This window comes from Sciurus vulgaris (assembly GCF_902686455.1).
Source record: "Sciurus vulgaris genome assembly, chromosome: 12".
NCBI lineage: Eukaryota > Metazoa > Chordata > Mammalia > Rodentia > Sciuridae > Sciurus > Sciurus vulgaris.
In genome coordinates, this window is record NC_136473.1 from 78,303,916 (window position 1) to 78,444,741 (window position 140,826).

The following is a 140,826-nucleotide window of genomic DNA, read 5'->3' on the forward strand; positions in this document are numbered from 1 at the left end:
CATTCAAGTTAGCATTGTGAGGCAATCATATGCAAAACAAGACTCCTGAGTGGTCCCAAGGCTTTCCAGTGTTAAATGGCCTTATACCCAGTTCCACAGGTCAAATGCCCAGGCCTCAAATTCCCATCTTTGTCTCACACCCTATACTCAATCCATTAGCATATACTGTCAATTTGACCTTGAAAATGCAGCTTTTTTGGGGGGGTCAGAAGGAAGTACTAGGGGTTGAACTCAGGGGCACTCGACCCTGAGCCACATCCCCAGCCCTATTTTGTATTTTATTTTGAGACAGGATCTCTCACTGAGTTGCTTGGCACCTTGGCTTTTGATGAAGCTGGCTTTGAACTCGTGATACTCCTGCCTCAGCTTCCTGAGCCACTGGGATTACAGGCATGAGCCACCACACAGCTTTAATCCAGTCACTTTGACCACTTCCATTGCTACTAACCTGTTCCAGGGCACCATTATGTATCACATCAAGCTGGTCTTCCATAATTCCGTGCTTGCCTGTCATCTCTTCTCTACATAACATCCAGAAGGATGCTTTAAAGCATGTAAGTTAGCCCGTGTCACTAGATTGCTCATGACTCTGACAATAATCTCACATCACACACAAAAATTTCCACACTCCTAGCCTGGCTTTTATGGTCTGGCCCTCAGCCAGCACTCAACTGACTTCCTGCCAGTGTCTTCCTTCCTCACTTAAGCCACAAGAGTCCCCTTGCTGTTCCTCAAGTTTTACAAAGCACATTCCAGTCTGAGGCCCCTGGACTTTCTGTGTCCCCTGTCTAAAAGGATCTTTCCCAGGAACTTAGATGGCTTTTCTTCTTAGGTCTTCCAGAGCCCCTGTTGGCATTCCCTCTTCCCTCCCCCACCCCCTCACCCCCGCTTCCCTGCTCGCTTTTTCTTTGTGGTACTCCGTTATCCCTCACCCTGCAGTGTGTTGTTTGAAACAGTGATGTCTGTGCCTGTGTCTTCAACTGCAGTATAGTCCCTGTGAGGCAGAGACCTCTCACTGCTGACTGCATCTGGATCAGTCTCTTTAGAATAAATAAATGCATTCTCTGTATCAGGCCTCTATGTCTGTGTCACTGTGTCTTCCTTCAGTGACTCAAATGTGCTGATGGGTTAGATTCCCATATCCACATAGCAGAGGGAATCTGGGAACAGGGTGACTTCATGGTACTATGAAATGTCAAAACTTGGAGATCAGGACGAAAGCTCTGCTTGCTCTGTAACTGACTTTGTGGTGTGAAAGCCTATTGCCTTCTACTTATTTGATGACATGTCAAACGGAATAAGGACCCTCAGTCTTGAGTTTCCTTCTAAAAGATCAGCCATGAGGGCTGGGGGTGTAGGTCAGTGACAGAGCTCTTGCCTAGCATGTGTGAGACCCTGGGTTCCACCCCTGGAATCTTCCCCCCCCCAAAAAAAATATATATAATATAAATAATATCAGCCATGGGAACCTATAGTATGAGCAAGACTTGTCTCCAGTCATTTGTTTCCGAGCTTACATAAAAGTGTCAATTGTTCTTCACAATGGATAGCACACTTACTAAGTTTAAAATATTTTATTTTAGGAAAGGTACTCTTAGATTTGTTTTAATCTTGTTTTCTATATTAACAAATTAATCCTAATCAACTTAGATATAGTTACTGATTCTGCCTTCTAAATCTGTATAAAAAGGATGTTTTCTTTTGAAAAACCACAAGAAAATACAACTGCTTTCTCTTTGCCAGGTCAGTCACTACAGTTAGATTGCACATTTGAATTTAGGTAACCTTAGAAGTATTTACAGACATAGTTAAAACTAAACCCCGAGACTGCCAGCTTTCCAAAGAAGTTGGATCTTTCTGACTTAACAATAAATAGGTACCAAACATGAACAATTTCTAAGTTGCTTGAGAAGAGGTTTTGAAAATAAAAATTTCTAACGTTTATTAAGTAATTTATGTCAGGCATAGCAAGTACTTTGTACAAATTCCCTTAATTCTTTCAGAATTCCTGTGAGGTAGGGTACTTTTAGAAATTCCACTTTACTGGTAAAAATGTAAGGTGGGAACAGCCTCTGTGATCCACTCAGGGCCACACAGCTGGAAAGGGAGCCCAGTGCTCCATCCAGGTGGTTCTCCAGTCAGATTCTCATGGCTGTGCTATTGGTAGTGGTCGGAGCTGACTAACTTGTCAACACCTACAGATCCAGGAAAAACCTTTCAGTGTCAGGCATGTGAACTACAGCCCTTGGGACAGGTAACTGTGACCCATGATCCATTTAATTTTTATATTTATACATGTACATCTGTATATACATCAAGAAAGTACAGGCAAACCAGTTACTACAACAGCTGTTTTACTACTTCTAGAAGCCTCAGTACTCTTAGCCCTGGCTGAGCTAAAGAGCTCATATTCTCCCTTTGCATTACTGCCTCTCCCCTGCATAGGACCCCTAACTCCTTGATCAGACACTGCTTTCTATACACTATGAGGCTAGAATTTTTCAGCAGTCCCGGCTTTTTTTATTAGAGAAAATACCTTGGCAATGTATAAAAGGTTTTTTCCTCTACAAAAAAATGTAGAATTTAAGTGAAATATTTTTGGAAATTCTTAGTGCTGTTTCTACACCTCTTTACATGCTAGTCAATGTCAGTAACGAAAAAGAGAAAAGAAAAACAGGCCACCTCTTTCTCCCAGGGGATTTCTAGACCAATTAGCATTGCTTGCTAGCAGTGGTATACTAGTAACTATTTAACAACTGGCTTCCCATGGGGGCGGGTGGGAAGCTATAATTTGTAACTTTTGCCAGTTGCCAGTGGTGTAAATACTCCCACCATGGCTGATCTCCAGCTACCAACATGGTGGAGCTCGGAAAAGATGCCCAGCAGCACTTCATATGGTAACCCCTCCACCCCTATAACACCAACAGAGTGATCTCAAGAGCCTCTGTAGCATAAAATTAGAAAGTGGTGAGTTTTGATTATTTATTACCTCATCAGCTTTTCTAAGCTGGCATGAGCTAGCCCAGCATACCACTGAATTAGTGTCCCAAAGAGAACATGATTCAACTTCTTCTGATGTCCTAGGGTACACATGAACCATTGATCTCTGCTGCAGGAATGGGAGGAACTTGGGACCATTAGTAAGTAAAAAGCACATCAGTCCTTTGAACAGGCCAGGGAATAACAGAGTTTGTTTTGATCCATTCGAAACATAGCCACATAGAGCAAAGATCATCACGCTTCACAATGTCAACCTAGTTTTTCGAACTTTATCTAAGAGTGACCTCAAACCCAGGGTAAGGTCTATGCACTAAGCGACAAATGAAGTGACATGCACAGCTGTCTTCTGCCTTCCTGTCCCAGTATCCTGGACAGCTCTTACCAAAGTCTGAACTGGGGAAGAAGGTAACTGGAATCACCAGGTAAATCTAATGATTTGCCAGGGGAGGACCCCAGTATGGGGACTCAATTTAATTTCTTCTACCCAACTGAGTCTGAGTGGAGAAGATTAGAGCAAAGCCTGTGAGAAGAGGTCCCTCCACTGTGACCCTCGGCTGCCTTCCACAGTCCAGGGGCTGGTGCTCAGGAGACTGGAGCCTCACCTGCCTCCTGCCCCCACTTTCACCTCTGGTAGCACTCAGAGTTCTCCATCCCAAGCGGTCTGTCCTGAGTAGAAGCTGCAAAAGAAAAAATATGGAAATAAATAAAACAGGTAGCATGTCTCAGCTGCTCAGACTCCTTGCAGCAATTATGAATTCTGAGCACTGACCCAAGCTTTTTGTCTCTGCTGTTCAGCGGCTTATTTGGGAGCCCAATGAGAAGTCAGTGCCAGGCAGTTGGCTACTAATGTCTGGGGCCCCAGAAATGCATATTTATTTTTGCCTCCCATAGAAAAGGAACACGAAAAGTGTTGCTCATCTGATATTCATATATATATTTTTTGTAGTGCTGGGGATTGAACCCAGGGCCTCACATGTGCTAGGCAAGCACTCTACCACCGAGCTACATCCCTAGCCTGATAGTCAGCAAATATTAACTGAATGTTTGTCTTAGCCTCTGTGCCGAGCACTGAGCTAACCAACGATTGGCATTTGCCATCTCAGAAGCAAGTCTTTGGCTAGAGCTGATCTAGCTGATCCCCCTGTACTTCTGGGTCTTTGTACTGAGTGTTTAAGGGGTAAATATGTTCACCCAGTGACAGAGAAGACCGTGGATGCCTGTTCCTTCAGTCTTTTTGTGATTTTTCTGCTTTTTAAGGAGTGGACCAGAGTGGCCTGGGCACCTTCTCTAAAGAACCGGCCATGTGCGCAGTGGTAGTTGCTGGGCACTTTGAGAGCTCTGGGCAGGAGGGCGGGTCGAGGGCTCAGGGTTATGAAAATAGCTTTGGGACTCCCCCTGCCTGGGGTCTCCAGGAGGGAGACTATTCTTAGGAGGTGTCTCTGCCCCGAAGGAGCTGTTCTTTGCCATTTGGCTTAAAGAACTTCTTTTTGGACAAGAGATCTGGACCAGAATCAAAATCCTGAACTGCAAAGAGTTGGCCAATGAGGCAGCTGGGCCAAGTTCCAGCCAGGGAGGCGGGTTGTGCCTCTCAGTGCCCTCAACAAGCTGGAAAGAGGTATTTGGCCATGGTTCCACAGCATGGTGGGATGCAGGAAGCCAAGTTCACAATCCACGTCCCTTGGCTAATGGAGAAAGCATGAGTCAGCCTGTCCTGCTCCCACTGGCCTTAAGAGTTCAGCGCGGACAATTGCAGGGAAAGCAGGAAGGGGGGAAAGGAAGCTGTAGAAAAATAAACATTTCCTTGCATTTTACTTGGAACAGAACTGCACCGTGGCGTGCTAAGATCACAGCCTCTCCCCCGCCCTCCCCCGCACTGTTTTCCTCCTCTTGTGTAGAAGCGGATCTTTTCCTCACCTGATGAGAGTCCAGGGTGCATCCTGTGGAAAAACAGGAGCAAGACATAGAAGGTAAAAGCCAAGCAGCCAAAGATCACGCCGCACACCAGGAAACTATAGCTGCCCTGGGCCTGGAATATCTGCCAAAGGGGAAAACACAGAGATTCAGGCATTGAAACACCACGCAGAAAGTGCATGGGCGGAAGTGCCGTCTCGGACCCTTGGCAGGCTTCTCTTGTCAAGCTGAGGCCACCACACCAATGGGCCAGGACAAGTGGAGGAGAGAAGTCTTGATCTTTTCAAAGATTCCTATCTGGGGATGCAGAAATCCTGCCCTAAGACTGGGGTCAGACCTGGCCACGCCCTGTAGTCTTTCAGCTCTGGATTCTGGAACTTTCTGAAAACCTCCATATCATATTGAAACACCAGCCATACAAGGTGTTCTATACTTGTAGGCCTACCTGGAAATTTGCAGAGGGTATGTATTTTTTTTTTAACATTTTATTATGAAAATTGAAAACATGTCAAAGTAGCATATGGAAATGAAACCAACACATCTCCCAACTTTAGCACTGATTTCTTCTGACCTTCCACTTCTTTCCTGCACTGGATTACACTGAAATAAATCCCAGACATGGCATCATTATAGGGCCAAGGGCATCATGAGATGTGGCTCTTCCCCTCCAGGAAGGCAAAACGAAAGGGGAGGAGAATGGAGTGGTGATGAGGGGGGACTCTGGAGACCAAAAGACCTAGGTTTCATGTCACTGCTGTCAGTTACCAGAGTGTGACTGACCTAGAGCCAGATGCTAAATTTATCTAAGTTTCAGTATCCCCTGTTGTAAAAAGGGGAATATCTATGTTGTAGTATTCAAGAAAAAGCAGATGTGAGCTTTATATTTTGTTTTTTTCTTGATGATGTACCTAATGGAGCGTAGGCATGTTTGGGGAGAGCCAGGAGAGCCAGTGCTTGATCAGACCAGGAGGCTAGGCCATGCACCACGAGGTCACAAGCTGGGAGCGGTGGGCGAGGGAGCAGGGATGGAAGAACTCTGCGGCTCACACTGTCTCAGGATCTGAGAGCCAAACGGCATTCCCATGGGTCACCCCTGGCTCTGCTCCCAGACATGGCCTGTGTTTGCTTTGGACCTGTCCACACGTCTGCTCACGTCCCCAGATCCCACATTTGCAGGCCCAGCTTTTGAGCTGGCTGGGAAAAACAGGTTAACCCTGGCAGGGTGAGACCCACAGGCTCTGAGGGACTCTGGTGGCAGACAGCTTGGGTCAGAAGGTGCTGGCTGCATCTTCTCACCCTGTCTGGAGGGGCATTCCCCAACCAACCCCCAGAGGGCCCCACGTACCAAACCAACCAGCATCTGCAGGACCATCTCGCCAATCCCTGCCCCTGTCACCAGCACTGTGGTCGCACAGCCTGACAGAGAGAAGGGTTAGGTTGGGTGTGAGGAGCTGAGGAGGAAGCAGAAGTCAGCTGTGATTACCCAGGTTGCTTCTGGGAAACCTCTGGGAGGTGGAATGGCTGAGAGGACTCCTTGGATTTGACCCTTTACTGCTTGGGGACTGCCTGCAGCCTACTGTTCTTACCCTCGATTGCTTACAGTGTCCTCAGAGTGAGTCCCGTCATGCTTAGCCAGGTATCTGGGACGTGTCCCAATCTGACCACCACCTACTTTCCAGAAAAGCTTCCTGATAACCTCCAAGGTATCGGAGAGCAGACCAGGGTCTTCATGGTTGATATATCAGGACCACATGCTCTGATACATCCGGTGGCCTGGTACAGAAGCCCAAGCTTCAGCATCAGACCTGGGTTCTCAGATCAGCTCGGTCACTTACTGGCCATATGCCTTAGACAAGTTCTCTGAATTCTGTAGAGCTCGGTTTCCTTTTTTGTGAGATGGGCATTGGGATGCCCCCTCACAGGCCACTGTGTGGGTAACTCTGCTGTACCGTGCGTGAAGTGCCCTGCAGAGCACTGGCCCTCAGCACATGCTCAGAGCCAGGCGGGCTTCCTGTTGGAAGCCTTCAGCTCACCTCCTGGGCAAAGTCCAGCTGATCACATGGTCTGCAGCGCCCAGCTCTCACTGCCTGCTCCCATTACCCTCCAGCCCCAATGAACTCTCCTGGGTCCCATGACCTTTCACACTCTCTCACTGCCAGTCCTGACATGCCTTCATGCCTTCTGGAACATTCCTCCTCCTCCTCCTCTTTGGCAAACTCCTACATTTTGTTTGTTTGTTTGTTGAGATGGGGGTCTCACTATGTTGCCCAAGCTGATCTCGAACTCCTGGTCTGAAGGAGAGATCCTCCAGCCCCAGCCGCCCAAAGGCCGGGCCCACAGGTATGCACCACCACATTCCCGTTGATCTTTGAGGTCTTAGCTTAGATTTCCGTCAGTCTTCTTCCCATCCAGAAGCCTGGATCCGCAGCTTCTCCTCTGGGCCCTGACAGCCCCCTGCCCCCTGCTCCTACCTCTCTGGCCCTTGGCCCACCAGCCTTCCCCACTAGGCTGTAGGCCATGAGGATGGCCTGTGCCCTGACCTGGTTCCCTGGCACATCCGCTGATGGCCAACCAGGGAAGGCAGCGCTGGCAGCATTATCATCCCCTTCCCCTCCTGCTCTGTCAGTCTCCCCCGTGTCACCTTGTCTCTGCTGCACTCTCGCACTGTTCACTGCCCCAGCACCACCCCTCCCTGGAGTACCTTTCTTCCTTTTCTCTCCCTGCCCTTATAAATCCTGAGCCAGCTCACACCCCACTTCCTCCATGACCTGTTTAAATTCACACTGCTCCCTCCTCTCCCTGAATTCCAAGGGCACCCGACTGTCTGTTTCACTCATTCGTTCAACACACTTGGAGGGCCTTCCGAGCACCGGGTACTGTGTTGAACACTGAGGACAGCAGCTCTCCAGCACCCGTCGGCCAGCAGAGCTGCTAAGCTGAGGGCTTTACATTTCTTCCAATGCACAGAACTATCCTACTATACAGGTAGGTATTTGTATCCCCACTTTACAGATGAGGAAACTGAGGTCAGAGAGGGGAAGGAAATGGAAATGTCATAAGCAGCACACGTGGAACAGGACTGACAGGTCTGCCGATGACTTCAAAGCCCATGCACTTTCCCCTGTCACTGCCTGGGAGGGGCAGAGCACACGGGCATGAAAGCCTTAGGATGGGCCACTCGGCAGGGGCAGGTGTGAATCAGTGGAACACAAAGGAGAGGGCACAGTTTTCTAGGGGGAAACCAGAGAAGCTTCCTGGAAGGGCAGGGGGAGGGCTAAGCAGGCAAAGGGGTGGGACGGAGCAGAGCACTCAGTTCAGGCAGAGGCAGCCTCACGCCGAAGCATCGAGGTCCAGAACTGCTTCTGCACCGTCAAGGAACAACAAGGAATTAGCTAGAAGGCAGGTTCCGAGGCGCAGCATGGACAGGGAAGGCTGAAGAAGAAAGGGAAGGGGTCCATAGGCAGATGCCAGGCCGCCGCAGCCGGCCGTGTCTTAAAGCACTCCCTCTGCAGCAGCGGGAGGGTGGCTGAAGGGGTCCTCACGCCCAGCTGCACCTTAGAACCCCCCAGCAGCTGCAGCCCATGACATCACCCTGGGGAAGCCCAGTCACTCGTCTTGGTGCAGAAGCTCCAGGAGGTTCCCTGTCAGACTGAGCCAGCTGCTCAGACAGAGGCAAGACCAAGACAAGGAGACACAGCAAGGCCTCTCGGACAGGGAGAGGCGACCAGGAACTGGGAAAGCCAGCCACTGTCCCATATTCCAAGCAGATAAGTGATGATGAGGCCCCAAGTGAGGCAGAGACAGCGAGAAAAGGAGACGGTGTGAGCGATCGTTCTCAGGCCCCATCAGTATGATTTCCTAAACCAACACCTGTCGGGAACCTCTGCGGGAGACACGGTGCGGCTTGTGATGACATTCTTTCATTGCTTCATTTATTCTCTTCAATTCCAAGGGCACCCGTCTGTCTGTTTCACTCATTCGTTCAACACACTTGGAGGGCCTTCTGAGCACCGGGTACTGTGCTGAACGCTGAGGACAGCAGCTCTCCAGCACCCGTCAGCCAGCAAAGACGCTAAGCTGAGGGCTTTACATTTTCTCCAGTGCACAGAACTATCCTACAGGTAGGTATTTTTATCCCCACTTTACAGATGAGGAAACGGAGGCCCGAGAGGAAATGGAGCCTGAGCATTCAAGCCCTGGCCCCTGGGGGCTGGTGGAGCTGCCACATGCTGCCGTTTTATGGGTGCACCAGTGCTGTGTTGGGGTGGCCAAGCTGGGGGAAGAGGCTGTCTCCTTGGGCATGTCCCCTGCACTGAGATGGTGAGTGATGGCCCATGATGATTGACAGCTGCTGCAGCTCAGTCCTCAGTCACATGGAGGCCAGACCCTCCTCAGTCACGGTTCACTGGAATCTAACCAGGCATCTGCTGCTTTGGGGGCATTTCTCAGGTCATGAATGGTACCCCTCTTGGAGGAGCCGGAAAGTCTATGTGTTTGATTCTTTGATTCATCTTCTCACATGAACTGTTTTCCTTCTAAATTACAAATATGAAATAGTGTAGGTACAGTCTTGTTTGGATTTAAATATGTTCACACATACATGATATATGCTTAGAAGGGAACTGGGAGGATGAAGGGCTGAGAAGTTATTTTTGGCGACTTCCATTTACTGCTTTAAAACATGCTTCTATTGTTTGAGGTTTTCCCAGTGAGTATATACTACTTTCATGATAAAAAAGCTCCATTTGGAAAACAAAATATGTACAAGTTTATCATAGAAAATATTTTATTCTTTCTTAACAACCAATGATGACACTGTAAGCTAAAATTATTTGAGTTTCTCCTTGGATTTCAAGAATCCAGACTCTACCTGTCTCTCATGACTGTAGGATATTGAGGTGGTATAGCGCTGATTTCTCCCTGCACATCAATTTCCCCCACTCTTCTCTAAAGAAATCACCAATCTTAATGCTGGTTTTCCAACCTCCAGGGCATCTAGTTACTTCTAATGGTGATGTTCGATGTTCAAAACACAATTATTTTTAATTAACTCATTTTAAAAAATACATCTGTGCCGCATGTACTTGGAGGATTAAGGGAAGGGGAAGGAGATTAGTTGAGAAGCTCAGAGGTTTCCGACATCAATGCTGTGTCAACCCCAAACCAGGTGTGAAGTTTGCTTTCAATAACATCCCACATCAAAGCAAGGAGGCGCTGTTACTGCTCATTAAATTATGAAATGCCAGGTACATGCCTGTAATCCCAGAGACCTGGAAGGCTGAGGAGGATGATCACAAATTCAAGGCCAGCCTCAGTAACTTAACAAAGCCCCAAGCAACTTAGGAAGACCCTGCCTCAAAATAAAAAGTAAAAAGGACTGGGGATGTGGTTCAGTGTTTAAGCAACTCTGGGTTCAATCCCCAGTACAAAAAAGAAAAAAAAAAAAAAAAGAAAGAAAAGAAAAGAAGAAAGAGAGAAAGAATGGATGGACTGGGGATGTAGCTTCAGGGTACTGTGCTTGCAGAGTATGCAAAAGCCCAGAATTCAGTCCCTAGGACTGTTAAATCAATAACAAAATCAATAATAAAATGTCTTCCCCTGGTTCTAAGTTTTCCCGTGAAACGTTTTTCTTTGAATTTGTAGTTTCCAGCACTCACAATGCATACACTGTCAGTTGTTAGGTCCACAGACATTACCACGTGGGAAAGAAGCCACCCAGCTTCTCCGTGGCCTGAAGTCATGTGGATTCCGGTATCATGTGGAGCCAGAATACCCTCTGGTGTGAACCTGTCTCCACCTATCAGAGTACTGTGGCTGGCCTAGAGGACCACAGGAAGATGGGGTGCGGGAGAGGAAGTGGCATCCGGCCCAAGAGTGAGTGCCTCTTTGCTCGGAGCCCCCACACTCACCTCTGTACTCGAGGATGTCCTCCGTGTAGGCGAGCATGCTTGGGAAGGTGCTGCTGAGGAACAGGCCCAGACTCGCTGTCCCCACGAACAGGAAGATGACGTTGTAGGAGAAAATAAGCAGCACGAGGAATGTCACCACCACGCCTACCTGTTGCAGCAGAGGTGGAAGTGATGAGAAATTGGGCAAAGCTGGGCATCCATGGGGAAAGGAAAAATCAAGAGTCAAGAGTCTCCAGACGGAGTTGCCTCTCCGGCCCCATGAAGCAGTGCCGTGTGGTCAGTGCGCCACCCAGTGGACAATTCTGGAACTGCAACATTCCTCATCTGGGGTCAGGAAGGAAGCCCTGAGAAGAGGGCACAGGACAGCAGGCCCACTGGGACATCTATGCAAATGGCCCACCATGTATGCCTAATAAACAGTGCTGGAGATCAAATCCAGGGCCTTGTGCGTGCTAAGCAAGTGCTATACCAATTAACTACACTCCCAGCCCTATGAGTGGAATTTTCTTAATGTCCCAAGAAATAAAGATCTTGTATAAAATCTTACAGCTTTGAGGAAAAAATGTCCTGGGCTGTGGGCTGGAGTGTAGCTCAATGGTAGAGCACTTGCCCTGCACGTGCAAGGCCCTGGTCTTCATCCCCAGCATGGCAAAACAAACAAAAATATCCTGGGTGAAGACATCTGTGTCTAGGAACTAAGAAAACAGACCCAGAAAGCCGGCAAGAAATCACATCTAGGCTGATCCTCACTCTCTCCAGCTCACAGATGAGGACCTGGGCAGGAAGAAGAAAGGAAGAGACCTTTCAAGGGTCACAGTAGACACAATGAGGAAGGGGGTGCTATTCACTCCAGCAGGAAGAGCAGAGCCACTAACCCCAATTCCTGAGCCCGTTGCTCCTCTCCTGGCCCCTCCACCTCCGCCTCATGACCTCTTACGTGTGAGGTGTTCTGTGAGTTGTGTATCAGACTCAGACTTCCCGCCCAGGAGAGGGATTCACCACAGAAGGGTTTCCCAAGGGAAAGGACACATTCCTTCACCATGGAGAAGCAACACCAAAGACTTCTTCCATGCAGTGAAAATACAAAAGCAACGGACATAGCCACACTTCCACATACAACGTATTCTTTGGTGCCATGGCTCCCTTTTTTCTTTTTTTTCCTCCCCTGCTGAGTCTCTAAATGTCACAGGGCCTCGGATTCTACTCTGGCTCTTCTCTATCCACATTCCCCTTCACTCAGCTCCAAGGTTTCAAATATCTCCATGGCAGGGCACCGCACACTTGCACCCCCAGCTGTGAGCTGTGTCCAGAACTCCAGTCTTGCAGATAAAACTGCCCTTTGATAGGGTCAGTCACTGGAGGACAACCAATGTCACCCAAACTGAACTTTTAACTTCCTTTACTAGCTGCCAATGTGTGACATAGAGGCTGAGGCTCCCATGTAGCTCCAGGGGCTGATCGTGAACAGGAACCTCCAAAGTATGAGCCAAGAGAAACCTTTTCTCTTTATAATTACCTCTGGCATTTCATCACAGTGATGGAAAGCTGAGCAGTACCATCCGGTCAATGCAGTTGCTCAAGCTTTACCTCTGATCAAGGTGATCTTTGATTCTTCATTCCCTTGCCTCCTGCATCAGGTCAATGGCAAGTCCTATTGGCTCTACTTCAAAAAGATTCTAGGATCTTTCTCTTTCTCCAGATTCATCCTGACTACCCTCATCTAAGCACCTCCCTATCTTGCCTAGACTGTAATAATAGATTCTCACTGGTCCCTGGCTTCCACTCCTGCCTCCTGCAGTCCGATCTTCCATAGAACAACTAGGGGCACTTTCAAAATGCAATGCAGATCAAGTCCGTTCCCTGCTTGGAAACTTCTAGTGGCTTCCTGCTCACTTAGAATAAAATCCAAACCTGGTGTACCTACAGGAAGCAGCCCTGCTCTGCTCCCCAGCCTGTCTCCTTCTGCTTCCTGTTCCTTCCCCTGCCCACCATGCTTCTGCCATGTTAGTTCCCCTGGGGCACCCCTAGTTCCCACAGGACTTCACCCAAGCACATGCACAGGGTCAGAAGTGATTGATGACTCCAGGAGAATATTGAGACAGGTGACTGTTTACCTCGAGAGGCCATCTTGGGAGTTGTCACAAGGAGTATGATGTATGACATCACAGCTGTGACAGGGGTAGGTTTGCTCAGGGCTGGGCAGCTGCAGTTCCCAGACAGGGTGCCCAGCAATAGCCCTGGCAAAGCCTGCAAAACCACTCAGAGGCCCAGAGTCCTCGCCACACCTCCTGAACCAGCAGCTCTTGGTGGGTCTTGGGGATCTGTGTTTTCTAGGGGACCTCTATTGAGTCTGATGTATTTGGAATCACTCTCTCTAGGTCAGTGTTTTCCCAAACTTGATGTGAATCCCCCAGGGCATTTGTTAAATTAATAGATTACTAAGCATCCCCAGACATTTTGATTTACTCAGTGTGCAGTTGGCCCAGGAATCTGACTTTCCCTTTAAAAAACCCGAATTCTGCCAGGCACGGTGGCACATGCCTGTAATCCCAGCCTTAGCTCGGGAGGCTGGGGCAGGAGGATTGCAAGTTCAAAGCCAGCCTCAGCAATGTCGAGGTGCTAAGCACTCAGTGAGACCCTGTCTCTAAATAAAATACAAAATAGGGCTGGGGATGTGGCTTAGTGTGATTGAGTGCCCCTGAGTTCAATCCCTGGTACCAAAAAACAAAAATAAAATAAAATAATAAAAATAAAATAAAATAAAATAACATAACATAATATAAAATCCTAGCATTCCACGTGAGTTTTTATCGGCAGAACCTAACACACAGACACACATGTACACAGACCTCCCTCATTCTCTCAAACCCTATTCCCACCCGCCTTCCCCTCCCCTAACAACTGGCTCGGTGTCCACCCTGGAGAGGAAGCCGAGGCAGGCCACCACGAGCACCGGTTCCATCCTCTGCCCCTCCTCGGGGCCTTCTGGAGTCTCTCCTTCCCAGCACTTCCCCAGCTCCTTTCTCCCTGACTGAGCTCAGGACTTCCTTCACCCTCCGTTCTTCACCCCCTTCCTTCTCCAGGCCCTTGCGCAGTTCACAGACTCCTCTTCTTATTGGCTTCCTCCCTTTATCCTCCGCACAGCCCTGAGTCCTGTCAAGCAAAACTCCCTTCAGTGCAGAAGTATTTGCAAAGTGAAATCGTCCTTCACTCCTCTGCTTCCCATCTCAGCCTTGGAAGTTTAGCTTCTACCCACCTAACTCCCATCTACATGGAACTGATGAGCACAAGGCCAAAGCCAAGGGCTCCTCTCGGGGCTCATGATCTTTGTCTCCACAGCCCAACATATGTCCACACCCGCTCTGCTCTGGAAATTCAACGGAGGAAGTACCTTCTTACTGTGGATTGGGTTTCCTGGAAAAGTAGTGCACTCCCAGTTACTGGAGGTGTTTCACAGAGACTGGGGAATCCTTGAAAGGCATATCGAGGCAATTCAAGCCTTGGTGGAAGGCTGGGCTACAAGGCCCCATGAACAGTCTGACTCCACTGTCATCCTTGGTGATGTGGATGCACGTCAGGGCAAGAGTCTTAACCCACCACTCAGGCCCAGCCCTCCCGCCTCCTGGGCAGAGCAGTCCCTTGAAGGTCATCCCCCATGCCAGGCCTGGACATTGGAGAATCACCAGGAGAGCTACAAAATGCAAGTTCCCAGGCGATGTGACAGTGATATGATTACAAAGGCTGGGAGATCTCAGGCCGCCACTGACCAGCTGGCACCACAGTGAACAGGAGTACCAAGGCCAGCATGTCCCTCCCTTGTGCCCTTGGCCATCGGTAGCATCTGCTCCACACACCACAGTAATCACCTCCAACAGCTCCTTCCATTAATGCTTTTAAGGGTGTAAAATCAGAGGCCTACAGAGGGGACAGGAGTTTTTTTCAAAGTTGCACAGAGGAGCTCTCCTGCTCAGAGTCCCATCTGTCCTCCCCACCATCTCTCTCTTTCTCTCCTCCTTCTACTTTTGCATTGGCACTATGTTGGCAGAGTCCAATCACAAGCAAATGTTCTGGGGCAGCAGGAGGGCCAGGAGTAGACAGGTTCTTCTGGGTCACTAAGAAGAGAAGAAGGCTGGGTTGGGGTTGTGGCTCAGTGGTAGAGCACTTGCCTAGCATGTGTGAGGCACTGGGTTCACTTCTCAGCACCACGTATAAATAAATGAATAAAAGAGGAGTTCATTAACAACCAAAAAGAAAAAAGAAGAAGAAGAAGAAAAGGAGACTGCTTACCACATTGATGAAGACCATGGAGACTGGCCTCATTCTTGTGGAGATGGGAATGGAGATGAGCCGGCCAAGGGTGATGAAGCCCCAGAAGAGGCTGGGGAGGTAACCTGCCACCTTGTGTCCCACAGACAGCGGCTTCTCCACTGCGTAGCTATACACAAAGGCCGAATAGGCCCCCTGTGGAGAGAGTAGGCCTGCTGAGCACACTGCTGTCCAGGCCCTGGCGGGCCTCCGGAGAGCAGAGGAGGACTGACTGGCCCTGTCCCAGAGGCTCTGCAGGAGGGCGCCCTGGAGCCAAGACCACAGAGCACACTCAGGCCTGAGCCGGACAGAACCTGGGTGCCTTGGCTTATAGCCACACCTGCAGAGACCCAGAGGTTCCCAAGAGGTGTCTCTGGATCTCCATGGGGTGTCCCCATGGAACCTGGGCAGATGAACACTGCACCTTAGCTAAAAGTAAGGTACACACAAGTTTCTCATTTTATAGATGAGAGGTAAGACAAAAATGGCTTGCCCCAGGTCACCCCGAGAGTTGGAAGTCAACCAGGTCTGTCAGGAGAACTGTCTACCTGGTCATCTAAGTGTCTCAGGGCCTTCTGTCTGGACGGTTCTCCCTATTGCAACCAGCCCATCAATCAGCCATTCAGGACTGTCCTAATCTACTCTTAAAATATTTGTGGAGAAAGGAACTAAAGAGCATAACCGAGGTCACACTGATGGGATGAACAGCTGGGCCTGAGCCCTTCCTGTGGCTTGTTTACAGCACTGGCTTGAGAAGCTGGGTTTGCAACACAGGCCAAGAAGCCAAGGATCCCAGAGCTCACATGGCATGGCCTCTAAGAGGGGAACCGGGCCGCCTCTTTGAAAAAAAAAAAAAGTGGGTCACCTATAATAGGTTAAAACCATCTAGGCCCCTGTCTGGAGTTGACAAAAATAAGTATAATCAGCCAGGACAGAAGTCCATGGTACCAATGCTGTGAGTGACCCTGGGGACCGTCTCCATGAGGACTTTAAAAGTTTAAATTTTGGATCCATGGTACTGCAGGGGAGGTCTCCAGGAACCTTGATGCACCTCGCTCTCGCCAGACGGGGGTGTCGGGGTGCAGCCTCCCAGTACGGAGCGCCTGGGAGGCAGGCTCACCGTCATCCCATCCGTCATGAACAGGACCAGGGCTGCTGTGATGTGGATGGCAAAGAAAGAATAAGGGGCTCCTCGGCAGTTCTTCCGCTGGCAGCAGCTGAACAGGTCCTCGTGCCCTGGAGGAGGCGCAGGAAGAGAGGGGTGAGGCTCAGCTTCTGCCCCCCTCCCTCTGCACGCCCAGAGGAGGTAGCTGGCAGGATGGGGCTCTTTCCTGCCTCCACCTGTCCCAGCTTTCAGCCAGCTGTTAGGAACATTCCCTGTTCTCCTAGTCCTGGTGGAACCAAGGGTCAGAGAAGTCAAGTAACTTGCCCAAGGTAACACAGACAGGGTTGAGTAGAATGGACGGTAGAGTCAAAAGTCTGCCCTCTCTGTCCTCTTGGCCAGGTTGCTCCATCTCCTGCCTCAGAAGACTATTGGTGTCAAAGGGTTTTTTCTGATCATGTGATCTGGGTTCACCCCTGGGGAAGGGGTTACCAGGGAAGCCTCCACATGAGTCTGGGAGCCTCACCTGAGTGTGGCTGAAACTTTGGGGGTAGTGAGGAGGCATCTTCCTTCTCGGGAGGCCGGGTCTCTAGGGCGAGCTCGTCTGCAGGAAGGAGCAAGGGCTTCCTCTGAGAGAAGCAGGTCAGCAGCCGCTCCTTGGACAGCAGAAACAGCACTGCCATGGGAACTGGAAGCTAGGGGGCAGGAGAGGTCAGCACAGCCCTGCCACAGAGGCTCCCCTGCCCACGCCAGCCTACGGCCACCCCTCCACGCGGTACCCTGCACAGGCTGCTCTGCTCAGTCCTGGGAGAACACGGCTCCTTTCCAAGGGGAACCTGGTGGCTGACTGGGTACAGGCTTGGTGCACTGCTCTCCAGCCTTAACCATGCCCATTTCCCTGAGAAGAGAGTCCTCCAGAGCCAGGACTCTCACTGGGCCTGGAAGTGTGACTGTCGCTGGCATCCTGGTCCTGAGCAGGGCTGCAGCATAGCACCTCACGCTCCCTGGGCTGCGTACAAAGCCATTTTGCTTCTGTCTATCCTTCACATCTCCATAAAATGGGGACTGTTATCCCTGCTGGGTTTCCAGATTGTTTCCAGATGGGACAACTGAGGACCAAAATTATCCCTTTGTTAGGACTGGAAGGGACCTTGGAAGTAAACTAGAGTCCCAAAGAGTGAAGTCACGGTCACACAGCTGGCTCGGGCAGAGCTAGATTGGAACCTGGCATCTGGATTCTGCCAAGCACCGTCTCCACCTCAAGGGCTGCCCAGGTGGAGTTATGACCAGCAGGGTACTGAGCTCTACTCAGGGGCTTGTGGTTTAAACTGGAAAAGACAGACATGATCTCTTTCTGACTGACAAATCCATGTTTATGAGCTCAGTGTTCAGTTCTCTGTGCTTTACACCTAGCCACTTAGGGCCTAGCTGAGATCCCCAGAGTGACAGGAAAGGTCTCTTGTGTCTGAGGTTGCCTTGGAGAAGCCACCACCACCTCCCTCAGGTGCCCTTGCCTGGGTCTAACCACCCTCCCTGCCAGGAAGTGCTCTAGCAAGTCTACTGCTGCCTTCCTGCTTTGCTCTGGAAGGAGAAGAGGAAGGAGCTGCAGGCTCCTGGAGGCCAGTGAGCACGCCAGTCCAGCATGGTGCTGCTCTGGGGGCAGTCCCTCGCCCTCCCCCAGGCAGGCCGGCTTACACCAGCCTGAAAGAAAAAAATCCACTCCAATCCCTACTGACACCTCCCTATGGTGACCTTGAGAGACTTTCTGCATACTCAAAAGCAAGTCAAGGTCAGACAGTTCCTGGCAGCTGAGTGAGAAGAGACACAGCCCCCGCCCTCAGGGAGTCCCAGGCCTGATGGGGGGACACGGCCCTTCCTCCAGTCTGCTGGGGGAAACAGGAAACACACAGAGAGGCCTACAGTGGCAGAATGCCTGGGTGAAGGCCAAGGGGAAACAGCCGGCAGTGAGGCGTGATGGCTCAGGTGGGGCTTTCCAGGGAGGTGGGTGCTGGGAGAGCCTTCAGAGGGCTGGCTGGCACTGTTGGCAGGAATGCACCCCATTTTATAAGAATCCCATTCAGGGAAGGCAGCACCACCTTGAAAGACTGCTAATACCAGCTAATGCCAGGTGGGGCGTGCCCACGCGCAAGCATGGCCGAATTCTCTTCAGTGGCGGACTGTTTCAGACATAAACCAATGCGAAAAGTCCAGAAATCCTGCAGTAAACTAACTCCCTCCAGTCTGTACCTCACGGGTCAAGAAGAACAGACCCCAGGCTCAGGCAGGGGCAGGGCCCTCTGGCTCCCTGGTTGCTGAGTCCCAGCCTAGAGCTTTCCCTTCACAGGTGTCCCTGGGAAGACACAGGTCCACAGCTGCATTGGTCCTAAACAGTGGACAACATGGCCACAAAAGGAAGTAGAGGGCGAGGGATGTATTGCTGAGGTCCCGGAGGAGATTCCAGTCAGGGAAGGAAGGTACAAAGTCATAGTGATTATGGGGGTGGGCAGTAGGTCTCTGCTGGGAGTTGGGAACTTCCAGCCCCACTGAGCCTCTTACTACCCCCTAATCAGAGGCTGAAGACAAGCTGGAGCATCTCAAAGGCCACTTTCAGTGCTACCATGTACAGTGTCACTGAGGCTCTGGAGCAGCTGCTGTTTCACAAGGGCCAACCCTGCTTAGTTCAGAGAGAGGCTCTACACCAGGGTGACTAGCCACTCAGGGTCCCTGTCCCATAGACAGGCCAATGACCACCTGGAATACTTCCCATCCCAGGCTCCATGCTGAGCCTGAGCCAGAAGATCAGGCAGCTCTGGTGTTCTGGATTGTCTTTCCCAAGTCTGGAAGGGTGGGGTGGGAATGGGGACCTGCCCTCTGCTCCACAGGGGATACTATGGGGATCCTCTTGGGTTGCAGAGCACCAGAGGGGGCTTTCAGATGAAGACCTAAGTCATGGCTGATTTGTCTGGGGCCACAGTGGAAACTGGGTATCTGACTAGGCACAAGGGAGTGGTCTCTGCTCTGCCCCCACCATAGGCAGGGCCCCTCAGAGGTCATTTTTTCTCTTCCCCAGCCTGCCCCAGTGACACTCACATTGATCAGGGCCATGATCCAGAAGGCATAGGACACTCGAATCTCGGCCCCGCCCTTTGGAGGCAGCCCAGGGACCGTCTGGTTGGACCAAGGCTGGGCTGCTGCATGCTGCGGGCCCAGGATCCGGGAGGCATGGAACAGGTGGCTTCTGGAGGTGGTGTTTGCTGTGCTGTTGGCAGGGAAGCAGCTGGCCTCGGACAGGAAGGGGTCTGCGATCAGGGGGCTCAGCAGAGCACCAAAGCCCACAAAGAAATGGAGCACCTGTGGGTGGATCGGCATCACTCAGTCTTCTGGCCTGCGAAGCCGGGGCCTGAACTTGCATTCAGAGGTTGGCACCTTCCCCTCTGACCACACCTGGCCCCAGAGTGGGGAGGAAGAAGGACTGGGAAACAGGAAAGGTGAAGGAGGGTGGGGGTGGAGCCCAGCTCTCACCACCCCTGGGCTGGGATAACCTGGGGGACAGAGGCCAATCCCTTCCCTCCCTCTCTTTCTTCCTTCTCCTATCCTAACTCCCAGCTGGGGCTGTTGAATCCACCAGGCAACACCCCACAGGGAAGGGGGTCACAGTGAAAGGAAGCGCTGGATGGGATCCTGGTGTCTGGGAGGAGAAAGAAGAAAATGGGAAGAGGAGCGAGGGAAGGTGGAGGAGGCAGGAGAGCCATGGCCGGCCCTCCAGCATCCTTTCTCTCCTTGGCTCTGGGGTTCCTGTGACAACCCTGTGTGGCAGATAGGGATCATTACCCACTTCAGAGATGAGGAAACCCAAGCCCAGGGTATTGAGTGACTGCAGGGGTGGCTGGCTGGTAAGTGGTCACTCTGGGCTGAGTCACCACCCTTGCCCAGGGGAAAAGATTCTCAGGATGGAGGCTGGCAGAGAGAGACCAGGCACAGGGAGCTCTCATGCCCCACCCACCACCCAACCCCATGCCTGCTGGTTGGACTCACCTGGAGGAAGATGGCCGAGTCCTTCTCGTATATCCTCACCAGCTGCATATTGGCCACTGTGTCGATGCAGCCCATGGCCAAGCCTGCCAGCGCCATGACCGAGGCCAGCACCTTCACGTCTCGGCAGAAGGGGATGACGGCAAACACCAGTGAGATGGCCAGAGTAGAGGTGAAGAGGGCCCATAGGGACTGGGCCAGGCTGGGGCAAGGGAGGAGTGGAGTCAGTGGAGGGGCCCAGAACCTTCCGCAGGGTACCCGCTTCCTTGTCCTTCATTGGCTGGGTGGCCTTGAAAAGCCCTGGCATTTCCCCATCTGCCAGTAGCAAGGGAAGGGAGCTGAGGAAGCTCCTGGCTGGTTACCCGTGCGTGTGGGCAAGCTGCTGAATGTGCCTGTCTCCCCAGAGAACAACCCCTACCTCACAGGGTGCTGAGGACTTCGAGACCGTGGGAGACAACTGATGGCTGTGATTTTACTCATAAACAATTTCAAGTTGCTTAAATTGTTTACTGATAAACAATTTTATGCAAAACTATCTCCCATTCCTCTTAGGCAAGCTACTTTGAGTATCATGAGGAAAGGGCACCATATACCTGCAGCCCAAAGTGGGACCAAGGCTGGGACCTGAACCAGAAGTCCCCGAGCTGAGCCTCCTCTTGCCCGGGGGAGAGGTGTGCACTCCACACAGGAATGGGAAGGGGACTTTTCATTCCAGGCACAGACCTGGTGTTTAGGCCACTTGGTGGTTCTCAGGTGGCACAGGTCACGAGCTCTGTGCCTGGCAACTGTCTAGAAGGGAGGAGAGAAGGACCTATGGTCATCCCTACTGCATGATCCTCCTGGTCTTCCGGTAACAGAAGAGCCTGTGCCAGGCGTGCAGAGGGCCTGTTCCCTCAGGAAAGAACAAATAAATGGAGCCTCTGAGGCTCTGTCTCTGGGAACATTCTGTCCAATAACCAGACTCTCAGAAAAAGGACTAAAGATTCTATTTTCAGGGACCAGTCTGAAAGGTAACACATGTGGGCACATGAGGGAGAAGCCTGGGCAGCAAGAAGTTTCTGGAAGGTTGTGGATGAACTTTCTCAGATTATGAAAAGCTAGAGAGATGGGGTGTAGGTGTGAGTGCAAGAAGACCTCTGTGCTCCAGCATACTGGAGAGACTGGGGAGGCCCCCAGCAACCTCGCAGGCTGCATCTTTTGCCAGAGCTTGCCTCTGACCCTTTTAGCTCTCAGTCCTGTCATCTGGCCCCATATCTGATTAAATCCTTTATCAGAAGAGCTCTGCTGATAGCAGCAGTTCCTTATTTTGTTATTTTCTCATTTCTTGTTTCCAGGCTGATCTTCTGGGGAGATTACTGTTCATGACCCTAGATTGTTCCCAGCTCAGAATTCAGGGCGGCTGGCGGGTGGGCGGGGGGTGGGGGGGCGCAGGGATGCCACTTGAAGGCCTATGTTAAGAGGAAGTGGAGGGAAGGAAGGCTCTGAGCGGGGGAGGCCCGTTCAGGTCCCTCCTAACTCCTCTGGATCTCCCTAGGGCCTCTGCTCAGACAGTCTCTGGCCCTGACAGCCTGCCAGGCTGCCCCTGCCACCTCACTGTGACTATTAATGGTGCTCCCGTGTGCTTCTGCTTCCTGCACTGCCACTGCCACATCTCATTTGCCTGCTCTTGGCACCCAGTTCAGAGGGATTGCTAATGCACACTGTGGGCTGATAACAATGGTGGACCTCTCAAAATGACTCGCTCACTTTTTCCCCTTCTTTTTGCTGGACAAAATAGACTAGGCAAACTCCCGGGTGGCGACTTCAGAGAGAGCAAGAGGATCTCCTATGTGCACCTCAAGCATCCCTGCATGGACCCCAGAACACAGCACATGACCTTTCCCCTCCACCCCCACCCCCGACTCAGCGGTAAAGCAGAGTTGTTCCAAATGCAAACACTCTCTTGAAGAATTAACACATTCTCAGCCCGGTGTGGTGGTGTAATCCCAACCGCTGGGGAGGCTGAGGTAGGAGTATCAAGAGTTCAAAGCCAGCCTTCGCAACTCAGTAAGGCTCTAAACAACTTAGTGAGACCCTGTCTCTAAAATATTGAAAAGGGCTGGGGAATGTGGCTCAGTGTTTACGTGTCCCTTGGTTCAATCCCCAGTACCAAAAAAAAAAGAGCACATTCTCATCATTGCCTTAAAAATCCTGAGTGAGGACTGGGGTGCAGCTCAATGGTAGAACACGTGCTTAGCGTGCGTGAGTTTCCACCTTCAGCACCACAAGACAAAAACCAACCACAAAAGGGGTCCTGTAGGGTCTTGAGGGAACAAGACCTGGGATCAGTAAACTGAGATGGGAGAGAACTTTGGGAGGTGTGGGAAAAGAAATGATGGATAATCAGTAGCTACAATTTATAAGAGAACCGCTAAAATTTGTTTACATTGTCCTGGACATTCAGTGGACATGAAGAAGCTGTGCAGCTGACTTTGTGATCCTCCGGCCCATTTGACCCATGGTAAACCCAGCTAAGAAAGTAGCTGACAGAGCCTGACTCCAGAGCAGGTCTTCTGACTTTATGTTCCCAATCCCTGGCTGTTTCTCCATGGAGGAGTGTGTGTCTGCGTGCGCGCACCCGCGTATAAAAGGGCAGGTATTGGACCCCCGACGCAGTCGTGCCGCAGGGGTGGAGTGCCAGCGGAAAGCAGAAGCTGGATTCTTCAGAGTCTTGAATGGCAGGCTTAGGAACCCACGGGGAGCAGTCAGGAGTCTCCAGAACATGTGCCTGCTGGTGTCTCCGCAGCTCCAAATGCCTAGGACTGCAATGCTGGCCCTGTGGCAAGCTTCCCGCTGCAGCCTGTTCACTGGGGACCCATGCTTGTCACCACATGTGGCCCTGAGCAGGTGCTCAGTCCAGGCTCCTGGATGGTGCTACTGAAATGGGAAAGTGCCTGAGGGCTTTCCTCCCACCCCACATGGGATGGCCTGGGGAAAAGAACTGTCTGGAGGCAGATGTAGGAGTCTCATTAGATTATTTGATGGGGGTGACTGTGACAGAGAGATAAAGAATAACGTAGGGATGGATTGCCAGGAAGGCACTGAGTGGAACAGCGGCAGAGCCGGGAGAAGGGAAGGGGCTGGGGAAGGTTGGCCATAGAGGGGGCTCCCCTGCCCAGGCCCCTCTCCTCTGTCCCATTTGTACCCTTTCACCTTGTCCTTCCTTTCTTTTTCCTTTTCTTTTCTTCTAATATTTCAGATTGAACCCAGGGCCTCCTACATTCTAGACAAGCACTCTACCACTGTGCTGCAACCTCAGTTGCTCGGCTGGCCTCTAACTTGGCAATCCTCCTACCTCAACCTCGAAAGTCACTGGGATTACAGCTGTGAGCCACCACGTCTGGCTCATTTTGTCGCTCTTAAGAAAAACATGAAATGTTCACAGGGGGCTTTTTTTTTTTTTTTTTTTTTTTTGTCCCCGGGGCCAGTGACAGAAGAAACCTGGAGAAATGCCCTCACTGGGCTTCCTGACCGGAGCCAGGCTGTGATTTGAGTCTGATACCTGTAGCTGGGGCTGGGAGGGACAAGCCCACATTGGGCCTGGGTTCTTGCAGGTAGAGACCTATTCTCAACAAATGGGGACATATGTATCACAGGAAATCTTGTTTTCTGATCCCATGCAGCCCACCCTCCATAGTTACTTCATTAGAGCTGAGTCTGAGCATTCCAAAAATCAGCCTGAACAAATTTCTTGCAAATGATATATTGTTGCCAAGCAAAAAAGAAGTCCCAGATATGTCCCAGAACCAGACTGAAAGATATTTATTACCTGTTTTAAATGGTTTGGTCAATCCCCCTTCCAGGAATGTGGGTAGTTGGAAATTGTGGAGTAATAATATCAAAAGAGTTTTGGCATCGAGGATGTGGTAGAATTTGTAATCAGCATAGTACCTTCTAGGCCACCCCTGCCCTTCCCAGGGTATGGCTTGGGGCAAGTCACTTGCACTTGGCCTTCTGAGCCTCAGGTTCCCTCTGCCTCAGCCTCCTCCAAGGCTGCTGAGCAGTGCTCACCCCACCCCCGCAGGCCTCCCTAAAGAGCACGCTGGGCTCAGAGCACTGTGCTCAGCAGAAAGAGCAGAGACCAGCGCCAGCTCCTGGAGTCCCCCCAAGCCTACCTCTGCACTTGCATCAACACCCTCTGCCACAACCCCAGGATTATGGTCCAGGATGTGTGAGAGGGACACAACACTGTCCCTTGTTCCCTACCCACCCCTACACAATATCCCAGCTAGAGTGGCAGGAAGGACCTAAGAGACCTACACATGATACAGATCAGGACGCGGAGGCCTGGGCAGGGGAAGAGCATGCAGTAGAGCAGAGCTGGGACCTGGGGCTCAACTGAGGCAAAGACCAACCTTGTGTTACTGACCTTCCCTCCCATGGCCCTGGGTTCAGAGGTTAACTCTGGCCTATCAGAGGAGGAGGTTTATTCCCCCACAAGACCAATATTTCTAGGGAAACCCAGAAAACAGCCTAGATAGTCTCGGAAAACTGTGCCTAAGCAAGGACCAAGCTGCTTGTCCACGGCTTCACACAGAAGGTGCAAACCGTGGGGAGAAAGGCAGAAGCCAGGGTCCTTCCTTCCCCAGCTGGTTGTGGCTCTGCTGGGGGTGCCTGCCTGGCTGTGTCTGCCGTGTGACCTTGAGCACATTGCTGACCCCTCTCAGTCCAGATGTTCTGCCTTACCCAGATAGGCATGTGACCACCCTGCTTTGGGTACCTGCCCTTGCTCACCTGGTTCTGTGCAAAGAGGAGGGGCTGAATGGCTCCAAACAGGAAGAGGCCTGGGAAGTGAGGTGCCAGTCACCCATTCTCACCCTCCACCCCAGGGTGAGGAAGAATGCTGCTGAGACCAGCCCCATGCCACCTGGGCAGCCCCAGGACCTGACGGCACTGACATTCACCAACTCAGGAGCTCCTGCGGTACAGCAAGGATACAGGACATCTTCCTTCCCCCTTCCCTGCCTAGCTGGACCGTTTCCTTCTTTGAAGGACCAGGGGAGAAGGAGAGCAGAACTGTAGAGGAATCAGAAGTAGTGATGTCCCCAGCCCCTGTGCACCCCAAAAGGGGCACATAGCCCCTGAATGAGATGGCATGGGGTCCAGGGACCAGAAAGCAGGAGGCAGGGCACCCCTGAGGAGCTAGGACAGCTTAGTGATTCTATCTCAGGCCAGACGGGTGGCGAAGAAGAGAGGTGGCTCCCCTCCTGCTCAGTCACCCCAGGTTCCATATACACATCTCACCTTGCTCAGGGGCCAGGGTTAGGCTGAGGGGAGTCAGGAGAGGGGCACACAAGCCTGTCTGTGGGGAGATCCCAATCTCAGGCAGGACTGCCCTGTTGGACTCAGGCTAGGGCTGCACCCTGTGCATGACAATGTCTCTGTGCAGGGCAGACTGGGGTGCTGGGCCAAGAGGACGCGCACCTTAGACCTTGGCAGAACTTGCATCTGTCGACTAGGGTCACCCCACCCCGATTCTTTGCATGTCTGGCTATCTCCTGTCATTCAGACATTGGCTCTAATGTCACCTCCTCAGAGAGACCTTCTCTGAGCACCTAGCTAAAATAGCCTCCATCTCTGCCACTCTCCCTCCCTGTCCTGCTTCATTTCCTTTATCTCACTACCTAAAATTGCCCTCCAGAACATAAGCTCCAAGAAAGCAGGGGCCTTGTCTAGCATGTTCACCCTTGAAACAGGATCTGGCTCAAGAGACAAAGATTGAATGGGTGAATTAATGGGTGGGATGAGTTTTGAGATTTTTTTAAATTAAAAAATTGACATATAATTTATATACCATAGAGTTCAACATTTTTGTGTATGTGGTACTGGGATCTGAACCCAAAGTCTAGCAAATACTAGGCAAATGTCCTGCCACTGAACTACACCCACCCTTTTTCTTAAAAAAATTTTTTTGAGACAGCATCTCACTCATCTACCCAGGTTGGCCTTGAATTTGTAATCCTCCTGCCTCACCCTCCTGAGTACCTGGGATTACAGGTGTGTGCCACCGCACCTGGCTTAAAGTTGTACATTTAAGGTTACAGTTCCATGGGTTTTAGCATGTTCTGAGTTGTGACACCATCACCACTTCGGTCATCTCAGAAGGAAACCCCATACCCATTGGCAATCACCCTCACCCCTCTCCACACCACCTCCTGCCCTAGGCAACTACTAACCAATGTTCTGGAACGACGTTTCCCATTCTGGGCATTTCACATAAGTGGAATCACATACTCCATGGTCTTTTGTGACTGGTCTCTTTCACTTGGCATGGTGGCTGAATGGTACCCCATAGACACATCTTTATCTACCCATCTATTCTTGGGTATTTGGTTTATTTTCACTTATCGACTATTACGAATAATGCTACTACAAACATTCATATGCAAGTTTTTGTGCAGATACATGCTTTCGTTTCTCTTGGTATATTCCTATAAGGGGAATTGCCGGGTCCTATGGCGACTCCATGTTGAGGTAGGTTTTTAAACAAGAACCATATCTGGTGCTGGGCTCCCAGTAGGCTCTGGCATGGATCTAGGGCATGCTGAAAGGCAGAGACGCTCTGAAGGGACAGACCAAAGTTTCTGGAAGGGAGGCCAACCAGAGCCCAGCTCAGAGAGGGGAACTGGATTGGACTGTGTTCTGGGAACCTCAGGGAGCCAGGTCTCAGAATGACTTGAATGGGTATGAGGAATGGGTGTGATACAAGGGACAGGAGGAGGGCCAGAGCTGGGTTTGGGGCAGGGCAGGACTTGCAGACTAGAAGGAACTGGAAAAAGAGAAAGAGAGAGAGAGAGAGTGAGAGAGAGAGAGAGAGGAGAAGGAGATGGCTAAGGCAGGAGTGAATAGGGCAAAGAGAAGACTTCAACAAACCTTCAATTCAGATGGCCTTGACAGGGCAGAGGCCAAAGGAGGCTGGGGAAAGTCTGGGAAAGCTCTGAAAGTCATTTATCTGCCCCAATAACTCCAAGATAAGAGAAGTCTCCCAGCTGCCCAGGGTGGTTGGACAGGTCCCCAGGAAACCAGAGAGAACCCGTGCTTTCCGTCTAAATGCCCTTTCCCTGTCCTGTGTGATACAGCACATGCCTCTTCACCTGCCAGCAGGGTGGCTTTTGTCTCTCTCTTGGGAAGGATTTCCTTCTTGTGCTGAGCAAGATTCCCTTCAGGAAGGCTAGTTCGGGTTCTTCCGGCTGTCACTGCACCCCCAAGGCCTCTCTCAAGGACTGTCTGTGCTAGAAGCCTCAGAGACAGAGACAGAGAAAGGCTGGGGCTGCCTGGAGTAGCGAGGGGCTCAGCTCCTCCCAAGCATTCCAGCTCCGCAGGGCAGGCGCTACCCCTCCACTGCCTTCCCTAGGGAGGCGCCCTCCAGCCCCCTCCAGCCAGGGCCCTCAGTATGGGCTAAGTAGTAGGCAGACCCTGTGCAGAACCTCAGAGGAGGTGCTGCCTGACTCTCTGATGTGTCATTTGTCACTCTCCCCCACACCCTCGCAACAGCTGGCCCTTGAAGATTTGCTAAACGAATCTCCCACTCCTGAGCACCAGCCTGGCGCACTGGCTGGTAATCACTTAAGCTGAAAAGGCACTTGCAGGGGTATTAGCCTTTCGACTGAGGCGAGGCTGTGGTGGCAGCGTTAGAGGCTGGGGCAGGCATTGTGTATTTGGGGGTCGGGGGCTGCAATGAGAACTACCCCGTGCGAGCTTGGTACAGGGATACTACTGATGACACTTGGGGTAACCCCTGGGGCATCCCCCCATTTCTACTGGAAGTCTGCTTTTTTGCTTTTCACTGTAGGAAAGAGTTCTTTGTGACATTTTGTGTTTGGAGTAGGAGGACTGAAGTTCAGAATTTAAACTTGAACCACAGATAAGACCTACCTCGTTCTCAAAGATCCCAGCAGGAAGCCGCAGGGGGCCACTGTTGGCTTCCCAAGAGCTGTCAGAGTTCAGAAATGCCCAGCCCATAAAGACCCACAGGAATATTCATCCCATGCCTATGCCTTCTCTAGAGAATTGAAGTTGACTACTCATAAAGCCATTGCCAAAGTATTGGTTCCAAAGACAAATACCCAGGTTCAAATTCCGGCTACATCTCTTCTTAATAACTGTGTGATGTGGGCCAAGTTTCTTAACTTCTCTGTGCTTCAGTTTCCACGTATGAAATGGAAATAAAGTACTATTTTGCAGAGTTGTGGTAAAAATCACATAGGCTGATACAAGTAAAGTACTTATAGTGCCTGGCATGGAGTAAAGTTAAATATGATTGTTATCATTATTGACTTTCTTTTCTGTGAGTCAGTTCTCTCTGCAGGACCCTCTCTGTTGCCTATTCAGAGCCTCCATTGAGTAAAACCCCTTAGGGATGCACAAAACTAGCCAGGAAGAGAAGGCTCAGTTGGGTGTGTGTCTCTGCTCCCGTCACAAAAGCAGGCCTGCCAACCTGTCACTTAGAATTATGCTCTTTCCCCTTCCTGTCCTTTGTACTATATATGTTCCTAAAACATTCCCGGTAAGAAAGCGCTCAAGTCAAAATACTGAAAACACAACACCTCTCAGACTTAGAGATACTCTCTCTTCATTTCTGATTAAATTTCTAGGCAGAATGGAACTTGAGCTTTTTCTTGAAATCTGAATCTCCTACACATCCAGTCTCCAAACCCACACAAACCAGTGGTGTACATAGGAGAGTTGATTTCTTTTTTGGGGGGAGGGGGAACTGGGCATTGAACCCAGGGCTACTCTACCACTGGGCTCCATTCCCAGCCCCTTTTTTATTTTTAATTTCAGGGCAGGTTCTAAGTCGCTCAGGCTAACCTTGAACTTGTGATCCTCCTCAGTAGCTGGGATTACAGGTGTGCCCTATCATACCTGGCTGAGATTTGGTCCTTAAAAGCAGAATTCTTTGGTGTAAAGAGGGTTTGGGGGAAAATGGGGCTACTTGCTTTCTCATTGTTAATGTTGGTAAGTCTAGGTGGCTTCAACTAGGGTCCCCTGCACTGACACGTGTGCTCCTCCCCTCCATCGACTCTGGAAGTGAGGTGCATAGGAAAACTCACCCTTCTGCACACCTCTAGGAGAATGGCCCTTCCAGAGATTTCTCAGGGATAGCCCAACTGTGGTTTTGTTCCCAGACCAGCTGCCTGCTGGAGTCCCTGCAATCCAGGAAACCACTCAGCCAGGAGCAGGGACTAGGGAAATCGGACAGCAGTGTCTGGTGTGAAGTCATCGATTCCCTGGCTCTGGGTCTGTTTTCTCAGTTGTACCAGAAGAGTGAATCCTGCTGCCCTTCCAGAAAGGCCTGGTGCAGGTGGTCCTGTCCAATTAGCCAGGAGAATGAGTCTCTGCCATGGCATCCAAAGGGGCATTACTGGGCACTATGCCAGGGAAAGTCCAGAGCTGTGTGCCCCTGCAGTGGCTGGGGAGGAGTAACATGGAGGTAGGACTGGAGGGGGATCTTGACACCAGCGCTGGAGGATCACTTAACCAAGTTATGGATGAGGCTCTGTGCCTTTCTCCCTGGCCTTAGCAGTGCTGTTGTGTGTGTTCTCAGAAGCAGAAGGGCTCTGACTCCAGGGGCCAAGCAGGAACCATGTCCTGGCTCCTTCAGGGGCAGAACCACATTGAACCAACCCACCAGCCCCGGTGGCCACCTGGGCAAAGGAACAGCTGTCAACTGATGTGGAGCTAACCATGAGTGTAGTCACATCTGGGCACCTGGTCAAACCACAGGCCAGTCCTGGCACCCAGCTCTGCCCCTGAGCTGGCAATCCCTCTGTTTTTCCACCTCACTGCCAATTGCACCCCCTTTCCGGCTCCCGGGCAGCTGGGGCCACCTACGAACCTCAGACGAGCAGCGCAAAAGGGGTCCCTCCCCACCTCTGCAAAATCCATCATTCCTCTGCCCACGGGCTGGGATGTGGGGAGCGGGTGAGGGCTGGTTTACCTTCTTACAGGGGTAGCAAAGACAAATAAATAATCCAGAAGTCACCTTCGGTCCCTGGAGAGAGTTTTCCGGGGACAGCTGGGGTCGGGGAGGGAGGCTGCTGTTGGTCTAGGGCGGGCACAGCGGGCCGAGCTGGGCAGGGTGGTCGCCGCTCGCCAGAAGGTGGGGGCGAGTGGCAGTAGGGCCGCAGGGGCAGCGACGGGGTGGGGGGCGGGGAAGGAAGGTCACAGACCGACCCGGGCCGGAGTTGGGACGCGCGGGCGCTGCACTCACGTCCTCTTGAAGACGCCCCCGAGGGCGCTGCCCAGCAGGAGGCAGAGCTGCTGCGAGAAGAAGACCCAGGAGATCTGGGGCAGGGAGCTGTGCGTCTGGCAGCGCAGGTCCAGCAGCGTGGGCCCCAGGAAGGCGATGCACAGGCCGAAGCTGAAGAAGACGCTCCAGTAGGTGAGCGTGGGCTGCAGGTTGCGGCGGAGCAGCCCCGACACGCGGCCGTCGCAGCCCATGGCCTCGGCTGGCGGGCTCGCGGCTGTGGCTCGCAGCGAGCCGGGTGCCGGAGTGCCGCACGCCCGCGGGAGGCCGGCCGGGCCCGGAGGCCGGCGGCCGGGAGGGAGGGGCGGGGAGGGGCCGCCCGGCCTGGCCCGCCCTCGGTCCGCAGCGCGGGGACGCCTCTGCCGCCGGGCCCCGCGTCGGCTCCCGCGCCTCCCTCGCGCGGTGCCGGGCGCCCGCCTCCCGCCGCTCGCCGAGCACACGCGCTCGCCCGCCCCCGCGGCGGGGACCAACCCGCTCTCGGCGCTCCCGCCCCGGCTCCCAGCCCGCCGCCGGCCGCAGCCGCTGCACGGCCCCCGGGGACCCGCGCGCCCACTGTACAGCCCGGCAGACTGAGCGCCCGGGTGTCTGGTGCTCGGAGCCAGAGGCTGGAGAGCGCGACCCGCCGGCGCTCTACTCGCCGGAGAGCCCCGAGGCCTCCCCGCACACCCGCGGCTTTGTCAGCCGAGCCTCAAGCCTGAAGCCCGGGGGCTCCACAGATGCACTTCGAGGGCCTGCCAGTGCCTGCCTCGTCCTGCAGAATGGAAAGCAAAATGTCATATCTGCATTTTATCTCAGAAGGGTATTCGTGGCTTCCATGGGAGCCTCAGGAATTGCCCTTTAGAAAGAAAACCCCAGAATCTTCTCCACGCTAGGAAGAGCTGAGCGTCTGTCCTCACCAGCCATCTCATTTACGTATGCCCTGGACGGGTGCGGGAAGGGGGATGATGTCCTGTTCTGATCGGACTCTATCCCTGTTCTTCCCAGTATGGGGAGGAGCTGGAGGACGACAGCAGTGACCTGGAGGAATTCCGAAATAATTCTTAGAAGCGGGACGCGGGGAGTTTGGGGACAGTTCTTTTTTCGTTGGAAAAGGCCTGGGCAGGGTGTAGTGGGTGGTTTGGGTGTCCGGGCTGGGTGTTCTCCCAGGACCCTGCTGCCAACCCAGGCTGTCCCTCCCCCAGGCAGCCATGGTTCCTGTACTGGCCCGTAGAGGCCGAGCAGTAAGACCCTACAGTAATTCTCTGCCCAGGTGTTCTAGTAGTGGCAAGAGACATGACATCATGCCAGTTTGCCTGCCAGGAGACCAAAACTGAAAGGGTCAAGGAGGCATTTGGGTGGATGATCTCAAGAGGATTTGGCATGAAGTGGGGCAGCCAACTTTTCTTGCAGATAAAGGTCACGTCTCACGTGACACCCCAGCCTCTGCTCCATCCCTCCCTAGTTTGAGTCCCAGAGGAGAGGTCCAGGGTCCTCTGGCTCAGTTGCTCTGTAGGTGATGATTAGTATTTACTGAATGATAACGGTGGGCCTGCTCAGTACTTGTAATAAAGTAAACCGTTATACTCTGGAAAAAAGAACAAATCATAATCTCAAATTTTTTAGTCCTCTCTGCCACTATCACAGAATTCCAGAACCATGGAGTTCAGAGGAACAACCTCCAATGAAGTCCCTATCCCCACCATAATCTCTGTTAAGCGCTTGCCAGTCCTGTCCTTGACGACACCTGTCCTGATGGGGACCTTTTGTCATTCCCTGGGGATCTGCTTCCAAGGTGAGTTAACTCTGGTGGTAGGAGGGTCTCCTGCTACTGAAATGTTCCCTTTAACTGCTCCCCAGGGGAGAACAAATCTGCTCTGCTCATGTTAATTCTTCATATAGGAAGGCTTTGCCCAGTGTTTTTGCTTCTCCAGCCTGAACACCTGAAACTGTTCCATAATTTCCCTAGCTGGTGCTCCTGCTACATCACCCTGCTAGCCCAGCTCCTCTGCCACAGTGACAATGGCCCTGCCACAGTGAAGCAGCCCACAGTGTGTGGGGTGCTAGGAGCATGCTATAGCTTGATCTGGGTAGTGTTTACTGTCAAGACTCAAAGAATAATCCCCCCAAATGTTGCATTTTTTGGCATCCTAAGCAATTTAATCCAAAGAAAATTAAAAGGTCTGAAAAGGAGACTCAGAATCCAGATCGCTGTAGTTCATGCGTGTGTGTGTGTGTGTGTGTGTGTGTGTGTGTGTGAGACACACACGCATGCTAAGTATTGAACCCAGGGTCCCATGTTTGCTAAGCGTATACTCTTCCACTGAGCCACATCACCATCTCCTCCTGCATCCTATCTTATTCCCCTCACCTCCAGGGCAGGGAGAGGGGTCGTGGAATTCCCTTATCAGCATTAAGACCAGACTGCAGGAGAGAACCCGGTTACCTTCCTTCCATCTTCACCTGAAATCCCATCATCAGGCTTAGAAAAGAAAAATGTAATATACCTGGATATGGACTTCCATAATAAGATGATATCTGTTCCTTGGGTTCCTTCAGATTCCAAGAGACTGTTTCCAGGACCATTCACTCCCCTAAAAATCCTTAAAATTATCTTCAAAATTATCTACATTGCTTGTATTTCCCATTCTTCCCCTCTCCTAGGGAAAACAGGGTATGTAAGTTCCTGAATAATGTTAAGCAGGTGGGGCATGCTGTGGTTTCTCCCTTATGCAGGTTAGTAAGTTTGTACACCTTTTCTCCCATTTAATCTTTGTCAATTTATTCCAGCAAACTTTCAGGGGACAGAGGGAACTCTCCCTTTGCCCCTACATTATAGAACTGTCAACATAGTTAAAAATTCACTGGACTGCACACTTAAGATTTTTGCACTTAGTTGTGTTGCAATAAAATAGTAAAAACTAAAAATAACAAGCAAAAATGAAGTGAGACATTCCACTGTGAAAACAAGACTCAGTCCTCTTAGAGGCAAAAGACCTGTTTGGTGCTGGCACTGAAGGTGACCTTGGGTTAAGACAAGCAGGTAAGGAAACCAGTGCAGTAATGGGATTCTGTATGAGATATGGATTGAGAGCCAGGAGAGGAAGTGTCTGATTCCACCTGGAAGGTTCCATGGAAGAGGGGACTTAGGACTTGGATCTGGAAGATGTGCATGGGAAAAGACTTTGCTTATTTGCTCTCTTCTTGAGCTCTTCTTCTTCTTCTTCTTCTTTTTTTTTTTTTTTCCAGTATCACACATTATCCACCTCCTGCAGATCAATTTAAACTCAGAAACTACAAAAGCAAAAGAACTTGATGGGGCCTGAGAACTGCAGTTCTAGAAAACACTAAATCAGACAGCTCTGAATGAGTGCTCCAAAGAAACTCAGATTAGCCAGGACTGGAAAAGGAAAGTAGAAACTGAAGACCAAGGAAATTCTACAAGGTACATGAAAAGAAAGGTGTTGGCATAGTGACACTTTCCTATTAGATGGTTCATCCCTGAGCCTTTCATGATTGATTGCTGGACTGTCTCCAGGTGTAAAGTTCGTTTGTCGTTTGTGAGACCCTTACAGCTGCAGCCTCCAATAAAAGGTGTTAATGACTTCACAGCCTTGACCCTGTTCAAAGGTTCTCATTTCTGTGTCATTTTCATGGCCAGTTTAGGAATGTCTTTTCCCAGGCAGCAGCCTAATCCGTGCATAGTCTTCTAAGGCCTCTGGACTCCATTTTAAAATGTTCTTCAATGGTCACTTTTTATCACAGTTTTCTTTTGGATCAACACCCTTTTTGGAACCCTACTCAAATAAATTCTATCTAAGCCCCAGTTCCAACAAAACCTTCATCTGCTTCTATGTACCCTACATGGTTCTCACAGAGTCAGCTCTTACAGTCCACTAATTGTTCCTCTTCCTGCCTCCTTGCCTCCCTCTGCAGCCATTTTCACTTTGAGTTCTTGAGTGGGGGAAGGTATGTACTTGTGTCTTAACCCAGAATGCCTTGCTGAGAGCAAATCCTCGATAATAGCTAGTGACCAGATTATTTGCACAACACTTTACAATGGCTTTGGTTTTACGTTTATACATCTTATCTCCCAATTAAAACAAGTTCCTCAAGGGCACCTGCTAACCTAATTTTCCTTTGTGTTAGGTATTCAAATGTCTATTTTTTTTTTTTTTTTGAACAAGGATTGAACCCAGGAGCACGTAACCACTGCACCACATCTCAAGCCCCCCCCTCTTTTTTTTTCAAGCCCTTTTTATTTTTCATTTTGAGACAGGGTCTCAGTTGCTGAGGCTGGCCTTGAACTTGCAATCCTCCTGCTTCAGTGATTATAGTTGTGTACCACCATCTCCTGCTCAAATGTCTATTCTTGAGGATGGGGGTGTAGCTTAGTGGTCAAGCCCTTTCCTGGGATGCCCATAACTCTAGATTCATCCCAGCACCTCGCTAACACCAAATCTCTTCTTGATTGGGTATCTTTTGGACATTTTTTAAAAAATGTACTGTCAATGATTTGTTTAAAATTTCTCTTGTGTAACAAAGCATACATTTTATTTTTAAATAGTCTACATAAAAAATGTGATCATTGTTTTTTGGTACTGGTCACTTTACCACTGAGCTATATCCCAGTCCTTTTCATTTTCAATTTTGAGACAGGGTCTTGTAAATTGCTTAGGGCCTCCTTAAGTTTCTGGGGCTCATCTGGAACTTGCTATCTTTGCCTCCCTCTGTCTTGGTGCTGGGATTATAGGCATGCACCACCAGGTCCAGTGTTGTGGTCTTTCTTAAATTTGAAAGACGAAATCTTGGGTGGGGGACTGGAACTATAGCTCAGTGGTTGAGTGTTTCCCTAGCATGCTATGCAAGCTCTGGGTTGGATCCCCAACACCTCAAAAGCAAACAAAACAAAACCCTGGATGGTTCCTTAGTACTTTCTGATTCCCCTCCTTGCACACGGAAAGGAAATTGTCCCTGTCTCTTGAAAGCTCTGGAAAGCAATCTGAGACCCCCAAATGTAGAACAACCCAATCACTGGGAAGAAAACTGGCAGAAGTGAAGGACTCTGTAGCTCTGGAGATCAGTCAATTCATTGCTGCAAGGGTCAGCTCCTCCGGAAGTGTATTCTGCCCTTCCTAGTTTCCCTCTTTGGGGCTCCCAACTGCTCCAGAGCTAATTATCTGTTTACTTCTGCTCTTCCAGTGCACAAACCTCACCGTTGGGTTTGTGCATTGCTGGGTGCCCAGATTTCCGACTCCTTGGTACATTGAAGTCCTGCTCTTACAAGTGGAAGTTGATAAGCAAAAACTCCATTACAGAGCTTGGCCCATCCTTGGGTAATCTATGTCCTGGGAATAACACAGGACAAGGTAAACAAGACACTGCAGCACAGAGGGAAATAAGAGCTAGATGCCCTTACCACTCTTCTTTTGTGTACATCACATCCACTGAAATTCCTTAGGATACAGACTCATTTTGTTTTTGTTACCGTTTCTATTACAATTGAAATCCTTAAATAAATTTTTTTAAAAGGAAAAAGGAGAAAAGGTCTGATTATCACCAGCCTAGAGGGAACTTACTGAAGCTTGGGCTGATTATCATGCTTGGCAGGATCCTTGAAGTGACCATAGGCCTGCCCTTGGTCCCCAGGGCCCTGTGGTCTCTGCTTCCCAGATTGGCAGGAGCAGGAGATTGAAGCCTCCAGTTTAAGGTCATTAAGCACATCCTGCAGTGTCTCTGGCCATTCTGGGGCATAAGGCCACACCTCCCCCCATTTCCGAAGTTTATCATCTCAGCTGCCACATCACTGCCCTGCTGGCCAGTGTGGTGAGTGGATTAGCAGGCTTTGTCTGGAGTTGGTATGGATGGCAGATAGCTTATGTCAGGGACCACACCTGGGTGGCCAGGTGACCTACCACACATGAACATAAACAGCAGAGGTGGGTGTGTGCAAGAGGCAACTCCTTTAACAAATATCCTGATAAACTCTTGAGTGCTTAGTTTTTTTGCAAGGTGAAGGAAGTGGTCACTGCAGGTATCAATGAGGATAGGAAGGAAAGGAGGTGAGATGACCCAGAAGCATCTTAGAGTTAGACAGTGGCCACAAACACCCTGGTGAGACGGTGCATAATATGTGCAAGTGCTTAGAAGTACCAGTTGAGTTGGGCAAGGCAGTGCACAACTAATCAATCCTATGGACTCAGGAGGCTGAGACAGGAGGATTCAAGTTGGAGGCCAACCTCAGTAACTTAGCAAGGCCCTCTTCAACTTCATAAGACTTGTCTCAAAATAAAAAATAAGAAGAGCTGTGGATGTATCTCAGCGATAAAACACGCCTGGGTTCAGTCCCTAGTGTCAGAAAAAAAAAAAAAAAAAAAAAGTACCAGTCGAAGCTGGCCTAACTTCGAGAGCCTGGAATTATTTAAGGCAACCTCCCACTCACAAATGGAGTTCCGTTCCCATGGTCCTTGCAGGTAGCCGCTTGGCCTCAGCCTGAGCATACCAGGCTCACTCGGAGTCAGAGGGATTTAGTCTGCGCTGTGAGACCTGTGGAAAACTGAGTCTTAGGGTGCCTCTCTCTAAAACGAAGAGAATCACAGCCCCAGTACAGTGAGAAAATGTTGCAACAGTATATAACACAGGAACTGGTACATTGGGTTCCCATAAACCCCTATTATCATCATTTTTTAAAAAATTATTTTTATGTATATTTTTAGTTGTCGATGGACCTTTATTATATTTATTTTTTTCTATGCAGTGTGGAGAATCGAACCCGGTGGTCATGTATTCATATGTGAACAAAGGTTATGTGCAATTCAGTCCACTGTCTCTCCTATTCCGTGCCCCCTCCCTTCCCGTCACTCCCCTTTGTCTACTTTGTCTAGTCCAGTGACCTTCTATTCTTCCTCAGCAAGTGCTCTACCACCGAGCCACAACCCCAGCCCCTCTTATTATTAACAACGCAAACAACTCTCCGATCATACACACTAGGACACTAGGACAGGGGCTACTGGAGTGTGTTCCTGACCTAGCCACAGCAGCTTATCCCTGGGAACTTGTGAGAAATACAGATTCTCAGTCTTGCCCCAAACCTGCTGAATCAGAGACTCTGGGAGTGAGGCTCAGTCATTTGTGTTCTGACAGCCCTCCAGGGCCTGCAGATGCAGCTCAGTTCGAGATCACTGTTTTAGAGCTGCAAAGAAACAGTCCAATCCCATTCCACAGACAGCCACTCACCATTTGAAGACACTGTGTTCCTGGTTCCCACATCATCTCCTCCGCTTCCTTCAGCCATTCCTCATGGACTGGGTAATTCCTTTGTCCAAATCTTGCCATCATGGCTTGCTCTGATTGTCTGTAACCCTTTTGCAAAGGGTGGCTCCCAGCCTTGCACCCTGGACTCCTGGTCTGAGCAGCACTTAGTGCAATGGTATTTTTTTTTAAATTTATTGTTTTTATTTGTTCTTTTTAGATATACATGACAGTAGAGTGTATTTTGACATACTATGCATACATGGAGTGCAACTTGTGCTAATTAGGATCCCATTCTTGTGGTTGTATATGATGTGGAGTTTCACTGGTCATGTATTCATATGTGAACAAAGGTTATGTGCAATTCAGTCCACTGTCTCTCCTATTCCATGCCCCCTCCCTTCCCTTCACTCCCCTTTGTCTACTTTGTGTAGTCCAGTGACCTTCTATTCTTCCTCTCCCCCACCCTTATTGTGCATTAGCATTCTCCTATCAGAGAGAGTGTCTGACTTTTGGTTTTTTGGATTTCACTTAGCATGATATTCTCCAGCTCCATTCATTTAACAGCCAAAGTCATAGTCATTCTTTTTATGGTTGCATAATATTCCATTGTGTATATCTACCACATTTTATCCATTCATCTGTTGAAGGGCACCTAGGTTGATTCCGTAGCTTGGCTACTGTGAATTGAGCAGCTGTAAACATTGATGTGGCCGTGTCAGTACAGTATGCTGATTTTAAGTCCTTTGGGTGTATACCCAGGAGTGGCATAACTGTGTCAAGTGGTGGTTCCATTCCAAGTTTTCCAAGGAACTCCATCTGGTTTCCAGAATGGTTGCATCAATTTGCAGTCCTACCAGCAACGTATGAATGGACCTTTATCTCCACATCCTCCCAAACATTAACTGTTACCTGTATTCTTGATTATTGCCATTCTGACTGGAGTGAGATGAAATCTCAGTGTAGTTTTAATTTGCATTTCTCTAATTGCTAGAGATGTTGAACATTTTTCATATATTTGTTGACCATTCGTATTCCTCCTTCTGTGAAGTGCCCATTCAGTTCCTTTGCCCATTTATTGGTTGGGTTATTTGTTTGTTTGTTTGGTTTTTTTTTTTTTTTGGTGTTAAGGTTTTCGAGTATTTTATATATCCTGGAGATTTAAGGTGCAGGTGGCAAAGATTTTCTCCCATTCTGTGGGCTTTCTCTTCACATTCTTGATTATATCCTTTGCTGTGAAGGAGCTTTTCAGTTTGATATCATCCCATTTACTGATTCTTGATTTTACTTCTTAGTGCATTGGGTTTGCTGCCTCCTTTTCTCTGCCTGCTCTGTGACAAACACATGACATACAGCAACCTTGTATTTACTTTTTTTGATCGAAGCTAAACTTACATACACAAAAGTGCACGTGTCTTAAGTGAATAACTTGTCTACGCACCCATGTGACCACTGCTCAGATGGAAAAATAGTATCCAACCCCGAAACAGCAGGGTACTTGCTCACCATCAGGCCTAGTTCCTTTTCCTTCCTTGCTTTCTCTTACACGGACACACCACCATTTATTTATCTCATCTACTATTGGTGGTCATTCAGATGGTTTCCAGTTTGAAGCTACAATAAATAAAGCTACTCTGAACATCCACACACTCGTCTTTTGGTGGACAGAGCCCTCGTTCTTTTGAGTATTCGAAAATGAAATTAAATTGTCAGGTCATAATAGACCTGACTTTAGCGGATGCCACTGGTTTTCCAAAGTGGTTGTACCGGTGTACAGCCTGCTGGAGTTCCAGTTGCTCTACCTCCTATGACACTTGGCATCGCTGATCATGTTAATGGCAGTCATCCTGTTGGGGTGCACCAGTGTCTTGTGGTTTCAAGTTGCATTTCCCTCATGACAAATAAGATTCGGTATCTTATATGCATATGGGTCATTTGCATATCCTCATTTGTGAAATAACCCTTTAAATCTTCTGCCTGCTTTTTTTGACATTTAGAAACATTTTAAGTGACACATAATAATTATGTATATAATGATCAGATCTGTGTAATTGGAATATTCATCACCTCGAACATTTATAACTTCTTCATACTGGGAGCATTCAAAATCCTCTCTACTAGTTATTTTTTTAAATTGGACTGGGAACATATCTCAGTGATAGAACACTTTTCTAGCATTTATTGAGGCCCTGGGGTTCAATCCCCTGCACCATAAATAATAAAGTAATAAATGTTGTCCACCATGGTTACCCCATTGTTACCCAACTGTGTGCCAGAACATCTGAAGTTATTCCTCCTTTCCAACAATTAACCACCCTCTCTTTCCTCTCCCCCCACCCTTCCAAGCCTCTGTTAATTGCATTCTACTCCCTAATGAGTATGAATTTTTTTTTCTCCTTTGGCAGTGCTGGGATCAAACCCAGATCCTTGTGCATGCTGGACAACTGTTCTACCACTGAGCGACATCCCTCGCCCCAAGATCATTTTTTTTTTAAATATTCCACTTATAAGTGAGAACGTGTGGTGTTTGTCTTGCTGTTTCTAACTCATTTCACTTAACATAATGTCCTCCAGTTCCATTTGTGTTGGATAGGATTCCATTTTTCATGTCTGAATAATATTCCATTGTGTATGTCTACCACATTTTGTTTATTCACTCATCCATTGATGGACACCTTCACTGATTTCATGTCTTGACAATTGTGAATAGTGCTGCAGTAAACATGGCAATGCAGATGTCTCTTCAACATACTGACTTCCTTTCCTTTGGATATAAATCCAGTAGTGAAATAGATAGGTCATTTGGTAGTTCTATTTGTAGTTTTTTGAGGAACATCCACATTGCTTTCTAATGTAACACATTGTTACATTCCCACCAACAATGTGTACTAGTTCTCCCTTCTCCATTCTTGCCAGCATTGGTCATTTTTTGGTCTCTTTGGTAATAGCCATTCTTCCTGGGGTGAAATGATACCTCGTTGTGTATTTGATTTGCATTTCTCTGATGATTAGTGATGTTGAGCATTTTTTAATTTGATTTTTTTCCCACTGTGTTGTTTGAGTTCTTTACATATTCTGGATATTAATCCCTTCTCGGATGAATAGTTTGCAAATATTTGCTCCCATTCTGATGGTTGTCTTATCCGTTGATTGTTTCCTTTTCTGTGCAGAAGCTTTTTAGTTTGATGTGATCCCATTTATTAATTTTTGCTTTCATTGCCTGTACTTTTGGGGTTATGTCCAAAAAATATTTGCCCAGATCAATGTTCTGAAGCATTTCCAGTGTTGCATTCTAGTAGTTTCATAGTTGTTGGTCTTACATTTATGTTTTCATTCATTTTGACTTGTTTTTAATATGGTGAGAGATGGGGACTTAATCCCTTCTTCTGACATGGATATCCAGTTTTCCCAAAACCATTCATTGGAGAGACTGTGCTTTCTTTCCTGTATGTTATTGGTACCTTGTTGAAAATCAGCTAGTCGTAAATACATGGATTTATTTCTGGGTCCTCTATTCTGTTCCATTGGTCTCTGTATTGGGTTTGTTGTCAGTACCATGATGTTTGGGTTACTATAGCTTTGCAGTTTGTCTTGTATGTGTTTGTTTGTGGTGCAGGGGATTGAACCCAGGACCTCTTGCATGCTGAGCCACTGAGCTCTACCACTGACTCCACCTCCAGTCCTGCAGTGTATCTTTTTTTTTTTTTTTTTTTTTTTTTGAGGGTGTGGATTCCAGGAATTGGAACTCAAAGGCACTCAGCCACTGAGCCACATCTCCAGCCCTATTTTGTATTTTATTTAGAGTAAGGGTCTCACTGAGTTGCTTAGTGCCTCGACATTACTGAGGCTGGCTTTGAACTTGCAGTCCTCCTGTTTCAGCCTACCCAGCCATTGGGATTACAGGCGTGTGCAATGTATCTTGAAGTCAGGTGTTGTGATGCCTCCAGTTTCCCTCCCTTCTGAGGGTTCCTTTGACTATTTGGGGTCTTTTGTGGTTCTGTATGAATTTTAGAAGTATTTTTCCCCCCTGTAGCTATGAAGAAGGACATTGGTATTTTTTTTTTTAATAGGAATTGCTTTTGTCTACTTTTTAAAAATTTGTTCTATTTGGTTATACATGATACATGAGAGTAGAATGCATTTTGACACATTGTACACAAATGGAGCATAACTTCTCATTCCTCTGGATGAACATGGTGCTGAGTCACACCAGTAGTGCGATCATACATGTATATAGGGTAATGATGTCTGTCTCATTCTACTGTCCTTCTTTTGTCTTCTTTTAATATTAAGTTGTCCTTCTCTTTGAAATTTATTTAGGAGTTGTTGATATATTCTATATTTGAGTCCTTTATCCATTACATGGGTTGTAAACATCTTCTCTTTGCACATCGATTATCTTAATCTTCACAAGGATTCTCGGAGGTCGGCATGACTATCTAGTTTCTATGAATGAGGACACTGAGACTTCAGAGGCAGAGTACCTTGCCCAAAGTCACACAACTGGTAAATGGTGAAACTTAGTATTGAGCCCAGGTGTTCTGACTCCAAAGTCAGAATCTCTGGTTGATGGAGTCCTGTGTTGGTATTTTGCAAAATTTCCCTGGTCTTGTAAATGTGCACCTGGAGCTGGAGATCCAGGCTTCAGGGAATCTACTCACCTCTGGGGGAGTGCTTGGATATCCGGACCATTTTAGGCCTTTATTGGATTACACTTGTGACTTGTGTCTCACTTGAGCATCCCTGTGACATAGCAATGTGACTCTTGTTCCTGGAGTTATAGAGGATGTCATTTGATGGGTTCCCTTTACAAATGCACAGAAGAGATTTCTACTGGACATCACCAGAAAAAGCTGTGATTCCCCCTGAGCAATTGATTTGTGTTTATCATCTGGATGCTGGGAAACATTGAGTTAATACTATTTTCTAAGCTTGTAATAACTTTTGGAAATCTCCCAAAGTTATGGTCTGTCTTTATCACCCATGTAGAATTTTATGATATATGTGTTGTGGATTGACTGAGGTCCTCTATTTTTCTGTCCTTTTCATCCGCCTTTCTTCGCTCCCCGCCCCATAGTGCTTTTTGATTGAGATCATTCACATATCATAAAACGTACCCTTTTAAAGTGCATCATCTTATGGGTTTTAGTATATTTGCAAGATTTGGGGATTCATCATCCCTACCTAATTTCAGAGCATTTTCATCCCCCCAAAGAAGCTCCATACCCATTAACAGTCACTCTCCAGTCCTTCCATCCCTTGCCCTACTTACTGTCTCTAAGGATTTGCATTTTCTGGACGTTTCATATAAATAGAAACCTACAATGGTGCTTTTTATGTCTGGCTTCTTTCACTCAACATAATGTTTTCAAGGCTCTTCCATGTTGTAGCTAGCATACATTAGCACTCCTCATTCCTTTTTATAGCTGAATAATATTTCATTGTATGATGTACCACATTTTGTTAAACCATTAATCAACTGACAGATATTTGTCTATTATGAAATTATACCACTGTGAACATCTGCCTACAAGTGTGTACATGAGCAGGTTCCAATTCTCCTTGGTATATACTTAGAAGTGGTTTGCTGGTTTGTATAGGAACTCTTTGTTTAGCTTTTTTGAGACCCTTTCCTCATTAAAAGTATTTTTTGTCTTGTTGTATTGTACATATCTCTATAATCCTCTGCAAACCCCTCTTTTTGGAATGAAGCAGAGTATAAATAAAAATAAATCACAAAGCACTCCCAAGCCATCTGTTTAATAATCTGTGCTAGAATTTTGCCAGGATTCTATATTGAGCCATTTGGTCTATAGTTTCCAGAAATACCTTCTGTCTCCTTGTAAAAATCAGAACATTCTCTCATATACAATGTCCTCATGATGTATCTGATTGTTTTTCGGGCCTACCTGCACCGCCTTTCATGATGCTAGTGCCTAATTCATCTGAGTCTGGCCGCTAGACCCAGCTTTGGCCCCAACAGGTCTCACTAGCTACCATCTCATCCATCTTGTGATGGGCTTCATTTTCTTTTGTATCAAAATAATTCATGCTCAGAAATAAAAATAAACCAGAACAGAGGAGCCTACGGAGCTGCGTCCCCTACCTCATCCCTCCCACCCCCGGTCTTGCTTCCCAGAGGCAACTGCTTCTAACTTTTTTAGCTTTTTATTCTGGGAACAACTTCCATATCTCAAAATAATATGCTTATGCTGCTGCTCCTTGGGTTTTCAAGTTTAAATATCCCCTATTGATTTATATCTAGGAAAGATGAGGATTTAATTCATATATGTCATCCAAACAACCCCCGCCCCCGCTTACCCTACTCCCAGTATGGTTCTGTTTATTTAGTTGGTCTAAGGAAAATAACAATAAATCTGTTGATTACTTTTGTTGCTTTAAGTAACATATTTGCAACTTTATTTTTCATTTCACTAGCTAGTGATAGTAGTTTTAACTCATTTTTTTTTCTCTCTGTGGTACTGGAGATCAAACTCAGTACCAGCGAGGTATGCTTTACCACTGAGCTATATTCCAAGCCCTTTTTATTGTTTATTTTGAGACAGGGTCTCACTAAGTTGCCCAGGTTGGCCTCAGACTTGTGAACATCCTGCCTCAGCTGGAAGTACAGGCAGGCATCCCACTGGCTTAAATGTTCAATATGGATGATATTTATGTCCTAATTTTCTAACCAATATCAGGTCTTCTGTGCTTTACTTATAGATAAGTTTTTAAAGTTTGTTTATTTGTTTAGTTATTCATTTATTTTTAGTATCAGGGATTGAGCCCAGGGTTGCTTAACCACTGAAACTTTTTATTTTTTATTTTGAGACAGGGTCTCTCTAAGTTGCTTAGGGCCTCGCTAAGTTATTGAGGCTGGCCTTGAACTTGCAATCCTGCTGCTTCAGCCTCTCAAGTCTCTGGGAGTCCATCAATTTCTAAAAGTTTAAATCCAATACAGAGTGTTTATATTTTGTAACAACGTAAATATTTTACATTTATCACAGAGCCTTATAATATTCTATTATGAATTTCTTTTATTTCTTTTAGCTTTTTGTGGAATTTCAAGTCGCCTTTCTTCTTCCCTCTTTATTTTTCCCCTCTTCCCTTTTTATTCTTTTCTTCTTACATGCCATTGTCATGTCCTCAATGTCTTAAAATGAGTTCTATTGCCAACAACACAACACCACAGTGAGTTATACAGAAAAGTTGTGTATTTGGACTCATGGTTCTGGTCCAAGGTCAAGGGGCTGAATCTGCTGATGGCCTTGTCAGCAGAGTCAATCAAGAGTCAAGGCAGCACAGGGTAAGACACGGTGAGAGTGCACGAGAGACCTGACCAAACTGGCATTTATAGCAGATCATTCTCAAGATAATCCATTAATCCATTTATCCATTTATTGCATGAATGGATTAATTACTTCCTAAAGGTCCCATCTGGTTCCGTCTCTTAATATCTTATAATGGTATTATATTTTAACGTGAGTTTCAGAAGGGACAAACGAGTTTCCAACCATGGCCCTGAGTATAGGTCCCCCCTTTCCCCAGGGACCTGTCACTCAGAACCCTCTGCTCTTCTGCTCGCCTTTGGGCTGTGACTTTTCTGCCACATTGCTGTTAACCTGGGACGTCTTTCTTTCACTGAAACCAGAGGCCCAGCCACCCTTCCTCCCTCCTTCCTTCTCTTCCTTCTTTTCTCTTTTCCGTCTCTGTTTATACTTTCATTTTGCTATACCACATCTATAGCAGGAAACTAGAGAGGCTGCCTTTGCTAAAAGCAGACTGTTTATTGGTCCTGCCGATGCCTGGGCGGTGGGTTGGGGTGGGTGTAACTGAAAGCAGGATAAAGCTTGGCATCTCTGCCTTCATTTTATATGTCTTCAAATTCCTTCTCAGCTCTGTACACAGGCATGTTCACATTTAAGGTGTGTTCATCTAAAAACAAGTAATACAAGATTGATTAGCCCTAAATTTACCTAACTTATCTTGTCCTCCTTTAAGATCGAGGCAAGATTTGCAGGGATATTTACAGCGTCCTATTTTTGATCCCCAGTGTGGCACCTAGAAGTCTCCAGTCACTGCCCTGTGTGTTCTCAGAGCAATAGAGCCTCACAGACAGACCACCCATAGGAAACTCTCACCCGAAACAGGAGTAATCTTCTCATGGGAACAGAATTGCCTGCTTCCAGCATCACAGTAACAAGTGGAAGTCACCTGTCTTTCTCCAGAGCCACCTTGCAGAACCAGAACTGAGATAATGATCAACCAGACCACAGTTTGACCAAGGCTGCTTATCAGGAATACCTCTCACCCCCTGCTCTGACCCTTCCTCCATTTAAACCTCAAGTTCACGCAAATACCCCCAAGACAGCATGGAGATGCTTGACCTCACTGTGCTTTCTCAATATTGCCATATTGTTTAGTACCTTTCTGCTCTTTAACTATTCCCTTTTTCTGTTTGGATTTTGGACTGAGTGACTGGACCTGGTTTGTGGGAACATCCAGAGTCAGGTCTCTGGACTCCAATAACATATCTTCAAGTAATTTCTCAAGAAGGAATATTCATTACGGACATCTTCTGAGTGCTTCTTACCTCATTGTCCTACCCTTATATCTGAATGGCAATTTGGAAGAAATGTAAAACTCTTGGGTAAAAATTGCCTTTGTCGGCCAGGCATGATGGTGCATGCCTATAATCTCAGTGACTCAGGAGGCTGAGGCAGGAGGATAGCAAGTTCAAGGTTAGCCTCAGCAACTTAGTGAGACCTTGTCTCAAAAAAAAAAAAAAATGTTTTAAAGGACTGGGAATGTAGCTCTATAGCTCAGTGGTAAACTCTCCTGGGTTCAACCCCTAGTACCAAGAAAAAAAAAAAAAATAGAAAAAGAAAAAACAAGCATGTAAAAGCATCATCCTAGCCTTTATTAACAAGGACCCTGAGGCCAATCTGATTCTTATATTTTTAAAGGTAACTTTTTTTCCTCTAAGGAAAATTTCAGCATCTGAATATACTATTACCTAGAAATTAGGCTAATTCTCTTACCTGCCAATACTTTCTATTGAAACTATTGAGATTTTAATTTCCATAATTCTCTTTAATTTTCAATAGCTCACACTTACTCTCTGATTGCTTCTTTTCATAGCATCCAATCCTTTTTTTCAAGGCTGCAACACCTTCTCATATTTCTTTGAGGTTACCAGTTATTCAAAAAATTTCTTGGCTGTATGCAGTGGCATGCACCTGTAGTACCAGCTACTCAGGTAGCTGAGGCAGAAGGATCACTCAAGTTCAGGAGTTCGAGATCAGCCTGGGCAGCACAGTGAAACCCTTTCTCAAAAAAGAAAAGAAAAAATACATAAAATAAATTTTCTTTCTGCAGCCAATAAGCCCCTTGGACTCCTTTATTCGTGGGTCCCTGTGTACAATGGCTGCAAACAGTAGTCTCCTTTAGTGCACACAGCCTGTTGCTATATGGTTGCCCTAAGGGACCTGGGAGGCAGCCCCTTGCAGTGGATGTTTGAGTCTCTGATCTGATGTTGTTCCCATCTAGGCTCCAGACAGGTGTGCAGTGCACGTGGGAAGCCCCATGGCAACAGCTGGGGCTGGCCAAGTTACCATCTAGACCAACCTGCAGAGCCAGGAGCTTGTGGGCTCTACACAGGACCAAGTTCAAGTTCTCTGGCCACCAGAAGATCCACAACTCGGAAGTGGAGTTTTACCAAGTTTACTGCAGATTAACTCAAAGACATGGTGGCCAAGAGGCAGCTCATCCCAGATTGCTGTGAGGTCTGATGCATCCCAATCATGGTCTCCTGGACAAGTGGCAGGTCCTGCACTCACAAAGGTTTCCACTGTGCTGCCCCTCCTTGACCTTTTCTTTTTCTAAAGTCACTTTTTTAACTTGAAATAATTTTAGATTTACAGAAAAGTTGCCAACATAGTATAGACAATTCCTCCATCTCCCTCATCTGACTCCCCCATTGTTGAGAACAAGTTTCTGTGCAACATCTTGTTACTTGTTATTATCAGAGCTTTATAGTTATATATAGTAGTTGAATTCATCCCAACAAACTCATATATGCATGGAAATCAATTCCAGTTCATGATCCCCCTTTTCCCTCCCATCCTCCCTCCCCTCTCCCCTTTTCCTTCCTCTGCTCTACTAGACTTCTTTTTGCTTGTCTTTTAATTTGTGTTTGATTGCTTCTTTATGTTAACTTATCATTCCCTCCTCCTTTCTTTTATTTTACTCTAGCTTCTACATATGAGAGAAAATATTTGACCTTTGAGTTTCTGAGTTTGGCTACTTTCACTTAGCATGATCTTCTCTGTTTCTAGGCATTTACTGAGAAATGCCACATCATCCTTTTTTAAGACGGAGTAGAACTCCATTGTATAGATATGCCACAACTGCTTAATCCATTCATCTATTGATGCTGTTCTCCTTAATCTTGCCCACCAACCTATCCTCCCTCTTGTCCACCTGTAAAAGGGATTCTTTTTTTTTTTTTTTAAACCCTTTTGTCTCTTCTGTTCCCTAAACTCTCTCTCTCTTTCTTATGGAGCATCCCATTCCCATGTATGTGTCTCTTCATGCTAGGGGCTTTTTTCAAACGTCTGATTATCTTTGTTTTTTTCAACTTAAGAGTGAGCCAGGCTAGTCAATAGGCAGATTTCATTTGGGTGGGGAGCCAATGTTGTATTCAGGAGACTACAAGCAATAGAAGTGGAAGCCCCTTCTTTGGGGCCATCAAACTTTTTGATTGGGGCTGGATCTCTGGCTGCCCTGTGTGTTGCTTAGGGATTGAATGTTCCATATCATGGTGGCCAGTCCTTCTCTTTGCGGTCATGTTTAAGTCTGCTGCTTCCTCTCCACTGTGAAACTGAGGGTCTCTGGGAGGCCTGAGCCCCAAGGGATCCTGCTGGGATAATGTACAATGTTTTCTGCTATCCGCCTCCGGTCTGGGCCCACTACCCTATTATGGCTTAGGTCTGGAATATCCCGCAAAGGCTCATATACTTCAAGACTTGGTCCCTAACACAGTCATGCCCAGAGGAAAGGTTTTTTTAGGGAATGATTGGCTCATGAGGGCTCTAACCTCATCAGTGGTTTCATCCACTCGATGAAAGAATAACTTGAACAGAGATTATAGGGAGGAGGGACCTAGTTGGGTTTACCTTGTCCTGCCCTGTCCTTGCTCTTTCTGCTTCTGGGTAGCCATAAGCTGCTCTCCTTGACCACTCCCTTCTACCATGATGCTCTGCCTTGCCTCAGGCCCAGAGCAGTGGAGCCAAATAAATGAAATTGTGAACCAAAATAAACCTTTTCTCCTTTAAGTTGTTTTCGTCAGATGGTTTTTGGTCACAGAAATAACAAGATGACTAACATACCCTCACTCACTTATTTCCTTGGTGACCCTTCCTCTCTCCTGTGCCCGGCTCCTTCGTATTTGCTGAGAATGTGTATCCACGGGAGGCCGCCCTCCTGTTCTCTTAATAGTTAGGGAGATTTACTTTTCTTCATCCCTCTATTATCATTTTAGTGGCGTCAGGGAGAGAGAGGACAAGTGCATGTGGCTGGTGGTCTGGCTTTGAATGGAAATCTTCTATTCCCTCCTGACGTGTCCGTTTACCCTTTTTCAGAATGAAGGTCGTTCTCCTGAGATGGGAGGATGAAGCAAGTGAGAATTTCATCATCATCATAAACACCTCTATCTTTCCGAAAATGGAAGGTTCCAGAGCCCGAGGGGCTTCTTCCTCTGCTCGGCTATAATGAGACAAAAAAAATAATAGGAACTGCTATAGTTGTGTGTTATGTAGTAATAATAAGCTGTATTTGGTATTTGCCTGGACTTGTAAAACTAAAATCATAAAGCGCAGCGGGTGCCTGGTGACAAACTTGCTGTGTGGCAGGATGATACTCCTGACCAATGTTGATATGAACCTTTATCTATGATTTGAGTGGTGGTTCCTAGTCTAGTCGTGTTCTGGTCTTTATCAGTGAAGACCAGAGCATGACTGGGCTGAAAATCACTACTTAAACCCCTGGACTTTTGGAGCAAATCATCAGCAGCACCGTGACCAGAGGACTCCACGTTGCTCTGTCTCTTGACTGCCCCAGCTGCTGTCCACACCATCGCTGATAGACCGTTGTCACCGAGCCTGGACGACTAACCACTGCTCCAGTGATGACAACTGCCATCCAGCCTCCAACTCATCAGACATCCAAGGACATCCAAGGACACCCGAGGAGCTCAGAGAGGCTACAACTGAGAAGAATCCCTTTGGTCTTATTGACGGTTTCTAGGCTAAGAGATGCTGCACTGAGTAAGTCCATGGGAATTGGACTCTAGGTGAATAAGAGGGTGAATCTTGAATGTATTTGTGACTTGCTATCATTAGGAATGTTAAGTTGAGTGTGCATGGCATGAATAAAATCCACTTGTTGGAACCAAACTCGATTCCTCTCTTGCTCACTGCTCGCGACATCTGCTGCTTTGGTTTCATCGGTACCTTCGCCTAGATGCAGCTTCTGTGTCTTCACCTCCCAGTGCTAATGCATTAAGGCCAGAGCATTTCTTGAGTCCACAGCTTCAGCTCCATCAACTGCCCTTGCCCAGTGGTTCTGCCCCACTGGTGGTTCCAGGTGAGCTGCTTCTGTCCTGTGGCAGCCTCCTAACTGGCCCCTTCCTATCATCCCTTAATCCAGCCTCTGTGAGTTCTGATTTCAGGCCTGAGTGTATCTCAAATATATGTCAAAACAGGGACATTTTGAAACAATGAGTATCCTCTATGGAGGGCTTTTGACAGCATCCATCAAAATTGCAACTGTGTGGACCCTTTGACCTACTGTTCCACTTCTAGGGAGTTACCCTGCAGTTAGAGCTGTACATGTGCAAAATGACATCTGTACAGATTTAATTATTGTCCCACTCTTTATAAAAGCGAAAGGTTATAGACAACCCAAAGGTCGTAGACTGTTACCAGGGAGTTACTAAATAAAGGAGAATGCATCCATATACTAGAATATTATGGAGTCATAAAAATGAGAAAACTCTTTATAAATTGATAGGAAATAATATCTAAGATTAAACTAAAAACAGGGACACAGAATAAATGACTAATGCTTGTGTAACTTTGGCATGAAACAGGGAAAAGATAAAATATTTGTGCATAAAATCCTTGGAAGTTTGCAACATTCACTGAGTTTAAAGAGGGGAACTAGGAAAAAAAAAGAAGTAAAAACTTCACACACACACACACACACACACACACACACACAAAGGGGAACTGGATTGTGGAGATGATGACAAAGGGGTGTTTTCACTACAAATCTTGTATCTTCTGAATTATGGAGCACAAAACTGTGTTGTCTATTTAAATTAATAAAAACAATTTAAAACTCTCCCTCTGCATTATCTTTTTAGTTTCTTAAAAAAATATACCAAATGTTTAATATTTTTAAATAATTTGTATATTAATCTACATATACACTCTGAATTCAGAATACATACATATACGTGTGTGTGTGTGTGTGTACTTTTTTTGTGTGTGTGGTGGTGGTACTAGGGGTTGAACTCAGGGACACTACCACTTAGTTACATCCCCAGTCCTTTTATTTTTTATTTCAAGTCAGGGTCTCATTACATTGCCCAGACTTTTCATCCTCCTGCCTCAGCCTCCCCAGTCACTGGGATTACACTCATATTCTAATACAAGCTGAGTGTGCCTTGGTTGAAATGTTTGGAACCAGAAGTGTTTCAGATTTCAGATTTTCTTTGGAATGTCTGCACATGTGTAATGAGATATCTTGTGAATGCATCTAAATCCAAAGTTAATTTATGTCATGTACACTTTACACATATAGCCTGAAGGTCACTTTTTAAAAACTTGTTTTGCTGCTGGAGATCATACCCAGGGTGTTGCACGTGAAACACGTGCTCTACCACTGAGCTGCACTCCTAGCCCCAAGGTAATTTTTATACAGTATTTTTAGTGCACCTGCATTTTGACTGTGACCCGTTGCATAAGGTCAGGTGTGGAATTTTCCACTTGGGAGTGTCACATTGGTGCTTTAAAGCTCTAGATTTTGGAGTGTTTCAGATTTTAGATTTTCAGATTAAGGATGTTCAACCTGAGTAGCATAATTTTTTAATATGAAATATGCATTTTGCTATGTTTTTTTAAATTTATTTTTATTGTAAACAAATGGGATACATGTTGTTTCAGTTTGTACATGGAATAACAGCATACCATTTGCATATTCATATATTTACATAGAGTAAATGTTTGATCATTATGTTTAATTCATTCTGTTATTTTTTTCCTCCCCCCCACCCCTCCCACCTCTCTTTTCCCTCTATACAGTCCCCTCCTTCCTCCATTCTTGTCCCCCTCCCACCCCCCATTAAGTGTCATCATCCGCTTATCAGTGAGATCATTCCTCTTTTGGATTTTTGAGATTGGCTTATCTCACTTAACATGATATTCTCCAATTTCATCCATTTGCCTGCAAATGCCATAATTTTATTATTCTTTATAGCTGAGTAATATTCCATTGTATATATATATACCACAGTTTCTTTATCCATTCATCAATTGAAGGGCATCTAGGTTGGTTCCATAGTCTGGCTATTGTGAATTGAGCCGCTATGAACATTGATGTGGCTGTATTTCTGTAGTATGCTGATTTTAAGTCCTTTGGGTATAGGCTGAGGAGTGGGATAGCTGGGTCAAATGGTAGGTCCATTCCAAGTTTTCTAAGGAATCTCCACACTGCTTTCCAGAGTGGCTGCACTAATTTGCAGTCCCACCAGCACTGTATGAGTGTACCTTTTTCCCCACATCCTCTCCAACACCTATTGTTGCTTGTATTCTTGATAATCGCCATTCTAATTGGGGTGAGATGGAATCCTAGTGTAGTTTTGATTTGCATTTCTCTTATTACTAAAGATGTTGAACATTTTTTCATATACCTGTTGATTGCTTGTACATCTTCTTCTGTGAAGTGTCTGTTCATATCCTTAGCCCATTTATTGATTGGGTTATTTGTATTCTTGGTGTAGAGTTTTTTGAGTTCTTTATATATTCTGGAAATTAGTGCTCTATCTGAAGTATGAGTGGCAAAGATATTCTCCCACTCTGTAGGCTCTCTCTTCGCATTGCTGATAGTTTCCTTTGCTGAGAGAAAGCTATTTAGTTTGAATCTATCTCAGTTATTGATTCTTGCTTTTATTTCTTGTGCTATGGGAGTCCTGTTAAGGAAGTCTGATCCTAAGCCAACAAGGTGAAGATTTGGACCTACTTTTTCTTCTATAAGATACAGGGTCTCTGGTCTGATTTCAAGGTCCTTGATCCATTTTGAGTTGAGTTTTGTGCAGGGTGAGAGATAGGGGTTTAGTTTCATTCTGTTGCATATGGATTTCCAGTTTTTCCAGCACCATTTGTTGAAGAGCTATCTTTTCTCCATTGCATATTTTTGGCACCTTTGTCTAGTATTAGAAAATTGTATTTATTTGGGTTTGTGTCCGTGTCCTCTATTCTGTACCATTGATCTACCTGTCTATTTTGGTGCCAATACCATGCCATTTTTGTTACTATTTCTTTGTAGTATAGTTGAAGTTCTGGTATTGCGATACCCTCTGTTTCATTCTTCCTGCTAAGGATTGCTTTAGCTATTCTGGGTTTCTTATTCTTCCAGATGAATTTCATGATTGCTTGCTCTATTTCTGTAAGGTACGTCATTGGGATTTTAATTGGGATTGCATTGAATCTGTATAGCACTTTTGGTAGCATGGCCATTTTGACAATATTAATTCTGCCTATCCAAGAACATGGGAGATCTTTCCATCTTCTAAGGTCTTCCTTAATTTCTTTCTTCAATGTTTTGTAGTTTTCATTGTAGAGATCTTTTACCTCTTTGGTTAGATTGATACCAAGTTGTTTTTTTTTTTTTTTTTTTTTTTTTTGAGGCTATTGCAAATGGAGTTGTTTTCCTCATTTCCCTTTCAGCTGTTTCGTCGCTTGCGTATAAAAATGCTGTAGATTTATGTGTGTTGATTTTATAGCCTGCTATTTTGCTGAATTCATTGATGAGGTCTAGAAGTTTTCTGGAGGAGGTTTTTGGATCCTCTAAATATAGAATCATGTCATCCGCAAATAGTGACAGCTTAAGTTCCTCTTTTCCTATTCGTATCCCTTTAATTTCTTTAGTCTGCCTAATTGCTCTGGCTAGAGTTTCGAGGACAATGTTGAATAGAAGTGGTGAAAGAGGACATCCCTGTCTTGTTCCCGTTTTTAAAGGGAATGGTTTCAGTTTTTCTCCATTAAGAATGATGTTGGCCATGGGCTTAGCATAAATAGCCTTTACAATGTTCAGGTATGTTCCTACTATCCCTATTTTTTCCAGTGTTTTGAGCATGAAGCGGTGTTGTATTTTGTCAAATGCTTTTTCTGCGTCAATTGAAATAACCATATGATTCTTATCCTTAAGTCTATTGACATGATGGATTACGTTTATTGATTTACGAATGTTGAACCATCCTTGCATTCCAGGAATGAACCCCACTTGATCTTGGTGCACAATTTTCTTAATATGTTTTTGGATACGGTTTGCCAATATTTTGTTAAGGATCCTTTCATCAAGGATATTGGTCTAAAATTTTCTTTCCTTGATGTGTCTTTTCCTGGTTTGGGTATGAGGATGATATTAGCTTCATAGAATGAGTTCGGTAGGGTACCCTCCTTTTCTATTTCCTGGAATACTTTGAGAAGTATTGGAATGAGTTCTTCTTTGAAGGTCTTGTAGAACTCGGCTGAGAATCCGTCTGGTCTTGGGCTTTTCTTGGATGGTAGATTTTTAATGGCTTCTTCTATTTCATTGCTTGATATTGATCTGTTTAAATCGTGTATGTCCTCCTGGTTCAGTTTGGGAGGAGCATATGTCTCTAGAAATTTGTCAATGTCTTTGGTAGTTTCTATTTTGTTGGAATACAGATTTTCAAAGTAGCTTCTCATTATGTTCTGTATCTCAGTGGTGTCTGTCGTGATATTTCCTTTTGCATCATGTATTTTGGTAATTTGAGTCTTCTCTCTCCTTCTCTTTGTTAGTGTGGCTAAGGGTTTATCTATTTTGTTTACTTTCTCAAAGAACCAACTTTTTGTTATGTCAATTTTTTGAATAGTTTCTTTTGTTTCAATTTCATTGATTTCAGCTCTGATTTTAATTATTTCCTGCCTTCTACTACTTTTGCTGTTATTCTGTTCTTCTTTTTCTAGGCATTTTGCTATGTTAATATGCTTGGAAGGACTGGGAATGGAGCTCACTGGTAGAGCACTTGCCCACCAATACATCGAGGTCCCGGGTTCCATCGCCAGCACTGCAAAAATAACAACAAAAAACGTGCTCTGCCAGTGAGCTGCAGTCCCAGCCCCTACAGGAACATCGCCTGCGTACATGTGGTACATGTCATTTCCAAACACATGTACTTTCTTTGTGTGTGTGGTGCTGGGGGTCAAATATAGGGCCTTGAGCTTGTGAGGCAAATGCTCTACCACCGAGTTATACTCCCAGTCCCTCAGTCCCATTTTGTCTGGGTATTTTTGAGATGGAGTCTCAAAGCCTGTTCCCAGGCTGGCCTTGAACTCCCAAGCTCTAGCCATCCTCCTGCCTCAGCCTCCAGAGTAGGTGACACTGCAGGCACATGCCACCACTGTGGGTTCCTTGTCCTCTTTTAAGGTGTCTTTATAAGAGAATCTGAGAGTCAAACCTGGAAATATTCATTCTCAGTCATTTTTTTAAATGGGTGATTGGCATAGGAAGTATTTAGATTTTCTTCTTTGTCTTTTTTCTGGTTTTCCTCCAAGTTTTTTTTTTTTTTCTTTCTTTCTTTTTTATGACAACATGTACTACTGTCAGTTAAAGAATGACATGTGCCTCTCTCTCCTGCTGTCTGCAGGATAAAGCTCAGTCTCTGCCATGTGCCCGTGGGGGCCCCTGCCTGCATCTCCATCCTCTTCTGCCATCCTCCCCCAGCCTCCCTGACAAGGGAGGACATGCCGTCCCTGAGCAGAGTCCCTCGCTGGTTTTCCCTGATCCTGCAGAAATGCGACCCAGCCTCCTCTGTCTTCTCCAGTGTTACCCCTCCCTTGTGCCCAGGTAACCAACTGCTTCCTGCTGGCCTGGATTCCTTCTGTGTGAGACCTGGTCTGTGAGTCACTGTACCGCCAGGTGTAGGCCAGGCCCAGACTCACAGTGGGTCTTCCTCCAGCTCTGCAGACTATGGTGGAGAGCCTTGGAGCTGGCGCCGTCCTCTCTCTCTTCTCTTGGTGCCTCCTTTCTGTCTGTCAATGTCGGGTGTGATCCTGGTGCTCTGCCTAGTGTGGCTGCCTAATGTCCTTGCTCCCTCTCTGCTGGGGCCCTCTGCCTAGCAGCATTCTTGTGTTTCAAGGGAGGGGTGTTGACCATGGAACCCAGGGCTTGCACATAGTAAGCCTCTACCACTGAGCCCTGCCCCAGCCCTCCCCTCCCCATGACTTTTAAAATACTGAATTTGCTTGGCAGTCTACGCAGAGTCCTTTTTCCTTTCCCTGGTGCTGGAGATGGCACCCAAGGTCCACTCAACCTCACCCTTAATGGCTTTCTTCAGACAGAGCAGCATCTTCCAAATCCACGGCGGGTCTTGATCATCCCCCAGTGCTCTAGTCTAGGGGAAGGATCTCTCCAAGGATGACTGGTCTGCCTGGGGAGAGGGCAGGGAGAAGAAATCCTTGGGAAAAGTGGGGTGGGAGACTAGGTAAGAACTTCAGCCCCCAAAGACTTCCACATCCCTATCTGAAGTCTTCCCAGTCATCTTGCCCCCTCCCCCATTCAGAGGGAAATTGGGCAGAAGGGGAGGACACAGGAACAGGGTGGTGGCTGCAACTGGGACCCTCTCCCACCTGGTTGCTTCTCTGGAGGAGAAGACACTGTCCCTTGCCTCTTAGCAAGCTCACCCAGAACAGAGCTGGCAGAGAATTCCGTTCCTTCCCAGGTTCTCAGAGTACAAAGATCCAGTGAGTCACAATCTGCCCCCGCCCTCTCTCTCCCCAGCCTGCCCTCAATTCATGCAGAAGTTGAACCCAAAGAACCCAAGGAAAGGGAAGCTTTGGCTTAAGAGACTCTGGTGAGATGCTCCCCTAATCCACGGCTGCTGCCTCTTCCTGATCCTGATTCCCAGGGACATTTGCCAAGAGGAGAAATCCCAGCCTGAGAACTTGACTCCTGGTTCCGTTTTCAGCCTCACCTCCAGATCAGGGCAACCAGGGCTGACCTTGGCCATGGCAGGCACACCTCCCTGCACACATACACAGGAAGTGACCTGTGAAGTTAAGACTATTAAAAGGCTCTCCCACGCTAAAAATCCTTCCATTAGTAAGTAATCGTGGCTAATACTTAATGAGCACTTAATGTGAGTGCTTTCCCTGGGTCAAGGAAATGGGTCATTTATATTTCTTTTACACACAAGGAAATTGAGGCATGGAGAGGCAAAGTAAGTGGCCCAGGATGGCTCAGCTAGCAAGAGGTGCAGTCAGAGTTTTGAACCCTCTGGCTCCAAAGCCATGCTCTTAACGGCAAGGCTGTCCTGCCAGGGTTATACTGCTTTCTACAGAGTCCTGCAAGCTATAGTCTGACCCCTGACACCCCTAAGCCTCTGAGGGTGCCCTGTGCTACCTCATCTGGGTCCAGGATCATGATTCTGAGCCCTAACTGCGTCACCTCCAATCCAGCCTTTGACTTCCCAACAGAGTGCCGTGGGCCAGGGCCAGTTTGAGACGCTGGGGGCCTTCTGTTGGCATTGCCAAAAACGTACCAGACAGAGTGAGCTTCCAGTTCATTCAGGGCCCACTTCACGCTCACTCCACACGGGCCTCCTCAGGATGCTAAAAGGCAAGCCCGATCCTCCCGATTAGGCATGTGAGGAATTGGACTCGGAGGTTCAGTCAGCGTCAGGTGGCCAAACCAGGAGTCAAACACAGAACTCTACGTGCCACCTGCCCGCATGCGGCTCTCTTTATCAATCCGTCGCTGCGCCCCAGGGATTCCCAGCAAAAGCTGTAGCAGAATTTTAACCTCAAGGACCCAAACCCAAGCCACTCCTAGTCCCATTCCTTCTCAAACTTTTGTTTGATTTAGGATTGCCTGGGGAGAGTGCCTCCAAGGCAGATCCCCAGAGTCGACCCCCACAAGATCTGGACTGCGGAGGTCTGGGCTGGGGCCCAGGCTATGCATTCTTAGCAAACCTCTGGCAGTTCTACGGGAGGAGGTTCCTGGTGTGCTCCACTCTGAGACACCTGCTCACAGGCCACCCGGAGGTGTCTGCCCCCGACCTTACTCCTGGCAGCGATCTACAGACTCCTGATTTTGTTGTTCAGGTTTCTCTCTTGTGGGTTTAAAATGTTAAAAAGCGCAGTAGGGTCCGAAGGCTGCAGATCAGTTTTTGATTTCTGAGGGCCAGGATGCTTCTCCTGGGCTGACCTTCCCAGGTAAGGAAACCTGTGAGGAGAGGGCCAGCTCCCACGGGTGGCAGCAGCCCGGGTCTGTCAACCTTCCCGCCAGGTGGCTGCTCTCTGGCTAAGGTCCTAAAACAGAAGGCAGGGACTCACCTGTGACTCAGTCACTTCAGATCCGCCTGTGCATTTAGGCAGAATGTAGATTTCTGTCCCCACCCTGATTTAGTGGATTAGAAGAGAGGAGAGGGGAAAGGGCCCAGAAATTTGCAATGTTAGCCAGCACCCAGTCACATTTATGTCCTGGAACGTTTGAGAAATGCTTGTAGAGTGTGGGCTTGGGGTATCACAGATTCGGGCTCTGCCACAGAGCAGTTGTGTAGTCTGAAGCTATTCCTAACCTCGGTGAGACTTGGTTTCCTCATGTATCTGCAGTGAGGTGGCCTATGGGTTCACTGGTCTTGCTGTGAGCTAATCCTCGTGGTGGGACTAGTCGACCCCTGAGAAGTACACAAAGCCACTGGCACAAGGAAATTTACTCAGACACACCCAGCCTGGTGGTAAAGAGATGCACATTTAAATACTTTTCTGGGAAGGAAGAGCCTTTAGTTAAGTTCACTGAGCCTTACACGCCCAGTGGCAAATCCTGAGCTATTGCAAAACAATTTTTACTTCTCTTTCCTCTGGACTCAATTCAATAAAACTATTAAAGGTGGTTGGGTCCTTTCCCATCTCAGTTGTGAGCCAGCCCAAGTTGGAGGTCGAGTGTTGTCAATAAATACCATTTTGCTTCTTTCGACGCCCACAGCTGAGCGTCTGCCCACTAGCCCTGGGCCCAGGCCCCAGGTCTCCTCCACTTCCAACCCCTCCCTGGGTGGCAGGCGAACTCGGAAAGGCAAACCACTGGCTCGCCAAGGTTTCTGGGACCTTTAACAGTAAAGTTGGCCTCCAGAAAGCCCAGTGTCCGAGTCCTTCTTCTCCTAGGCTTTGAAAACATCCCAAAGGTAGACAGGGCACATGTAATTACCCATTAGACGGATGTGGAAACCTTCTCCTAGGCTTCTCTCCAGACTGGTTGATCCCGAGAAATGTCAGAGCTTTTAAAAAGTTTCAGCTATTCATAATGGGTCAGTCCCCCTCCGGAAACTTTCCCCAGTTGTGCTTGAGCCTGCCAGGCAACTTGGTGACGTCCTGCTCTCTACACACACAATGGACAGGGGCAGAACAATGCTGAGGAGGAAAAACAGCCCGCCTGTCCACAGGCGCACATCCTCCTGGGACCCCACCCAGCACGACTTGGGGCGGGGGCTCCCAGAGGAGGGAGGGGCGTGCGGAGAGGCTGGAGGACAGCTGTGGCAGCAAGTGGGGAGGGTTGGGTGGGAGCACGGCCAAAGGCCTCCTGCTTGGCAGCACTCTGCACCAGCAGGGGAGCCAGATTAGAAGTCCATTCTGCTTATTCTGGCTCCTCTGCTGGCCCTGGGGCCACTGCTTACAACCCTGACAGTAGAATGGATTAAAACCTAAGCTGGCAAACAAAGCAGTTCCGAGTGAGTGACCTCAGGCTCACCGGGCAGGCGGGCGAGGCGGGCAGGCGTCACTGGTGCAGGGCCCGCTTAACTAACCATCACGGGCACGGTGTTAGAGCTCTCAGGGCCTCGGTTTCCACATCAACCTAATGGGTAATTACATGTGCCTTGTCTACCTTTGGGATGTTTTCAAAGCAACTTGGGCTGCTGCGCATGAAAGCACCTCAATCATGATAAAGGAATTACTTGGTTACCGAGTGGCATTATTACTCTAACAAAGCGTTGTGGGGAGCACACCCCCAGAAGGTCACAGCCAAGAATGAGAAAGCATGCCGTCCTCAGCCCAGGTAGCTTACAACCTAAGCCCTAAGCCCAAGAAAGAGACCTACCAGACACTGAACACCTGCACACGCAAGTGCAGACTTTCTAGAATTTCTATCTAGAATTTCTAGATAGTCTGGTTTGGGGAAGGTCTTATTACGGGGTAGGGGCAGGGGCGATTGATCGGAGGACTTACCTAGAGGTGATAATTTTTTCCGTACTAAGCTCTGATGTTATTTAGACTGTATGTATTTGGGTGGCCTTTTGGGCAATGATAGTAACAAGTGGGCTCAAGTCCCCATGACCCTTGGCATCAGCATTGGTGTGGGCCCACTTGGTACCAATAGAACTGAACATCTAAGGAAGTGTTTGTGGGGTTGGTCAAGGGGGACTTCCTGGAGGACAAGTTTGAGACATGTTTGAAAGAGGAAGAGAGAGGGAAGTGACTCGTATAAAACACAAATATGGGGCTGGGGGTGTAGCTCAGCGGCAGAATGCTTGCCACGCTTGTGCAAGGCCCCGGGTTCCACACCCAGCACAGCCAAAGCAATCAAACACTGCAGTGGATATAAAGAGGGGGTTCTGAGGACATCTAGGAGCCACTTTCATTGTAGGGACAGAAGCAAAGAGCCCCTGGAGGAGCAGGGACTTGGCCAAGTCCCACTTGGCTGGGACTGGGCTGGAGAGGGTACATCAGGGGAGGTGGAAGGGGAAGTCCAGGCAAAGGGACATGGCCCAACTCCGGAAAGAACAAAGGCTTGAGGGGGGAGGCGTCTTCCGGGGATGGAGGGTGGTGGTCCCGCAATAAGACCGCACAGTGTGCGGAGAGGAGGTCAAGGTAGGGCACCAAGGGCTCTCAGGGACCTTGCTGAGGAGTGGGCACAGCCCCTTAGAGATGGCAGTGGGACAGTAGCAGGAAGTCCTAAAGCTGCTCTCCACAGCCCCTCTGCAGCCATGCTGGGGGATCAAGGCAGTGGAGAGTAGAATTTGGAAACACCTAGAATACGAGGTTATCCTGTGATTGTAAATGGGCACTCAGTCTTAAGTGGTCTGAGTTGGAGGGGGCGGGGTCTGTAGGGCGATCGCTATTGCAGGGAAGGGAGGGGAGGGACCAGCAGGGAGGGGTGGGTTCCAGTAGGCTCCTAATGCAGCAGATGTTTCGTGTTTATGCTTTTATCCGTATTTGCCTTCACACCCATGAGCTTCGAGGTGGAGGTCCAATTCAGTTTAGGAGGCTTGCGAGCGCTGAGGGCAGGGAGGCCATGGAGGCAGAAGGAGCCTGTTCTCTGGGAAGCTGTTTACACGCTCTGGGATTGTGGCTCCCTCTGTGATTATAGCTCTCTGCATCTGTGAAATGCAGATAAGGGAGCCCGCTTGGAGCCAGTCTTATTAATTCTGCAGTTGACTTTTCTCTCCCTGACTAGACCAAGTTCCAGGAGGAGACAACACTGTTTACTTATTTCTGAATCTCCAGTGTTTCAGACTGGTTTGGGCCAAGAAGACTTTTAATAAATGTCTATATAAATTTTTTAAAACTTTAAATTTGGATAATGTTTGTTAGCGCCCTAACACATATATTTGTTAGGATATGGAAGGGACATCAGAATTCCCAAATTCTGGTGACAGTTTGGGAGCATAGGTGGTTCTCCACAGACAGAAGGGGTTTGATTCACTCCTGTCCCCCAGGGGACCTCTGCCCCTCCTAGGAAAGGACCTTTGACCTCTGGTTATCAGCCTCAAGGTGAAATAAGTCTGTGACGCCTGCTTCTATCCTGGGGACAGAAGACATAACAGCTGACACTTAAACAGTGCTTTCTATGTGGCCAGTAAGTTCTGAGGGCTTTCGATATCCTAACCCATCTGACCTCCACGCTCAACCTATGAGCACCCTGCTTTGCAGATAAGGGAAACTGAGATACACAGAAGCCACATTAATGCTTATATGATTATGTCAAGATGAACCTCAGTGTGATGTGTAACTCTAATGCACTAATAAAATAAAAACATTTAAAGTTTGATGTTTACAGTCATACCACTCTGAACATGCCCGATCTCATCTGATCTTGGAAGCTAAGTAGGGTCGGACCTGGTTAGTACTTGAATGGGAGACCACCCGGGGAGAAGCCCATTAGGTGGCTACGGTCACACACTGGGAACCTGGTGGTATCGGGACTCAGGCAGAGACAGCCCAGCCCTGGGGCTCCACCCCTGACCTCACGCTGCTCCACCTGTTGCTTGCGAATTTCACCCTGGCCCCTCTCTCATACCTGAAGCTGGGTGGTCACTTCCTTCACTGAGTGGAACACATGGTCCAAGGTGCAGAACCACACGTGGCTGAGGATAAGGCTCAAGGTGTCTTCCTGAGACAGGAAGCAGTACCAGTCCCTCACCCCTGGCCCCACACCCTCTCACCCAGGTGGCCCCCCGACCCTTATCAACTCCCGGGTTAGGGGGAATCCACCCTGTTAGTTTATTCCCACACCTCAGAGTCCCGAAAGGCCAAGGTAATCTGGCCTCAAAGCCAGCATTAGGGATGAAGGGGTGACCCAAGCATCCTGGATCCAGGGTGTTTGCAAGCCCAGAACCAAGGTTTGCTTCCTCTCGACTTCGCTGAGAAATGTGTGGTGTTTGCCAGGTACATCTTGCATGGCAAAGAGACAGATTCGAGGGATAGGTTCAGATCAGGAGCAGATCTGCCTGCTCCTTCCTCAGAAAAGTGGTATGACTTGCCAGGAGCAGTGGTGCCCCTTGAATTCTGCACAAGTGATCTCCCTGCCTCTGCTTGAATGCTCCTAGGGACGGAGCGCTCACTACCTTCAGAGGCAGCTGATCCACACTGAGCAATACCTGTGACCACATGCTTTTTATCATAAATCCTCCTTCCATGTTTACTTCTCTAGCCACATTTAAAGTGCTGTGAAATCAAAACCCTGAGCTGAGGTCATCTGTTTAAGTGTTGCAAAATCTTTTAAAATATATATAATACATTCTTGCTGTTTGAGATCTTATCATGGAGGAAGATTTAAAAAAAAATCTAAGAAAAGAATCTTCAATTTTAATTCCAGGACTGGGATCCCTGGGGAGGGAGGGAGCAAGAATTTCTGTAAAGGATGGAGAAGGGAAGGTAACGTGTAATGATGTGAAATTGATCCCTCTGCGTGCCAGGCACTTCGTGAACATTCTCTTTTGAATCTGCACAACCTTGTGAGAAAGGTGTAATAAAGAAGGAAACTGAGGCACAGAGAGGTTAAGTAACATGCCTATGGTGACTCAGCAAGGAAGAGGAGTGAGATTTGAACCATGGTCTGTGTGATTTTGGAATCTGGTGTTGTGACCCTGGATGTGCAAAACTTCCCCAGGGTTTCCTGGTTTCTCCAGGAACCCAGGACCCAGTCGATCCCTTTTCAGGGAAAATAGGGATAGTTTTTAAAAGTTTTGTCATATGGGGGGTGGGCTTTGTGGGTTTTGTGTTTGTGTTTTGTTTGTTTGCTGTGTTTGCAGTGCTGGGGATGGAGCACTAGGCAAGTGCTCTACCACTACCACTGAGAGACACTCCAGCTGCGTAGATTAGAAAAGAATGACTAATGGACAACTCCCTATCCCCCAAAGATCAGGGAGCTCACCAAAAGGAGCAAAGACCACATCCTGTCACACCGACTTAGAACTCTGAGCTCCCAGGAGTCGACAGGCCAAGTCAGGGTCAAATTTTCATCCTGGGTACTGAACACAGGCCTGGAAGGTAGCCTGGAACCTTCTGATGGGGACTGAGGAAATAAAGAGGGAGTAGCTCAGGAGATAGGAAGATGAGAAACCTGGGGAGCAGCTTCTAGCCCAGGAAGGAGCAGAGGCAAATGCTGACAGCAGCAGGAAGCGGTGATGCCATCTGCCAGGTTGGGGCTGGGCACCTCAGGCCCACTTGGCTGCTGCCACGGTGCCCCAAGTCGTGTGTCAACACCACCGGGAAGTGGACCAGAGTGCAGGAGAGAGATGGACCCCAAGACTCAGGGATTTGAGGCAATGGTGGAGAGAGGAGCTGGGAAGAGGCTGGGTCGTTTTCTATTTATTTACTCATGCAAGAGATCGGGGGGGGGGGGGGGGGGCTCGTTCAAGGCCAGCCTTGAATTCCCCAAAGGCTCCTCCTGCCTTAGTCTCCCAAGGAACTGGGACTATAGGGCCAGCACGCCTGGGTGGGTCAGGTTATTGACCTCTGGTCTGTTACTCTGGACCACTCACTGTAGTACTTAGTGCCCCAGAGGAGGAGGAGGAGGAGGAGAGAGAGAGAGAGAGAGAGAGAGAGAGAGAGAGAGAGAGAGAGAGAGAGAGAGAGAGAGAGAGAGAGAGAGAGAGGGAGGGAGGAAGGAGGAAGGAAAGGAGAGGAGAAAACATTGGGTAAACGCGGGATTGGCCAAGTAGCATCTGCGATTCCATGTGCTGCCCCTGGCCCCATCCATCCAAGAGGTGGTGACTTTTGTCTGGAGCTGGATGCTGACCATCAGAAATGACACTAGATAGAGTGCCACAGTGGTTAGAGCAGGACCAGAGGTCCCCACTGCCCAATGCTGCCTTTTGGGTTGATGGATGGTGGGAGGCCTACAGGGTCCAGAGGAAGGGCTGGGTGATTGATGGCAGGAGGCACTGGAGGGCTGGAGGGACAGTGACTTTTGTCTACTGGCTGCCTACCAGGCATGCTTATAGGTGACCAGAAGTCAAGGGTGTCGTTCCCACTCCCTGGGAATCCAGATGCATGTCCTCCAAGCCCAAATAGGAGGTGCCTCAGTGCCACCCCTACCCCACGCCAGGCGGCTAGAGTGGCAGAGGGCACAGCTGCTCAGGATGGCACACCTGGGTCCAAACTTACTGTGGCCAGGCAAGTCACCTAACCCCAGAGCCCCTGGGAAATGGGACGGCAGACTCCACCTGGTTGTGACACACTTCTCCCCTCCCACTGAGCCTGTTCCACCTCTGCTGGAAGCCCAGAGGGAGTCCTCCCCTGCCCACACAGCACCCTCCTCATGAGGACGGACATCTCCCTGAGCTTTTAAAAGCAGGTCCATAGTTTCTGTCTCAGACTGAGATGCAGAGCCCTTGCCATGACCCACAGGACCCCACAAGTGATTGTCAATCCTGGCCGCACACTGGGGTCATCCGGGGACCTTTTGTGTGTGTGTGTGTGTGTGTGTGTGTGCTGCTGGGGATCAAAGCCAGGACCTTATGTATCTAGGCAAGCACTCTACCACTGAGCTATACCCATAGTCCCCAGTCAGAGGGAGCATTGTGGGAGGCCTGTTAAAAAAAATATTGATGTCTGGTTCCACTGTTAAAAACTGACTGAATCTTGCACAGCTGGAGCCAGGCATCTCTAAGTTTGTTTTGTTTCTTTGTTGGTACAAAAAAGGGGTTGAATCCAGGGGTGCTTACCACTGAGCCACATCCCTAGCCCTTTTATTTTGCAACAGGATCTCGCTAGTTGCTGAGGGCCTAAGTTACTGAGGCTGGCTTTGAACTTGGGATCCTTCTGCCTCAGCTTCCCAAATGACTTGGATTAGAGGTGTGCCCTACCATGCCTGGCTTAATAAGTCTTAAATGCTCCCCAGGGGAACTAATGGGCAGAGCTATATGGTTCAACCCTCTTGCCACCCTGCCTGGTTCCAGTCTCCAGTCTCCCTGACTCTTGCTCATCTTTGAACATATTCTCTTCCCTGTGCTGGAATATTCCTGAGTGTCCACCTGGCTCCCTCCTGTGCAAGTCATAACTCCCCTGGATCCTATCAGAGGGGCCCCAGATCATGCTAGTACATCACCCCCAACCCTGCTCTATCTTCTTAAACTTCCGACTCCTTGAGGTGCCTTGTGTTGATCTGGGGAACGTCTTCCTCCCCCACTAGAAGCGGGGCTCCACGAGATCGGGGACTCGGACGTCTTGTTCACTCAGTGCCTGGCACTCTGCCCAGTGGACAGTGCTTGACAAAAATTTGTTGAAAGCAAGGCCATCTTTACTGGCAGGTCTGAGATTCTGGAAGGCAGGGTTGGACTGTCATGCACCTCAGTGTCCTCAGGTCCAGGCACAGAGGCTGTGACCAATTCATGGTGCTGACGATAGGCTCTGGGTTTAGGGGGCTGCTGAGGAGTCCCAACTGGAAGCAAGGCCCCTAGCGAAGGCGGAGGGGGAAAGATGGGTCACGAGGACCATGCTGCTTCAAGGAGGAAGGAAAGAAAAGGGTCTTAATAGTGCCCAATACATGGCTGGTCCTGCCAAGTGGGGGGCATTGTGAAGGGGAGGGTCCATGGGGGCCGAGGCATTCCTGACCCGTCCTAGGAGCAGATGGCAAAATGAACCCAGAAGGGGCAATGGCTCACCAGAGTGCTTGGAGCCAGATGGGTAGGCTCCTGTTTGCAAGACTCATGTGACATTAGAAAGTGATCGTCAGGGGCTGGGTTGTGGCTCAGTGGTAGAGCGCTTGCCTAGCTTGCGTGAAGCACTGGGTTCGATCCTCAGCACCACATAAAAATGAATAAACAAAATAAAGAGACTGTGTCCATTTATAACTTAAAAAGAAGTGATTGTCAGGTGCCCAGGAAACCAAGGGCTCCAGGACCTAGGGCTGGGTTGTGTCTCGATCTGGTTCTTGGAGAGTCCAGGGGCGGCTCCTGCAGCCCTTCAGCCCTGGCTCCTCATCATGGGTCACTTGGCCTCTTTCCCTCTTGAACTCAGTTCCCCTCTCCAGAGCCATCATTTTGGCCTTGGAAGTCCTCGAGCACCTGCCACACACAAGGCCTGGTGTGAGCCTGTCCGACAGGGTCCTGCCCCGCAGCCTTCTAGGACAGAAGCTTCTGATGCCTCCACACAGACCCCAGAAACCCCCAGATGTGTCTCCACAGCAGGACCACAGCTGCAGCAACAAGAACAGCCGCCTGGAAAGACTGAAAAATGTAGGTGCTTCTGTGCACAGAAGGCTGTCCCTGGCCCCTGGACACAGGGTGTTCTCCAGGGTGCTCCAGCAAAGCAGCGTGCACAGGCCCTTCTTGAATTTGCTTGCTGCCCTCTGGGCCTCTGCACTGTCTTCGCCTCTCCTCCTGTGTGCTCCTCCCCTCCTTGAAGACCAGGGGCTGGAGTGGCACACAGACCTGGGGCAAGTGACTCCAGCCCTGGGGGCCCACTGTCATAGGCAAAGCAGAGAGAAAGGGTATATTGTACAGATTCAATGAGACAAGCCACGGGCATGGTGCCTGGCACGGGGCAGATGCTTAATAGACGGGTTTCATCTGGTTGCCGTTAAATTCAGCTTAAAGCCAGGCACAGGGGCATACACCTGTAATCCCAGTGACTGAGACAGGAGGATCGCAAGTACAAGGCCGGCTTGGGCAACTTAGCCTGAGGCACCATCTCAAAATAAAAAATAAAAAGGGTTGGGGGTATGTACCAAAAGAAAAAGAAAATCAGCTGAGCCCCACTCAGATCCCCACCCACCAGCTCCCAGCAAGCACTAATTGTCTGAGGTCTGGTGGGGTCCTACGCTTCGGTGTCTGGCGGCCTCAGACAGCGGAGGAGGTCTAGTGTAGTGAAATGGGTGCCAGGCAGGGATCAAACCCAGCCTGCCCCTGACTTTTGTGGCCTGGGGAGGCATCACCAGACTCTCAACGTTAGCCTCCTACTCTGGGGAGCAGCCACCTCTCAAGTGTGCCAGCAAACCACCAAGTTCTCCAGGCCCAGGCTGAAGCCGTGGTGCGGGTAGGGTATGGGGCCTGGCACTCTCAGAGTGGCCTTGGGAGGACAAACTTGGGCAATGAATTGGAAAACAGCAAGACACTGAGAACCAAGACCTACACGTGACAGAAGTGTGACCAGACCCAAATAAAGAGGTAGTCTGAGCAGCAGAAGGAGGTGGAGTTGAGGTTTGTAGCAATTCTCCTGTTTAGTAAGGGATTCTGGGGGTTGGTTGAGCTCCCCGCTGGGTTCAACTGGTCAGCCCCACCCCCCAAGCACCAACCTGGGCTCAGGCAGGACACGGGACACAGGATCCCAGGCCTGAGCCACCTCACCCCTCCCCGCAACCCTCGGTGACACCCACCAGAGTGGACATCTGGTCCTGAAGGCACCCAGGATGGTTCAGAGATAAACACAAACCACACTCCGCCTCCACTTTATGTGTGTGCATATATACAAGCAAGGCCGGCGATGCTCATCAGGCCTGGAGGGGGCCTTTGGTTCTCCATCTTTGGCATCAATCTATCAGTCAGCTTTCTGCAGGAGACTAATCGCTCCTTTCCGTACAACATGAATTAAATATATTATCTGTCTTTGTGCTGAGTCACAGGATATTCACAGTACAGCGGGGGAGGAGTGGAGGGCTGGGGCGCCCAGACTCCAGGGCTACTCCTCAGGCAGAGGGGGTTGGGCTGGGAGGGGGCTCACGGAGGAAGCCAGGGTCTGGCCTCCCCTCGGCCTTTACCCTTCAAGATTCAACCCCATGTTGAGGAAACCTTGGGAATACAAGGGGGTGCTGGGGGGGTGACCCCTGTTCCCATCCCACGTTACCTCAGCCTGTGACACTGACATCCATCCCACTCATGACCACCTTCTGGGGAAGCTGGTGCCAGGTTCAGGTGAAGAGCCCCACAGGACAGGGAAAAAAGGGTCAGGGAAGGCTGTGCCAGCCCCGAAGGGCAGAGGCCGGCCTGGGACCAGTGTCAGGGTGACCCTGACTTATCAGCACTCAGGAATGATAAGAAAAGCAGGGGTGGTTCTTGGGAAGGGGTACAGTAGGAGCTGGGTCAGAGCTCCAAGGGCAGTGCACACTCTACCACCTGCCAAATTAAGGCAACTCCATCCAGACTGGGGAGACGGGTGGGGGCTGGCCGAGGTGGCAGGAGTGCGGCCTGTAGTACCAGGCCACCTCCAGATGCAGCTGGGCATCCAGAAGCAGGCTGGTGCTGCTCGGCCTTGGTTCAAGCCAGGGAGCATGCGGGGCCTCTGGCGAGGAGGGGAAGGACAGCAGGCTGGGGAGGACAAGAAGACAGGCTGCCGCTCCTTCTGCAACAGAGACATCCGCCCCTGAGGTGGGGGGTGGCCTTAGGCACACATCAGCACCCAGTGTTCCAGGGTCCCAGACAAGGTGCCATGCCCCTTCCTGCTCTCAAAGGAGAGGATGAAATGTATGTGGCTCTATGGGGTCAGAAAGGGGATCCCCAGAGGGAGGCACGTGGGACACTGTGCTCAGCCTGGCACCTGGATTCTCCTGTCTGTCCTGGAGGGTCCCATGCTGACACCCAAGCACTTCAGGCTGGGAGAGGGTCTGAGGTCTCTCCCTGTTCCCTCACCTCCTCTCAGAGGAGCAACTCAGGGTGGGTGACAGAAGGGTTGGTGTCCAGGTAAAGGCCACCAGGGAGGTGTGTGGGGAGTAGGGAGAGGAAACAGGTGTGACCAGCAAGGCTGCCACGCAGTCTTCCAGCCGCCGGCTCTCATTCCTCAGTCCTCCAATGGTCCCATCCTACCCAAACTTGGATTCCATATGACCTCTTGTCCCTTGAGCCACAGCAGGGTGGGCCCAGCTCAGAAGATGCTCTGCCGCCGGCTCTTCCCTCGTCCTGGAGAATGGAGGGATAGGTGGACTGCAGGGAGGCGGCTAGGCTGAAAGGCACCTGAGATCAGGAGGGACACTTGCCCCAAACATACTGAGGGGCAGGGCTCAGGAGCCAGGCAGTCCTGGGCTCACATCTCATCGCTGGTACTTATGAGTCACATGAAACTGTGAATTAACCTCTCCGGGCCACAGTTTCACTAGGGAACATTACTAGTACCTTTATGGGGTATTTTAAGGATTAAATGAGATAACGCATGGAAAGCACTTGTCAGGGTCAAGGCCATTGGCTGTTCTAGGGACAAAGTATAGTTCTCCCAGCTGCCAGAGAGTTCAGGGTCTGCAGAGAGAATGCACCAGAGAGGACATGCACCATTGCAAGGGCTACTGTCAAATGTAGTAGATCTATCTGGGGGCGTTGAGGAAGGACTGACAAGGCAGTCTGGACAGGGTTGGGGAGGGACCATGATGACTCACTATCACAGGGAGCTTCTGGGCCTATCTCGGTTCCTTGAGAGGGAGCCTCCTACTGGGGCATGGAGGCCTGTCTGGCCTCCTTTACCAAGGGCAGCTGCTGGGAGGCAAGAGGCCCTACCTGGCTGCTGGAAGGCTAAGCCACGGTAACCTGGGTCCTTCTGGAGCTGGATCTCCTTCAGGGAGAAGATAGAGGCAGCTGGGTGAGAGAAAAGAGGCAGGGTGTAGGGTAGAGCAGACCTGTCCCTGGAGTCTGCTGCCCTCACCCCCTTGAGTCCATGCAGCTGGGAGCACCCTCGATGGGTAAGCCCTTCAGTTAGGACTGGCTCAGGAGGACCTAACCCAGCCCTTCAGCAACCACTCAGATGCAAGAGGCTGCCTCCTTATTTCTGGTGGAGGGGAAGCTGTGTGCCCAAGGCTGCTCAGTGGGAACTGGGCCTCTGGTCGCTCTGTTTCAGCATTCCCACCCACACCTGCTGCCAGCTTTCCTTGATTCTGGGATGGTCCTGCCCCCTCAGATACTCACTGTCTCCCAGCTGGTGCACTCGCTCTCCTAGAGACTGGAAGTAGGGGTGATTCAGGGCTGCCTCTGCTGACAAGCGACTCTTGGATTCATACTGAAAGCACAGGGTGGGCTACTGGGTCTCAGCTGAGGCGATGTGGAGGCCTCTGTAGGCAGTGTCTTCTGTGCTAAGTTAGATCACCAAGATGGGAGGGGCCTGCGTCTATCCTGAGGAGCCCTTGGGGTCAGATGCAGACTCCCACCTGACCCAATCCTGGGTAGTCTCAGACCTCAGGCTCCCAGGTGTCCAACTAACAGAAACAGGACTTCAGTGGAGTGAGCTCCTCTTGAGATGGAAATAAGATGCTAAGGCATTGATGATCATCACCCGAAATAGTGGTAATATTCAAGGGTAATACTAACAACTGTCCTTTACGGTTTGCATCCCATGATCTCACTGTTTGCTCACAAGCATCTTATGAAAGTATGAATCATTAATTCCACCTTGCAGTTGAGGAAACGGAAGCACAGAAAAGTCATCTGGAACATGCACAAAGCTACCCAGCTGGTAAGCAGATCTGAACTAGGGTTTGAATGTGAAGCCCAGTCTCCAAAGGCAAGGTATGGAAACCAGCGCTCCTTCTGGGCCTTGGGGGCAAACAGTGTGGGGAGATAGAAGTTTCATAGGTTATGAGACCATGAGCTACCGAAGCTGGGGCACAGGGCAGGGGTGGGAACTTAGGTCTCAGGCTCTCTCGCTGCCTCTCCCTGGGCCCGACCGAGAGAACCTTACCAAGAGGAGGCCGGTCAGGAGGTGGATGCCATCCGTGTCCAACCTGTAAGAAGGAGGAGCTGGCACCTGTGCTGCAGGGCAGGGCGGGCGGGGCATTCCAGGTCTCAGAGCCTGGGCAGCGGCGGGGCGGGGCTACCTGGGGGCGTGGCTGAGGAGCGGCTGCGGGAGGTACCGCGGAAAGTTGTAGGCTCGGAACTCGGAGAGGGCGGTCACTCCGGGCCACGTCTCTTCTGTAGGGGTCCCTGGAGCGAAGAGATGAGGGGGGAGGGTGAAGGCCGACACGAGGGCTGCAGTGTCGAAGGAGGCAGCCAAGAATGACCGAAGCCCTGGGGTCCCCGCCCTGTTGAGATAAGTCGGGCGGCTCGTCCCAGCCCTTCCCTGCACCTGGGCTGGACATAGATCTGGCGCCCCCTGGTGGCCAGGGGGAGGGAGCGGCAGGAGACTGACCAAGGAGGCGGAAGATGAGGTGTAGCTCCTCCTTGACCGTGGAACCCGGGAAGAGGGGCCTCCCGGTGGCCATCTCGTAGTGGATGCAGCCCACGCCCCTGCGGGGAGCAAAGGGCAGGGTAGTGTCAGGATGGGGCGACCTGCCTTACTAAAGTTGCTCCACCAGGGTACCAAGGGCACCCTGCCGCAGGTGGTTGGGGTGGGGGTGGCTCAGGACAGTGGAGCCTCCTAAAACTGCCAAGTCCCTTACTACAGCCGCTCTCTGGGGGCTGCCCTGGGCTCTAAGAAGGTGTGCCCCTTTCCCTTTCATTCCTTGAGATATGGGTCTGCACTTCCCAAGTGGCAGTTCTTTCAACAGGACTTCTAGGGAGCCCTGGGGCAAATGCACAGTGGCCATTCAGCAGAAACCTATGTGTTAGCTTTAATCTGGGCCGTTTTTCATTTTATACCAAAGCATACACCTGAATTTTCATGGAAAAATAATGTATCCTTTTCAAAAATTTCACAAGGACTGATGCTTGGAGAAGATTCATATTTACTGTACACACCTACACACCCCTGGGGAAGTATGTCCGAAGCACAGTGTTGGAGCATTTATTTAAGTTGGGGAAACCCTGATCTGTTCCAGACTTAATTTTTTCACATCCAGTGCAGAAGGGAGCCACATGGCTTCATCAAGGAGGCCAGGCAGCTCTTTTCAGAGTCTAGGGGTGTGGACAGCCCCTCTTGCTCCCCTCCACTCCTGATGGCTCACCACATATCGATGGGGGTGGAGTACTCTGTGGATCCCAGGAGCACATCCGGAGGCCTGTACCACAAGGTCACCACCTCATTGGAGTAGGTCTTTGTGGGCACTGACTTGGCCCGGGCCAGTCCTAGGGACAGACACATCACATAACCTCTGCTCACATGTGCTGCTGGGCAGACCAGAGCCCTCCCCACAGCAGCACCAGCATCCTAAGGAACTGTGCACCTCAGTGAGGTCAGACCCCCACCCTGGCCCTCGCCTCACCGAAGTCGGCCAGCTTCAGCTCGCCTCTCTCATTGATGAGCAGGTTCTGGGGTTTCAGGTCCCGGTGCAGGATTTTGCGTCGGTGGCAGTAGGCCAGGCCCCGGAGCAGTTGGAACATGAAAATCTAAGAAGGTAAGAGAAAGGAGTGTGTCCCATCTGCAAGACCCTGAATCTCAGGCTGGCATGGGAACAAGGGCAGGGACTTGGGGGTGAGGTCAGCAAGGCCCCCGGAGAAGCTACCTGGTTCTCCTGCCCGCCCTGCAGCCCCATCCTGGGCCCCATGCACACCAGGGAATCCCATTGGAGGGGAGGGCCCCAGCTGTGGAGAGGAGCCAGTGAGTGTGCAGGATGCCAGAGAGTTCTCCAGCCAAGGGATGTGGCAGGCGGTACACTGGGTGCTCTGCCTGTGTGGGGATGTCTTTAACAAAACACCAGAAGAGGCCCTCCGTCCCGCCCAGCTTTCCCAGAAGCCTCCCTTCATTCTGGCAGGTTGCTCATGCTCTCATTTGACAGGTGGGGAAACTGATGCTCAGAGTTGGAAGGGTTTTACATCAACAGCTAGACAGTGGGGGAGGGCGTGTCCGTGCTCCTGGGGCAAGGCGCTGGGCCAGCCCCTGGACTCACTGATTGGCCATGCCCTTTCCCTCCTTCCTGCATTTGAAGGTCTGAGCAAACACAGTAGCTGGTGCCCTAGTGGCGAGAGTGGGCTCCCATACTGGGCTTTTGGGCAGGTGGATGTCAAGATAGGTGGGGGCCCCTGCCTTGGAGGCCCTCACCTTGACATTGTGCATGCTCATGAGGTTTCCACAGTGATCCAAATACTGCTTCAAGTCACTGTCCTGGAACACAGAGCCTGACTCAGTTCTGCCTTGACCTGACCCCTGGCCAGTAGACCAGACTGAGGCCTGGGCAGGGCCCAAGCCTGGTAGTAGGACTGGTCCCTGGCTCTGAGTTGCCCCTAAGCCTGAGCCCACTGCTGGACAGGAGCATCCGAAAGCCTGATTCTGGAACAAGGCCTGGGCCAGCCCTCACCCCACCTCTCCCACTCCCTCGTCCCCATCCCTTGACGTACCCCACCCCTGCCACAAGGGGAAGAGGCTGCTAGTCTCAGCCCAGCTCACCAGGTATTCAAACACCAGGGTGAGGGAGCGATCTGTGTGGATGAGGTCGTGCAGGGTCACAATATTGGCGTGCTTCAGGTTCTTCAGCAGAGACACTGGAGAGACAGGCCCGCCTGGGTCCCCAGGGCCCCACATACCCCTCACACCCTCTCTTCCTGGAGTTAGCACTGGCTCCCCCACCCCAGGCTCCCACAGGGGCCCAGCAGCTGACGCCTCCTCCAAGAAGCCCCCAGGGGCACTGTACCCTCTCGGATGGCAGTGCAGGGCGCCCCCTCCTCGTGCTCCAGCCGGATCTCCTTCAGGGCGACCAGGTTCTCTGTCAGCTTGCTGCGCCCCTTGAAGACGGTGGCATAGGTGCCCTGGGATGAAGAGCCAGCCATCAGCCTCAGGCACATTTACGTCACTTTGTCCAGGACCTTCCTGTTGTCCCTGTGCTTGGGCTGGGACTTCCACCTGAATGGCTTTCTTCCTTCACTGGAATTCTGTTTTCCCTGAAGCCCACGTCCTCTGTGGAGCGCCCCAACACCTGCCGGTCAGAACACACTGCTCCTTCGCCCGGCCCGGCAGGCCAGCGCCCTCGAATTATAACATCAGCTTTGTTCTTCCTCATGTCATGTCGGTGTTGACATGCAGGTCTCCTCTTTGGGCCCATTGAGGGACCTTCCTCCTCCTGTGTCCACCTCAGGCCTCTAACACAAAGCCTGACACAGTGGTGACAGAAACAGTTTGGTGACACAGCCCTGACTGTGTGCCAGACAATGTCTAAGTGCAGGACAGGAGCTTATTACAGTCAGCCACTGAGTCCTCACAACAACCCTAGGAGGTAGAACAGTTGCTGTCACCACTGGACAGAGGAGAAACCAAGGCAGAGAGAGGGCGCAGAGCTAGTAAATGGCAGACCTTGGATTTAAATCCAGGCTGGAAGTACTTGCAAGAACAAAAGACTAGATTCTTCCCAGAGCCCATGGGCTACCGTCCTCAAAGCCTGCCAAAGGCTGGCCAGAAGGCCAAAGTCACACACGTTGGTGGATCTGGGAACATGAGGGGGAAGGACCCACATAACCTGGTATGGTTACCGGAAGACCAAACCCAGCCACTTACCTCCCCCAGTTTGTCCAGCTTCACGTATGTTTCTAGTTTCCCAAAGCCGATATCTGACTGAGAGGGAGACACGGGTGCCATGAGATGCAAAGCCCCAGCAACCCCACCCACTGTCCGTCTCCCCCACCTCCAGCCTCTGGGAGGACAGAGGATGCGACCCCCATCTGCAGAGGGGACAACTGAGGCTACAGAGTGAAGACAGCCTTGAATCCTTCCTCCTCTTTTCCCTTCATCCCTGTGATGGTGGAAGGGCCCACGAAGTGAGTTTCTTCCTCCCATGACTTAGGGGGACGTGGAACCCAGAGCTTCATTCAGGTCTGGATCGCTGCCCACTTCGCTCCCCTGTCTGTCCATCTTGCTGAGATTACTGGCTCCTTCTGGGCAGGAGCTGGGTCTTTTCTGCCTTGCATGGTGTCGGGGTCAGAACATGCCACCCCCGCACTCTCTGGTCTGCGTGCCTCTTCTACCTCAGGTTGCCAACTCTTAACAAGGCAGATTCCTAGGTCCCACCCAGAAGCTAATTCTGCAGGTGTCTGGAGTGGGGCCCAGAGTCTGTGTTTTGTACGATGCTCCCAACAGATCTGGTAGGCAGCTAGGACAGAGCAGTACATAACAGCTGGCCGGTTGGTCTTAACCTGGGACCGGACGGGAGCTCATCCCTAGTGGGTGGGATCATCTGAATGGATGATCAGCCAGGACATCTATCTGAATCCACTGAGGCCAGCAGGTGGCACCAGAGGCCCAGGAATCTTGCAGGAAACCACTGTAGTCCACTGCTGGGACAGTCAGGACAGGATACTGGAAAGAGGGTGGACCACCCTTGTGACCTCTAACCCTCTTTGGACTCACCAGGGAGGCACGGCGGGACATGCGGCTGAGTGGCTTGGGCAGATCTGGGCTCTCCAGCTGTAGCTTCTGGAGGAACTCCTGGGGCAGACGGATATCCATGGGCAGAGAGAGCCTCTTGCTAATGTCCTGCAGTGACCAGGATAAGATGGGGACACTGCTTTGGCTCCAGGGGTAGCTAAGGCTGTGAGACCCTTGCTTCTCACTCTAGACCCAGTTCTGTATACAGCAACTGCAGCAGGGTCAAGTCACAGGCTGTGACCCCAGGCTCACAGCTGCTTCAGGGGTCTGCTCAGAGACACGTATGAACACCCAGGGGTTGCTGTGTGGCCTCAGGAGTTTCCTTCCCCTCTCTGAGCCACAGTACCACCACCTACAGAACATAAATCTCATGCTTTCAGATACTGTAATTCTGTAAGCCTATTTTTCATACGCTTGGCACATGCATACGGTCACAAGAACGATAGTCAAGATTGTCTGGCCTTTGTTATGTTCCAGGAATATTCTAAGCACTTGGCATATATGAATTCATTTAATCCTCTTGACAACCATTTTAAAGACCGAAGGGGGCTGTGGTTCACAGAGGAAGAGTAAAGAAGGAGCACCCTCACCTCCATGGAGAAGCGCCGTTGGTTCTGCCGTCGCTGGTACTGCATGCCAGGGGACAGCTGCCCGGGCTCCTCCCCACTGTCTGTAGGAAAGAAGGCACTGGGCTCCGGTAGGGGGTCTCTGCCAAGAGGACTGAGCTGCAGGTCTGAGAGGGACAGGCATCAGCTCCCCTCCCTGCCACTCTGCCAGAGGGAGAGAAAGGCAGCCCACCCACCCTTCTCCCGGAAGTCCATGGGGAAGCATGGTGGCTGGTGGCCGTGGCGAACACAGCTTGCTGGATAGTCAGGGTGGGAGAGGGCAGCACGGCCTGACCCCTCACCCTCGTTCCTCCGGTTGTGGAGCTGGTTGAACTGCTCGGTGAATTCGGCCAAGGACTCCTCAATGGTCTCTGTACGGGGCACTGACAGTGAGAACCGGCGCTTAAAGTTCTTCATCTTGTTCATGATCATCAGGGACCAGCAGTGGGGTCCTGGGTCGGAGGAGTGAGAAGAACGAGGCGACATGCCCAGGTGTACACCAAATGCGGGTCTGGGGTCTGCTCTTCCCACCAAGCTCTGTAGCCCTGCACACTGCAGAACTGATTTTTTGGGGGGAGGGGTACTGGGAATTGAACCCAGGGGCACTTAACCACTGAGCCACATCCCTAGCCCTTTTTATATTTTATTTAGAGACAGGGTCTCACTAAATTGCTTAGGGCCTCGTTAAGTTGCTGAGGCTGGCTTTGAACTTGCAATCCTCCTGCCTCAGTCTCCTGAGCTGCTGGGATTACAGGCATGTGCTGTGGTGCCCGACTCAGAATTGTGACTGGTTTAACCAGAGTCCAAGGGGTAGGACCTAATCCAGTACCTTCCTCCCAGAGACTCTCAGCCCCCTCCCCAATCCTTCCCTGGGGAGAGGGTCACAACAGTATCAACTAGTTCGAATGATGTGCAGAGGATCCTTTAGGATCCCTCCTCCCAGGTCGACTTTTTGGCTGCTGAGGGTCTAGCGAGTTCTCAGGAGAGGGCTAGTATGGGAGGCAGGGCGCCAGAACTGCTCCCCAGGCCAGAAGCTCTTTGTCCACTTACAGGAGCTTCAGCAGGTCAGCAGCCAGGGAGCCGCACTGAGAGATGCCTACAAGCCCAACATCGGCATGGCCTGCACCCTTAGGACACAGTGTGCTCCAAGCCCCCTTCGCCCTGATATTGGCATCGGAAAGTCCTCTCTCTAGCTTATCCTAGGTCCCTAGGAACCTGGAAAAGAGAGGAGAGAAGTGATGGAGGAAAGGCGCATGGGAGCTGGCCCAGCCCTAGCTCCTCTCCAGCTGAAATATGGAGGGCGGGAGCAGTTGAAGTTCCCAAGGGAAAAACAGAAGTTTGCCGGAAACAGAGAAGGCCCCAGGGAAGAGGAGGTAGGAGCCCTGCGGGCCCCTCCCAAGTCAGAGTCTGCTCAGCAGGCAAGGGGGGCTACTCTCATCCCCAGGGTCCTCTCCCCAGAAGTCTCCCTCCCTGGCTGCCCGGCTCCTACTGCCCTGAGTATGAGAGGACGCCCTCCTGGCCTCCCAGTGACCCTCGCCAACTGCTTCTTCCCAGACTCCTCCTTCTCCCCCGGCTCTGAAACCTCAGTGGGGCTTCCCATCTCTCCTCCCCTCCCTTCCCTTTCCCTTCATGGTGTCATAAGCTCCCAGTGCAGCTGTCCCCTCATCCTGTTTTGTCACATAGACTTTGACTACAGGGGAGGCCCTGAACCAAGAGCCCCCCACCCCGACAAGGCACCAGGGCCAGCCCTACAGTCCCTGGGGGCTTCCCCATGCAGAGGCACAGCCCCGTCCTGGAGCATGCTCTCAGTCCTGCCCCTGGCCAGCACCTAGTTGCCAAGGTAACCAGGTCCCTCCTGAACCTCCCAGCTGAAAGGATTATGGGTCAGTAACATGTTTACTTTGCTTCATAACCATGTCCTTCTGTCCTCAGCCAGCCTGGATTCTCCCTCTGGCACTGCATGCTTCTGGCTGTCCCCAGATGTAGCTGAGCTGTGGCCTCCTGGCTTTCCTGAGCCCAGGCCAGTGCCTCAGATGGAAGCCTCGGGCCTGCACTTTCCAGCAGAGCCCGTCTCTGCCACGAGGCCCTGAAGTCTGACTCAGCTCAGCGCAACATGCCATAGACCGAGCACCTCTGCGACACATCATGCTGGGCCTGGGGTTATAGAGGTGAGAAAAGCAGGGTCCCTGTTCTCAAGGGATTCGAGGGCGAGCCGTGCCTCCTTCCATGAGAGGCCAGCAGAGAACTCTTCCCAGCTTCCTTGCCACAGCCTGCCAGCCTTGGACTCTTTCCTTCCCCCAACTCATTGCTGCCAGCCAGCCTCCGCCACTGCCCAGGGCTCCGTGTGATGTTGGGTCCATGGTCTGCAGGACTCTCATAGGCAGAAGCTCCCAGGAGCCACCCTGCCTCACACCTCTGTGTGCGGCATCCGGCTCAAGGGGACCCAGATGGAGGCTTCATAGGGGTGGCAGGATGATATGACAAGAAGACTCAGACATGCCCTACTGCCCCCAGCCAAAAAGGAGAGCAGAGGTGTCCTTGTACAGATTGTTTGCAAAAGTGGCCAAATGTTAGCATCACCAGGGAGCAATGTAAAAAGAAAAATCAAAATTCCTGGGTCTCACCCTCATATTCTGAAACCAAGGCTTGGAGGCTGGTGCCTGGGAGAATACTTTTTTTTTTTCGTTTTCTGGTTTTTGCTACGATGCTCCGGGGATTGAACCTACAGCCTTGAGTATGCCAGGCAAGAAAAAGGCATTTTGAGACAGGTTCTCACTGTTAGCCAGGCTGGCCTTGAGCTTGCCATCCTCCTGCCTCAGCCTCCTGGGTAGATAGGATTACAGGCGTGCGTCACTGTGCCCGGCAGATGCATTTTTAAACAGTATCTCCAGTGATCTGCACGTGAAGCCCATGGTTGGGAAGCATCTGGGGTCCAAGTCAGGGCTGATTATCTGCCCAGGTTTCCAGCCTGCCCTCTGCTGAGGCGGGAAACCCTGGGGGGAGTGGGGTAGGCCCAGTGCAGCAGGGACCCCCATGGGAGAGGAAGTGTCACTGTTCCAGAAATGGGCACTTGTGTGATACTCAGCCCGAGCTCCCAGCCCCGATCATGGTCGCCCTAGTGGGGGTAGGGGAGGCAGGCACTTGGCTCCCTGAGGTCTGAGCTCTGCCAGGAGGGACCAGCCGCACCCCTTTCTAAAAACAAGGCTTCCTCATAAAACCATCTTGCAGTCTGGGATTTATGGGATGGCATGTTGGGTTTGTGGCTCAGGAATCTACCAGGAGCCGCCATAAATCTCACACCCTGGCTCTTGCTTGTGGTATTGGGGGAGGGGAGCTCATTACAACCCTGGGGGAGAGGCCCCCAATTTCTGCCAGACAAAGGAGAGCCAGCCCTAAATCACACCCGCTCCCCACTCCCCGCGATGGTTCAGTTAGGATGGTGGAGCCAGCTCTGACCTGGGGTGGGGTAGAGGGTGGGAGCCAAAGGGAGGGTGGAACTGGGGGCAGCTGACTTGAGCAGGAATGCGGGACCGAAGAGATGCAGAGGGATGGGGACCAGCTGTTCTCCACCTGCTGGAGAAGAGACCAAGAGGAAGTGGCTGTCACCACAGTGGGAGGGATGGAGGTCAGATGCAGGGATGGACTTCCTGATGGTGACAGGGGAGCAGGCGGCGGCGGGGGTGGTGACCAGAGCAGAGAGTGGACGCCTCTCTCTGCTGGGGACAATCAGGGTATTGAACCCGGCAGGGCCTCGGGTGTGACAGGGCAGACTGGGCAGTGAATGATCTGTTGTTCCCTAACTCAAGACACAAGATGCTTCTGTCACTTTTCCCTTGGGAGAGTCAGCTCCTTAGATTTGGGGGCTGAGGGGGAAGGGAAACAGGAAAAAAGCCTGTCACCTTGGTGCTGTCTGCCCCTCACCCCCAACTGGGGACAGAAGGGCTCAGTGTGACCCAGCCTGAGGCCAGCCCAGGGCCAGGCACAGTGTGGCCTTTGTCCCTGGGCCAGGGAGCCATCTGGGGCTGTCCCCGTGCAACTGGTGCCAGGGGAAGCGGGCAATAGGCTCTAGGGGTGCTGGCCCGGCATGGGGGAGGGGACAGCAGCAGAGGCTCCCTCTGGAGCTGCGGGGTGGACGAGCAGAGCCCCGGCCCTCCTGCCCAGGTAAGCGGGTGACGCTCTCGGCCTCCCTCCCTCACTTCCTGCCGGGCACACACTGACCGCCCAGCACTTCCTGCTGGTGCCAAAAAAGCGGGTGGCACAGAAGGAGGAAGGAGGAGCCACGGCAGGAGGAAACTGAGCGCTGGCCAGAGGCCACGCGCACCAGCGAGAAGGGCCAGACTCCAGGAGTGTCAGCAGGGGAAGGCCCCACGCAGCCTCCGCTCCCACACCCCACTCCACGAGGACACGGAGGCTCCAGGAGAGAAGGTGACTTGCTCAGAGTCATGCAGCTGCTTTCCGGCTGCTGCCGGGCCCACATCGCTCCTTCTTCTCCTGACCGGAACCCTCACAGCTCTGTGCCCTCCTGTGGCCTGGTGCTGTTCTCTCCTCCAGGTCTCCTCCCCTCCCACTGAGTCACAGCCAGACAAACCCCAGTGCAGACTCCCAGTGCCACCACCAGTGGGCTGTGTGACCACTAGGAGGGGATGTACCCCCTCAGAGCCTTGGCGCTCAGCCATTATTTATTGAACACCTACTACACGCCAGGCACTGTGGAAGGTCCCAAGAATCTCAGGTGAAGGAGACAGACATTAATTCCTGCTCGGGCATATATTTTTTAAAGGGCTGGGGTTTGAAGCCAAGGCCCTGTACATGCTAGGTAACAGCTCTATCACTGAGCTAGATCCCCAGCCCCTGTCCTTGTCCATTCTCACGGAGGTGAGAGGATGCAGACAATAAAATAAACAAATAAAATGCATAGTAGAGGACACTGAGTGCAATAAATGGAAATCCAGCAGAAAGGAGGACAGCGTGGGAGGTACGCGGTATTGCGAGTTTAAAATGGGTGGTCAAGGCCTCCCAGGGAAGGTAGCATCTCAGAAATAGTTCAGGGTAGGTGTAGGGGAGGAAGTTTCATGAAGAACTGGGGGAAGCAGGTTGGCAAGAAAAAAGTGATTGCAAAGGTCCCGAGGCAGGCACGGACCTGCTCTTCTACAGAAGTGTGACTGGAGAGGAGCCGGAGGGGAGTGTGGAGCATTGTGTTGGACCTCCGGGTGTACCAGGAGAGTTTGAGCAGACAAGCGACAAGATCCCAGGGAGATGTTAATAGCTTTTTCTGGTCCGTGTTGAGACTGCTGTGGAGGAGGGGAGGAGCAGGAGCAGTCAGAGGCTGCTACCGTGATGCGGGTGGAGGTAGAGGTGGCAGGGACCAGCAAGAGTCGTGGAGTTTAAGAGGCTGGAGTCGGGAGGAGCCCCAGGAGTGTGCAGGTGGACAGACTGTATTCCAGGTGTGAGAAAGGAGCAGAGCTGCGTGACCCTGACAGGTATGGCTGAGCCGTCCCTTGTGGAGACCAGGAGCTCTGGGAGTGAGGGGGTTGGTTTCCATGTCCAGTGACACCTGAGCAGAGAAGCTGAGCCAGGGGCACAGGGCAGCACCAGGTCGGCATCCAGGAACGGGCGCCCCCTTCTTCCAAGTGCCTGCTCGGACAGCAGGAGCTGCCAGAGAGAAGGCTCTGCATAGACTTCATCAAACAGCCCCACAGACTTCCTCTCCCTAGGGTGCTGAAACCCCGATGGAAAAGGGGCAGGAAGCAGGAAGCATGGTAGCTACCTGCAGGCTGAGCTACCAGACTGAGAAGGGGAAAGGCCAGGAAGTCAGGTCCCCTGCTTAGACAGCTCTGCAGGGCCACATAGGGCAGGGCCAGTGCCCTGGGGGACAGGTCTCGTTCTCCATCTCGGGAGGGAAGAAAGTGCCACAGAGCAGGTCAAACCAGCTCCCAGGGCCTATGGTCCAGATAGTACGTACACTCAGCCTGCTGCTTCCTGGACCCCAGGAAAACCCTCTGCCAGAAGGCGGAGATCCTGGGAGACCCCGAACTGGAGACTGTCAAGGCAGAGCAGATGGGGAACCTGGAAGTAGCCTTGGCCTGCCGGAGCTTCCGGCTGCAGCGAGGCACCGTGGGTGGGCTTCACCCCTTCACCTCAGGGGCCAGACTTGGGGATGCCTCCCAGCAAACTCTTTCCAGTCACCCCTTTGCTTTCCACCTGCACAAGCCCCAAGTTACCAGCCTAACCTTCAAGGTCTGGGGTTCCTTCCTCCCTGACCAAGCCCCTCCTCACTCCTAGCACACTGGCTTTGCTCAGCAGATGCTCCCTGCATGCGGCTCAGGTCTCTCTGGTCCCCAGACGCTCCCCAGCCCTCCAGGACCACCAGGGCCCTCCTCTGATGAGCACCGACTTCCTATTAGTCTCCCTTACCAGGGCGCTTCGGTCCCTATGCCAAGGGCTGTTGACACATGGCAGCAAACATCTGCTTTACAGACACATGCGGAGCTCCTGGCGCATTCCAGGGACATGTTAGGTGCTACCCCAGGTCCCTCTCTTTGCTGTGTTTTGCATCTCTGTCTCCGTAGGCTCGGGGCAAGGGAAGGAGGATATAATTGGCCACTGTCCACTTTCCGAAGCCCACAGGGTCTGACGCTAGTCCCAGAGCCGGACTGACAGCCAGGATCTTTGCGATACCCTTTGCCTCCCACTTCCTGCCCCTATCTTGATCACTTGGCCACTTTGGGCTTGGGGGAGTTTCAAAGAACTAGAGGCACGGCTGACCAAGTTTGCAGACGTCATGAGCAGGGCCTCAGAGACACCCCTCCTCCCAGGGAGAACTGTGCCTGCAGGGAGCCTGCTGATACCATCTCCTCCTTCATCTCCAGCAGACCCTGCTGGGCACAGCTGGACCAGCCCCAGGGGAAGTCACCACCCCTCCCCCCAAACTGCCTGCAGCTTCAGCTTCAACAGCAGCAGCAGCAGCAGCAGCAGAAGCCCAGGAGCCTCTTCACTGACCTTGCCCTGCCCCAGACTGGATGAGAGACTGCGGGCCTGGGGCCTTCGGGATGGCCACAATCAAAGGGAACAGGCAGGCCTGCGATCATCCTGATGAGGAACAAATGCTCTGGATGGCGATGGAACCCAGAGAACGTGCCCACAGCTTCTGTTTGGAATGCAGGAAGCAGGTGAGGAAGGCCTCGTGGGAGAGAGCCAGACAGACCCGCAGGAAGCCAGCCGGGGAGGGGAAGTGTCTCCCCTGCTCTGGGCAGATGCACCCCTGGGCCCTGGAGTGTCTTTTTTTCCCGTGCTGGGGATATGGCTCAGAGATAAGAGTGCGTGGTGTCTTACTGATCAGAAACATCCCACAGTAGGGCCACACGCTGTCCAGCCCTGCTCTCCAAAATTCAGCACCATTTGGTGTCAGAGAAGAAACGCCACTTACTAGCACTAACTAGCACGGGGAGACATGCCATGCCTCAGTGTCCGTCTCTGCTAAATAGGGACATTACCTGATCTCCAATCTGTTGCCGTCAGGCCCTAGACTTCACTTCCTCAGCTGCTCTCTGGGGACATCCCTCCCATGTTTAAATCCTCCAGAGTTAACACTGCCCTCAGGGCAAGTTCCAGCTCCAGGCCCCCGTGGACCAGGCCTCCTATGTTCAGATCACCATCTTCTTGATGGTCAGCTCTCACCCCTACCCTCTGGGTCCAGTTTGATTGAACGAACTTGGCATTCCCAGGAAAAAACCACACTCACCCCAGGGCTTTGCACTGACCATCCATTTGGCCTGGGATGCCCTTCCTCAATTTTTCCCTGGGTAAAACCCCTCCCAAGCTCAACTCCAGTGTCACTTCCCTGGGGAGCTGTGCGTGGCCACGCCTCCTTCAAAGTAAAATTAGACGCTTCCTCCTGGCATCGCCCACGGCAGCCTGTGCAGACTCTGAACTAGGCCGTGATGTCCCTCAGGGATCAGGTCAGGCATGACCTCTTCTCGGATGCTGGCCACAGAGCCCCTCACTGCCTCCCGGAGCTTCACTGACCCCAGCCAGGTGAGGGTCCCTCTCCCGCTCCCTCCACAGCACTTCTCTGTTTTACTTATCTAGTTCCCTAGTTTGCCCTTGAGCAGGCAAGGGCTGGGTCTCACTCACCGTTACGCCCACAGCCTGACACGGGCCTGGCCCAGAATGAACCCACAGATGGCCAGTGAATGAACATAGGAAAGCCGGACCCCAGGCCCCGGCTGTAGCCTAACCCTTCTCTCCCAGCCTCTGCGTGGCCTCCATGGCAGTGGGATGGGAGGCTGCCTGACCCGCAGCAACTCCCCGAGTGAGGTCTGGGGGGCCTCTGGGCTGGAGGTGCCACAGTGAGCCGTGGTCCCTAACAAGAGATTCCAGCCCAAGGAGCATAAAGCTGGGCCTTCCAAGATTTGTGAGGAAGGGGCCGGCAGGGACCTGGGACCCTCCTCCTGGGCTCCTACCACTTAGGGGCAGAGTCTCAGACCTCACTGGGCAGGTTCATGATCCAGGCTCAGGCCGAGGTCTTGACCCCCACAGACAGCCCCTCCTACCCTCACGGCCTCACTCCCGGACCTGTGTGGGCACCACATCAGTCCTTCTGAGGTCTGTTCTACTGCTTCTGGCTTCCTGGGGCTCAAGGAACAGAGACAGATAATGCATCTTCTGATATTTTCTATTTTTTTTTTTTCCTCGTTGGTCCTGGGGATTGAACCCAGGGCTGCTTTACCACTACCCTATATCTCTAGCCCCTTCTATTTTTTATTTTGAGACAGGGTCTCGCTGAGTTGCCCAGGCGGGCCTTGAACTTGTGATCCTCCTGCTTCAGCCTCCTGAGTACCTGGGGTTACAGCATGTATCATTGGGCCCGGCCTCATATTTTCTTTTTGACCATTTCTGGGGAAGCAGCTATGGCTGGCCTGTAATCTTTGAGGAGGACCTAAATTTCCAAATGATAAGACAGGACAAGATGCCCTCTGTGAGTCTTGATCCTGAGTGTGTAGGACATGCCAACCATTTGGCCTGAGATGCCCTTCCTCAATTTTTCCCTTGGTAGAACCACTCTCAAATCAGCTCAGGTGTCACTTCCCCTGGGAAGTCATGCGTGACCACACCACAGGCAGGAGCACCCCTCTTCCACACAATGAATGGAAGTGACAAAGGGCAACAGGGTTAGCCACCCTTTAGCTCCTGGAAGCCAGATGCAAGAGGCCCAGCTTTCTTGGCCCTCTCTGCAGCCCTGTTTAAAGACCCTCACCTCACCCAGGATTTACAAAATTCTAAAGTCTGCAATCCAGCAATCCCACTACCAGGCACATACCCAAAGGAACTGAAATCTGCATGCCAAGGACATATCTTCTCTCCCGTGTTCACTGCTGCATTATTCACAATAAACAAGGCCATAAAACAAACTAAGTGTCTACCAACTAATGAATGGATTTTTTCCCCCTTTGGTAGCAGGGAACGAACCCAGGGGCACTTAGCTACTGAGCAACATACAAGTCCTTTTTATCTTTTATTTAGAGACAAGGTCTTGTTAAGTTACTTAGGCCCTTACTAAGTTGCTTAGGGCCTTGCTAAGTTGCTGAGGCTAGTTTTGAACTTGTGATCCTCCTGCCTCAGCCTCCTGAACTGCTGGGATTACAGGCGTGCCCTATAATCCATGTCCTGCTGAATGGATTTTTAAAACGTGACATATATCCATGCGGGAATATTATTCAGTCATAAAAAAGGAAGGTAATCCTGCCATTTAAAACACATATGGACCTGGAGGACACTGTGTTAAGTGAAACAAGTCAGATGCAGAGACAGTTACTGCCTCACATGTTCAGTCTAAAAAAGTCGAACTCAGAGAAGCAGAGAGTAGAGTGTTGGTTACCAGGGACTGGAGAGCAGGGGTGGGAAGCGACAGAAGAAATGTTGGCCAAGGGGTACAAAGTTAGAGTCAGGAGGAATAACTTCTGGTATTCTATTGCACAGTAGGAGGACTAGTTAATAATTATGTATTGCATACTTCCAAATAGCTAGGTCAGGTGTGCATGCCTGTAATTCCAGCTACCTGGGAGGCTGAGGCAGGAGAATTGCAAGTTCGAGGTCAGCCTCAGCAACTTAGCAAGACCCTGTCTCAAAATAAAAAACAAAAAGGGCTGGGGATGTGGCTCAGTGGTAGCATGTTCCTGGGTTCAATCCCTGGTATGGAAAAAAAAAAAAAAAGAGAGAGAGAGAGAGAAGGAGAAAGGAAGGAAGGAAGAAAGAAAAACATCTGAATTTTGAGTGTTCTCACCATGAAGAAATGAAAAATGTCAGAGGTGAAAGAGGTGCTGATTACCCTAATTTGATCATCACACAATGTACACATGTATCAAAACATCACATTACACCTCATAAATATGTATAAATATTAAGTAATTAAAAATAAGACCTTATTAAAAAACATTTTGAAAAGCCCAAAGTCTGTGACCTCTCCTCAGGTACTCCTCACGTCCCAGAGGGACAGCTGACACGTTCAGACCTGCAGCCACCCAAGGCTGCACACCCACCTTCCACACAGTGAATGGAAGCGATAGAGGGCATTGGGTTTAGCCACCCTTTGGCTCCTGGCAGCCAGATGCAAGAGGCCCAGTTTTCTTGGTGGCCTGTCAGGGACCTTTATTCACATCTCTGGGTTTCTCTCCATGCCCAACTTTAGCAACAGAACTGCAGGGGCTTTATGCCCTGGCATCTCTGGGGACCTCTGACTCTCAGGAGCAGGGAGGATGAGGGAGGACTTCCCAGCATCCCTTACCCATCGTCCTATTTATACTAGCCTGGCCCACACTAGGCCATGTCCACATTTCCTTTGGCCTATCTTCTCCAGCCCTCCTCCCTCTGACCTCAGTGGCTAGAGCTTCAGGTCACCCCCAGCAACTCACCAGGCACCTCTGACCAGTCCTCAGGTCCCTGGTCATCTGAATTGTCCCTCCTCTTGCTCCTCAGATGCCGCCTGGCCTCCCTCCCACCAGGCTGGGTCAGTGGACCACCTTGGCCTGTACTGCCCCCGGCTCCTCCCTGCCTCCTCCGATAGCCCACAGTTGTTTTGTGTTCTCTAAATGCCCCTTGTCAGTGTCATTCATCACCCAGAGTCCAGACTCCTCAAGAGACTTCTTCCAGTCACTTCCTCATTTCAGAAGCTCAGGGCTGGGCACCATCCTGGGCCCTGCCCCTCAGAGTCCTCTGCCTGGGCCCCCTTGAGACCTCAACCTCCTGGGTCTCCTCGTGCTTTCTCCCTCCCACATCTGGTGGACTCATTTCCTCTACCTGTCCCTGAACCCTGGCACGCCCAGAGTTCCCTCTTTGGCCCTTCGATCTTCCTCCCTCTGCACCATTTCCTGGGTGACCTCATCCTCTCCTGTGGTGGAAACACCACACACACATGTGCCGAGGGTGCCCAGATTCCCAGCTCCAGCCCCTCTAGGCCCCTATGTCTCAGGCAGGAGGCCCCAGAGTCCAGCTTGAGAGGGGTGTTTTTTTGTTTTGTTTTGTTTTTTTCTTTTTGGGTTTTTTTTTTTTTTTTTTTTTTTTTTTTTGCAGTACTGGGGATTGAACCCAGAGTTACCCACTGAGCTATCTCCCCAGCCTCAAGAGGTATTTTCTTTTTTCTTTTTCTTTTTTTTTTTTTTTTTTTTTTTTTGCGGTACTGGGGATTGAACCCAGGGCCCTGTGCTTATGAGGCCAGCACTCTACCAACTGAGCTATCTCCCCAGCCCAAGAGGTATTTTCAAGTGAAGAGGAAGATGCTACCACCTGGGACAGCGGTACGTGTGCAGGGTGCGTGTTGCTGTCTCTCTCTCTCACACACACACACACACACACACACACACACGTAATCGCCCACACAGTTTGCCAACCAGGGGGCAACAGGACAGAAGGCCCAGTAGCAGGGATCTCTGCAGGGTAGCATTACAGGTAATTTTAAAAAGTCTCCTTTTTTTTCATCTGCATCTTCAAATACTTCCATAATGACCATTTATTGCTTACCTAATAAGAAAAGGACAACACATCTTTTTAAATGAAAAGGAAGTATTTTTAGCCTGAGATTCCAGAACGATTTAGCGCCAGGCCTAGAGAGAGCCATGATTATCTCAAGCAGGGGATCAGAAAGCTTTTTCTGTAAAAGGGAAGATAGTCAATACTTCAGGCTCTGCAGGCCCTCAGCTCTGCGACCACGGCATAACCCTGACCCTGTAAAACGAATACCTGTAGCTGTATTACAGGGAAACTTTAAGGACATTGAAGTCTGAATTCTATACAGTTTTTTAAGTGTTACAAAATATTATTTTCTTCTTTTGGTTCTTTTCCCCAACCATTTAAAAAATGTGGAAACTATTTCTTAGCTCCTGGGCCTTATAAAACCAGACACGATTTGGTGAAGAGCCACGGTTTGCCAACCCGTGAGTATCCGGTACCTTTGTGGCACCTGAATCCAGCATTCACTTCTTTGGTACTTTTCTCCAGCTCCCTGACAGGGATGGGCCCTTCTAGGGTTTCCTTGCTCATCTGAGTCATGGCAAAGACCAGGTAGCCAGGCATCACGGTGGAAAGCCCCTGGGCTCTGAAGTTTGGAGGAACAGAAGGCCAAGTTCCTCCCAGGGCCTAGACCAGCAGTCTTGGATGGGGCTTTAGAAATCCCCTGGGCTGTGCTCTTGTTTTTCAGGTCAAGAAGGCAAAACCAGGGCTGGGGAGAGAGCTCAGTTGGTAGAGTGCTTGCCTTGCAAGCACGAGGCCCTGGGTTCGATCCCCAGCACCACAAAAAAAAAAAAAAGGCAAAACCAGTGACCGGCCCAAGGCTACTTAATGTTAGGGCAGAGCAGAGATCAGAACTGTGCGCACTGAAGTTCAACATCCTCTGCTCCCCCAGGGGAAACTGGGCCCCCTGGCCAAGGACGTCAGCAGCCCACTCAGGGCCCACCTTCCTAGGGGAAAAAGCCACGTCAGCTGGCATCAGCACGGAATATGGCGCTCCACCCAACCACGGCAGAGAACGTTGCCCGTGGGGCTCACACAGATCAGGGAGGGGCTCTGCGCCCCTGCCCCTCCTCATCTAGCCTCAAGACCCTGCACTGCTGTCACGAGGGATGTTCTTCACACAGAATCTGCGATTACACCTGCTTCCAGGCAGTAGACCCCCACCAGGACAGCCATGTCCCCTTCAGAGCCTGGTCACCCTCCAGGGGCCCCCTCTACTGGGTGGCTGGGGCAAGAGGAGAAAAGAAGGCTTGGTTCCTGAGGGGTCTCCCCAGGCAGAAAAGATCAGGTTTCTTTAGGCAAGCAAGGTGTGCAGGAAGAAAGCATCCTGGAGCTTTGTTGGAATGATAAAATGGTTAGGGAGTCTAAAACGAGGGAAGAAATATTTTTTTAATAAGTAGGGATTGAACCCAGGGATGCTTTACCATTGAACTACATCCCCAGTCCTTTTTATTTTTTATTTTGAGACAAGATCTTGCTAAGTTGTGTGGGGCCTCACTAAATTTCTGAGGCGGGGCTCTAACTTGTGATCCTCCTACCTCAGCCTCCTGGGTTGATGGGGTTCTAAGTGTGAGCCACCGCACCCAGTGGGAAGAAATTTTTTTTTTTTTTTTTTTTTGCGGTGTTGGGGACCGAAGCCAGGGCCTTGTGCTTGCAAGGCGAGCACTCTACCGACTGAGCTATCTCCCCAGCCCTGGGAAGAAATATTTTAAGAAAAGAATCCCCTTTCTAATTTGGGGTCTGAGCCCTGGCATCTACAGGGATCCTTACATTAGAAAAAAATATCAAATGGAGGCCAAAGGCACTACGACTGCCAAGGATGGCCCATGAACTCTCAGTGCCACCATCCCTCAATAATGACATCAGGTAAGGCAATAAGCTAGGAGTGCCCTGGACATTATCTCACTGGAAACCGTACGACCACATGAGGTAATACTATTATCCTCCCCGTGTTAACTGAGGAAACTGAACCTTGGGTGGGTAAATTACCTAACCTAAGGCAACCAGTTACTGAGTGGCAGAGGACCAGTTCAAACTAACCCCAAGGCCTTCACACAGCCTCCACCCATGGTGCTCAGGAGACATGTATGCAGGACATGTCAACCAGCCACCTTTGGGTCATCCTGTCTATCTCCAGCCCTCTTTTTCCAGGGGAGACGTTAGTTAATGGGGGCGGAGGCACACACACTACGTGGGACCATTAATTATCAAGAGTCCAAGTGAAGAGGATCTCACCGCTGTCCCTTCAAATATTTGGGCCCATGTTCCCAAAGCTGGGTGTCCTGAATCACCAGCAGCATTCAGGCTGTGGGGAAGCTTCTCAGCTGAGAGCTGACCTCACACTGTCCTCCAGGGCCCTCCTCGTCTGCAGCCCAAACCCTGGAGACTTCAGGAGCAGATGGGCTCTCCTGCAGACAGGCCTGGCCCAGATGTGCCCCTGCTTTCCCTCTTCCCGATCTGCTGCTGTATGACGGGTCAGTTCCTGCAAGACCCAGCCACCAACCCTGTAGTGATTCCGAGTCCCTGACCATCTCTGGGCTGTGTGTGTGTGTGTGTGTGTGTGTGTGTGTGTGTGTGTGTATACGTGCCTGCGTGCACATGCAAATGTACACATATGTACACTGCATGTAGCTGTGGGAGCTGGGATAAGACCAGCCTTGGCCTGTCCCTACCCCCTGAGATGGAAAAGTGGCCACTCAGCAGTGGACAACTGGAGGGCAAAGGCGAAGGGTCCAGGGCAAGGGAGGAAAGGGGTCATGAAAGGACAGGGCTAGAGAAAAGAAATGTGACTTTTTCCCAAAGGAGTGAAGCTAATCAGGTGGGTCTGGATCGGGGCCAGTCATTTCCTCATGGACAACAGAGCAGAACAGGGACTGCAAATAATTAAGTACAAGGAGAGGGTCCTCTTGCCCCAGGGAAAGGAGGCCCTGCCAAAGGCACCTTGGAGCAGGAGGCTGGCGGTTCCACGGCTACCAGTGCCCCCCTTACTGGCTCTGGGAACTAGCACGTATTCCTAGTCCCTCCTGGAAAGTTCCCGTCCAACTCCACCCTCATTCTCTTATCTAGAATCCTCCTGCCCGACCTGGAAGATTGGGAAGGATTCCATCCAAGGGCTTGGCCTTTGGGGTTAGGACAGCCAGCCTTGGTCTCTACCCCAGGGCCAGCCCCCATGCCGCCACGAGGAAATTCCCTTTCCCAGTACCACTGCGGCCACAGTGACCAGCTACGCAGCTCTGCTACAGGCTCCGTGCGGTATTTCATTTCATTCCTGTAACAACCCTTCCTAAGATGAGCCCACCTCATGCATGAGAAGAAGGCTGGGAGAAGGCCCCAGCCCACCCTGGAGGCTTCAGGGGAGGAAGGGTACTGTGAGTAATGAGGCTCCCTTTGTCCCATGCCACACAGCCAGGGAGCCACACAGCTAGTATGACTGGAGCTGAATTCCAGCGAGGTTTGCCCTCCCCTTCAGCTCCCAAGTTCAGTTAGGGAAGGAAAGAAGGAATCAGGGGAGGGGTCCATAGAGATGCTAACAGGTGACCCCAGAGAGGACAGGCTGGGTGGGACAGAAGCCAGGCTCTGCCCTCCAGTGAGGAGCCTGCTCCCCGAGGCACAGGAAGGGCCACATGCGTAAAGGACAGAGGTCAGTTCACAAGGTGGCCCATCTCCTCTAGACCTCAGGGGCGGCCTCTCATGAGATTCCAGACCAGGAACCTACTTGCTCCCCAGATCTGGTCCCCTCTCCTGCCAGCCGCAGTGAAGCCTGGCTTGGCCTGGTACAGGACAAAGCAATGAGGGAAGTCTCATTACTTATAGTACCCCCATCCTTCCTTCCCCTGAGGATGCCTGCGTGAGCTGGGACCTGCCTGTCCTGGGGCAGAGGTTGAGAGTTTGAGGGCAGGTGAGGTGGGCTGGATCCCATCTCCATATAACCTTGGGAAAGTTTCTCTCAGTCTCAGTTTCCTGGCCTGTGAAATGGGAATGGTTGTTGGGACACACTGTTGGGCACTCAGTAGATGGTCAATAAACAGCAGTCACTAAGGCATTCAGAAATCAGATATAACTTATTGATGTCTCTCGGCTCTGGCTCTGGAAACCCTATTAAGTTTGGGAAGAAGATGGAGAGTTTCTTCCACCCTCCTGCAGGGTATGGGCAGGAACTGCACCATCAGGGACATCCCCAGGTTATGGGGCAGGGGTGAAGGCAGTCCTCCAGGATCTCCAGGAGGGGACTGGCAAAGAGCTTTGCTGTGGCAAGGTGACCCTCTCTCTAGGATTCATTCAGGATGCAAACCCAAGCCTCTTGCAGTCTCCTGACCCCAGCCTCCTTTCCAAGGCAGGCTAAACTAAAGGTGGGGGATCTCTGGGCACCTGCCTGTCAGTCAGAGGTTCCAGGTGTCCTCAAGGATTCTACTCCTTCAGGTCAGTGTCCAGGAACGTGCTGTGTGCCCAGGCCTGGGTGGGGAAGGCCACACATGCCGAATCTCACGGGGTGCTGACAGGGTAGGGGCAAGTCCGTGATGGCTGTGAGTCACAGGGATCAAGCCACAGGCCACAGCTAGGGAAGGCCAGGGAAGGCCAGGGAAGGCGGCTCAGGGTTGGGCTGGGGGCAGGGACGCAGGGCAGACAGCAGAACCCAGCCCCAAATCTCCCATCCCTATTGCCAGGAAGGGCTCAGAGAATTAAGAGGTCACTGGTGCCTCCGAGGGTGTTCATCCCATGGCACAGAAAATTGGTCACTGCCTCCTTGCCTGATTCCTACCGCAAGGCCTGTGGTTGCTCAGGGAACCTGCCCCGCTGGGAACAGAGCCTCCAGCACATACCCCATTCGGATTTCAGATTCTTAATGGTCTCCCCCAAGTATAGCAGGATTCTCAAGCCACACCTCCTTAGCCCAGCAGGCCACCCACCCTTCTTTTCCCAGTGCTTCCTTAACCCTTTGTGCACTGCTGATGGGGCAGGGGTGTCACTGCCCCCTGGACTTCCCCGCTGGCCAGAGCAGGAAGAGGCATTCCCCAGCGGCTCATCTTTAACACGCAGCCCCGACGCTGGGACCTGCAGGGTTTCACGTGTCCTTCCACTTTCTCTCCAGGGCTCTGGACTCCCACCCCCTCCACCCCTCAGGCTGCCGATCTGGAAAGTTCACCAGAACCCAGAAAGCCCTTCCAGGCAGCGATATGGCCCCAAGCTCTCGGGTCCTCTGGTCACCGGGGACTCCTGACCCTTGCCCCTCCCAGAAGGAAGGGCACTTAGAAAGCGCCTAGCTCTCGACTGGGTGGAAAACTTTACTTTGTAGGGTTCCGACGGTAGCCCAGGGGCCAACGCGAGTCCCAGATGGAGAGTCCCTCCGGGGCGCGGATTCTGCGACTGCGAAATATCCCTCCCTCCTAAGCACCTGGAACTTGGGAGTGGCCTTTCCCGGGCATCTCCCACCCCCCCAGCACACACGCACGCCTCGTGATCGCCGATCGCCCCTCGCAGCTCGGGACTGCCCTCCAGCCCCTCGCCCCGGGGCGAAGCGGACAGGCGCCTTTAAGGGCCGCTCGGCTTACCTTTGCTCGGTTCCCCGGCGCCGCGGTGCCCCCTCCTCCGACCTCCCGGCTCGCGCAGCTCGCTGCCCGCCGGCCGCACTCACCGCACCGCCCGCGCGTGTCCTGGGTCGCCGCGCGCCAGCCCGCCACGGCCCGGAGGCTTCAGGGCTGGGCGCCGCGCCCTGCGCCCTGAGCCCTGCTGGGGTCGGTCCCTGCCCCGGCGCGGGGCCGCTTCCCCAGCTCCCGAAAGGTGAGCGGCTCCCCGAGAAGCTGCAACCTGAGCTGGAGGAGAGGGAGGAGGAGGAGGAGGAGGAGGAGGAGGAGGGAGAGGGGAGGGAGAGGGAGGGGTGGAGGAAGGTAGGGGAGAGGAGGGCGGCGGGAGGAGTGGGGGGAAGGAGGAGGAGGAGGAGGGGGAGGAGGAGGAGGAGGAGGAGGAGGAGGAAGGGAGAAGCCCGGCCCCCGCCGGAGTTTTTCACTGTGCAAATTGACTCCGCCCCCGTCCCTCCCGCCCTGCCCACTGCCGCTGCCAATCCCCAGGGCTCCCTCGGTCCCGGTGCCCACCCCTTTCTCCCACTCTGGGAACCGGGGTCCAAGTGCCTCTTCCTGTTTCCTTCGCGGGGCTGTCCCTGAGAGCCTGGACTAGGGGGATAAGGCCCTCAAGACTGGATCACCCCACGACAGGGGCCCTAGAGGTGGTTCCCCCAAAGCGGAGCTCTCTAAAGGTAGCTCTCCTACCTGAGTCTGATCCTGGACCTAGCACCGAGTGTCCCGATGTGCAAGCATAGGTTCTGTTTGCCATTGTCTAGACAGCAGTAGCCCTGGGACTCTATTCTGCCAGTGGGACTTGTCACTTACCTTCCAGACTAAGTTCTCACCTGGTCAACTCAACGTCTCCAGGGTCCCACTAAAACCCTCACTACCAACTATCTTTCACTCTTCCCATCCTGAAAGGTAACCCAGTTTGTCCTTTGGAATTAAACCCCACAGGCTAGCTGAGACTAGGTTTACAGACTAACTAGTTCTAGTTCATTTGACAGAAGAGGAAACTGAGGCCCAGAAAGAAGATTGAACTGGCCCAAAGTCCCAAAGGAGTTAGTGACAAGTCATGATTAGAACCCAGATTATGCCAGGCACCCACGCTGCAACACACTGTAATCCCAGTGACCCGGAGGCTGAGGCAGGAGGATTGCAAGTTCCAGGTGAGCCGGGCAACTCAGAGAGACCTTGTCTCAATTGAAAAAAAAAAAGGCAGAGGGTGTGTATATGTGTGGAGGGGGGCACTGGGGACATAGCTCAGTGGAAGAGTGCCCTGGGGTTAATCCCCAGTACTGGGTGGGAGGGAGTCCATGCATGGCCTTTCAACCCACACCATCTGACTGGGGATTAAAAAAAAAAAGGCTGGGTTGGCATAAAGGACACAATGTCCTCATCTGTGCCCCTCCCAGGCCTGGTTCCTTCTGAGGGTTGTGAGAAGAGGTGTGCCTCAGCTCAGGGGGGACCAAATTGAGGAGTTCTGCGTCCTCTGCCCTGCCAGGGGCACTGGGGCCAAGGTCTCTTGAAGAGGGGTTAGGCCACACAGTGTGCTGTGTTCTACCCAAACCCTTTCCCTGGGGAGATGTTCAGAGTAGAATAATTTCCTTTTGGAAGACATCAGCCTAAGGTCCCACCCTCAGCTTGGACACAGAAAGAAGACACGGGGCTCATGCATGAGAGTGACCCGTGGGTAGTCGTCAGGAGCATCTCATGGAGAGCCTCCCAGCTCTTTGCTACCTCTGCTTTCTCTGCCAGGGCATGCAGATTTCCTGGCATGAGCGCTTCGTAAAAATGAAGCTGCCAAGTGTTAAAGGGTTGCAAAGAGTGGTTGGATCCGGAGGGTTGAGACTGTGGAGAAGAAGCCACCTGCCTGACTCCATAATCCATGTGTGTAGTGAGAACACTGGGGAGAAGGAAGGCTGTGCAGAGGTAGGGGAAGGCAGGCAGGAAAGGGGGAAGGACTATGGCTAAGGACCTGTGTTTACTAGAGGATTAGAGAGAATTTGACCAAAGGGCAGAGTTTCAAGGAGCCAGGGGGATGAGATAGAGGTCTCAGCAAATATTTTCTAAATATCTCTCATATGCTGAATAATAGGCAGGTCTCTGGGCCCAAAAGATGAATAAAACCCAGTCCCTACCCTCCAGGAGTTTGTGGTCTAACAAGGAAGGGAAATTAATAGGATACTTGTATTAGTTAGCTTTCTATTGCTGTAACAAATACCTAAGATAATCAACTTTTAAAGAAAAAAGGTTTATTTTGGCTTGTACTTTGGGAGGTTCCAGTCCATGCTCAATTGGCCCCATTGCTTTTGAGCCTATGGCAGGACAGTACATCATGGCTGATCAAAGCTGCCCATATCATGGCTGGAAAGCAAAAGAGAGAGGAAGAGGAAGGGGTGGGGGTTCCACCATCCCAGTCAAGGACACATTCCCCCAAAGAGCCCAGGACCTCTCCCCAGGCCCCACCTCTTAAAGGTTCCACCACCTCCCAGAGGCACCACACTGAGGACTGAGCCGTTAACACACTGGCCTTGGAGGACATTTCAGGTTCAAGCCATAGCAATGCTGTAGGCAGGTTAGTGCCAGGGTCATCCTGGAGAGTGGTTCTGCTGCGCTTGAGCTGAGGGCTACCAGGGGAGAGGACGAGGGAGGAAGGAAGGTCTTTTTTTTTTTTTTTTTCCAGGAGGTCTGATGCCATGACCAAGTGCAGTTCTAGAAGACTAAAGTTTAGAGTCTGGGCTGGGCTGACCCTGCAGAGGGAGCAAGGTGGGGGCCTGAAGACCCCACGACATACACGGTGGCTAAGGAGCCTGGCCCCTATCCCCAAAACATGAGCACCACGGAGCATTTCAGAGGCAAGCAATCTCCCCGGGTCTGTGACTCGGAACAGTCTTCTGGCAGCCGAGTGGAGGACTCATGCTGGAGGACTATGTGGAGATGGAAACCCCAGTTTGGAGGCTGAGCCTGGTGAAGATGATGCAGGTTTGGACCAGAGCAGCAGCAGCAGCAGCAAGGAGAGCAGAGAGATTTGGGAGACAGAGTCACAGAGCTCTGCACCTGTTTGATTCTGGACCATAAGGCAGTGAAGACAGGCAAGGTTGGAAGCACCAATGTAATAGGCTGAGCAGGGCCTGGAGCTTCTGAGGTGTGCCTGGATTCCTAGCACTCCCTTGTATTGCTTTGTGATCTTGGGCCAGTGACTTAACCTTTCTGAGTCTCCTTTTGCAATCTGACACTAAAATCAGTCTTGTTGTTCATATTAGAGACAATGTATGCCAAGGACCTAGCATAGAAGTTGGCTCATATAGGAACTCAATAAAGAGCAGATATGATTACTATCATGTGTTCACTCAACAAACACTTATGGACTGCCATGTGCCAAGGACTGTATTGATCTTTGGACTAGAGGGATGATTTTAAGTTTCAGTTCTGGCTTTCAAGCAACTCACTGTCCACTGGGAGAGAAATGTGCAGAGAGATGTCATATGTGTGGGCAATATTGGCTAGGGCAGAGGAGAAGGCCTCAACTCTGCCCCAGAAGATCAGGAACAAATTCACAGGGAGCAGGGACAGCCTAAACACTGTACAGCCGGCCACCAGCTCATCCCCCATCCCTGATCCCCATCCCTGACATGGAACTGCATTTCAGAATCTCTGATGTCATCAGTTGTGAAGGAATCACCTTGTTTCTTGGGATTGCAGAGAGGGATGGGCTGCAGATGGGTGTCTCTGTGGAGCCCAGAGAATGGGACGTGGAGACTTGGCAGCCCCAGAAAAGGGCCTGTGCAGATGGGCAGGGAGAAGCAGGGAGGCATGGAAGGGTGCCGTTGTGTACGTGGGTGGGGCTTAGGGCTATATGTCCTCATTTTTCTGCTTCCTGTCTAGGCCCTTCCAAAAATTCTCTCCAAACTTTTTGGTGTCACCTCCCAATTTTCTTTCCATATGTCTCTCAAAAGCCCAGGTCAATAGAAGCCACACCACCTAGAGCCTCTACTGAGGAGGGATGTCCACCCTGCTGGCCACCAAGCAAGACCTTGGACTTTAAGGCCACATAGACTGTGTGACCTTGGGCAGGCCACCTCTGACTTATTTCCTGTCTGTAACTCAGGGATGGTAACAGTCCCTCTCCCCTGGGGCTGCTGTGAGATTCCGATGAGATGTGAACTTGGCACCGGGTCAATGCCGTCTTCCTTCTCCGCAGCCCATTGACTCCTCCCTGCAGAGGGTCAGACAAGAGCCTGGCAGCTGGGAGTCCCACCTCCACCCTACCCCCAGGGTACCCTGGCTGGGGGGGGGGGGTCCCCTCCCCTGTGGGCCCTGCAGCGCTCTTTTCCTCTGCAGCCCATGGTGTCTGTAGCGTCCCTGGGAGGTCCTGGTCACCCTAGCAGCACAGCAGTGATGCAGGCTGGCCTCAGAGCTTGAGACCAGGCCCAGCGGCAGCCCAGCCTACTCCCCGCTCTGCTCCAGTCTCCTCCTTGCTGCTAGTGACATGCCACTGCCCCACAGCTAGGACAGGCGTCCCTGGGTGCCTGAGAGCTGAATGGGGAAGCTGGAAACAGCTCTGCCCTACAGACTGTGTGGGCAGCACATTTGAATAGCTTCTGAAAACCCAAAGTTCAAGTCCGCCCCTTTCCTCTATCTCAGGCGCAGCTTCCAGACAGGGAGAGCTGGCCAGGGAGAACCTCCTTTCCACCCACGGCCTCTCCTCCCCTCTGGCCCTCCCCACACCCAAGCAGGCACAGCCTCCGAAAGCACCACAGGGCCCTTGGAAAGCTGGAGATCTGATTCTGCCCCTGAGATACAAGAGGTGCTTTGTTTATCTGAGCCTCAGTTTTCCTCTTCAGCAAAATGGGATGTGAATGTCCACCTCTTGGGATGTGAGAATTAAAAGGCCGGAAGGTGACCGTGCTTTGTGAACTGTCAAGCCGTCTGCATGTGTAGGAGATCATGAGTGTTTGGCTCACGGGCCCTCCTCAATCAAGTGAAGACATGCGAAATGGGAAACCAGCAAGGATAGAGAAACTCACTGCAAGAGCAGGTATGTCCTTGGCAGGGAGGAGAGAGATTGGCAGCGGAGACCAGGGCATGGATGGACCCACTGTGGCCCAACTGGTTTGAGGCGTATGAGTCAGTGGGGACTGCAGGACTTGGTCAGGTAGAGCCAATTCTTGCTCCTCTGGCTAAACTCAGATCATTATGTTCCAGTGATTTATGGGGAATGGGGGTAATTTGGAGAAAACTGCCTTTGATTTGGTTCTAGTGTGATTCCAGCCAGAGCCCAGGACTTCCCGCTTCATCTCCCTGCCAAGCATCACGTCCTCTTTTCACTGATTGCATTATATACACAGGCATGTATGTGTGCATGCATGTGAACACACACACAGCATGCACGACCACTCCAGACTTCAGTGGGGCAGCAGCTGCATCCCCAGAGGGTTCTGGGACAGGGTGGCCATATAAACAGAATTATCCAATCGTAAGCCCGTTGACCCTAGCAACCATCAAACCAATTAGAACTCACCCCTGCATCCAGCAGCGCCTTCCAAACTTGCAAGTGCACACACACATGCACAAACACATGCGTGCACGTGCACACACACACACACACACACACACACACACACACACACACTTTCTTTGGGCTGAAGCATTGCCATGGCAACGAAACCACCATACAGGGCTGGAGTAAATGGGAAAGTGCCCCTTAGCAACAGGACTGAAATGGTCACTAAGGTGAGGAGGCAGGCAACACTGGTGGGGGAGGTCACTGAGAGGACCTCCAGGCATTGGGGGAGAAGGGAGAGAGCTGGCTTCCCTGGGCTCACTTAGCCCATTCTTTTAGTCCTGGGCCTTGGTTTGCTTATCTCTAGAATGGGACCAAAGACTCCTACTTGTATTGTGGTATGCGCTTAGAGCATGTAATTACTTTTCAACTAATAAATGAGGAAAGATAGATTTTCCTCTCAGAGGACCTTAAGAATTATGACACTTCTGGGTAAAAGAGAATTGACCAATCCCCAGGAAGACCTAAAATCTAGCTCCTAAGTTCATCAGAGAGTTAACCTCAAGTCTAGTTGAAACATTTATTCAGTACCTACTGGATGCTCAGACAGGTGCTGTTTTCAGCTCTGGCCAGGTAGACTTTGAGGGACCAATAGAACTTCTTGGCTGAGTCTTTGAGAAGCACCCAGGAAGCCTGTCGGATGGGTCCAGGACAGGTGTTATGGAGGTGGCAGACAACCTCAGGAAGCTTGGGTCCAGGTCAAGGAAGAAGGCCAAGCTTGAACCTCACAGGCCCACCTTAACCTGGCCTCTGTTCACATCCCACAACCTCTGCTGCTGTCAGTCACCTTAATAAGAACTTGACAATGGGCCACTCTGCCCGTTTGCTTCTGATGGCTCCCGGGAGGGGGCCTCTTGGTCCCCAAGCTCACCTTCAGACTCTAATGAAATCTGAGGACCCCCTCCCAGGACTGAAAACACACATAACTCTTCCCATTTGCTTTCAGGAGCTTTGGGCCTCTTCAGGTTCACTCAGGAGCTCACTTCATGGAGGCGTGACCTAAGAGGTCCCTTGTGACCTGGCCCTGCCTCTGTTGGCAGCTCTTCTTGATTTCCTCCGTCTCGTGCTTTCCAACCACATCAAATTACACGTACTACACACACCACTGTTCCACCGCCTCAGGCCTCATATTCCCACTGGGATTGGAGAGGCTTTCTCCTTCACCTCTCACCTAGTAAACTCCTATTCAGTCTTCAAAACCCATTCTAGGAGTCACCTTCTCCTTGACACACATGGTCCCCGATGCTGTCTGGACATGCTTCATCGCTGCCCAGTCTGAAGCACTTCTGCCCTGTGTACGTCTCTTCCTGTCTGTCCCCTGAGGCGCAGGGCTCCACGCCTGTCTCCTTTACTGAACTATGAACTTCCCCAGGCCAGACATCACACCTTTAGCTTTTGTATTCCCAGTACCTAGCAGTCACAGGTGCGCCGCAGGGGCTGGTGAACCAAAATGGCAGAACTGAATGGGCAGAGGAAGCAGAAGAGAAGGAGCAGGTGGGACTTTAGGTGCCAGGAGAAAGGGGAGGTGGGAAGCGCCTGGAGGTCAAGGAGTTAAGGACTGCAGGGCACCACTGAATTTGGCAGCTAGGAAGCCACTGGTAGGGTGACCAGCTGTCCTGATTTGCCTGGGACTCTCCCAGTTCTAGTATTGAAAGCCCTGGACAAACAGAAACAGTCGCTCACCCTAGATTGGTGACCTTTCCAGAGCAGTTCAGAAGGTAGGAGCTGGGCAGAGCCTGGATGTGGGGAGCCGAGGGGTGGGTGCAAGGTGGGAGGGGCCCTGGATGTACCTGGCTGCTGACAGGAGGAGGAGCCTGAGGTCGGTGCCAGCCACCACCGTGCCTCCTGCCCCCGCCGCCCTGGAGAGAAGGCAAACAAAGCCGGTGGATGTCAGGGACACGGTGTACACGCTTAATGACTTCTTCCTGAAGGGCTCCAAGCACGCTACCTCGGTCACCCAACAAGTCCTGCCACCACCTCTGGTCCCCGAGGGAATGGCAACCCTCTGTCCTCTGACGTCTTGCAGCAAGCATCTGTGTGTTTTATCCAGTTGGCGTGATGGGTCCTGCTTGGACTCCTGGTGGCTCTTCTCCACTTTTGAACTGTTATTTAAGAATCTCATTTGGGGGCCAGACTGTGGCATGTGTCTATAACCCCAGCTACCTGGGAGGCTGGGGCAGGAGGATCACAAGTTCAAAGCCAGCCTCAGCAATTGAGCAAGACACTATGTCAAAAATTTTGAAAAATAATAATAAGAGAGCTGGGGGTGTAGCTCAGTGGTAGAGTATCCTCGGTTAAATCCCCAGTACCAAAAAATAAAAATTAAAATTAATAAATAGAATCTCCTTTTGCTTTGTGTAGATTGCCGAACTATTTCCAATCTGGCCTTCTTGTCCCCTGCCTCTCCCCCTCACTTTCCCCTTTCCTTCCTTCAGTTTACACTAAGTAAGTGCGGTTCATTCAGTGGGCAAGATGCCAATCACCGTTCCTGCCCTTTGGCATCTCCCAATCTGGGATCAGTCCTCCTAAATGGGGGGAGTTTTATACCCCTGAGCTGTAGGAGGGCATCCATGCAGAACTTCATCAGGTCTACAAACCATAACATTACATGCCAACATTGGCAGGGCGGGGGAGGGAGGGAGAGAGAGAGAGAGAGAGAGAGAGAGAGAGAGAGAGAGAGAGAGAGAAAGGAACGTGGGAGACAGAGAGACAGAGAATATGTCTCTAAAGACAGAGTGTCTAGAAATTGGCATGTTCAAATGTAATCCATCTGCTGAATTCAAGTCCTATTATCTGTGTGATAGGAACAAATAATTCACCACTCTGTGTCTCGATTTCTGTAGAATGGGAACAAGATAAGCCCTGTTCCCATAGAGTCACGGTGAGGGTAGATAGAATATGTACGAAAATAACAGAATAGTTCATGGAACATAGAAGATGGTTAGTATTAGTCATTGTTAGCTGCAGAGAAAAAGAGAGGAGCTCTTATGAGATTCTCAAAAGGTTCCAAGAGCCACCATCCATAGGTGAGGCCAACCTGTGTGCTGATCATGGTGGCTTCCTGTGACAGGTGCTGAAGGGGACTTAGTTTGAGGTGTGGTTGGGGAACCTTGAACTTCCTCTCTGTGTCTCTCCAGCGCCAAGTGGCTCAGGACCCTGCTCCAAACAGTTATTCAGAAATCAAGACTGTTGGGATGGACCCCCAGGGTCACTGAGTAGCGAGCCAGGTTGAGACATGGCAGGAGAAAGACCAGAACTCCATTTCCCCAGCCAGTGGGTTAGTGGGGAAAAAAGAGGCCTTTGCTCTTGATCTCATTAAAAGCAATAGCCTCCACAGTAATTAGGCACCCGTAAATTACACAGCCTGCCTCTGTCAGCTGGCTGGCACTATCTCATTAGCCAGGGTGCTGAGAGACACCACACACCCTACTGGGAGCTGCCTCATTGCCAAGTTCCTGCTCCATAATTAAACACCAAATCCCAACCTCATGGAGGCACCCACCCCCCCGCTCCTGGGAGGAAGAGGGAGACATTGGGAGGGTCAGCGCAGAGGTGAGGCCTCGCTCTGGGCCCTGCTCAGGAGAACGGTAACTAGAGGACTAGAGGTGCAAGTTGCAAGCTTCCAGCCACCAGGCCCCAGGCCCTAGGCCCTCCCACGACCTTGGCAGCAGATTCCGGAGCCTTGGGAAAGGGAAGCGACGGGGCACTGGAGGAGAGGTGGGGGCCCTGCTTCTTCCTAACTGGACACTCAGGACCCAGTGAGAAGGAATGGGCCAGGTTGGCTCCCAGGAGACCAAGAGGTCGGAGTGGTGAGGTCCTGGCTCCAGTCTGTCTGAGAACAGCCGGACACCCACACCTGCCACGCACACACTCACACACGCACCCACTCCACTGGTCTGAAACCTGGCAAAGACTGATGGCACAGATGCAGGAGTGGTCTCCAAGGAGCTAGACAAGATGCCCCAGAGGCCTCATAGCCACGACTGGGGTAGGGGGAAGCCAGCTGGTGGGTGGACATACAGACCCCCTGGCCATGCAACCAGATGTGTGGCAGGAGAAAGCCCCTCACTGTCGAGTTTCTCCAGCGACACCCGATGGCGATGGCGGGGCTGGCTGAACAGCAGGGCTTTTGCTGTGCTGAGCGGGGACAGGAAACCAGACTGGGGAGCCAAAGAGGCTGGCCCCAGCCGCCTCCTCTCCCCGCTCCCACGGAACCCTGGGCCTCCCTTCTAAACCTATTTTGAACAAATGTTTAAAAGATGTCCCAATGAAAAGATGCCAAGTGAGGAGCCTGTCCTGGGCACCCACAGGTCTCCAGCCATCCGTGACCACCAGCCTGAGGCTAGAGAGGAAGCCCCAGGCTTCAGCCGCCCAGGGTGAAGAAGGAAGCGGGAAGAGAAGGGACAGAGGGCAGTGGCGGGGCCTGGATGCTCCCGCCGCTCTGGATCCTAATGGGAAAGGACAGAGCCACAGGGAAAATCATCCAGCAGGAAGGTGAACTTACTGGGGACAGACAGGGGAGACCCAGAGGCCACAGCCTCTGAAACTCCGAGGGCGTGCGTGGAGGATGTGGATGCTCCTTGGCGTACATTTGCATGACATTTCACATTAAAACCGAGCCATTGGATTGGTGGCCAGCATCCAGCTGTGCCCAGGGACCTGACTCTGCTGACAGGCAGAAATCTCCCCCAGCCCTGGCCCTCCCTGGTGGGTGTTCTGGCTCCGAGTGCCCCAGGTCAACACTATGATTTTTGGCACCCCCTCCCTCAATGTGGGCAGGGAGAGGTGCGGACAGCCTTTGGTGGTGACTCATGGTGTTGTCCTCTGAGGTTAGCACAGCCCAGAGAAATGCCCGGGCAGGCTGTGACCCCCTCACCTCTTGCTAGAAATCCCAGCTCTTGGCCTGGCTCAGTATGTGCCCATCGTGGAGGGAAGCCAGCTGTTCTGCCTCAGCCTGAAGGAACCAAGCCCCCAGCCCGTAACCCCCTGGGACCAGCAGGGAGTCCTTGGCCACCCTCAAGTGAACCCATCCCTGGAGTCACAGCTCATTTCCCTAATTTCCTCCTAGACCAGCTTCCCCTTTTCCTGCAGCCGGGGAGGGACTGGGGCCCCAGAGCAGCCAGGTGTGGCTCAAGGGATGGGAGTGGGGCTCAGCAGGACAGGGAGGGGTCAGCAGGGGTCAAGAACGGGGAGCAGCCTGGACAGGTGCAGGGTGGGGGCACATTAAGGGAACTGAGGCAGAGGCAGGGGGTTACCCTCACAATCCCTTTTCCTCAGGGGTGAACCCCGTGCCCAGAGACTCCCAGGAACGCAGCCTAACTGCATGATAGGGCAGACACCAGGCCTGTTCAGCTCCGACACACCTGGGTGATCAGCTGGGTCCAGGGATCCTACACCCAAATGAACAGCCATGTCCAATCAAAATCATCAGAATGTGTCAGTGACTACCAGGTGAAAACGCCCCAGTGGCTAGGCCGCAGTGGTAAGTCCGCTGAGCGACTAGGTGTGACCAGACACAATACCTGATGTACCGAGCAGTCCCAAATCAGACCTATGCCAAATGACCTGGCAAGAAAGACCCATTCCAGGGGACCAGCCACTTCTGGTGCCCACCCCAGTCTCACGGGTAGGAGGTACCTGGCAGTGCCTCAGGTAGCCTCTGGAAGGAAAGGATTTGTGACCTGGAATCTGTTCTTGCCCACAGGGCCCGGGGGGCCTCGATGTCTCGCAGCATTTCTTCTTTCCCAGGATTCCAGCCGTTCACAAACCCGCAGACCACTGCTGACTTCGCTCTTAATTAAACAGCTGGCGGCTGAACTTGATCCAATATTTGCTCCTGGAGAGAGGGCAAGGGGCAGGCGTCACCCCAAATGGCCGAAGGTGCAGCTGTCTGTGTTCTGGGGGAGGGGAAGGGAGAATTGGTTCCCTTTTCTGGAGACCGAGTGTTTTTTTTTTCCAGATCTGAGGTATCCCCCTACCCTGGAGGAGGGACTGGAAAGGAACTTTGTCCCCAGGGAATGAGCCCCGAGAGGGATGAAAATGAAGAGATGAGGGAGCTCAGAAACCCAAACCACCCCTTGAGACAAGAAGGTTACTGGTCCTGCCAGGTACCCCTGTGGGATGCTTCCAGGAAAGGGGGCTCCCCACAGGAAGGGGGCCTTCTTTTCCCTGAAAGGGGGTGGGAGGAGGAAAGAGAGGGACTTGGGCAAGACCCTCACTGAGGAATGGAAGCAAGTGCTTCATGAGGACCAAGGCTGGTGACTATCCCCTCCCCCACAGGCCCCAGGACGGAGTCAGGCCACTGGGACTCTAAGAATCCAGAAATTTCCCTACATTGGGCATGTTAATTCAGCAATAAGCCTAGAAACCCAGTGGATGCTGCAGGTTATTTAAGAGGGAAGCAGCTGAGGAGTCCCTCTCTAGGTGCACCTGAAGGAGAAGCAGTCTAGAGATAGAGGAAATTTGGGCTGCTTCAAAGAGGGGCAGAGAGCAGGCAGCAAGCCAGCTTACTGAAGACAGAGAAGGTAAGAGTGGGGGCAGAGCCTTTGCTGAGGAGACTGGACTGTACTGGGCACTGATTACATGCCAGGCATTCTCTACACCAGATCACAGTTAGTCCTCAGGGTAACATGAAGCAGGTGTTGTTATCCCATTTTACAGATGAGGAAACCGAGGCTTGCAGGTGAAGTGAGTTTCACAGTCGATTAGTGTGGGTCAGTGCTAATACAAATCCAGGTGTGTCTGTCCTGAGCATGTGTGCTTTTTGTAACACCCTCGTGCCAAAGCTCCAGGGCCCCTCCAGATGCCAGCGACTCAGCACAGGGCAGGTCACACTAGGGCAGATCAATCATCTGCCACACAACGGGGTGCCCACACTCAAAAGCCATGCTTCCTGGCAGCCCGCCCGGACCCCTGAGGCTCTTCAGGTCAGAGGCAGCACCACCCAAGGGAAGAAAACTCTCTGACCCAGGAAGAGCCTGGTCCAGACGCCTCTCACTACTGTATGCAACCCTGAGTCAGGGGTTAATTTCTCTAGGCTTTTTTTTTAATCCACGAAGAGACACTGATCGTGGGCTGGGGGTAGCTCAGCGGTAGAACACGTGCCTAGCGTGCACAAGGCCCTGGGATCCATCCCCAGCACCACACCAAAAACCGAGAACTTGATTGTGCCTAGTCAGTAGGGCTGTTGGACAGGTAAATGAGACGGCACATATACAAGTCTAACGCTTGTCATTGCTTAGGAACTGAGCGTCTCAGCAGGCCCAGCTTCAGGGACACACCATGTGCAGTCACGCAGGCCCTGTGCTCAGAAGGGCCCCACTAGGAAAGTGCCACGCTTGACTGAATGTTCTAGGGTCGCCTCCCTGGAATTCTTTGTTGTCGTCGTTGTTGTTGTGCCAGGGATCAAACCCAGGACCTGGTGCCAGCGAGGCAAGTCCTCTACCACAGAGACGTGTCTCCAGCCCTCTTTGGAATTAATTCTTAAGACTTTTGAACAAGGGGCTCTGCATTTTCATTGTGTGGGGTCTCAGATTATCTAGCCACTCAGTTAGGGCTCCATTCCCAGGATCCAGAAAGGGTGAAGTGTGCCCCCTACTCAGAATCAGGCCCCCACTTCATCCTTTGGGGACTCCTCCGGCCCAGGACAGGCTTCTCCACTCATCCCCCAGGCATGTCCCTGTGGCTTACAAGAAATCAGGGACTAAATAGCTTTCTCTCAGCAAAGGAAACTATCAGCAATGCGAAGAGAGAGCCTACAGAGTGGGAGAAAATCTTTGCCACTCATACTTCAGATAGAGCACTAATTTCCAGAATATATAAAGAACTCAAAAAACTCTACACCAAGAATACAAATAACCCAATCAACAAGTGGGCTAAGGATATGAACAGACACTTCACAGAAGAAGATGTACAAGCAATCAACAGATATATGAAAAAATGTTCACCATCTTTAGTAATAAGAGAAATGCAAATCAAAACTACACTAGGATTCCATCTCACCCCAATTAGAATGGCGATTATCAAGAATACAAGCAACATTAGGTGTTGGAGAGGATGTGGGGAAAAAGGTACACTCATACATTGCTGGTGGGACTGCAAATTAGTGCAGCCACTCTGGAAAGCAGCGTGGAGATTCCTTAGAAAACTTGGAATGGACCTACCATTTGACCCAGCTATCCCACTCCTCAGCCTATACCCAAAGGACTTAAAATCAGCATACTACAGAGATACAGTCACATCAATGTTCATAGCGGCTCAATTCACAATAGCCAGACTATGGAACCAACCTAGATGCCCTTCAATTGATGAATGGATAAAGAAACTGTGGTATATATATACAATGGAATATTACTCGGCCATAAAGAATAATAAAATTATGGCATTTGCAGGCAAATGGATGAAATTGGAGAATATCATGTTAAGTGAGATAAGCCAATCTCAAAAAGCCAAAAGAGGAATGATCTCACTGATAAGCGGATGATGACACTTAATGGGGGGTGGGAGAGGGACAAGAATGGAGGAAGGAGGGACTGTATAGAGGGAAAAGAGAGGTGGGAGGGGTGGGGGGGAAGGAAAAAAATAACGGAATGAATCAAACATCATTACTCTATGTAAATATATGAATATGCAAATGGTATGCTGTTACTCCATGTACAAACTGAAACAACATGTATCCCATTTGTTTACAATAAAAATAAATTAAAAAAAAAAAGAAAGAAATCGGGGAGAGCTGGACAGGACAGTGTCTGTCCTTCAGCACCTCCGGGGTGGCAGTGGCAATTCCTTCTGTGCCCTGCTCCTTCCAGGAGAGGGACTTTGGGGGCGAGGATCTTGAGCCCTGGTTTCCTGGCCATCAAGTGTGGTCTTCCCGATGTCACCAGCCCCACTAGGTTTCAAATGCCTCACAAGGTTGGGACCCTACAGTTCCCAGGGACTCCTTTCTTCCACTGGGGACTGGCAGTGCGGTGTGGCCTCCTTCCTGGTGGCTGGGGAGGGCTGCAGGCTGGGACAGGGGCTGAATGGGCGCCAGACATGGCTCCCAGAGCTGGGCTAAAACCTCCCTCCAGCTCAGAGTGCCCACGAGGCCTGACCTCCAGTGTCTGCCCCTTAGTTTTTTTTAGACTCCTGTCCCCAGAGGCCCAGGCAGTTGCTAAATTGGCAGTCTAGGCCCTCCTACTGACCCCTAAGAAGTAGCCACAGGGGAAATGGAAACAGCTCCAGGGCCTCTCTGCGCCCCTCCCCCGTTTAACCTGGGAGCCTTTCACGGGGACACTGGAGGGGGCGTGGGGCTGAGGGGGGAGCCAGGAAGAGCCCGGGTCCAGCTGCAGGACTTGAGAAGAAGACTCACAGGTCAACTCCAAGACCATGAAATCCGACAGCTAGAGCTTAGAGACCTGAGGTCACAGCAGGAAAGTAAGTCACCCAGAGTCACAGAGCTAGGACTGGACCCTGGGTCACCTACTGCCCAGTCCAGGGCTCTTTCTATTTCACCTTTGGACTTGAGGATCAGAGACAAACACGGTGAAGGGAGAAGAGTCTTCTCTCCCTACCTGTGCATGCACGTGCGTGTGGACGCACACACACACACACACTCCCACTCACACACACTCCCACTCACACACACTCTCACTCACACACACTCCCACTCACACACACATCTAGCTCTAATCACCACTGGAAACTAAAGAAAGGGAGGTGCTAGACCCTTGCTGATCAGGTGAGAAGGACATCAAGGGGGAGGACACACTCCCCGAGCCCACCATTCCCTTGGCATGTCCTCTGAAATTTGAGGCCCCTGGAGCCACAGGATGTGGGCTTCTCCCTGTCACAGGTCAGACGTGGCTGCTTTCTTTCTGAGCTCCAGGTTCAGGTCTTGGGACTTCTTCCTAAGAAGGAGAGACCTGAGGATTTCCCATTCAGGAATGATCTTGAAGATAATATTAGTGGCTAGTATTTCTAAGCACATTCTGTGTGCCAAGCACTGTTCTAAAAGCTTTTCACATATTGTTGTCTAATACACGACCCTGGGCAGGCAGATGCTCTCACTGTCCCTGTTTTATAGTCGAAGAGACTGAAACACAGGTTGGGTTTCCAAGGCCACAGAGCTAGTACACTGTAGAACTGGAATTTGGACCTGGTAGCTCATCTGCTCAGATGTGCTATCCTTCTAGATCCTACTTCAGTGCTCTTGCCAAGATAACATCTGGCTGAGCCTCATCCAGTACATTTTCAGTTGGCAAAAGCTACATGCACTACCTCCTGCTGATTCAGCTTCAACCAGGAGGTCAATCTTTTGGGAGACCAGCCTCTCACATTGGCCCCCTTTGGTGGCCTATGCTGCCACCTGCTGGCCACAGAGTTAAGACTGGTCCTGCGGGTGTTTTGCAGGATTCTTCCCTTTTCCTCTCTGAGTGACGTCATCTTCATCCAAGGATATGGAACCATTCATTTGCTGTTGACTTCCGAATCTTTCTCTCTTCTGAGCTCCAGGTCTGTGTATCCTGATGAGAACATCTAGCCCTCCAGCACCCCACGACCTCCCTCAAGCGACATGGCTGTGTAGTGTTGAGCAAGAACCAGATCCTGGCTCTCCTCAACTGACAGCAACACACGGATTTCCCAACATCACAACATCAGACAAGGGCACATCAAGTGCTCCGAGAGGGAGAAGATAAAGATCACATGCTGGCTGGTGGCAGAGGCAGGATTTAGACTTAAATCAGAAAGGTGGCAAAACCAGTTGTTTGGCTAACATGCTGTCACTCCTAGGGGTTTGAAGAAGGCAATGACTTCCAGAACAAACAGGTATGGAAGCTCGAGGGCCCATGAGCCATGTGGGGCTGCTGGACCAAGGCCGGTGAGCCAGAGCTGCAGGAAATGGAGCCCCGAGACTCCTGGCCCGGTTTCCCTGAATGAATGGGTCCCCAGAAGAGAGGTCAGAGGGTGAGGAGCAGGACCTTGGGTTCTAACATCCCTGTGGGCACCAGAAGAAGAAATGGAATAAGGAAAGGGTCAAAGAAGGAGCAGTCAGATGGGAGGAGTCAAAGCACGAATACTTCAGAGATCGACTCCTATCTCAGGAAATTATAGACTGACACCTGTTTTTGTATCTTCCAAGAGCTAAGTATGCTTTTATCGTTTTTTTTTTTTTTTTTTTAAACTGGGGATTGAACCCAGGAGTACTTAACACTAAGCCACATCTTCTGTCCTTTTAAAATATTTTATTTAGAGTCAGGGTCTTGCTGAGTTGCTTGGGGCCTTCTATATTCCTGAGGCTGACCTTGAACTTGTGATCCTCCTGTCTCAGCCTCCCTGGTCACTAGGTTTACAGGTGTGTGGTTTACACCCCTCCTGGCTAAGAATGATTTTTCTTTTTCCTTCCTTCCTTTCTTGTGCTGGTAATTCAATCCAGGGTCCCAGGCAATTTTGCAAAATTTTTCTTTTCTTCCCTTTTTTTTTTTTTTTTTTTTTTTTTTGCAGTACTGGGGATTGAACTCAGGAGTGCTCTACCTCAGAGCCACATCCCCAGCCTTTTTAATTTTTTATTCTGAGACAGGGTCTTGCTAAGTAAGTTACTTAGGACCTCACTAAACTGCTGCAACTGGCCTCCAGCTTGCAATCCTCCTGCCTCAGCCTCCGAGTTGTTAAGATTACAGGCATGTGCCACTGTGCCCGGCCATGCGGCCCTGATTTTGCCATACAAAGCTTTCCCCCAAAATGAACCTACATCTTCTGGGCCCCTGGCTCCACAGAGCCTAGCCTGGACAGGAATTCCGGCCCCACCATTAGGAACTGTAAGGCCTTGAGTGATTCTATACCTCTAAGCCTTAGGATCTCCATATTTAAAATGGGTATATAATATGAAAAGTTTGCTGGGAATTCTACAGGACAACCAAGTTCATGCCACAGCTGGCGCTCAGTGGCATTCTGCCATCCCTGACCATACCTTAAAGTAGGCAGGTTGGCTCAAAAGTGGGCGCACCTCCCACATGTGTCCACTAGAGGGCAGGCAGGCCCTGCTGGATGCCTGGAAGTGTCAGATGGAGTTGATCGGCAGGTTGCCGGGCCTGGGGAGAGCTGCCCTCCCCTGCTGATTACAACTGTGGCCTTTGATCAGCTCCTGTTCTCTCCACAGCCTGCGAAGGCCAGACTGGTGCAGAGATACCGCTGGGGCAGGCCGAGCTCCTTCTTGCCCTTTCTCCCTCTTCCAGGGGCAGGACAGACTGTGGCCAGGTTACTGGGTAAACATTCCTTGGCCAGATCTGTTTGTAGGACTTTGCAAAGCTCTTTCTTGCACAGCACCTCATGATCCTCTAATGATGCAGGTAGAGCAGGTGGCACAATACCCTCCAATCCAGGTGAGGAAACTGGAGCTCAGAGAGGTTAAGTGACTTGCCCAAGACCCCACAGCTAGTGAGCAGGATGGCTGGGATTGAAGCCGGTGTGTTCTGATGCCAGGCTGTGGCTCTCTCCGAAAAGCAGCTGCCCTTATTGCTCACACTTTCTCTGAGGAGGCTGCACCTCCTAAAGCTTCTTTCAGAATTCCCGATGCTGTCCTTGTTGGTAAAACATCAAACCACCCCTTTTAAACAGCTGCTTCCACACATGAGCTCATTCCTACAGAGAATCCCAGAGGGTTTGAGGACAGTGACCATTCTTTTAAGGGCAGAGAGCCCTCTACCCCCAGAGGTGAGTCTAGGCAGTGGATTCAAGGATCAGACAGGGACAGAGGTTGGGTGCTGAAGTGGTCAGAGAAGGCTGCCAGGAGGACAGAGGCCTGGGAAGTTGCGGGGATTGACAAGGCAGGAAAGCTCAGGGTCTTTCAGGATGTAAGTGACAAGCAGGCATGTAACACACAGCAGAGCAGAGGAGCCCATAATGTTAGAGGAGGCTGATTCACAAGGAGCCTTGAATGTCAGGAGAAAGGAAGTAGATTTGGTCATGCGGGCGCTGGGGAGACATTGAAGGTTTTGGAGGGAGGGGGTGACCAGTGAGGAGGAGGATAGGTGTGTTGGGAAGGAGGCTGGTGGAGAAGTTTCTGCAGTGTCTGGAGACCTGGGGAAGAGGGCACAGGTTTGGGAAGAACCACCAGGGGGGTCAAGCCTGATGCGTTGTGGAGGGCGAAGGAGAAGGACCAGCCCAAGATGGGGACGCCTGGAGAGCTGAACAGTGTGCGTGAGAGTACCCCTGTAGTGGAGATCGTCGGTGTCCGGCGAGGACGGCTTGTTCTTTCCGTGGAGGGTGAATTTGAGGGCACTGAGTAGAAAGGCTCTGTGAACAGAGCAGATCCCGGGCAGGAGCCAGGCGTGCCTGTGACTCCCAGCGGCTCAGGAGGACAGCAAGTTCAAGGTCAGCCTGGGCAACTTAGTAAGAAAGACCCTGTCTCAACATCAAAAAATAGAAAGGACTGGGGATGTAGCTCAGTGGTTAGAGCACCCCTGGCTTCAATCTCCAGGACCAATAAATAAATAAATAAATAACAACTAGGACAGGACGTTGGTTGGAAGATCCAGAGCTTCAGATATAGATGAGGGGGGAATCGGCCACATGGGTGTGGCCTTTGCAGCCCTGAGAGGGAATATGGATACTGGCTGCCCTGGTGCAGAGGGAGGCAAGAAGAGGAACCAGGGGTGGGGGTCCTCGGGGAAGGGTGTGTGTCGGGTCCCCTGGTAGCCAGGCCCGTTCCCCCTCCCAGCTGCTCCTGTCTCCATGCCGCCCCTGGGTCTGGAAGCCTCACAAGCTCCCAAGTCACATGGCACCCCCTAGCAACGCTGAGGTGTCCTTGAGGGTATTTCTGCTGAGTCCTGCCTTCCAGGGTGACAGGGCTCTTGATGGCCAGGTTGGGACAAGGAAGCTCTTTCCATCAACACCAACAGAGACAGTGCCACGAGCAGGTCAGCCCCACGGGACCTCGGGCTGAGGAAGACAGGGCGGATAGGGAGCGACTGGGCCTTTGGTGACACCCCCGAGTTGGTCCATCCTCTGTCCCTGAGCCATTTGGAATGAACAAATGTCCTTTATGGTTTAGCCAGTTAGGGCGTTTTCTGTTCCCTTCAAATGGAAGCTGGCTCGCTCTGATCCAGGGAGCGGAACCTGGAGAAAGTGACTTGGTCGTTAAGGGAGAACGTGTCAGAAGGGAGGAGGGTGAATAGTATGGCGTGCTGAGTATCAGGTGGAGGTGTTTCCCATTCCCAGAACTCCGTGACCTGTGGGTCAGAGTGGCTTCCAGAACCAGGAAGCCCTACACCCTGACTCAGGACTCACTGCCCACCCTGAAACTCAGGGGGAAGAGGAGCTGGTCCTTGGGGAGCTATTCCTGGGGGTCTTCCTTGACCATGGAGCACCCTCAGCCCCCACTCGTTTTCTTTCCAGAAAACTCTGGAGGCTTAATGGCCACCCCCTACCCCCTTACCAAACCCCACTCACCTGATTTCTTCAGAGAAGAAAAAAAAACACCTATTTTAAAATCTCTAGGCCGGTCATGGTGGTGCGCCTATAATCCCAGAGGCTCAGGAGGCTGAGGCAGGAGGATCACAAGTCCAAAGCCAGTCTCAGCAACTTAGCAAGGCGCTAAGCAACTCAATGAGACCCTGTCCCTACATAAAATAGAAAAAGGGTTGAGGTTGTGGCTCAGTGGTTAAACACCCTAGTTCAATCCCTGGTACCAAAATAATAATAATAATAACCCTATAGGCAAAAAGAGACCACATTCTTCCTTTCTACCCCAACACCTGACTGGGTCATCTTAGTGTCTAACTCCATGCACTCCTACTGAGATTGGCCCTCCGCCCTCCCTGCTTTTGTTGGTGGGCCTGTAGGGCATCAGAAGGTGACATAGGAGGTGCGGGGACAGAGGGAGGCAGACCAGTAGGAGGACTGCAGGCAGAGGCTGGCTGGCACCCTGCCCCAAACATGGCATCCAAGGCTGTGACAAGGGCCAAGCCCTTCCTGAGCGGATTACCATTGTGGCCTAAGTGACTGAAGCTGCCGAGAATGCTATTGTAGCAAGAGGCTTACCGAAATGTCGACACCCAGCCCTGGCATGTCCCGGCACACAGACCAAAGTAAGCAGAGTAAGCTCCCAGCGCTAAGCCGCCCTATTGTCTGCTGTTGCTAAAACACCTTGTGGAGACATCGGCCAAGCCAAGCGTCCCCTCTCCTGGCAGGAGCTGCGCTTCCGGAGCTAGAGAGCGAGGTCAGGGGCCTCCCTACTTCAGGCTAATAGCAGACAGGAGACCCGCGCAGGTGAGCGATTGCCCAGGGCCACGTGGCGGGCCAGGAGCAGGGCCAGGATAAGCGTCTAGGTTGTATGGCCTGCAGAGAGGCCCCACTCTGTCCCAAGCACTGCCGCCCTCGTCCCTCTCCTCCCACCCCACACGCACTTCTTCCCCTCTCCCTCCACAGACACGGGCCCCTGGGTGAGCCTGCAATTCCTAGGGGCAGGTTGGCCTGGGGTCTTCCCCATTCTGGTGCTGGCTCAATTGTCAGGGGCGGAATCACAGGCCACGGTCACGTCACATGGAGGGAGAGCCCGTCCCCAGCCGCCAGGGGAAAACAGAGTGGAAAAGTCCCTTCTAGCCTCTGAAGACCTTATGCGTGGGCGGGAAGTTGGGACGACCTGACGTGTCCTAGCGCTGGGGCTTCTGGGATCCAGGGCAAGTGCAGGGGCTTTCCAGGAAGCCGGGGCTCTGGGGTGGGGACGATGAAGCTAGGGAGGCCCAGGTGGGTGAGAGGAAGGGGAATGTGGGGTGCCAGGGCCACAGGGCTCTCCAGGGAGGGCGGAGCACCTCCACCTGGGTGTCCCGTAGGCACCTCCCGGCTATGCGTCCCAACCCGATGAACTCAGTCACTCCCCACATCCCCCAAGCAGCCTGCTGGGAATCGGGAAGTCCCCCTGCACACCTCCCTCTTTCTGCATCTATTCCTGCCAGTCCCCACATTTTGCCAGTTTTACCTGCTCAGTTTTTCTCAAATCCATCCCCTGCCCTCCCACCAGCTCCCTTTGCCCTCTTCCCGCCTGGACGTGGCAATGGCTTCCTGGCAGCTCTCCTGCCTTGCCCCTAAAACCCATCCTCCTCTGGCCTCCAGGCCCAGCCCTAAAGGTTCAGCCTGACCAGCTGCTTAAATTGCCAAGGTCTCCTTGTCCCCATGGTGCTGAGCTCCTTTGTGTGGCCAAAAGCACCTCTGTGGGCTTGACCTCTGTGGCCAACGCAGTGCAGTGTGGTTTAGAAGCACACATGCTGGAGCCAGACTCCCTGGGTTCAAATCCTGCCGGCTAATTTCCAGCTGTGTGACCGAGGGCCATTGACCCAACCTCTCTGTGCTGCCATTTCTCTTCTATGACATTAGAACTTTAACAGTATTGGCCTCAGGGCCTTGTTGTGAGGAGCAAATGAGCTTTTCTTTGTAGAAGCTCTGAGACCTGGGCTCATTCCTTCCTCCACTTCTGGCTTCCTCTCCTTCCCCTGCCTGCTCTACGTCTGCTGCCACGTTCAGCCCTTCTCTGATTGTCTCCCGGCAGGTTGTGCGGTTTCTCACCCCAGCGTCTGGTCCTCTGAAGAGGAGGCTCCTCTGACTCGCCCTGGGGCCCGCTGCTCACCATGGTCCTTGGCCCCCAAGCTCAAGGCTGCCTCATTTCTCCTGTCTCCCGAGGCCTGTGTCCCTGATGGCCAGGACTCTGCAGGTGTCCAGGAGGCCCTGAATAAGCACGTGCTCTGTCCATGGTGGGATGTTAGCCCTGAAGCTGTGGGTTTGGGTCTTCCTTGCAGCAGGGTTGCTTGGGTAGGAGAATTTGGTGGGTGTCCCCACAGTCCCAGGGACTACTTGTTAACATCTGTGTCCCTCTGCTGGGCCTCAGGCACGCTCCACTGCTGTGGGCACCAAGCAGACACTGCAGGGTCAGACCAGGAAAGGGACCGCTGCCCTTGGGGTCTGTGGACGCTGCCTCCTCCAGCAGGGCTGCTGGAGGGACTGACAGAGCAAAAGAGGACCTGCAACCTGGCGTGATGAAAAGGCTGTTGTCCCCAAGTTTCCCTGAACCCTCAGGGGTTCCTGTGACCCTAGGGATCTGCCCCAAGTATAACCCAGCAATGTTCCCTGGGCTGGAGTCAGAGCAAGGGTCGGGTGGCACGGCTCAGCTGGGCACCACCCCAGCCCAGGGAATGGGGACAGCGACTAATAGCCACCCTACTGCTGCGTGCCCTGAGGGCCCCGTTCACCCACCCGCCCTTCTTCACTCACCCATCGGTTCGCTGGAAACCGTCACTGAGCTGTTCTCTTCCAGGCTTGGCTCTAGTTGCCAGAGACACATGACCTTGGAGGAGACACACGCGGCCCTGCTCCCACGGTTTGGAGACGTGTGAGGCAGACACGCCTGGAAACGGCGAAGGGCGAGGGCCCGTGATGAGGGGAGTGTAGTCGAGACTGTGTGAACAAACACGGGGGGACCCCAGGCTGCCCTCTGCTCCTGTGGGGACCCAATGCCACCGACATGGAGTCTTTTGGTCACGGATTCTTGGTCCCGTGACCTCCGCTCCCTCCTTGCTCTCCCACCCAAGAGCCAAAGTTGCTGTCCTTCAGCACCTGCAAAGCCTTTGAGCCATAAGGACATAACACTGTGAAGCTCCGAGGCAACGTCTTGTGTTCAGACGCACTTGAGTCAGTTCAAGGTATCTGGAAAGGGAAGGTCACCTGCTCAGCCATCCCCTAGTACCCAACAGGCAGCTGGGAGGACTGTCTCTGCCTCTGTCTTCTGTATTCATCCACAAGCAATCACACATGGTGGAAAGGCTTGGCTCCAAAACTGGACTGGCTGGGTTTGGTTCCTGTCTCAACCCTTTACTAGCTGTGTGACCTTGGACAAGTCACCTAACCTCTCAGAGCCTCAGTTTCTTGCTGATATGACTTAATGTCTGTGGAGAGCTTGCGAGGGTGACTGAACGCAGGGTGTTCTGCCTTTTATAAGCTTTCACCATATCCAAGGTCTTGGAGAGCAGGGGCCCTTTGACTTCCTTGTTGGTCTTGTTATCCTCAGGGCCTGGCACCATGCCTGGCTCAGAGCAGGAAGGCCAAAAATATTTGTTGAGTGACAACTGACTAAATGGTCGGTGTGAGTTCTGGGCTAGGCTGGGGCAGAAAGCCAGTGCTGCCCAGAGGTGCCAGGGGTCCTCTGCTTAGGCAAGGTTCTGAGGGGAGATGCCAGGGTCACCAAAGGCTGGTTGGGGGGAGTCTGGCTGGGGTGCTGTGCTGCTTCTTTTCCTTTGCATAGATCCCAGGGAACAATGACCATCTGCCAGGGGAGGGAAGGACAGCCACGTCCTCTGAGGCAGGTGCCCAGGGAAGTAGAGCCCAGAGCCAGCCTGGAGGATTTACACTTCCGCCACTGAGCTCCTGGACCAGGGACAGTCAGAGCGAGCGTCCACATGGCCCTGCAGGATGATTGGGGCAGCCGGCTGCCCAGGGCAGGAGCAGAGGGCACCTCAGAACTCTGGAATTCATGGAAGAGGGTGGTCCTGATGACTACCAAAATGAATGGGGAGGAGGGCTGTCCCCCGGGGGACAGGACACAGAGTGTCAGCAGAGCCAGCCCCACCCCTGCAGCATGCTATGAGAAAACGGGTCGAGTCAGGGTGCAGACGGGGCCTGCTCAGCCCAGGGCCCGCCTGCTGGTCACTGTGCTGCTTCCCACTTATCGGACAGCCTCAGAGCACACAGGGGAGCTGACTGGGCTTAGTCCTGAAGCCGGTCAGAGGAGAGAGGGGACCCAAGGTGCCACTCACCTGGGAGGACAATCAAGCACAATCTAAGGGAGATGATGCTCTAAGTCAATTAAGCAATGTTTCCTTGCTGGGTGAGGTGGCGCACGCCTGTAATCCTGGTGACTCTGGAGGCTGAGGCAGGAGGATCACAAGTTCAAAGTCAGCTTCAGTGACTTAGCAAGGCTCTAAACAACTTAGTCAGACCCTGTCTCAAAATAAAATATAAAAAGGGCAGGGGATGGAGCTCAGTGGTAGAGTGGCCCTGGGCCTCTGAGTTCAATCCCCACTACAATAAAAAAAAAAAAAAAAGATATGATTTTGTTTGGGGTTGGGGGTATATCTCAGTATAAAGTGTTTGTCCAGGACATGGGAGGGATGCCCTGGGTTCTATCCCCATAACTGCAAGGGGCAAGGGGACAAAAGGAAAGAAAAGAAATTATTTTCTTCTTAATGGAAAAGAAAAAGGCTTGGACATTGGGTTATGGCTGAGCCTGCCTCTCTCCATCCCTGCTCAGAGTCGGGCTCCCTGTTCTCCTCTCTGCCCTGATAGATAGGATGACTGGGCAGTGAAGAGCTGAGAAAGTTGGCTAATCTCCCGCCACTGGGCACATCCTGCAGAGGGGACAGTGACCTACTGTAGAGACTCCAAAAGGAGCACCTTCCTGGGCCAACGGGAGACACAATGTGGATAGAGGGTGTCGGTGGCCTTACAATATCAGGAGGTGCCCTTCTGTGGCTCGGAGACTCACTGCCACCCACCAAGGATTCTGCTGTCAGGTTGGTCTTACCAACTCCACTCAGCCTGACACCGTCCCCACACTCCCCATCCCAGACTCACATGCACACGCCGCTCCACTCCCTTCCAAGACAATTCCAAGCAGACACGCCTGTCAGATTTCATGTGGGGAACGAGCTGGTGGCTGGGGACCAGTGCATCGGATAGAGGCTGCAGTGGCTTGGGGCTGTTTGTGTGACGGTCTTCAAGACTGTGTTTGTGGCTGTGTACCATCTATTGAGTTATTCACCATGTATTATTACTATTATTTTTTGTACCAGATTGAACCCAGGGGCACTCTGCCACTCAGCTATATTCCCAGCCCTTTTTTATTTTTTATTTTGAGACAGGGTCTCCGTAAATCACCAAAGCTGACCTCAGACGTGTGATCCCCTTGCCTCAGCCTCCCGAGTAGCTGGGATTACAGCTGGCTATGAATCTACTTTTCTTCTCTATAGATTTACTTATTCTGGACATTTTTAAAAAAATGGACTTAAAAGTACAATGTACAGTCTTTTGAGCCTGACTTCTTTCTTTCTTTTTTTTTTTTAATTTTTTTTCTTAGTTGTAGACGGATACAACACCTTTAATTATTTGACTTCTCTTATCTGTCATGTTTTCAAGGTTCAGACTTGTTGGAGCATGGCAGCATATGATTCCTTCTTGTGGCTGAACGATCCTCCGGTACATGGCTACACCATGTTTTTGTAGCCATTCTTCAGGCGATGGGCTTTGGGGGCGTTTCCGCTTTGGGCTGTTATGGCTGCTGCCACAATGAACACTTGTGTGCACGTGTTTGTTTGAACATATGTTTCCAGTTCTCTTGGGTATACACCTAGGAGTGGACATGCTGAGCCAGATGCTAACTCCATGTTTTAACATGTTGAGAAACTGCCAAACTACTTTTCAAGACATCTCATCAACCTACAATGTATGAGGCATTTCAACTTGAGATTATTATTATTATTATTATTATTATTATTTTGTAGAAGGGATTGAACCCAGGGGTGCTTAACCATTGAGCCACATCCCCAGTCCTTTTTCATATTTTATTTAGAGACAGGTATTTTGTATTTTATTTAGAGTTGCTGAGGCTGGTTTTGAACTTGAGATTCTCCTGCCTCTCGATCTCTCCATTCGCTGAGATGACAGGTGTGTGCCACCTTCCCTGCTTGTTTTCGTTTTTAATTATTATTATTATTTTTTGGCAAAAAGCATGGAACCCAGGGCTTTACACATGCTGGGCCAGTGCTCTACCTTGAGCTCCATCCCCAGCCCTTTTTTTGATATTTTATCTAGAGACAGAGTTTTTCTGAGTTGCTGAGACTGGCTTTGAACTTGCGATCCTCCTGCCTCAGCCTCCCCAGCCGCTGGGATTACAGGCCATCAACACCACACTTGGCCCAAGGTACGTTTTTAATTGTAGAATTTCATTTAGGAAGTAATCCCAAGAGCACCTATAGAAGAGAAAGGAAGCAGGGAAAAAGAAAGGACGGTAGCCAATAAAAAAAAAAATCATTATCAGGCAGTTGCCTCTGAGAGTCAGGGAATTATCAGGCCCCTGAGAAATTCTGTAGCCGGCCTAGGACTTGTACTTCCGAGTTATCCCACCTGAGGGGCTTGGGTATGGGCACTGATCCACGGGCTCCTCCAAACGGCCATTGTCTGAGAGCTTCTGGGTGTGCGTGCTAATTTCCTGTTAATTCTCTTCTGCTTCATGCAAAGTCAAGCAAAGTGGCGCAGCAGGAGAAGCCATCCGGCCAAGTGCTGCTGGCACAAGTTAAGCCTGCTGTGCTCACGGTCAGGGCAGAGGTGTGTCCAGGCACTTGCTGCCCTCACAGAGCTTCTGCTCTACTGAGAGAGCTCCAGAGGAACCTCCGAGCCTGTCATCAGGTAGTGCCATTGGGATGGATGCAGCAGGGGGATGGAGGGCCATGTGGGAGGCTCCGGCAGGCGTCTGGGAGGGAAGGAGATTTCAGCTGAGATCTACACAAAATGAGCAGCGAGCTGCCGGAAGCCAGCTGCATGTCTGCACTAGAAGCTGAGCAGCAGGAACCGCGAGAGCTAAGGCGTGGAGTGAGCGGGCAGCCGCTTGGTCAGAGTAACTTCTGCAGAGTAGTGAGGCAGGGCCTAGCAGCAAATGAGATCAGAGTCAGGGGCCTCCCCAAGTTGGGCCAGGTTGGAAAGTAGTTTGGATTCTGTTCTGAAGTACGGGTGAGAACAGGGAATTGCCCATCAGGTTTATTTTCCCAAACTTTAGTGAGACCATTAGGGCCACAGAAAGGGCTAAGGATTGGCTACTGGGCCCCTGACTCTGAACCCCCAACATTCATCCATTCCACTCCTTATGTCCCAGGCTCTGTTCTGCTGTTTTGGGTGCTGGCTATGCAGCAGGGAACACACCCCTTGCACAAGTCCTTCCCTCAGGGAGTGCTCTCACAGGTCAAGAAGTACAAAGAACATGAAGTATCCACTAGAAAGCCCATATGAAAAAATGATGGAGGCTTTAGACTCAAGAAGAATGAAGCCGAGTACTGTGGTTCACACTTGTAATCCCAGTGACTGGGGAGGCTGAGGCAGGAGGATCATAGGCTGGAGGCTGGCCTCAGCAACTTAGCAAGACCATCTCAAATATTTAAAAAGTAATAAAAAGGACTGGGGATGTAACTCAGTGGTAAAGTGCCCCTGGGTTCAATCCCCAATACAAAAAAAAAAAAAAAAAAAATCAATCAATTAATCAATAAAATTAAAAAATAAAAAATAAACCTTTTAACCAGGCATAGTATAATATCACCTATAATTCCAGTGACTTGGGAAGCTGAGGCAGGAGGATTGTGCGTTCAAAACCAGCCTTAGCAATTTAGCAAGGCCCTAAGCAACTCAGTGAGACCTTGTGTCTAAATGAAATAGTTTTTAAAAGGGCTGGGGATGTGGCTCAGTGGTTAAACACCTCTGGGTTCAACCCCCAGTACTGAGAAATAAACAAACAAACCTATTAGCCAGGTGTAGTAGCCTATGCCTGAAATCTCAGCAACTTGGGAGGGAGGAAGATCATGAGCTCAAGGCTAGCCTTGGCAATTTAGCAAGACCCTGCCTCAAAATAAAAAAGGGCTGGGATATAGCTCAGTAGCAAAGCATCCTGGGTCCAATCCTCAGTACCACAAGAAGGAGGAGGAGGTGGGGGAGGGTGTGGAGAAGAGGAGGTGGGGGCTTTGGAATCCAAAAGGAGGTTTGGGACGTCTCCTGGAGATGCACCTTTCAGCCTGGCTCTTTCCAGGAAGCCCCACCCGCACCCCGCAGAGAATGTCCCCCGAATTTCTTCCCTCCCAGGAACCCAGAAGCCAGGGGGAGGTTGTGTCTGGCTCCCCAGGAGGGAGTGGAGCTGGACTCCAGAGCCAGCCCCGGGCGTGCTCATCAGCTGGGCCTGACACCCAGCCTGGGAGGAGGAGGAGGAGGAGGAGGAGGAGGAGGAGGGCCGGGTGGGAGCTGGGAGGAGAGGGGCTGGTCTGCCCAGCCGCAGGGGGATATTGATGAATTTTCTGGCGAGAAGTGACGGAGCTGGTGGGGATGGCGTAATGAAGACGGATGACCCCTGGCCAGCTCCGCTCTTCCTGCTGGAGGGCGAGAGGCACAACCTGGGCCGGGCGGGCAGGGAGGCCTTGCCAAGTGCCTGGCGTGCCCTTTCTTTTGCATCCTGGCTCTCTGGCTGCTCGGCTTCTCCCCTACCACGCCTCCACCTCCACCACGCAGTCCTCTTCTCTCCCCCTGCCCTGCTTCTCTGGGGCTGAGGCCCTGCCCCCTTCACTTTGCTGCTTCCTCTCCTCCTGTTCCTCCCTTTTTCTGTCTGTCTGCAACTCTCCCTTCTCATCTCTACCCCCCCGAATCCCACCCCCAGCATCCTGAGGTGACCTCCGGAGAATCCACAGCCTTTCCTTCGGGGTTTCCTGCCCTCTGGAAAGCAGCCAACCTGTCCCATCTTCCAGCAACAATGTATTTATTTGTTGTTTCATTGACTCATTTTGCAGCACAGTGGACTGAACCCAGGATGCTCTACCACCCAACTCTATCCCCAGCCCTTCTTATACTTTATTCTGAGACAGAGTCTTGCTAAATTACAAAGGCTGGCCTCGAACTTGCAATTCTCCTGCCTCAGCCTCCTGGGTCACTGAGATTACACTTGTGTGCCATCATGCCCAGCTGCCAACAATTTGAGTACCCACGGCGTGGCAGATACCGCAGCAGAACAGGGAGAAAAATTTTATTTTACTTGATTCTTTCTCTACTTAATTGTATTGTAGCATTCAGGATATTCACAATCACTATAGTTTGGGTCGTGTGTGTGTGTTGCTAGGGATGGACCTGAAGCCTTGTGCGTGCTAGGCAAGCACTCTACCACTGACCAACATGCCCAGCCCTTTTTATATTTTATTTTAAGACAGGACTTTCTAAGTTGCTTAGGGCCTCGATAAGTTGCTGAGGCTGGCCTCAAACTTGTGATCCTCCTCCTTCGGCCTCCAGATCCGCTGGGATCACAGGCATGTGACACCGTTCCTGGCCCCATTCATTTTCTCTGGATGAAAAATCATCCACTAGAGGGTTATACCATATTTTTTTCTTCCATCCATCCATCAGTTGATGGACATTTGGTTTTTTTAGGCACTGAATTTTGAAAGAGAAGCTGCAGCATTGGGTCTCACTCCACTCCTACCTATGTGGACTAAAGTAGTCATATAGACTTCTGAGCCTTGACCATTCAACCTGTAAAGTGGCGCTGTAAATTTATAAGTAGCTAAAGCTCTTTTAAAGAATAAGTTAAAAGGACCTATCGTCTCCAGCTTGATAAAGTGGAAACTGCTCCTCGTCTTTTTCTTTACCCACTTCTCATTTGTTATTGAATTTGGGATCAATGTTCAAGAAAATGATTCATATGCCAAAGTCAGGCAGGCCGACTAAAGTCTGCTGTTGTGTTCTCTGTCCTTTAGACCATTTTACCAATTTTAACATGTACAATTTTTCAAATTTTAACATTTTTGAAATTTGCATGCCTCTCACAACCGAAAGCTGTAGAGTAAGTAATTGGCCAAGCTCTTTATTTTCTTTGTGATTTATAAAATGATTGTGCTTTTTACAATCGGAGGTTCAAGGTCAGCATGACATGCGAGGCACAGGTCAGTGACTCTCATTCTGAACAACACGAGAGAGAGAGAAACTGACTTCCTCACAAAACATTTTGGATGTTGGACCCTGTGAGCTCACCTGTATCCTCATCTGCAAACGCCCAGCTAAATGAATTGGTTGAGCTGGAAATAGTGATTTACGTGAGTTGACAGAATGTCAACATCATTTGAAACACCACGCGGGCACAAATGGTTCTAAGACACACGCTTGCCGTGATAGGGTGGTGGATTCCATAAGAAAATACCTGCCAACGGGCTTTGTGAGCTGGCGTTTTTGATGGAAGTGTGAGGCGGGGTTAAGTCTCGCTCATCTCCGGGAGCCCACCTCCCTCCCCGGCCCCCTCCAGCCCTCTCCAGCGCAGGAGAAATCACATACAAAACTGAATATTTTCGCCTTCATTAAAACAGGCCAGATATTGTAATTATGTCCCAGGGAGCAGAGGGCTCCAGTGAAGGGAAGAGGGGGAGGGAGATGAAAGCCAGTCACACATGCAGAATTCATGAGCTCGGCTAATTGAGCACCTCCACTAAGAAGCTGATCCTAGTTGCTTGGGGAAGAAAACTGGTCATCCCAGTCCTGCTGGAACCTTGTCTCCTTCCAGAGCCTTTGACTGAGCCTGCATGGCAGGTCGAGTCAGGGCCTTCACACTCCCTGCTCCTGTGGACAGCTTCTTTCCCCAGGTGGTCTCTGAACAGCTTGCAGGCAGAGGCTTCCTGTGAACCCTGACAGATCCCCCTGTGTGAGCAGGCAGACAGCCAGCGCGGGAGATGAGTCAGGAACCAGATCAGTGCTCCTCGGACCCTCCGCCCAGGCCGCGGCGTGGGCTGTCACTCGCTGGAGCTGGTGACAGATGAGACTCCTAGGCATCTACCCAAGAGGGCGGGGTTCAGAGTGGGTGGTGAGACTCTGCCCCCCAGGTAACACTAAGCTGAGGAAAGTGAGAAGCCCAGTGGGTCTGAGGCTTGACCTCAGTGACCTCATAGTTGATTTTCTTTTCTTCCTTTTTTTTTTTTTTGTACTGGGGATTGAACTCAGGAACTCAACCACTGAGTCATGCATGTCCCCAACCCTTTTTGTTATTATTTTTTGAGACAGGGTCTCACTAAGTTACTGGGGGTCGTGCTAAGTTGCTAAGGCTAACCTTGAACTCACAATCCTCCTGTCTCAGCCTCCCAAGTTGCTGGTGTGTGCCACTATGTCTGGCTCTTTTTTTTTTTTTGGTACCAGGGATAGAACCCAGGGGCACTCAACCACTGAGCCACATCCCCAGCCCTTTTTATTTTTTGTTTTGAGACAGGATCTCACTAAGTCACTTAGGGCCTCACTAAGTTGCTGAGGCAGGCTCCAAACTTGTGATCCTCCTGCCTCAGCCTCCCAAATTGCTGGAATTACAGGTGTTGGCCAAGGTGTTTTTCAATCTTAATGGCCTGTGATGCACATTCCTGTCTTCTGAGCATTCAGTCACCGTTCCCCTTGTCCTTAAAGGCCACTGTGTGCCTTCTCCCTGCCAGTGTAGGAAAGTGAGGATCAGGGAAGACTCAGAGAAAGAGCCAAAGAGGAGACTAACATCATCGTCTCTGCTCCCACTAGAAAGCAGAGAAAGTAGGGAGAGGATGTGGTGGGGCAGGGGCTGTGGAGAGGGAGAGATCAGGCAGGGAGGGGCCCTGGGCCAAGCAGGGGGTGCGCTTGGACCTGGCAGTCAGGAAGGACCAGGCGGGTCCCCTGCCCTCCCACCCAACCAGCCTGCAGGGAAGGACAAAATGCAGCTAGCTAGACAACTCTCTGCGTGGACACCAGGCAGTTTCATTAGGCCACTAAAAAGACTGGTCTATAGAGGTTTAACAGGACCAATTCCAGGGCTTTGGACACACTCCCTGATGACACAGAACTGGTGGCTCCAGACTGAAGCCATGGAGACCCCCATCCTTGACCTCCAGCCGTGTGTCTGATGGCTCCCTGTGTGGGGGGTGAGCATGCTCAGGGTAACATTTACCGTGTCGGATTCTGAGCTAAGCAGTTTCCACACATGACCCTACTCTCTCTGCCACCCGCCTACTGCGCCCCTTTACAGATAGGAAATACTGCATCACTTGGTTCTTCCACCCAGTGAGCGTATCACCTCTTCCTCGGATGTGCAGCTCAGTCTTGGTCCTCCCCTCTTTTTCCTCTCCAGCCTGTCCTTATCCCTCTGACAGCAAGGGGCTGACACCCAACCCATCATGCATGCTCCAGGGGGTCAGGACACTTCTGCTGATGCAACCCTGCAGTGGGCCTTTCTGGAAGCCTCTCCACACTGGTGACTCAACCTGAGCTTGCCATCAGGAGAAACTCCTAAATTAATGCTTTTTAGTCTCCCCACATCCCAAACCTGTTCATATATAATGGGGATTCTGTGCCCAGGTACAGGAGTGTATATTCATTCCTGTTGAATATTTTCAACTATGTGCCTCTCGGATCTGTCTGACACATCCTTGGTGGCCAGTGTGTATGCACAGACACACACACACACACACACTCCTCTCTCCCAGAAGGTGTTCGTCTGGTCAGTCTAGTTCATGGGCACAGTCTGTTTTCCACTCCTCTCCTTCAAAGTGGGAAAACAGAAGCTGTGTACATGCAGCTTCCAGGGTCCCAGAGGGTATTCAGGCTTGCTGACTTCATGACTCTCCAGGTCAGAGTACCTGGGTTGGAACTCCAGGCTGAGCACTTGGCTCTGGGACCCTGGGAAGCTCATCTAGTCTCTGTGCCTCAGTGTTCCTGTCTGTAAAACTGGGATAACTGTGTCCACCTCACTTGTTATTTTGAAGATTAAATGTGACGATGGTTGATCAATAAGTGCCTTCTCCTCTTTGCCACTTCTGGCTCCTCTAGGTCCCCCAGTGTTGCTTTCCTGCCCTGACAACCTCATACATCTGCCTGATCATGTTTGACCTTAGTTCCAAAGAGGGATCCAGAGCCGGGCACAGTGGCACACACCTATAATCCCAGCGGCTCCAGAGGCTGAGGCAGGAGGATCACAAGTTCAAAACCAGCCTCAGCAACTTAGCGAGGCCCTAAGCAACTCAGGGGGAGACCCTGTCTCTAAATAAAATACAAAAAAGGGTTGGGATGTAGCTCAGTGGTTAAGTGCTCTGGGTTCAATCCCCAGCACCAAAACCAAACCAAACAAACAAGGAAAAAACAAAACAGAACGAAGGGGGGACCCAGGATTTCTGAGATGAAAGGGTTTCAGACACATCCTAATGTAGTCTCTTTCTTATGCGGGTGAGCAGGCCACTGTCCCTCCTGCCATCCCTTTATTGCTTCATTTCATCCCAAAGTGTTACACCTTTTTCCTCTCCAGCTCATGTAGTGGCAGGATTGGCTGCCTTTTCCCCAGCACAGTCAGTGAGCACCAAGCCTTCAGCTTGCTGGATTTGTGACTCTCTGTGGGCTGGAGGGGTCCTCAGGGGTCTGTGCAGTTCATGACTTATGGGCCATCTGGGACAGGGTTTTCAGTGCACTTGGCCCAACTTGTCAGTCACCTCCTGGGGCCAGTTGCATGGAAAAAAGAAAATAAAATACCAGGGCCAATATGCTGACCACATTTTTATGTTCTCCATTTGAATCCAAAATTTTCCCCCTGGGGCCTTCTGGGAGCAATTCAGAAGAGAAAGGCAGAGACCATTCCCCAACTGGCCAGGGAGGAGGGACACAGGGAGAATAAGTATGTCGTCTGGTGTTCCTTCTCTGAAGAGGCTGCCTGAGGCCAGGGCAGTAGGAGGCAGGGTGGCAGGAGCAGGGCCTTTATTTCTTTGAATTCTCCACGGTCCCTTCAAACCAAGGTTGGTAAACACAACCACTTTTAGTCCCTCGAATACTCTGCCGGACTATCTGGGATTTCAAGTTGGTTTTATGATAGGGGGGTTGGACATTGTGAGCCTATTTCTCTCCAACTAAGTGGAGAAAATGCAAGTCACTTCTTGAGATAAGGACTTTCTAACACAACACACACGTGCAACGCACCCTGCAGGGACAAAGATGTTCCCGACTAAAGGAAAGTCCTTTGAATTTAATTTGGCTTCCTTAAAACATCCCTAGATTTTCGACATATTTGCTTTTTGCCACAGTGGCGTGAGCCCTGGGCCTAGAGTCTGAGACTTGAGATTTAATTCAGGATCTGCCCTGAGCAGGCTGTGACTTTGGGTGGGGTGACCCATAGACTGGATCATCAGGAGACCCGCCTTGGGTTTCCCCATTTGGCAAACAGCTATGCTAACATTCATCCTTTAGAGCGGTGGAGGCCGAGGGGCCAAGGAGGGAAGGAAATCTTTACTGGGCATCCATGAGAAGACGGGCTTGTGACATCAGGTGTCTTGTTCAGTTCTCAGGAAAACATACCCACCATTTTACGAATCAGAAAACTGAGACTCGGTGGATAAGCCATTTGCCCAAGGTCACTCACAGACCCAGAGATGGCACTCACGTCTGCCTGCAAAGCCCATACCCTCTCCAGAAGGGCAGGCAGAAATGAGGAAGGGGAGCGAACAAGAGGTGCCAGTGAGAGTCCCTGGTCCAGGCCTCAAGCTTCTCTGAAGTAGAAAGCCAGACCATCTTCTGAGCAGCGGGGTGCAGGGAAGCCTCAGGAGGGATGCAGGTTTAGAGAAACTTCCATGGCTCCAGAAGATTCTCGGAGATAGTGTTGATGAGAAGTAATTCAGCAGCTGGTTTTCTTTGTGACATGTGACAGGGGCAGGGTCCCTGTCTTGGTCTTTTGTTCTGTTTTTCTACTGTCTTGTTTATGGAGAAAAAACACAGTTTGGGATTTTTGTTTGTTTGTTTTGTTTCATTTGTTTGGGGCATTTAACCCAGGGGTGCTTTAGCCCTGAGCCACATCCCCAGCCCTTTTATTTATTTATTTTTTATTTTGAAATAGAGTCTCACTAAGTTGCTTAGGGTCTCACTAAGTTGCTGAGGCTGGCCTTGAAAACTTGCAATCCTCCTTCTTCAGCCTCCCAAGGCATTGGAATTACAGGTGTATGCCACCACACCCAGCCAGATTTTTGTTTTTTGCTCATCATTGAATCTCTAGACATTAGTACAGTGCTTGGCACCTGGTAGCAAATTGATTTATTTATTAAATAGTGTAGCCTACTTACTGTGTGCTGGCTCTGTTGCAGGTGCTGGGGAATTGGCAATGACAAAGGCAGACCAGCCCCTGCCCTTGTATTCTAATAGGAGAGTCAGATGGCAACACGGAGACCAACTAGTCAAGCAATCTCAGCACTGAACAAAACAAGATAGGGTAGTAGGACAGCTGGTCCTGTCTCAGCAGGTGGCATTGGAGATATGACCACAATGGTGAGGGGGTTCTTTGTGCCTGGATGTGGGAAAGGGGGGTCCAGGCAGAAGGGACGGCAAGTGCAAAGCCCTGTGGCAGGAACAATCTTGGCATGTTCAAGGGTGCCACAGGAAGGCTGGACAGGAGGAGAGGCGGTGAGGGCGGGAGAGAGTTGTAGGAAATGGGAGAAGAGGGGTCAGACCATGTAAAACCTCATAAGCCAAGTTAAGAAGCTTGGATTTTATTCTAATTCCAGTAAGACGTCTTTGGAAGGTATTAAGCAGTGGGAGGGATGTGATGTGATTTATGCTTTAAAACACTCACTCTGGTTTTGAGAAGGAGAGTGGACTGGAGAGGGAAGGAGGAGTGGAAGCGGGAGAGTGAGGGGCTGCTGCTCTGGTCAGTTACTAGGTCAGGGTTGAGGTAGTTGCTAGGTCAGGGTCAAGGGCAGTTGCTAGGTCAGGGTCAAGGGCAGCTGCTAGGTCAGGGTCAAGTGCAGTTGCTAGATCAGGGTCAAGGGCAGTTGCTAGGTCGGGGTCAAGGGCAGTTGCTAGATCGGGGTCAAGGGCAGTTGCTAGGTCGGGGTCAAGGGCAGTTGCTAGGTCAGGGTTAGGGACAGTTACTAGGCTCCAGAGGCAGCAAGGAGGTGGGAACAGGGGCTGGACTTGAACAGCGGGTCTTGCTGCTGTGTCAGCTGCAGAAGGTGAGGAAAGATACAGTTGGGATGCTCTCCACTGTTTGGGACAGAGTTGCTACAGCTCTCAATGAGACAGGGGAACCCAGGAAGGAAGAGACTGGGGGGAAAGTATTGAAGTAAGAATTCATTGAAATACCTGGTAGACATTCGTTATGGGTTCCCCAGAAAGATCTCTTGAAGTCCTGAAATCCAGTGCCTGTGAATGTGACCTTATTTGCAATAAGGTCTTTGCAGATGTGATCAAGTTAAGATGAGGTCCTGAGAGTAGCCCTGATCCAGTATGCCAAGTGTCCTTAAAACAAGAGGAAAATCAGACCCAGACACATACTCAGAAGCACCAGGCAAAGACACAGACACCAAGGGAAGGCCACCAGGGGAAGATGGAGACAGCGGGGACCGGAGTGACGCTGATACATGCCAAGGAGGGCCTGGGTGCACTAGAAGCTGGAAGGGCAAGGACGAAGAGGGTAGAGAGGAAGCACGGTCCTGCTAACACCTAGATTTTGGATTTCTGGCCTCCATAACTGAAAGACAATACGTTTCTTGATTGTTTGTTAATACCAAGGATTGAACCCAGGGGCACTCAACCCCTGAGCCACATGTCCAACCCTATTTATTTATTTATGTTTTGAGACAGGGTCTCACTAAGTTGCTTAGGGCCTCACTAAATTGCTTGAGGCTGGCCTCTAACTTGCAATCCTCCTGCCTCAGCCTCCCCAGTGGCTGGGATTATAGGTGTGTGTCACCAAAGCAGGCCGATTTCTGTTGTTTTGAGCCACTTGGTTCACAGCATTTGTTTTAAAGGAAAACCTAGGGAGTAAATTCAACATCTGAGTGGAGAGGTCCAGCACATAGTTGGGTAGGCAAGCCTGGAACTCAGGGGAGATCCTGTTTTTAAAGTCAAAGGACAAGATGAGATTGCCTAGGGAGTGAGTCAGGGAGAGTTAAGAGAGTGCAAAGAATGGTCATGAAGCAGGGAAGGGCATGTTCCAAGGAGAGAGGAGTAGTCCACTGTCAAGTCAGGCTGGCAAGTTGAAGGTTATGATGACCTTGACAAGAGAGGTGTCAGTAGGGTCTTGCACACAGAAGTCAAACTGGAGTAAATGGAGGAGAGGTTATTGGTTAGGACATGTAGCGCAACTACAGAGAGTGGCTCGAGTTTCGCTGTGAGATGTCGAAGCAGTGCTGGGGTGTGGCTCAGGGGGAAAGCACCTGCCTGGCATGTGCAAGGCCCTGGTTCAACCCAGCACTCAAAACTTTAAAAGTGAAAAAATACATCAAAGACAAAAGTGGGGCCTTAATCTGGAGAAAGATGTGGGGATTACAGAAAGGTGCGGGTTTTTTGGTTTGGGTTTTTTTTTTCTTCTAGGTGAGAAACATCATATTTTTATGTTCGTGGTCATGATCTAGGGGTGAGAGAGAGACTGGGGATTCAGGAAGAAAGAGGATGATGCAAGGAGCAAGGCACAGGAGAAACAGGAATAGAAGGATCCAGAGCAGAGAGGGAGACTGGCCCTAGATAGGGACAGCAACTTCAAGGGAGGCGGAGAATGTGAATGGACACCTCATGGGCAGGGGGCTGGATTTTCTGATGTAGTAACGCTCATGTGTTTGAACTGGTCTGTGTTTATTACACCACTGAAGCAGGGGGTGAGTGTAAGGAGGGGTAGAGCTGGGGTGCTGGGGAGGGGGGGAAGGAGGGGGGAGGGAGGGAGGGGGAGAGGGAGAAGGGGAGAGGGAGAAAAAGAGAGAGAGGGAGGGGGAGAGGGGGAGAGAGAGAGAGAAAGGGAGGGAGGGGGAGGGGGTGGGAGGCAAGGAGCCATATCTGGAGAAGAAGGGAGGAGGAACACACCAGGGAAGTGTGGAAAGCTTGCTAGGTAGGGCTGAGTGCTCTTTTGAGATTTAAAGTGGTAAATTTAGAGTGAGACCATGCAAGCTGTGGCACAAGCCTACGATCTCAGCCACTCAAGAGGCCGAGGCAGGAGGATCCCAAGTTCCTCAGCCACTCAGCAAGACCCTGTCTCAAAATAAAAAATAAAAAGGGCTGGGGAGCTAGGTCAGTGGTAAGATGCCCCTGGGTTCAATCCCTACTACAAAAAAAAAAAAAAAAAAGTTAGCGTGAGACTAATCAATAAGCATGGTTGCATGATTTTCTTTAGTATGCTCACCTGCTTGGAACAGGTGAGGCTAGATGGCCAGCTGGGTTTAATCAGGATTGGGACTTGTCCAGTTAGTACAATGGAAGGAAAGAGAGGCAAGAAAGATGGAGGAGAGGCGGGAAGGATCAGGGAAACTAGGCTGGAGAAGGAGAAATGCTCCCCCGTAGGTCCCCAAGGGCAGCAAACTGGTTCTGTGAATTAGGTCCCAGGGAGAATGAAGAATAGTTGGAAGGAGGACTTCTAAAAAAGTTAATTGGGCCGGGCGAGATGGTAATCCCTGAAGCTCAGGAGGCTGAGGCAGGAGGATCGAGTGTTCAAAGCCAGCCTCAGCAACTTAGCAAAGTCCTAAGCAAGTCAGTGAGACCCTGTCTCTATATAAAATATAAAAAGGGCTGGGGAATGTAGCTCAGTGGTTGAGCACCCCTAGGTTCAATTCCCTGTACAAAAAAAGTTAATTGGAAGGATGGAAGGGATCTGTGACAGACACCTGAGAGTGAGGATACTGGCGGTATAGAGAATGGTGAGGATATAATGTAGGGGCTGGTCCCGGGAGTGGAGGGAAAAGATAGAAGCGAAGGGGCAGGAGGTGGGGTCTCACCCGGCTCCTATCAGAGATGCTGGGGTTTCTGCAGGAGGAAGTCTGGCTCCCGGGGCAGAGGAGCAGCCATTGTCTTCTCATACTTCAGCCTTGCGTGGGTGAGGCTGCTGGGGTCAGCCAGGGGTCAGTCAGGGATCAGTGGAGCAAGACTGTGAAAGGACTGCTCAGGGAAGGGTTTATGGACAGAGGGACACTGGCTGGCGGCATGCTGAGTTCCAGATGACACAGTTGAAAGGTCTAGGAGTACAAGAAGAGATGGGAGATGTCGCCTAATGTCTCTGCCCAGCCTGCTGGCTGTAACCTTGCTGTCCTTCACCTTCAAACCGTTCTCACCGATCCAGACTCCAGCCAGAGGGAGTTCCTTCTGCACGCTCTCCTGAGCTGTGTTCTTGACTGATCTCCGGGAGTCGCTGCCCTTCGACTTAAGACACGTCGCATAGGAGTGGACCTTAGGAAAGGGCTTAGTAAGGAGTGAGTCTTGCTTACTCGGGGCTTATAGTATTCTAATTTAGTGATTAAGTAATGTATGATATTGGTGTGATTAGAGTTAAGGTAATTATAATACTTGTGTGATTAGCATCCAATAAAAGCCAATTGATTTGAACCAAATACAAAAAAAAAGAAGAGATGGGAGATGGGATTCAATTAGCAGTTGTTGAGTGGAGTGGGGGTCACTAGGATGATAGAGGAGGTGAGGACTTGGGACAGGAGGTGCAGTGGGGTTGGTCCTGAAACTGTCATTGAGGAAGATGAGAGGTCAGTAAAGCTATGCACAAGGGCCGATGATGAGGCTCAGCGGTAAAGACCTTGCCTAGCCATTTGCAGGTAAAAGGATGGAACTGGAGACTATCAAGCTAAGTGAAATAAGCCAATCCCCCAAATCTAAAGGCCAAATGTTTTCTCTGATAAGCGGATGCTGATCCATAGTGGGGGATGGGTAGGGAAGCATGAAGGGACTTTGGATTGTGCAGAGGGGAGTGAGGGGAGGGGTGGGGCAATGGGGATGGGAAGGATGGTAGAATGAGACGGTCATTATTACCCTATATACATATATGAAAAAAATTTTTAAAAACATTTCCTGGTTTTAAGTAGCTATAGTTATTATGATGTATCTCTTGGGGGAAATTGAATGAACAGTACATGAGATTTTCCTATATTATTTGTACAACTTTGGGTAAATCTCCAATTAAAAAGTTAAAAAAAGATCTTGCCTAGCATGCACGAGGCCCTGGGTTCATTCCTCAGCACAGTAAAATATAAATAAATTTTAAAAAATAGAGCTACATACGGTACCAAAAATTCAGCTACCAAGTATGAAGACTTTGCTGGTTAAAAGTGTGAATGAAGCAAATCCTTGTATCCCTGAGGAGTCTAGTACTATGCCAGGTCTGTGGCATATTCGTTGATTATAACTGTGGCTCTAGAGCCAGGCACAGTTGTGCACGCCTATACTCCCAGCAGCTTGGGAGGCTGAGGCTGGAGGATGGCGAGTTCAAAGCCAACCTCAGCCAACAGTGAGGTGCTAAGCAACTCAGTGAGACCCTGTCTCTAAATAAAATACAAAATAGGGGTAGGGATGTGATTCAGTAGTTGAGTGCCCCTGAATTCAATCCCTGGCACCAAACAAAACAACTGTGCTCTAGGTCTATATTTATATCCTACATTTGATGCTCTGGGGACTGCAGTAAGGAGCAGATTCTAGCATCGCACACAAGTACTCAGAATCCTGTGGGTGATGATTATCCCTGAGTACCTCTGAGTTTTTAATATGAAAATAGTTCCCATCTGTCCCTTCCACAAAAGTCATCCCTGAGTCTGAGACTGACTGGGGATTGGACTGTAGTTGGATTTTACCTGAATTGGGATGAGGGGACAGGAGGCAAAGGTGCAGGTCAGGAAGGTGAGCTGTCCACTGCTGGAGCCACGGGACGTTCCTGTCCCCAGTGCTGCCATAGCCTGACCCTTCTCAGGAAACTGAGCTGAAAAAGGAGCAGCCATATGATTTCCTTAGCCTGGAAGATGGCCATTCAGTCCTGGGCCTTTGATTTTCCTTCCTTCCTCCTTCGCTGCTACTTCTTCAGAAATAAACTATGTTACTTCTTTTTAATTCATGTTTTATAGTCTTTCTGGTAGCATCTACCCTCCTCCTTGTTTTATGGAGGCGGGGGCCACTATGTACCTTTCCCTCCCCAGGAAATCCTACAAAATGCTTCTTTCCTATCCTAGCTTCTCCCCCAATGCCACTAGATGCACTAGATGTAAGTGTCCAAAGTTGTGCGTTTTTTTTTTTTTTTTTTTTTTTAAGAGGCCTCTAAAGTTCCCACTGATGTTATGCCCCAGTGTCTGAGGTGAGCTGGCCTGGCCTCTCTGTGGCTGAGTGTCTCTTTGTGCTGGCAGATGAATGACCGCCCTGTCTGGCCCCAGGACCTCAATACCTAGGGTAACAGGAGAAAGCCCTCTCCCCTCCTTAGGCTCTGCACCTGCTGCTCTCAGCTTTCCTTGGGGCCCACAGGGCGCCAGGCAGGTAGCTAGCTCACCAAGCCTCAGAGTACAGCACTAGATTAGCAGATCGGGAGTCCTTCCCTGCCCTGGGCACAATGGGGTCTGCTGAGGGACTGCCCAGACCTGTGGCGTTTCTTCCCCATCACCTCTGCTCTGTCTCCTCTCATCTCCCATTACCTGCAGGGATTTGGATCTCTCAACAGAACAACGAGCCTGCTGGGATGCCATTTCCCTCTGTGAAGGGGAGTCTGAACTGTGTATCTCCTCTGCTTGGCCATCTACACCTTTGCCTGGAGAAAGGGTGGTATGCAAACCCTCAAGCCACAGTCACTTTCTTTCTCTTTGGGGGGTGGTACCACGGATTGAACTCAGGGGCACTCAACTACTGAGCCACATCCCCAGCCCTATTTTGTAATTTGATTTAGAGACAGGGTCTCACTGAGTTGCTTAGTGCCTCACTTTAGCTGAGGCTGGCTTTGAACTCACCATGCTCCTGCCTCAGCCTCCTGAGCCACTGGGAGCCTCCTGAACCATAGGTGTGCACCACAGTGCCTGGCAAGCCAGAGTTACTTTCTAAAGAAAAAACTAGGATTCTCTTCCATATAAAACAGGCTGGTGTTTCAAACTGCAAAACTCCATCCAGTTCAACAAAGGTGCATGAACTGTTTCAGTGTTGTTATATTGCTTTATTATTTTCCTACTCATTTTGGACAGGTAATGTGGTACAACATCACAACTACTAGAGGGTAAACCCTGAAAAACAGGGGCCACATCCACCTAGCTCTTGAATGTTTTTCCGTAGATAGTCCATGAATATATAATCTCACTCTTCTTGACAGCATTCTCAAATGGACAATGGGAATCCTGTTTGGCAGATGAGGGAACTGTGGTCAGAAAGGCTAAGTGCAGAGTGGGTTAGCGACTGTGGCAATTCCAACCAAGCTGTGTGTGAGCCCCAAGCTCATCCAGTTTCTGCTGTGATGTGTCCCCACATCTGCCCTTTCATTTTTCCTTCCCATCTCGCATAGTCACTCACTGTTCTGCCGGGTTGGCTCCAGAGCCTGGGTGCGTGGAGCCCTGTCCCAGGTGCTGAAGGCTTCCATGAAGGCAGGGGATCATTTAGCCCACACCCTCACCTCGCACACTGATGAGCTGGGTACATCGGCCAACACCTGAAGTCTAGTAGAAAGAAGACAGGGAGCCACACATTCTGCTTGGCCACTGAATTTGTGTGGCACTAGGAAGCCACTCTCCCTTGTTCCCCCTCATTTTCTCAGTTTGATGAAGATAAACTTAACTCATATGAGTTGGGATAAAGGTAGAAGTGCTGGAAAACACAGAATGCCCACAGGTGGAAAGGAGTCCAGGTCAGTGCATGGACAGCTTTCCCCATGCAAGGGCCTGGGGTTACAGAATGTCACCAACAGAGTGGTTTGGGACACTGGGAAGTGATAAATTGAAGCAGGGATATCATCTTCTGTGTCCTTTACTGGGGGGTATCTTCAGCAGGCAGAGTTGGTCCAGTTCCAGCAGACGGTCACTAGAAGTAAAATGGGGGTGGGGACTGTGGCTGGCCTGCGTGTGCTAACACACAAGTCAGCCTCTTCCAAAACATTAGTCTGCAGACTCTGGAGGAAACTGCCTGGGTTATATCTATAAATACTACTCTGAGCAGCACTCCAAATTCCCCCGATTCCTTCTCGGGCCCACCTGCCTCTGGGCTCCCTCCCTTCATTTAGTTACCTTCTAATGAGCCCCTTACCAGCAGCTCCGAGCCTTCCTACAAGTCCCTTCTGCCCAGAACTCTTTCCCTCCCCATCCTGTCTTCACTAGCTAACTGTCATCCTTTTGATCTCATTTCCTCAGAGAAGCTTCACTGGATTCCCCAGAGTAGATGAAGAGCCCCCATGAATCTCACCCTCCCCGCAATGCCTCCTGATTAGCTCACATCGCACCAGTCAGTGTCCATCTTGTCCACCAGACTGTGTGCTCCCGGGGACTGGGCACGGAGCCCATGGTTTTACCTGCGTATCCCCAATGCTTAGCACACAGCCTGACACCTAAGACCTGCTCAATTACTTACCGCATGAATGTCTTAAGTTAGTCATTCTGCCTCTGGGTTCAAACTTTGACTGAATCTCTACAGCAGCTTTTTTTCTTTTTTCTTTTTGGTCTCAACTCAACCTTTCTGCCTGGTTCCTCCCATCATCCCACATGGGTGGTTCTGCATATTGCTTGCCGAGTGAATGAATTCAGGGAGGTCCTAGAGTGCATTTCCTTTGCAGACAGTTAAGGAGCTGTAATCCCAGGTGGGCTAAAGGAAGATCCTGGAAATGGGCAATAAGATTGGGCTGGGGGTTGAGGGGTGTAGCTCAGTGGAAGGGTGCTTGCCAGGCTAGCCGGAGGCTCTGGGTTCTATCCCTAGCACCTGAAAGAAAGCAAGCGAGAGAGAAGAAAAGAATATGAGCCAGAGCTGAGCAGGTTGGAGAGAGGAGAAAAGCAAAGAGGCTTGGTGCCTTCTCCTTTGTCATTGTTGCTCTGTGGAGAGCGGGGCATGGCCCCAAGGCTTGGTCCTTGGTCACTGAGAGGATCTCCAATCTCTCCCTCTCTGACTGAAGGGGGTTTGGCTTAGGTGACCGGCTGCTGCTGCCAAACCCCCTCCCCGATTTTCTCCTTCTGGGGAAGGGGTGTGGCGGGGCAGGAGGAGGGACGCAGATATCTAGGCCCCGGGCCCCTTTTCCCCAGTTTCTACGTCCCCAAGATATCTGCCAGAATTGGGAGGGTAGGGCCGGGCCGGGGGAAGGGCGGCACGGACAGCCGGCTGGTGTCCTCTGGTGTCTGGAGCCGAGGCCCCAGGCTCCCGGCCCCCGCGCAGCGAGGCGAGCCGGAGCTGTGCGGTGAATGCAAAGAGCGGGGCGAGCTCCCAGCCCCGCGCCGCCGACGGCGTCCTCAGCCACAGCCCAATGAGAGGAGAGCAGATAATTTATTCTCTAATCCGGGTTCGGGTGCCCGGCGCTGGCGAGTGGCGGGGGCTGGAGGGTGGGGTGGGTCTCTCCCTCTCCCGCTCCCGCCGGCCGCCCCCTCCCCCGCCCCGCGGGCTCCCGGCCGCGCACACACACACATTTCCTGACAATTAGCGAGCACACCTTGGCCGCGCGGCCTCCGGCGGCGCCGCAGCTTTTGTCTCCCGCCCGCCCGGCTGCAAGGCGCGGGCGCCTGGGCGCGAAGTTGCCGCTCCGCCGCGCTGCTCCGGAATGCCGGCCGCCCGCTGCCGTCGGGGGGGCGCGGAGGGCGGGGTGGGCCGGGCGCGCCGGCCCCGGGGCTGGGGGGCTGCAAAAGAGAGGAGAAGCGGAAGAAAAGTAAGGCAGTGCTGGCCCCTCTTCCTTTGTTATAACCCTGAGTGTGTGCGGGCGTGAGCGCGCGCGGGAGTGTCTGTGTGCACCGGGGTGTGCATATGTGCGTGCGTGTGTGTGCGCGCGTGTGCACAAATGCAAGCATGTGTGCGGGTCGGGACCGGCCGGGGACTGCGGGACCCGAGGCGCGAGGCGGCTTTGCTGGAATGAGTTGAACCGCGTCGCGGTCTTTTAGTCTGCCTAGAACTCAGGCGTGCGGGCAGGTAGCCGTCCGGCTCTTACCAGCTCAACCGTGGACTGAGCTAGGAGTTGATTCCCAGGATGAAACCATGTGGGGGGGCGTCGTGCCCTGGACCGGGCCTGCACCGCTGCGGGGAGGAGGAACCGCCCGCTGAGGGTCTGCCCCCGCCGCAGGGGGCGCGCAAGGGGGTCTCCTGGCACCTGCGCCGAGCCTCAGCGGCGATCCGGGGGCACCCCAAACCTGGGTAGGAGCTAGCGATGGCCACTTCCAGCCCGGGGAAGGCGCGAAACGGTGGAGGCGGTTCGTGGGGCCACCGAGGGAGGGGGTGGGGGCGGCGAGACCAAGTCTGTCTAAACGCCAATTCCCTGAAGTTCAGCGCATCGGTTGTCATTTCATACCTTAATGCATATTTATGCTGCGCCGAAATAGGCTTCATAATTAACTCCCGGAGTCATCCGCAGAGGTTAAAGGGACCCCGAAGATTTGTGCATTGATTGGGTACCACGGCGGTGTGTGTGTTTGTGTGTGCGCGCGCGCTCGTGTGTGCGTGCGCCCCGTGCGAACCCATTGAGAAGAATAATTATTTTTCTCCACTGGAAGCTACAGCAGAGAATCAGACAAGGAGGGAAGAGAGAAATTGGAGAGGGAGAGAGAGGGTGAGAGTGAAAGAGAGAGAGAGACAAAGGGAGTGAGTGCAAGAGAGGAGACGGCTTAGCATCCGAACTGTGAGTACTGAGCGTAAACAAATAGGCAGAAAGTGCTGCGAGTCCGCGACCCCTGGCCGGGTTGGGGGCCTGGAGCGGCTAAGGAGGACTAGCGTCTCCGCCCTGGGTCTGACTGGGCGTTGAGGGGTCCCTGTGGCATGGGCGGGCTCCTGGATGCGGGTTCCGGATCTCACCTGAAAAGCCAGCGCTGACCGGCCCGGCTGCGGCAACCGCCGCCCTAGGTCAGGCAGAGGAAGCCCCCACCCCGCCCCCACTGCCTTTGTTCCTTTTAAGGGATTTTGCAGCTGGTGGTATTCAGGGGGATAGTGTGAGGGAGCTTCTGTCCTGGCTCAGAGCTGGCCGAGTCTTCCTCGCCCGGCTGAGTGAAACCCGCTCAGAGTGCCTCCCCCTTTCCTTGGTGTGGAGTGGGATGAGGCAGGGGCTGTAACTGGGGTAGGATGGGGACTTTGTGACACCTGTGCATTTGTTTGGCACTAAGAGAGGGAAAGCAGAGATATCCTACCCCTCGAACAGCGGTTCTCAGGAGACCCTTTTTTCGAAAGCTGGAAGAAGCCATGTCTAGGGGCAAAACCACCAACTCCAAGGAAGCGGAGGCAAGCAAGGTTCCCAGCTTTAGGGGACCACCAGCTACTCCACCCCCTGCCACACACACACCAGGGTCCTTCCTAGTCATTGTGTCTGTAGGTCTGACAGGACCTCTTGGCCATAAGCCTGCCTTCCACCCACCCCTCTCATTCCTGGGGCCCTTGCATACCTAAGAAGGGCTGGGAGCCCACCCAGGAGGAG

General features: G+C 51.0%; 2 protein-coding genes and 2 long non-coding RNA genes across 17 annotated transcripts; 2 read left to right on the forward strand and 2 right to left on the reverse strand.

Moving 5' to 3' along the window:
* Positions 1-3,601: 3,601 nt before the first annotated feature.
* On the reverse strand, positions 3,602-30,838 carry MFSD4A (major facilitator superfamily domain containing 4A). The gene is made up of 10 exons (XM_079107889.1): positions 30,512-30,838; positions 20,263-20,461; positions 19,318-19,578; positions 16,754-16,922; positions 16,246-16,361; positions 15,108-15,281; positions 10,821-10,968; positions 6,257-6,327; positions 4,915-5,035; positions 3,602-3,677 (listed from the first exon to the last, which is right to left on the reverse strand). Exons 1-10 carry the CDS (start codon positions 30,739-30,741, stop codon positions 3,622-3,624), a joined length of 1,545 nt encoding a protein of 514 aa, XP_078964015.1. The 5' UTR covers positions 30,742-30,838; the 3' UTR covers positions 3,602-3,621.
* LOC306642265 lies at positions 30,549-51,155 on the forward strand. 3 transcript variants are annotated; one of them, XR_013758449.1, is made up of 4 exons: positions 30,587-30,682; positions 45,828-46,740; positions 47,324-47,617; positions 49,417-51,155. It is a non-coding gene; the product is annotated as an uncharacterized lncRNA (long non-coding RNA). The 3 variants fall into 3 exon arrangements; XR_013758448.1 differs by lacking the exon at positions 45,828-46,740 and having other exon boundaries at positions 30,549-30,682; XR_013758450.1 differs by lacking the exons at positions 30,587-30,682; positions 45,828-46,740 and adding an exon at positions 33,790-33,968.
* Positions 51,156-68,232: 17,077 nt separating this feature from the next.
* CDK18 (cyclin dependent kinase 18) lies at positions 68,233-105,492 on the reverse strand. 12 transcript variants are annotated; one of them, XM_079107876.1, is made up of 17 exons: positions 94,243-94,509; positions 80,064-80,177; positions 76,910-77,059; positions 76,593-76,735; positions 75,985-76,110; positions 75,136-75,192; positions 74,279-74,393; positions 74,035-74,129; positions 73,690-73,752; positions 72,914-73,037; positions 72,656-72,776; positions 71,902-71,999; positions 71,591-71,696; positions 71,455-71,497; positions 70,686-70,776; positions 70,281-70,335; positions 68,233-69,692 (listed from the first exon to the last, which is right to left on the reverse strand). In XM_079107876.1, the coding sequence occupies exons 3-17, from the start codon at positions 77,037-77,039 to the stop codon at positions 69,596-69,598; spliced, it is 1,464 nt and encodes a 487-aa protein (XP_078964002.1). In that variant the 5' UTR covers positions 77,040-77,059; positions 80,064-80,177; positions 94,243-94,509; the 3' UTR covers positions 68,233-69,595. The 12 variants fall into 12 exon arrangements, with proteins under 12 accessions (XP_078964002.1, XP_078964001.1, XP_078964010.1 ...); XM_079107875.1 differs by having other exon boundaries at positions 80,064-80,180; XM_079107884.1 differs by having other exon boundaries at positions 94,160-94,509.
* LOC306642264 lies at positions 94,657-102,292 on the forward strand. Its single transcript, XR_013758447.1, has 4 exons — positions 94,657-94,860; positions 95,176-95,337; positions 98,133-99,209; positions 100,308-102,292. It is a non-coding gene; the product is annotated as an uncharacterized lncRNA (long non-coding RNA).
* Positions 105,493-140,826: the final 35,334 nt, after the last annotated feature.

Coding starts and splice junctions, on each gene's coding strand:
- MFSD4A (XM_079107889.1), bottom strand. CDS start 30,741: ATGGGCTGCGACGGCCGCGTGTCGGGGCTGCTCCGCCGCAACCTGCAG. Junction 6,328..10,820: donor GGACATCCTCGAGTACAGAG/GTGAGTGTGGGG, acceptor TCTCTCTGTCAG/GCTGTGCGACCACAGTGCTG. Junction 5,036..6,256: donor TGCAGATGCTGGTTGGTTTG/GTACGTGGGGCC, acceptor CCCCTTTGGCAG/ATATTCCAGGCCCAGGGCAG.
- CDK18 (XM_079107881.1), bottom strand. CDS start 105,468: ATGCTGCGAGACATCGAGGCCCCCCGGGCCCTGTGGGCAAGAACAGAT. Junction 75,193..75,984: donor TGTCCCGCCGTGCCTCCCTG/GTGAGTCCAAAG, acceptor TCTCCCTCTCAG/TCAGATATCGGCTTTGGGAA. Junction 74,394..75,135: donor AGCTGGACAAACTGGGGGAG/GTAAGTGGCTGG, acceptor TCTTCATCCCAG/GGCACCTATGCCACCGTCTT.